Below are 144,179 nucleotides of genomic sequence, written 5' to 3'. Positions count from 1 at the left end.
GCTTTCCTGGCGGCTTGGGTCCTCAGAGCCTCAAAAAGTCCCAGGAGGCTGCATGCGCTGAGCTTTTGCTATGTGTTTGGTACTTTCACATATTCACATAGAACAGTGAATGTATTCTGTTTTTCCTTTTTTCTTTTTTTTTGAGACAGGGTCTTACTCTGTTGCCCAGGCTGTAGTGGCACAATCACGGCTGCAGCCTCAACCTCCCAGACTCAGGTGATCCTCCCATCTCAGCCTCCCAAGTAGCTGGGACCATAGGTACACACCATCACACTCAGCTAATTTTTTTTTTTTTTTAGTAGAGATGAGGTCTTGCTATGTTGCCCAGACTGGTTTTGAACTCCTGAGTTCAGGCCACCACACTTGGCCTGAATTTATTCTTTTTTTTTTTTTGAGGCGGAGTCTCGCTCTGTCGCCCAGGCTGTAGTGCAGTGGCACGATCTTGGCTCACTGCAAGCTCCGTCTCCCGGGTTCATGCCATTCTCCTGCCTCAGCCTTCTGAGTAGTGGGGCTATAGGCGCCCGCCACCTCGCCCGGCTAATTTTTTGTATTTTTTAGTAGAGACGGGGGTTTGCCGTGTTAGCCAGGATGGTCTCAATCTCCTGACCTCGTGATCCGCCCGCCTTGGCCTCCCAAAGTGCTGGGATTACAGGCGTGAGCCACCGCGCCTGGTCTATTTTTTTTTGTGAGACAGAGTCTTGCTCTGTTGCTGAGGCTGGAGTGCAGAGGCACAATCTCGGCTCACTGCAACCCTCTGCCTCCTGGATTCAAGTGATCCTCCTGCCTCAGCCTCCCGAGTAGATGGGACTACAGGCACTCACCACCATGCCCAGCTAATTTTTGTACTTTTTTTAGAGATGAGGTTTCACCATGTTGCCTAGGCTGGTCTCAAACTCCTGGGCTCAATCGATCCCCCTGCCTCAGCTTCTCAAAGTACTGGGACTATAGGTGTGAGCCAATGTGCTCAACCTGAATTTCTTCTTTTTTGCTTGTTTGTTTGGTTTGGTTTGTTTTGAGATAGGGTCTCGCTCTGTCACCCAGGCTGGAGTGCTGTGGCACAATCTCGGCTCACCGAAGCCTCCGCCTCCCGGGTTCAAGCAATTCTTCTACCTCAGTCTCCCAAGTAGCTGGGATTACAGGAATGTGCCACCACATCCGGCAAATTTTTGTATTTTTAGTAGAGACGGGGTTTCACCATGTTGGCCAGCTTCATCTCAAACTCCTGACCTCAAGTGATCCAATCGCCTCAGCTTCCCAAAGTGCTGGGATTACAGGTGTGAGCCACCGTGATTGGCCGGCCTGAATTTATTCCTATGAAGTAGTTTGTCTTTACCTACGACGCTGATGCTGAGAGATTGTTTTGCCCAAAAGAATACAGTTGTTAATGTGTGGGGAAACAGGATTGCAGTCTAGTTCTGCCTGATTCCACTGCTCTCCCTGGCAAATATTATCCTCAGGAGAAAATAACAGCAGCCAATGCTGACTTAGCCCTACTCACCAGGCACTATGTGCCTTAAAATACAGTATCTCGTTAAATCCTCACAGCGCTCCTATGAGGTAGATACTATTATTTTTATTTTTTTTCGGATGGAGTCTCGCTCTGTTGCCCATGCTGGAGTGTAGTAGCATGATCTTGACTCACTGCAACCTCTGCCTCCTGGGTTCAAGTGATTCTCTTGCCTCAGCCTCCTGAGTAGCTGGGATTACAGGCGCACGCCACCATGCCCAGTTAATTTTTGTATTTTTAGTAGAGATGGGGTTTCACCATGTTGGTCAGGCTTGTCTCCAACTCCTGACCTCATGATCTGCCCACCTCAGCCTCCCAAAGTGCTGAGATTACAGGCATGAGCCACCGCCCCCGGGCGAGGTATACTATTAATAACCCCATTTTATAGATGAGGAGCCTGAGGCATACAGTAAACCATTTACATTACAGAGCTGGGAAATGGCAAGAGATAGGGACTTAGAGAGCCTGGGAGAGTGGAGAAATGTTCGGTACGAGGCATGCAAAATGAGCAGGCCCCTCTGTTTTATGTGTGTCTCTTCTGATGGTCTGGTTGCTCAGCAAGGACAGGGACCTTGTCTTGTTTATCCTGTATTGCCAACCCGAGCACAATGCCTGGAACAGAAGGAATGTTTGCTGCAAGAACTAGTGGTACCTGATAAACTTGGCTAAGCAATTGTCTCCACTGGGGGCCAACTTGGTGAGGATTAAGTGAGATTTATTTGTCTAGGGATTTCCAAGTCTAAAATGTCATGCTACTGGGCTTCAGAAAAGGCTCCATTGGCACTGGGGATCCCTGCAGGAGGCTTCAAAGGTGACCAGGACCTTGACAATGGGCAGGCCCAGGGAGATGGCTCCAGCTCCCCTTGTGGGGTTGGATTCAGACCAAGGTGACAATGGGCGGGGGGGATCTGGCACACACTCCCCACTGTCCCCTTCCACAGGGACATCTCCAAACCCCAGGGGATAAAACAGGATAGGAGATGGAGGGAGCGAGCGGGTGGGTAGGAAGTGTGCCACCCAGGCTGCTCATAGAGACAGGAGAGAGGGAAGGTGGGAGATTGGTGTTTGAATTAACAGGAACCCTAAGACTTTTCTAGAAGTAGATTTGAAAGAATAAAGGGCAGGAATTTGTTTTCTTTTAGAAAAGAGGACTCCTCCAGGAAGGGTCCTCGGCTTCAACAAGAGTCTCTTGTTGACTAATAAGCCCCTCACTGCCTTGTAGTCTTTTATGCCTCACAGTGAGGATTCAAGCTTCTCTCCCTTCTATACCCCATGAGGAAGGCTACCAAGGGGCAGAGAACAGAAACAGCCACCAAGTTCTTGGGCCAAGTCCAGGGCTTCTTGGACTGTATTCAGAGAGCTGCGGCTTTTCTCTACCACTTGCAACAGCTCTTGGTGTCTTTATGTGAGTTGCTTATTAACCAGAGGATATCAGGACACTGGGAGGGCAGAGCTGGTGCTGGTTGCCAGTGAGAATAATTCAGAAACACAGAGCGGGGCAGAGCTGATGTGTGCAGCCGATGTGATGGACAGAGGTGCCTGGCAGCGTGGAACCAGGCTCTGGGCACCATGCAGAAGCAGCAGACTGGAGGGGCCTGTGGCCTATGGGGATGGCCAGGAAAGGCAGGGTCCCCTACCAACACTGCAGGCCACCCCCAGGACGAAGGCATGGCGAAGGGCACTGATGGCAACTGGAGGCCACCTGTCGGGATGGGACACGGCACTGGACTGACACTTCCCTCTCACGGCCACACATCTATCATCCTCCTTTTCCAAAGAGACTGCTTTTCCAGAAAAGGCCCTGAGTAAAAGACTCAAATCCCAGACATCCTCTTCCCTGTCTTCCGTAAGCTGCTACTGACAGTCCCCGTCTACAGAGTCAGTATTGATGGGCTTCACCTGCCAGCTGACCCCTTGGGGTCAAACCAAGGAAGCAAAACAGCCATGGGCCCTGAGATGGTTCCTGACACCAGGCCACAGAGCAGCTTCCTGCTGTGTCTAAAGAAACACGGATTAGCCACACTTCGGCCGGGCTGCAGTGCTATGTGTCTTAGGTTTCAAGCTGGTACCAGCTGCACCGAGGGGAAATGGTTGGGGAAGTTCTCCTGTTTGGCTTCTTTCCACATGGAGGACAGCAAAAGGAAGAGGGAGCTTAGAGCTGCTATGCTGGTACCAATGCCTTAAAAATGATGATATAAACACAGCCACAGGAGTCAGCCTGTGAGTCCCTGATGCGGACCAGAGGAAAAATGTCCTGACTTACCCTTCAGCCCACGCTCTGCAAACAGAAGTGACCCAGCCCTCATCTATCACCTCAAAAGCTAAACAACTTCCTCAGACGGCCCCATGGAATATAAATCAGGAGGGCCCTAGCTTCTAAGAAACCAGTACACAACTACAGCCCTCAGAAATACTTATCCTCATCTTCTTTCTTCCTCTCCTTTCAGAATAGGGTGCTAGCGAGTCATATCTGCAGATGAGGCCAGGCAAGGTGGTTCATGTTTGCAGTCCCAGCACTTTGGGAGGCTGAGGTGGGTGGATCACTTGAGGCCAGGAGTTTGAGACCAGCCTGGTCAACATGGTGAAACCCCGTCGCCACTAAAAATACATAAATTAGCCAGGCATGGTGGTGCATGCCTGTAATCCCAGCTACTCAGGAGGCTGAGCCAGGAGAATTGCTTGAACCCGGGAGGCGGAGTTTGTAGCAAGCCGAGATTGCGCCACTGCCTTCCAGCCTGGGCAACAGAGAGAGACTCCATCTCAAACGAATAAACAAACAAACAAAATAACTGCAGATGTATGTCGGAGGTCACCTTAAGCATGTTACTCAAAGTATCTGAGCATGGGTCCTCATCTGTATCTCTGAGCATAGGTTTGAGGTGGGAGGTAAATGAGATCATCCATTCAGAGTTCTTAGTATACTACTACCTCGATAAATATCATCATTTCAGCGGCTGAAGGCCATTGTCAGGTATAAAAAAGGAGAAACAATACTTCTATACTAATCCCAAACAAGAAGGCTATGGGCCAGGGCTTCAGTGATTCATGATGTCCAAGCCTTCTTGCTCCTGCTCTCTCTCATGCCAAGTCTGTGCCAGACCTGGTCGCACTTGGCAACCTCAGCAACCTCCAACTTGTTTGAATTCTCACAGAGAATCCCAATGGGTACTCCGACCTGCTGGCGCAGAGACAAATTCAAACACACTGGAGTGGCAGTGAAATGTATAAGAAATAGTCACAAGGAACGTTCAAGCTCTCAGAATGCCTGCAGAGCTGGGGTTTACACAGAGGGCCCCACTTTTCCAGACAGGCAGGGGAGCAAGCTTACAAATTATTTCCTCTCATGCATACTTTCATGATAGCATCATAACATGCACAATAAACACCTTTGGCTCCCCACTGAACAGGTACAGACACGACGGCTTTTCTGTTTTAAAGCTCCCGAATGCCAAAGCCTTCTCTGCTGCTCTGATGCCCCAACTTTCGCTGCCTGGGAATTGGATCTGGGGTAATGAGTGACCCAGCAGGCAGAGATGACAGATTCCTGCCTAATGTAGCAATGCCGGGACAACCTGGAGTATCTGGCGTGGCGGGCAGGCATAGGCAGGATGGGAGAGGTAGCCGTGAGTACACCAACCTTTGTCCCTGTTTGCTCTGGGAGAGGGCAGGCCCTGCCAATGCTGCTCTCCTCTCGTGGTGCCTCTGCCTGGGGCTCTTGGCTAGTCAAACCTCCCTGGGGACCTGAGGCGACCTGACCTTGGTGGGTGGCAAGCCGAGACCTCTTCAGGCAGTCAAAGGGTGCTCTGGCACCTCTGACATGACACAGCAGGTGTGGGGTTTGTAGGCCTTGCCTGCTCCTGCCCCCTGAGGAAGCCTCTTTCCTTCTGGCTCCTTCCCAGTGGAAAGCTTATCATTAACTAGCCGCTCAGAAAACGATGACCTACCCTGGGGCACTCCTTGGTTCAAACCACTTACAGGGTCTGAGGAAAACAGAAGGACGGTGCAGAGCCTGAGCTGGGCGGTGTTGCATGCCTTCCTCTTGCCAGCCTTTGTCCTCTGGGGCAGGGGAGCACTCCTTTTTTAGCCTTGCTCACTGCCATATAAGTGGGTGTCTTGAGGAACCTGTGTGTTCTTTCTTCTGGCAAGGCTGCCCAGTTCTCTGGTTCCCCAGGTTAGGTACAAACAGGGTGAGAGAGATACACGTCTGGTGGGGAGGTGGGGACACTCTGGCTCTTGTGTGAGAAATCCTCCTGCTTGCTCTCTCTCTTTCTCTCTCTTTTTTTTTTTCCTGGATGACACTGCTGGGGCTTGAAGCAGGCTGATCCTGAAAACCTACTTTTCTTGAGAAAAGTCTGAGGGTTTTCTCTTTTCCTAGGAAGCTAGGCCCTGGTCCCCTGGCCCCTTCACCTTATGGAGGGCACCCCCTCTGCCAGGTCCCTCCCAGCTGGCAGGAGCGCTTATGAAGGTCAGAGAAAAGCATCCTTTCCTTTCACAAATAAACAAACCCAATCCATGTGCTAGAGGACTTAGGGTATATTAATAGCCAGATATTTTGTTTTCCTATTCTGGTGCTTATCCCCTTCCACTAGGATGAAAGATAAGAGAACACAAAATGTTCTCCATCAGCCACCCTTCTCCCCTCCCCCAGGGAGAGGCAAGCCGGGGGCGTGCGCTCTTCTGTTTAAAACCATTCCTGATGGAGAAACCCTGAGAAAATAGACTTAAAAGTTTATATTCAGTCTCTCTTGGCTACTGTTGCTGCTCAGCAAAGAAACTCTATATTGTTTAAACCCTCCAGGCGAATGGGTTGCAAGGCAACCTTCAAACAATAGAAAATACCCCAAACTAAAAATAAAGGCATTAAGAGATGGAAAGCATGGTGTCGCTTTGGTGAAGTGATTCCAGAATTGGGGCAAGGGAGAAGGTTGTCGATCAGGCTGTTTGTGTGTGACGTCAGCCAGTTTGCCTGCTCTCACCCTTATCAATTGAGTTTCTTATAATCCAGACGTATGGGGTCCTGCTTCTTTTTATTTCTGGACTCTCTATCCTCTCACTGGTCATCAGCTGCTTTGTGGGGGAGGGTGTCAAAGGCCTGTAAGGTTGGGTGCCTCCTGTCCTCAGGAAACTTCCTAATCAATGCACTTATCCCACTGGCTCCCAGCTGACAAGGAACGGCACTCCCGTTCCTGAGAAATCCTTAGAAACCCAAGAACAGACAGGGCTGGGGCCCAACTTAATATAAGGTTCCTACAGGAAGAAAGCAGGAGGGTCTGTTTATTGCAGCACTATTCACAATAGCAAAGACTTGGAATCAACCCAAATGTCCATCAGTGACAGATTGGATTAAGAAAATGTGGCACATATACACCATGGAATACTATGCAGCCATAAAAAAGGATGAGTTTGCGTCCTTTGTAGGGACATGGATGCAGCTGGAAACCATCATTCTTAGCAAACTATCACAAGAACAGAAAACCAAACACCGCATGTTCTCACTCATAGGTGGGAACTGAACAATGAGATCACTTGGACTCAGGAAGGGGAACATCACACACCGGGGCCTATCATGGGGAGGGGGGAGGGGGGAGGGATTGCATTGGGAGTTATACCTGATGTAAATGACGAGTTGATGGGTGCAGTAGACCAACATGGCACAAGTATACATATGTAACAAACCTGCACGTTATGCACATGTACCCTACAACTTAAAGTATAATAATAATAAATAAATTAAAAAAAAAAATAAAAATAAAATAAAATATATTAAAATCATGGCATAAAACAAAATTCTCATATGAAGTAAATAAAAATAATTGTGAATACATCATTCAAAACATTTTTCTAATAAAAAATGTTTGAGAAAAAAAAAAAAAAAAAAAAAAAAGAAAGCAGGAGGGTCAGAGTTGGGGAGGACACGAGATGATGGAAACAGGCTGGAGCCTGTTTTGAAGACGAGGAAGAGGCCATAAGCCAAGGAATATGGGCAGCCCCTAGAAGCTGGGAAACAAAAGGAAATGGCTCCTCCTCTAGAGCCTCCAGAAGGAACACGGCCAAGCCAGCACCTTGATTTTAGCCTTGTGAGACCCACTTTGCACTTCTGGCCTCCAGAAATGGAAGATCATGCATTCATGTTGTTTTAAGCCACTGGATTTGTGGTGATTTGTTACAACAGGAGATTAATACAGTCATGAAAAGGAGAACCCGAGGAACTTTCATAAGGACAAGGAGTTGACAGTGAGTTCCTGGGCACTGCAGGCAGGTGACTGGGAAGCCTGGTGATGCCCTGGCCCTGGCCCTCAGTGACTGCTGCTCTCTGGCTGTGTGCTCTTTGCTGCAGATAGAGACCAGTAGGGGGCACTGAGCCAGCGGGGCAGCCTTTAAACAATCAAACACACATCAATACAAAGGCTGGGGCTTTGCCCACGGAGAGGGCAGGCTGATGGGTGCATTATCCAAAAGGCAGTGGGGACGTTGATTTCACCCATGACCCTTGGCCCACCCCAATCAGTGTCACTCAAAGAGAGATTAGACTGGAAACGGAAACTGGAAGAAAGAAAAATACATCACCTCCACCTCCTACTCCAGGTTGCTGGCCAGAAATTACTGAAGATTCCCTTGGACTTCTCTGGAAGGAGACATGTAAGAGACTACAAGGCAGGTTGTGAGCAAGTTTGACTTCTCTCTGTTTATTCTCTGATTAAATGTCTTCTAAGGACATTTTCTTCTCTGGTATAACAGAGCCTAGGAAATCCTACCTAAAAAAAAAAAAAGCAGAAGACCAATAATTTACTCTGTTCTCATCACATTTCTAGGAGACAAGAACCATCAGTCCCATTTTATAACTTGGGACTCTGAATTACAGAGAGGGCAAGCAACATGGACATGGCCACACAGCCAACCAGAGCGTTTCACTCAAAGCAAAATGCAGCTCTCCTGGCACCTGCACTGGTACTGCCTTCTGTGTGCTCACGCTTAGTCTCAGGCTCTGGCTAACCCGGTCAGTAGGGCGTGGCCTCTGGGTAGGTGGTCCCAGTGGAATGCAGAGATAGAAAATCATTAAACCTGTCATCACAGGGCAAGCCACTGACGCCTCAGTGAGAAGATTTTCCAGACCAGAGCTCTGAATTGCTCTGGGGTGTATGTGTGTGTCAGTTTGGAAGGTAATCAGGGGAGGAGGGAAGGTCCTAAATAACAGCCAAGTCAAGGTATTAGCACTCTACTTTACATAAATAAACCCACAAAGAGCTCTCATTATTTTCTAGCATCAATCCAAATCTTTTTCTAGCTTTTTTCTCATTCATCTGCCCTGTTTCTCCCTCCCTTTATCATTCTTCTGAGAGTACCTGGAATCTACCTTTAGGAGCAAAGCTAAAAGATTCTCCAAACTCACTGCCAGGGGATTGAAGTGGCTTATGCCAAGCAGCTGCTGAACCTTCAGGACCAGCTCTGCCAGGGCCCATGGCTCGGCATGAACGCCAGCAGCTCCGCACACTGCGGGCCATCTCCACTGCCCTTTCACTCAGAGAGGCTTCTGCAGTCACCCTCATTTCTTTCTTTCTTTCTTTTTTTTGAGACAGAGTTTCGCTCCGTTGCCCAGGCCAGAGTGCAGAGGCATGATCACGGTTCACTGCAACCTCTGCCTCCTGGGTTCCAGCGATTCTCGTGCCTCAGCCTCCCAGGTAGCTGGGTCTACAGGAGTGTGCCACCATACCTGGTTAATTGTTTTTTCTTTTTTTTTTTGAGACGGAGTCTCATTCTTGTTGCCCAGGCTGGAGTGCAATGACGTGATCTCAGCTCACTGTAACCTCCGCCTCCCTGGTTCTAGTGATTCTTCTGCCTCAGCCTCCCAAGCAGCTGGGATTACAGGTGCCCACCACCACATCCAGCTAATTTCTGTATTTTTAGTAGAGACGGGGTTTCACCATGTTAGCTAGGCTGGTCTCAAACTCCTGACCTCAGGTGATCCACCCACCTTGGCCTCCCAAAGTGCTGGGATTATAGGCATGAGCTACCACACCCGGCAATTTTGTATTTTTAGTACAGATGGGTTTCTTTTTTTTTTTTTTGAGACGGAGTCTCACTCTGTTGCCGAGGCTGGAGTGCAGTGGTGTGATCTTGACTCACCACAACCTCTGCCTCCTGGTTTCAAGTGATTCTCCTGCCTCAGCCTCCTAAGTAGCTGGGATTACAGGTGTGCACCACCGCACCTGGCTAATTTTTGAATTTTTAGTAGAGACAGAGTTTTGCCATGTTGGCCAGGCTGGTTTCGAACTCCTGATCTCAGGTGATCCACCCACCTCGGCCTCCCAAAGTGCTGGGATTATAGGCGTGAGCCACTGCGCCTGGCCAGATGGGGTTTCACCATGTTGGCCAGGCTGGTCTTTAACTCCTGACCTCAAGTGATCCACCCTCCTCGGCCTCCCACAGTGCTGGGATTAGAGGTGTGAGCCACCACGTCTAGCCAACCCTCATTTCTTGCCACCCAAATTTTGTGACTCTCAAAGACTATGAAAGGATGCCTCTGTTTTCCTTAAGGTATAAAGAGAGTGAAATGGAATGATTTGGTTTCAAATGATATTGTCAGGTCTTAAGTATTTAAAAAGTGTAACAAGCTTGGGCAACATAGTGGGGACCCATCTCTACAAAAAAATAAAAAATGAGCTGGGCATGGTGGTGTGTGCCTGTAGTCCCAGCTACTCAGGAGGCTGTGGTGGTAGGATCACTTGAACCCAGGAGTTTGAGGCTGCAGAGAGCCATGATCATGCCACTGCACTCCAGCCTGGGTGAAAGAGCGAGACCCTGTCTCAAAAAAGAAAAGTGTGTAGCTGAGGCAACTGTGAGCTTTCAACTGCTGGGGACCTTCTGCCCATCCTACATGATAACTGCTGCTCTTGCATCACCACAGCCAGTGCACCTCCCCAACCATGGGCAACCGGAGAAAACTGCACAACACTCAACTGTCCTCTAATTAAACTAAAGAATGAGTATCAACAAATGGGGAAATGGTCTGCAAGATACTGACACAAGGAGACCTCATGCCCAAGAATTTGGCAGTACTTACGTAGCATTACACAGACAAGAACAGAGACACAGTCTCCTGGCCAGTTAGCCGGTCACACAGAACTGTACTTACACAGGTAGAAGTCAAGATACCCCTAGAGTCTGCAGCTGCTTTCTAGGCTCCCACAAGAGCTCCTGATTAGCATCTGGGTGTCCTGGATCCCTTTATAACAGAAAAAGAGGTAGTTTGGGGGCCAGAGAAATATTCTAGGTCCTAGGATTCAGTTTCCAGATCTTCGAAATTTTTTTAATTGTAAAAATATGCGTAATAGGCCAGGCGTGGTGTCTCACGCCTGTCATCCCAGCATTTTGGGAGCCTGAGGCAGGCAGATCACCTGAGGTCGGGAGTTCGAGACCAGCCTGACCAACATGGAGACACCCTGTCTCTACTAAAAATACAAAACTAGCCGGGAGTGGTGGCGCATGCCTGTAATCCCAGCCACTCAGGAGGCTGAGGCAGGAGAATCATTTGAACCTGGGAGGTGGAGGTTGCAGTGAGCCAAGATCATGCCATTGCATTCCAGCCTGGGCAACAAAAGTGAAACTCCGTCTCAAAAAAAAAAAAAAAAAAAAAAAAGCATAATATAAAATTGCCATTTAAAATGTTTAAGTCCAGTGGCATTAAGTACATTCACACTGTTGTGCAACTATAACCACCATCCTAGATAGCACAAAACTTTTTTTTTTTTTTTTTGAGATGGAGTCTCACTGTGTTGCCCAAGTTGGAGTGCAGTGGTGTGATCTCAGCTCACTGCAACCTCCACCTCCTAGGTTCAAGTGGTTCTCCTGCCTCAGCCTCCCGAGCAGTTGGGATTATAGACACCTGCCACCACTCCTGGCTAATTTTTTGTATTTTTAGTAGAGACAGGGTTTCACCACGTTGGCCAGGCTGGTCTCAAACTCCTGGCCTCAAGTAATCCACTCACCTCAGCCTCCCAAAATGCTGGGATTACAGGCGAGAGCCAGCGTGCCCGGCCCTACATAGTATAAAACTTTTTTAGTGTGTGTGTGAGACATGGCCTCTTTCTGTCACCCAGGCTGGAGTGCAGTGGCACCATCATGGCTCACTGACCTCCCAGGCTCAAGTGATCCTCCCACCATAGCTTCCCAAGTAGCTGGGATTACAGGGGTGTGCCACCATGCCTAGTTATTTTTTTAAATTGTTGTTTTCTGTAGAGACAAGATCTCACCATATTGCCAGGGCTGGTCTCGAACTCCTGGGCTCAAGCCATCCTCCCACCTCAGCCTCCCAAAGTGCTGGGATTACAGGAGTGAGCCACCACACCCAGCCAGTGCAAAACTTCTATTAACTAGATTCTGTGAAGACCACAGCAAGGTGATTTCCTTGAAAAGGCTCTGCCTGAACGTCTTTCATGGTATCTCAAACTATGATATCCATAAGAAAGGTACCAAAAAACCCTTTTGGCCTCAAAAAGAGTAGTAACAAACCCACTCGTGTGCCAACTCCCCATTCCACTTTCTTTTCAGGCTCCACCGTCCCCACCACTTAGCAGTGACTTCAGAGCCGACCTAAATCTGAAGAGGAGCTTCATCAGCTCCTTTTAGTATCCAAATCTGCCCCCACCCTTGCTCATCCCTTTTAGTTTCTCTGGGTAATTGCATGTTTTCATACATAAATGAAAAGCAACGATTGCAAGGCTGAGGGGTAAAGGTGGTATGGGCAGGTTCCATAACAGAGAGGTTTCCAGAGAATGACAAAATGGGGGAAGACTCCCTGATCTGGAAGAAATGTGAAGCTGTAAGAAAATAGCTTGAGAAAGGACTGTTGGGGGAAACTCAAGAGAGCACAGAGGGATGGAGGTATGAGTGGAAAGGGGTGGTGAGACCTATACATTGATTCCAAAATCTTTATTTATCTTTATCTATAGCCCTGACCTCTCTCTGGAATGCCAGACTCATAAATGTAGCTCCTACCTGACAATTCCTCTTGGATGTCCAATTGGTACTTAACACGGACAAAGCAGAACTCTTCATTTGACCTGCCCTACCTAAGTCTGCTTCTCCCTTAATCTTTTCTAACTCAATTCATGACAAAATCTGAAAAAGTAACCGCTAATAGCCCTTTCTGTGACTCCTCCCAACCCTGCAGAAAGTCTTACTGACTCTATTTCCACAAAAAATGCCGTGTAGCTGTCCACTTTTCTCTATTTCTACTTCAATTGTCCCAGTCTAAGCCATCATCATCTAACATCTCTCTACAATGACCTCCTCAACTGACCTGCCTACTTCCATTCTACAACCCCTACACCATCCATTTTCTACTCAAAGTTAGTGATCTTTTAAAATTCAGATCAGCTCATGTCACCTTTCTTGCTTAATAGCTTTCAAGGTCTTCTCATACTTTCAGAATAAAATACAGGCCGGGCACGGTGGCTCACGCCTGTAATTCCAGCACTTTGGGAGGCCCAGGCAGGTGGATCACGTGAGGTCAGGAGTTCAAGACCAGCCTGGCCAACATGGTGAAACTCTGTCTCTACTAAAAATACAAAAACTAGCTGGCGTGGTGGTACATGCCTGTAATCCTAGCTATGTGGGAGGCTGAGGCAGGAGAATCACTTGAACCTGGGAGGCAGAGGTTGCAGTGAGCTGAGATTACACCACTACACTCTAGCAGGTGACAGAGTGAGACTTCGTCTCAAAACAAAAACAAAAACAAAAACAAAAACAAACAAACAAAAAATGCAATTTCCTTACCCTAGCTACAAAGCCCTCCATAAGCTGGACTCCGTACATTTTTCCTACCTCACTTTTTTGTTTTGTTTTGTTTTTTGGGATGGAGTTTCGCTCTTGTTCCCTAGGCTGGAGTGCAATGGCACGATCTCAGCTCACTGCAACCTCCATCTCCTGGGTTCCAGTGATTCTCCTGCCCCAGCCTCTCAAGTAGCTGGGATTACAGGTGCCCACCAGCATGCCCAGCTAGTTTTTTGTATTTTTAGTAGAGATGGGGCTTTACCATGTTGGCCAGGCTGATCTCAAATTCCTGACATCAGGTGATCCACCTGCCTCGGCCTCCGAAAGTGCTAGGATTACAGGCATGAACCACCGAGCCCAGCTTCCTACCTCACTTTATATCATTTTTCCCTGATTCTGCCATGGCCACACTGGCCATCCTGCTGGTTCTCAAACACAAAGAACTTCTTCCTACCTTGTTGACTCTGTATGAGTTAATATCATGTTATGTCTGGAATGCTTCTCTCACATGTCTGTCTATGGATGGCTCCTTCTTATCATATCTCAGCTTAAATGACACATCTTCAGAGAAACTTGCCCTATGCATCTCATCTAAAGTGGGCAAGACACTAATTTACTACTATGTGATATCTTCTGGCTCATTTAATTTTTTGTGTCTTACCCCATAGAATATAAACTCCATAAGAGAAGGACTTTGTCTTTTCTATAAGGGATTCCCAGTGCCTAAAATAGCGTCTGGCATAGAACAGGTGTTCCATAAAGTAAGCTGGATGAATAGGTTAAAAAAATATGATCATTCTATGCAATAAATGATCAAAAGGAACAAAGCAAAGATCAAAAGTAAGGTAGGAAACCAGACAAAGACATAAGAAAACTACAGACCAATGTATCTTATACATATTGAAGCAAAACACTCTCAAGAAAATGTTAGCAAACTGAGGCCCCACCTGGGGGCTCACACCTGTAGTCTCAGCACTTTGGGAGGCCAAGGTGGGTGGATCACTTGAGGTCAGGAGTTAAGAGACCAGCCTGGGCAACATGGCAAAACCCCATCTTGTCCTAAAAATACAAAAATTAGCCGGGCATGGTGGTGTGCATCTGTAATCCCAGCTACCTAGGAGGCTGAGGAAGGAGATCGCTTGAATCCGGGAGGTGGAGGTTGTGGTAAGCCAAGATTGCGCCACTGTACTCCAGCTTGGGTGACAGAGTGAGACTCCATCTCAAACAAAACAAAACAAAACAAAACAAAAAACAAAAAACAAAAAAAACCTAGCAAACTGAACCCAGCACATATAAAAGCGATAATACACCATAACCAAGTGGGATTTATCCTAGGAATGAAAGGTTGGTTTAACACTTGAAAGCCAATTAATATATACAACATAATAATAGAATAAAAGGCGAGACCCATCTGTGATCTTCTCAATAGACGCAGAAAAACACTGAACCAAACCCCTTTTATGGTAAAGACACTCAGCAAACTAGGAATAGAAGGGAACTTCCTCAATCTGATAAAAGGCATCCACTTAAAACCCACAGCTAAAATAATACTTAATGGTGAAAGACTGAATACTGTCTCCTGAAGATCAGGAACAAGACAAGGATGTCCACTCTCATCACTTCTACTCAACATTGTACTGGAAGTTCTAGCTAAGGCAATTAGGCAAGAAAAAGAAATGGCATCTAGATTGGAAAGGAAAAAGTAAAACTCTCTCTATTTGCAGATGGTGTAATCTTGTATATAGAAATAGTATTGTATGGCCAGGCATGGTGGCTCACGCCTGTAATCCCAGCACTTTGGGAGGCTGAGGCGGGTGGATCACGAGGCCAGGAGATACAGATAATCCTGACTAACATGGTGAAACCCCGTCTCTACTAAAAATACAAAAAATTAGCCCGGTATGGTGGCAGGCGCCTGTAGTCCCAGCTACTCAGGAGGCGGAAGCAGGAGAATGGCATGAACCTGGGAGGCGGAGCTTGCAGTGAGCCAAGATCGTGTCACTGCCCTCCAGCCTGGGTGACAGAGCGAGACTCCATCTCAAAAAAAAAAAAAAAAAAAAAAAGACAAGACATAGCATTGTATATAGAAATAGTATTTTCTATATTTAAAAAAAACTGTTAGAATGAATAAATGAGTTCAGCAAGATTGCAAGGTACAAGATCAATATACAAAATCCATTTTTTGTTCATTAGCAATGGTAATCTGAAAATGAAATTAAGGGAATAATTATATTTATAATAGCATCAAAGGGAATAAAATACTTAGAAATAAATTTAACAAAAGAAATATAAGGCTGGAAAACTGAAAACTATAGAAATGGTCAAAAATAAATGAAAGAAGACCTAAAGCCGGGTGACCTGGCTCACGCCGGTAATCCCAGCACTTTGGGAGGCTGAGGTGGGCGGATCACCTGAGGTCAGGAGTTCGAGACCAGCCTGACCAACATGGAGAAACCCCGTCTCTACTTAAAATACAAAATTAGCTGGGCGTGGTGGTGAATGCCTGTAATCCCAGCTACTTGGGAGGCTGAGGCAGGAGAATCGCTTGAACCTGGGAGGTGGAGGTTGCGGTGAGCCGAGATCGCGCCATTGCACTCTAGCCTGGGCAACAAGAGTAAAACTCTGTCTCAAGCAAAGTAAAAAATAAAAAAGAAAAAGAAAAAAAGAAAGAAGACCTAAATAAATGGAAAGACATCCTATATTAATAGATTGGAAGACATAGTATTGTTAAAATGACAACATTCCCCACACTGACTTATAGATTCAATTAATCCCTAACATTTTGCAGAAACTGACCAACTGCTCTTAAAATTCGTGTGGAAATGCACAGGATCCAGAATAGAAAAAAAAAAAAAATTCTGAGAAAGAAGAACAAAGTTGGAAGACTGAAACTTTCCCAATTTCAAAACTTATTCCAAAGCAAAGGTAATCAAGACAGTGTGGTACTGCCATAAGGATAGAGATATACATCAATAGGAAAGAATGGGAAGTTCAGAAATAAACTCTCACAATTTTTCTCTTTTTTTTTTGAGATGAAGTCTCACTCTCTCACCCAGGCTGGAGTGTAGTGGCCTGATGTCAGCTCAATGCACCCTCTGCCTCCTGGGTTCAAGTGATTCTCCTGCCTCAGCCTCCCAAGTAGCTGGGATTACAGGTGCGTGCCACTGTGCCTGGCTAATTTTTGTATTTGTAGTAGAGACAGCTTTTTGCCATGTTGGCCAGGCTGGTCTCGACCTCCTGACCTCGGGTGATCCACCCGCCTCAGCCTCCCAAAGTGTTGGGATTACAGGCATGAGCAACTGCACCCGGCCAATTTTTTAAAAAACAAAATTAAATATATATGTTTAAAAGTAGGCAAAGGAAGCCAGGCATGGTGGCTTACACCTGTAATCCCAGCACTTTGGGAGGCTGAGGCGGGTGAATCGCCTGAGGCCAGAAGTTCGAGACCAGCCTGGCCAACATGGTGAAACCCCATCTCTACTAAAGATATAAAATTAGCCACGTGTGGTGGTGCGTGCCTGTTGTCCCAGCTGCTTGGGAGCCTGAAGCACGAGAATTGCTTGAACCCAGGAGGCAGAGGTTGCAGTGAGCCGAGACTGCGCCAGTGCACTCCAGCCTGGGTGACAGAGCAAGGCTCTGTCTCAAAAAAAAAAAGAAAAAAAAAAAGTAAGCAAAGGACTTTGAATAGACATTTTGCCAAAGAAGATATGTAAACACATGAAATGCAAATCAAAACCACAGTGAAATACTACTTCACATCTATCAGGTTGGCTGTAATAGAAAAAATGGAGGCTGGGTGTGATGGCTCATGCCTGTAATCCCAGCACTTTGTGAGGCTGATGCAGGAGGACTGCTTGAGCCCAGGAGTTCAAGACCAGCCTAGGCAACATAGCAAAACACTTGTCTCTACAAAAGATTAAAAAATTAGCTGAGTGTGGTGGCACATGCCTGTGGTCTCAGCTACATGGGACACTAAGGCAGGAGGATTGCTTGAGCCCAGGAGGTCGAGGCTGCCATAAACCCTGTTAGTGTCACTACACTCCAGCCTGGGTGACAGAGCAAGACTTTGTCTCAAAAACCAACATTCTAGGCACGGTGGCTCATGCCTGTAATCCCAGCACTTTGGGAGGCCAAGGCAGGCGGGTCACCTGAGGTCAGGAGTTCGAGACCAGCCTGGCCAACATGGTGAAACACTATCTCTACTAAAAATACAAAAATTAGCCAGGCGTGGTGGCGTGCGCCTGTAGTCCCAGCTACTCAGGAGGCTGAGACAGGAGAATCGCTTGAACCCGGGAGGCAGAGGCTGCAGTGACCCAAGATCACGCTACTGCACTCCAGCCTGGGAAACAAAAGCGAAACTCCTTCTCAAAAATAAATAAATAAATAAATAAATAAATAAATAAACAACAAAAAACAAAACAAATAAAAAACCCCCCAGCTACTCAGGAGGCTGAGGCAGGAGAAGCGTTTAAACACAGGAGGCTGGCTGGGCGTGGTGGCTCACGCCTTACTCCCAGCACTTTGGGAGGCTGAGGGGGGTGGATCATCTGAGGTTGGGAGTTTGAGACCAGCCTGACCAACATGGAGAAACCCCGTCTCTACTAAAAATACAAAATTAGCTGGGCGTGGTGGTGCATGCGTGTAATCCCAGCTACTTGGGAGGCTGAGGCAGGAGAATAGCTTGAACGTGGGAGGCAGAGGTTGCGGTGAGCTGAGATCATGCCACTGCACTTCAGTCTGGACAACAAGAGTGAAACTCCGTCTAAAAACAAACAAACAAAAAAACAGAAAACAAACAAAAAACCCAGGAAGCGGAGGTTGCAGTGAGACAAGATGGCACCATTGCACTTCAGCCTGGGTGACAGAGTGAGACTCCATTTCAAAAACAAACAAAAAAACAAATAGACGGATAGATAGATGGACAATAAGAAGTATTGGTGATGGATGTGGAGAAATTGGAACCTTCATACTTTGCTGTTGGGAATATAAAATGACACAATCGCTTTGAAAAAGTTTTTACAGTTCTTTAAAAAGTTACTATACGGAGTTACCATATGACCCATTAATTCCACTCTGTCATGTGGAATTACCCCAAGAACAAACTTGTACCTGAATGTTCACAGCAGCATTACACATAAGATCCAAAAAGTAGAAACCACCCAAATGTCAACAGATGAATAAACAAAATGCAGTATATCTCTACAATGGACTATTAGTCAATTGTAAAAAAAGAATAAAGTAGGAAGGAAATTCTGACACATCCTACACATGGATGACATGATAGCAATGTTCTTGAGGACATTATGCTAAGTGAAATAAGCCAGTCACAAAAAGACAAATACTGCATAATTCCACTTATAGGAAATACCTAGAGTAGTCAAATTCATAGAGATAGAAAGTAGAATGGCAGGTGCCAGAGGCTGGAAGGAAAGAAAAATGGGGAGTTGTTATTTCACGGGTCTAGAGTTTCAGTTTTGCAAGATGAAAAGAGTTCTGGAGATCTGTTGTACAACAATGTGCACAGTTTACTGTATGTCACACATAAAAATGGTTAAATGGTAAATTTTATGTTCTGTTTTTTTAACCACAATTTAAAATTAATTTTTTTTAAAAGCACGGTCTTGAGTAAAAAACCTTAATAAAAATTCATTTTTATCATGCTATTAAAGTATAACAGACATGGAAAGAATTTTCAAATTTGATAAAGAAACTTGCTGGCTGTGTTTACCTTTATTTTTTACTCTTCTTAGAGTAGTGAAAACAGACCACTTGGTTTAATTTTGATTATTTTTACTTCCTGGTTGCTGCCTGATTATGCAATTCTTTTGGTTACAAATAGAGAGGGGAAAGTTTATGTGCCAGTCTATTATATTTATGTCATTACATGAAAGAAGACTGATAAATGTCTCTATTTATATCAAGTTTTAATAAAAACTTAAATCTTCCCTAAGGTCTATGAGCTGATGCTATTTTATATTCTAAATTCATTCTTATTTTAACTGATTTTATAATACATTAGCTTCCTCTTTCAACAAACCTAAAGGTTATAGAATCTATCTTGAGTAATACAGAATATGTTGCATAGCTTTTGAAAATTTCATCACAACTTCAAAATGTAACCACTGCTTGTCTTTGACAATTTGATAGAAGATATGCTAAAAAGGACAGATATTCATTACAATCACATGCAAAAGGCCAGCTCCCAGAATAGCTACTATTCCATACGTGCATCATGTGATTTCCCAAGTTAGCATCTCCGCCTTTAAACAATAATCACACAGATGCATTTTTAAGTGTCTTAAAGTCACAATAGCATCCATTTGCTATGAACTTTATCCTAAGCCTTGTGGGGGCTCTATTATTAAAATTATGTACCTAGAACTACTGAGAAAGCAGTTGTGACTAAGATGTCAAAGTCCCCAGGACATACTATCTCAACATTTTTCATTATAATCAGGATCCCTTAAATTGTTCTCTGGTAAATTTTGTGACAATATCACTGGCTGCTTCTTTCTGTATAAGAGGACACAAGTGTGTTTCCATGTAAGGTATACCAGAGACACTGGGGATGGTTATTTGTAATTATAAAGTGATATTACATTTACTTTATTCTCTATTTAGCCAAAAAAATTGAATGCTTGGGCAGTTGCTATATACTAGGACCTGCTTGACTGGGGCCTGAATGGGAACCATATTGAGCTTTGTGAAAAGAATGAGGAGACAGTCTCCTTGGAGAGGGTTCCCACTCTCATCTACTATTTTCATACATTACTTGATTTGATCCTTTCAATAATTCTTGGATGTTGTAGGGAAAGAAATTGAGGTTCAGAGCAATGAAGTGATTTGCTCAAGGCATACTCTTTCTCTTTCATTCATTCTTCATTTAACTAATATATATTCATCAACCCTGCCTATCTGCCTAAGGAGGCGCAGGGAATACAACTGTCAACAGAAACCAATCCTGCATTCCATGCTCTTACAGTCCAAAAGGAGAAACAGATACGGAAGCATCCAGGGTGTGTGTCTTTGAATGGCTGACCCTACATGCTAATCATTTACCATCCCCCAGGGTTCACCACACCTTTATGTTCTTGTCCTGGCTCACTGACCTCATCTCCTGTTTACATATTATGTATGTGTAATTATAATATATATATACACACAACCATAAACCTATATGTGTATGTAAACACACACACACATATTTAAGGAAATGTGTATGCTCCTTTTTAAAGGTATAGATTTTAAAGGTAAAGATTCCTCTATCTTCCCTGCCATTAAGGGATCATCGAGCTGCATCTCTGCCACTAACAGACCTATTGGCTCCGAGGAAATCTCATCCAGTTTGAGATTTGGTAGTGACAGGACAGTGTCAAGGAAAGAATGTTAATGATTTTTCCACTAGCTGATCCCAAAAGCTTGGCAGAGGGGAGCTCAGTCCACTGAATATTTATATAGCACCTTGATTAAAAGAGCTCAAAGTAGTACTCTAAGTAGCTAAATTATAACTTCATTTGATAAATTACATATTTTTTAAAAAGCTCCTTTACCAACCTTCATTTCTTGTTAAAAATAATCACAAGAAGATCTTCATAGAAAGAAGCCTAAAGAAAAATTGTAAATGGTAATAATCTCTGGGTGATCTTAATTATCTCCTGTATCATTCAAAATTTCTACAATAATTATATGGACTTCTTTTTCAAATACAGAAAAATGTTACATAAGAAATTAAATCTGGGCCATAAAAAAACTCAACCACACTCATAATTTTTTAAATATAAATAAAAATGATTCTTTAGACTTATCATATTGGCAAGACTATTATAAAGCTAGTATACCTAGTATAGGCAAGGGGACAGCAAACTCAGCATACTCATATCCAGCTGATGGGTGTACAAATTGGCACCAGCTTTTTGGAGGGCAATTTGGCAATATCTATTACAATTTTAAATGCACATACTTCTGAACCCAACAATTCTAATACTTTTCTTAGATATATACTTGTATAAGGGTGCAAAGATATATGTGGAAGGACATTCAATAAGGAACTTAATTGTGCTAGATCCATATAGAAGAATATTTGCAACTATTACGATAACTCTATACTTAGAATTTACGGTTTAATTCAAAAAACAAGTTGTAGAACAGTGAATATAACACTTTCTTTCTTTCTTTCTTTCTTTTTTTTTTGAGACACAGTCTCGCTCTGTTGCCTAGACTCGAGGGCAGTAGTGCAATCTTGGCTCACTGCAACCTCCGCCTCCTGGGTTCAAGAGATTCTCCTGCCTCAGCCTCCTGAGCAAAGTAGCTGGGATTACAGGCACACACCACCACACCCAGGCAATTTTTGTATTTTTAGTAGAGATGGGGTTTCGTCATGTTGGCCAGGCTGGTCTCAAACTCTTGACCTTAAGTGATCTGCCCGCCTCGGCCTCCCAAAGTGCTGAGATTACAGACTATGAGCCACCGTGCCCGGCCCTGTTATAAAATTTTAAAAGAATGTAAATGCATTTATGTGCTTGTGCATAAAATTACAGCATCTGGAAGAGTATTTCAAAACCGAATTGTGGAAATACCTCTGAGGAGTGAGAAGACTGGGGCAGGACAGGGCTTTTTATTTTATTTTTTAATTTTTATTTTATTTATTTATTTATTTTAAAACAGAGTCTCGCTGTGTTGCCCAGGCTGGACTGAAGTGGCGTGATCTCCATTCACTGCAAGCTCCGCCTCCCGGGTTCACGCCATTCTCCTGCCTTAGCCTCCCGAGTGGCTGGGACTATAGGCACCCGCCACCGTGCCCGGCTAATTTTTTTGTATTTTTAGTAGAGACAGGGTTTCACAGTGTTCACCAGGATAGTCTCAATCTCCTGACCTCGTGATCCGCCCACATCGGCCTCCCAAAGTGCTGGGATTACAGGCGTGAGCCACCTTGCCTGGCCGGCTTTTTATTTTTTTTAATCTAATATTCTTTGATATTATTTGAATTTTGTTACATTAAGCATGCAATTTAATTTTTAACAGTTTTATTGGGACATAATTCATACATCATACAATTCACCAATTTAAAGAAGACTTTTGTGCATTTATACATTCAGTGGTTTTTAGTATATTCAGAGTTATGCAATCATACCTACCGCATATATTTTTTAAAATGAAAAAATATTTTTGAAAGATGCTTCAAAAGTGAACTTACTACTGCCAAGAAAATTTGTGTGAAAGAGAATCAGAAAAAATTTGAAGAGTATAACACTCATAAACAGGGAGGAAAAATATATATGAACAAAAAAAGATGGAGAAGGTCAGAGACAGAAAACAAAGATTTTTTTTTCTTTTTTTAGAGTCAGGGTCTCACGCTGTTGTCCAGACTGGAGGGCAGTGATGCAATCATAGCTCACTGCAGCCTTGAACAACTCCCCGTCTCAAGAGATCCTCCTGCTTCACCCTCCTGGGTAGCTGGGACTACAGGCCACCATGCCCGGCTAAAGAAAGATTTTTAAATGAGTTTTAACTAAAAGCATGTTAGATCTGTATCCTTAAATAAACACATCTGGATTTTGTAAATAAAAGATCACGGTAAGATATTTGGGCACAATAAGAAAAAGAAATCTTTGATTTGACGGGACTGCAAATACAGTATTTGGATAAACCAGATTCCATATAAATGTGCAGACAGCTGGATATGAATTCCATCTATGGAAGACGCATAAAAGAGTTTAGAGAACCATGCTATTCTGTAATTTCCAGAAATCTCTCCTGTCTTAGGAATGCTGACAAAGAGGTTCTTACTCTCAAGCAATGAATACTCACTGAACATCAATAATGCTGATTTGGTTAAGTGTATCTGAAAATATAAGGAGAGATGGATAGAGAGAAAAAGATTCCTGAAACATACGACAAAATAACCACAAACCATGCAGGAATATTCTGACCTTTTGGCTCAAAATTTGTCAATGAGAAAACTTACTCTTGAAAACACACAGCGTTTTATGAAAACATTCAGCAAAACTCAAATTTAATCTATTACTTAAAATAAAATTACCTTTTCTCTGAGACATTTTCCTCATTAAAATCATCCTTGAGCACTACAGATCTTAGGAACATTCTGTAGATCATCTTATTTTGTTTTTTCAAGCCTTTAAAAAGCACAGTTCCAAAGTTGTGTAGCTGGAGGCATCTCTGACACCAGGAAAAGCAAACTTTACTTTTCCTGTGTATTCTGTAAAATCAATTAGCTTGATTAGTATATGACCTTATTTACTTAATTAGGGCAGTGTGGTGACTTTAGCAATTGCTGTAGTTCAACTTCACTACAATAATGGAAATGTACACAGGATAGCCACTCCCATGCAAAACCTGTTTTTATAAAGGAGTAAATGTTAGATTAAAAATAAAAGTCACTAGTTTTTGAGTTAGGAGACTGCAAAGTAATCCTGGTGCAATAATGTGTAACAAAAATTTAAGATCAGTATGTCATCTGATGAGACGGGTCATCTTTAAAAGTATCTTAAGTGGTAACAGGGTAATAGTTTATTTTTTATTTACTTTGTGGTAATAGTTTAAAAATTTCTCGACTATCTTTTCAAAATCACTCACCTTGTGGCTAACACATGATTAATACTTGATTCTAAATCAATCAAGAAGGAATCCTTGAGAACAAGCTGTCCTTTAATAAAGTGTTATAATATGGTGTATCTATTTCCACATGTGCATGTTTGCATGTGCCTATGTGTAATGCAGAATTTTTTTTTTTTTTTTTGAGACGGAGTCTCGGTCTGTATCCCAGGCTGGAGTGCAGTGGTGCAATCTCTGCTCACTGCAAGCTCCGCCTCCCAGGTTCACACTATTCTCCTGCCTCAGCCTCCCAAGCACCTGGGACTACAGGTGTCTGCCACCACGCCCGGCTAATTTTTTGTATTTTTATTTTTAGTAGAGATGGGGTTTCACCGTGTTAGCCAAGATGGTCTCGATCTCCTGACCTCGTGATCCGCCCGCCTTGGCTTCCTAAAGTTGCTGGGATTACAGGCATGAGCCACCGCACCTGGCCTGTAACGCAGCATTTTATTGGGAATTAATGTATTGCACATGCTGGAGACTGTAACTAACAATGTATTAATCTCTATAAATGCTCTAATTGCCTATAACATATTAGGAAATCATATGAAAATAGAAAATGTGGCTATCCCTGGTAATACGCCATGTAGGACAATTATCAGACTAAAATTCTTATTTAATTGCTTAAAAGTAAAACCACCTTATCAGAAAGGTTACCTACATCTTATCCTGTGACCATGACAACAAATTAAAAATGGAACTGCTGAAACCTCCAAAATATGCAAAATGGTAACTGAAAGGATGTCACTTTAATGATAGTTAAAACATCCATCTCCATGGGCTAAATGTAGACACAATTGGAAGCTAACCTTGGCATTCAGGCTTGAGGTTAGACCAGCAGGACTTCTATTGTCATCTGGACAGGTGGCAATAGCCTTAGAAGGGGATGTCAGGGCCTCCAAAGTCTTCTTTTAGATCTTACATCAAGCTACAATGAACCCTGGCTTCAAATGAAAATATGAATGCCAGAAAGCAAAGGCGAAGAGTTAACTGCGGGTTGTTTTTTTATTTCTTAGATGCTAAAATATTTTTAAAAGCAAGGATAGCTCAGTTTAGATTACAAAAAGGCACTCTGATGAAAAGCAAATGTGTTCCTAAATGTATGTCGAAGTAGATGGTTAGAAAGCTAATATAGAGTTTGTGGGCTAAATATATCATTTCTTTTAGAAGCAGAACATATTGCTGGGAGAAAAAGTCCTCTATCACAGGACTTATGGCATATAGTAACTAAAATGTTTTTCCATTCGTTGAATTTTCAATGTTGGGGAATATTATTATTCAGTAGACCTAGAGAGAAGTCCTAAATTGGAAAAGCAGCTGAGTCCAAGGTCATCTCTTTGTTTCCAAATATATCTTGAAACAAATGCAAGAAGGGCACTTTGCTGAGTGTTATCTGGACATATATAGTTTCAATCAAATTCTTCAAGAAGTGTCAGAATAAAAGTTGAACATTTGTTTGACACTGCCAAGTCACTAGCAAGTGGGTCTCTTCAAGGGCTGAGGCTTTCCTTGCCGACTTGGCAATTATTCTGTAAAAAGTTCTTTTTCCTCCCCTTAAGAAAAAAAAAAAAAAAAATCAAGCACAGTGAAAAACCAGCTTTGAATTCTTCTCACATTTTTTAAAATATAGGAAATCACATAAACTTATAAAAATGTCTCCCAATAAAAATATAACTCTAAATATTCTGTTTCTCAGCTTAATTCCTTGGAATTACCAAATCTTTTTCACAAATCTGAAAATGTTAAATGTAACAAAGAAGTGATGGCATAGATGATATAGAGTTGTAAAATGAATCAAAGAATAAAATAAGGCTGGGTGTGGTGGCTCACGCCTGTAATCCCAGCACTTCGGGAGGCCAAGGTGGAAGGATCACTTGAGGCCAAGAGTTTGAAACCAACCTGGCCAACATGGTGAGACCTCATCTCTCTCTAAAAAACAAAAAACAAAACAAAACAAAACAACAAAAACAAAAACACAAAAGAATAAAATGCCGAATCTTTGAATTAGTGTAAAAAATAACCCCCAAAATACAATGAAACAAATTAACTGGCTTACCACCTGTATTGCTCTTCTCTGTCACAAAAAATAAACCAAACTTAGTCCATGATGGCAGTCTTCTGTGGGAGATGATAATTTGTCATTCCCTACAATGCAGTGAATCTCATTTCATCAACGGTCCAAAACGATATTAAGAAGAACTCCTATTGTTATTACCAACAGACCATGGCTGATTATCGCACCAACTAGAAACCTTCAGCTTCGATCTCTCATTCCCTTTCCAGCTTCATCTTCTCTGTTTCCTCCAGCCAGGTCTGGCTCACACCTCAGGGCATTCCCTTTTGGGGCTTCCTCTTCTCCACGGAGCTCTTGCTCCCTCTCGGAGCCAATTTCTACTCAAGCTTCCATAAGAGTTTTAACTTGAATGTTTTCTCCTCTAGCCTGACCAGATTGCTCCAGCCTGTATTTTCTCCCGCTTTGAGTTCTGTGGGGATTATTAACTCTACTATCTATGTGGTTTTTATCCCATTCCAGGAAGCTGAACTAAAAATTTTAGAGACCCTAACTCCCAAAAAATTATAGTTCTCCTCCCCACTACATGCAATGAGAAGAAACAAAAACTAAACCGTAAAACGAATATAAAGACGTCTAACAGAGTTCTGCTTTCATTCTTTCTTTTTTCTTTCTCTTTTTTTCCTTTCTCTCTTCTCTCTCTTTCTTTCTTTTTTTTTTTTTGAGACAGAGTCTCACTCCATCACCCAAGCTGGAGTGTAGTGGTGCGATCTTGGGTCACTGCAACCTCTGCCTTCTGGGTTCAAGCGATTCTCATGCCTCAGCCTCCCGAGTAGCTAGAATTACAAGCGCGCGTCACTAATCTGGGTAATTTTTGCATTTTTAGTAGAGACAGGGGTTTTGCCATGTTGGCTAGTTTGGTCTCAAACCCCTGACCTCAAGTGATCTGCCCAGCCTCGGCCTCCCAAAGTGCTGAGATTGCAGGCGTGAGCCACCGTGCCCGGCTAAGTTTTGCTTTTTCTAATGGAAACTTCTTTGATTTTTTTTTTTTTTTTTTTTTTTTTTTTTTTTTTTTTTTTTTTTTTTTGAGACGGAGTCTCGCTCTGTTGCCCAGGCTGGAGTGCAATGGCCGGATCTCAGCTCACTGCAAGCTCCGCCTCCCGGGTTTACGCCATTCTCCTGCCTCAGCCTCCCGAGTAGCTGGGACTACAGGCGCCCGCCACCTCGCCCAGCTAGTTTTTTGTATTTTTAGTAGAGACGGGGTTTCACCGTATTAGCCAGGATGGTCTCGATCTCCTGACCTCGTGATCCGCCCGTCTCGGCCTCCCAAAGTGCTGGGATTACAGGCTTGAGCCACCGCGCCCGGCCTGATTTTTGAAATATCAAATACTTTCAGAAAATCTGTAGTGCATGTTTGCCTACTGGCTAATCCAGTACTGCTTTGTTGGTTACATCACTTATCTTGATAACCGGATTTTAAGCTGCTTAGAAGTGACAGCCATGCTTTTCTTGCTCAATATACTTGCTATAGAGCTGGATAAGGGAGAGGTGGGTGATGAATACTTTCTGGTTTCACTCCTGCTGTTCTGCCATTCTCTCCCATTCCCCTGTCCACAACTTACCCATCCTTCCAGGCCCAGATCAATTCCTACCTCTTTGATAAAGCCTCCTTGACTCTACTCTTCCTTGACCTTCTGGTCTTCCCTGTAGCTCCAATTTGATTGAATTTCTATTGCTCTACAAAATTTAGTATTTGGTTATTACTTCTTGATGTGTCTACTGTTGTTTAATGCATTGCTAGTCCTGTTAACAACAGGGGCCATATCTTATGTTTTTACTGCACCTTTTCATTCAGTCTAGCTGAGTGTCCAGCACATTATAGAACCCAAGAGCTTGATACATAATAGGAATTCTTTCCCCATCCCCCATGCACCTGTGTCACTTACTGAGCCATACTAGACTTCTTGTCCTTTCCTTAACATACCGTATCGTTAAATGTCTTTATGTCTTCACTTTTCCCATGCCTATCAAAATCTTAATTCATCCTTATAAATAAGCTCAAGTCCCATCTCCTCTGTTAATCTTTTCACAATCCCCCATCAGTATTAATTGCTGCTTCCTCTGAGCTCCCTGTTCTTTGTACACACAGCACTTATTTTGCTGCATAATATTTGAGTCTTCTAAACTGTGAGGTCTTTGAGAGCAAAAACTAGGTCATGTTCAATTTCTATTTTAGCACTTAGCACAGTGTCAGGCACACAAGATAACAAATACTTGCATAAAAATAAATGAATGGACTTTTAATTTCATTCTCCTATTAATCAAGTGTTATCTTGCTAATTTCCTTGGTTAAGAAAGAAATTGACTGTTGGTATTTTCACAGAAAAAGACAAGAAATATCTATATAAAATATCTATACAACTGTTCAGCAGATTCTGGATTTAACCAAATTTGATAAATTTTGTGGTTTTGCTTTATTATCTTATTGTATTTCAATCTTTTTAAATTTTTTAAATTTTTATTTTTTGAGACAATCTCGCTCTGTTGCCCAGACTGGAATGCAGTGACACGATCTTGATTCACTGCAACCTCTGCCTCCTGGGTTCAAGCGGTTCTCCTGCCTCAGCCTCCCAAGTAGCTGGGACTACAGGCGTGCACCACCACACTCGGCTAATTTTTTGTATTTTTATTAGAGATAGGGTTTTACCATGTTGGCCAGGCTGGTCTCAAACTCCTGGGCTCAAGCAATCCTCTTGCCATAGCCTCCCGAAGTTCTAGGATAAGGTGTGAGCACCGCACCCAGCTGTATTTCTTTCTTTTTCTTTTCTTTTTTTTTTCCTCCAGATGGAGTCTAGCTCTGTCGCCTAGGCTGGAGCACAGTGGTGTGACCTCGACTCACTGCAACCTCTGCCTCCTGGGTTCAAGATTCTCCTGCCTCAGCCTCCCAAGTAGCTGGGATTATAGGCACCTGCCACCACGCCCAGCTAATTTGTGTATTTTTAGTAGAGATGGTGTTTCGCTGTGTTGGCCAGGCTGGTCTTGAACTTCTGACCTCATGATCTGCCCACCTTGGCCTCCCAAAGTGCTGGGATTACAAGCGTGAGCCACCGTGCCCGGCCACCCAGCTGTATTTCAATCTTTAAGTTTCATTGCAGCATTGTTCATAAAGTGAAAAACTGGAGTTGATCTAAATGTCCAGCAATTGGAGACATGCATGATTTTAACACACTCACAGAGAGATTTAAATAACCCTATAAAGTTTCAGTTTACTCTGTATTTAAAACTACTACTCATTTCTTTCATTCATTTACAGGGCATTTATTTTCAGTATAATTCCCTCATCTGGTTGGTTGAGGTTACTTTTAACCATTTAGTGAAGTCTGTTCTTTAGGTATAGTAAGCAAATACATTTTTTTTAAAAAGGTACTATAATTTTATAATAAGCACTAAAAATTATTTCATACCATAACTAACAAATAGACATCAATCTGTTTATATACAATAGATATATATATGGGTCACACTACAATATAAGTACTTAAGAGCACAGGTTTTGGATTGTGGCTCTGCCACAATCATTAGTTGTATAATATTGTGAAAGTCTCTCTGTGCTTCAGTTTCCTTATCTATAAAATGGGGATAATTGCAGCTGCCTCATAAGGTTATTGTGAGAGTTATGTTAGTTCTACATGTAAAGCACTCAGGACAGTGCCTGGTACAAGTACATGGAGTGCTCAGTACCAGGTTAGTTGCTTGAATCACTCATATGATCATGGTCATAATTACAGCTTCAGAGAATAAAATTTGTTAAATCTTGATTTGCATAACTGATGTTCATAAAAAGTCCTTTGTAAGTCTGCTTCAGTTTCAGAACCAATAACTTAATTAGGCTGTGCTCTAACAATGAAACAGGCTCCCTCATGAGGAGTGAGCCGCATTGCGGGTACACTGCCATGGCTGGAAAGTGATTCGCTACACGCGCTACAGAACTGATATCCACACTGGAGAGAGGTTGGAAGAGATCCCTCAAAGCTCCCGATCTAATAAATGATTATATGAATCATTCTGAGGTTCCTTTCAAGCTCTAAAATTCTATGACTGTTTACCAGGATATCACGTGCAGCATTAAGAAGCCAAGCCAGGAACCTGCTGTTACACTCTGAGAGGTGGAAACACATACTTTCACTGAAAAACAAAAATCTTTAATTTCTTCCTGTGCTCAGAATAGTGAATTTCCATAGCAGTAAACCGAGTTTGGTGACTCAAGCCTCTCAGCAGTTCTAGAAAGGAAATTGTGAAAATATCAATGTTTGCCAAGAAAGTACTTCCAGTTTGCCAAAAGAGGGAGCATAGGAGCAGAAAGCATATGTTTGTCCAAGTCTCTTAAAAATACTTATTTGGGATCTGCGTTTTTATTTTTTGATCTCTTTTGCAAGGATGGGGTGGGGCTAAATAATATTTACAGTCAACTTTCTCTTTTTAAGATTATCTTAAGACAGAAGGGTCAAAGATAAAAAATACATAGATAACTTTTAATGATCCCTCTCCATCCCCTGAGACAAAACGCTCATCCCAGGCCTGGCTACCATACACCAAGCATCTCTAATTAAACTGCTCTCATTAAAAGGAAGAGGATGGCCGGGCGCGGTGGCTCAAGCCTGTAATCCCAGCACTTTGGGAGGCCGAGACGGGCGGATCACGAGGTCAGGAGATCGAGACCATCCTGGCCAACACGGTGAAACCCCGTCTCTACTAAAAATACAAAAACTTAGCCGGGCGTGGCGGCGGGCGCCTGTAGTCCCAGCTACTCGGGAGGCTGAGGCAGGAGAATGGCGTGAACCCAGGAGGCGGAGCTTGCAGTGAGCTGAGATCCGGCCACTGCACTCCAGCCTGGGTGACAGAGCGAGACTCCGTCTCAAAAAAAAAAAAAAAAAAAAAAAAAAAAAAAAAAAAAAGGAAGAGGAAGAGGAGCTAAGCCAGTATAAGTGGAGGAATAATTTACATATTTAACAAAGACACATCTTATGTCTCTCCTGGCTGCCATGAATTGTCTAAAAAAGATCTGTTGCATATGTAATCTACTCCTCACCTCACTACAACAATGACGTTACTGATATAACCAAGTTTAAAGAAAGTTAATCATCAGGACGCTATCTTACCCGCTCCCTAGGGCTAAAGACTCCTTCATGCCAGGCAAGATGAATGATGTAAGCACCTAGAATCCTTTGTAGAAACAAGTCATTTACTCACACTCATTAGTCACTAATACAGGGTAGAATGCCTGTGTAAAACAAGGCTTCTATAAGACACACACCTGCATACAAAGTCATTTTTCTTTTTCTTTTCTTTTTTTTTTGGGGGGGGGGATGGAGTTTCGCTCTTGTTGCCCAGGCTGGAGTGCAATGGCGCGATCTCAGCTCGCTGCAACCTCCACCTCCCAGGTTCAAGCGATTCTCCTGCCTCAGTCTCCTGAGTAGCTGGGATTACAGGCATGCACCACCACACCTGTCTAATTTTGTATTTTTAGTAGAGATGGGGTTTCTCCATGTTGGTCAGGCTGGTCACGAACTTTTGACTTCAGATGATCTGCCCACCTTGGCCTTCCAAAGTGCTGGGATTACAAGTGTGAGCCACTGCGCCCAGCCACAAAGTCATTTTTCAACACAAACTTTGACTTTGTAAAGACAGCTTTGGCAAGTTACTGATTTGTCATATTTTCGTATTCAATTCAGAAAAATTCTGCAAATTTGTATATTTTTAGTTTCAGCAATATATTTAGCCTTTTATTTTACTGAAATTACTAAAAAGTGCTCTGTATTGTGTTACCTTAAAAAGTTAAGAAACATACTTGGGGCCGGGCGCGGTGGCTCATGCCTGTAATCCCAGCACTTTGGGAGGCCGAGGCAGGTGAATCACTTGAGGTCTGGAGTTCAAGACCAGCCTGACCAATATGGTGAAACCCCATCTCTATTAAAAATACAAAAAGTTAGCTGGCTATCGTGGTGCATGCCTGTAATCCCAGCTACTTGGGAGGCTGAGGTAGGAGAATCGCTTGAACCCAGGAGGTGGAGGTTGCAGTGAGCCAAGATCCTACCATTGCCCTCCAGCCTGGGCAAAAAAAGCAAAACTCCGTCTCAAAAAAAAAAAAAAAAAAAAAAAGAAACAGACTTGGAAAGTGCATAGACCTTAAAAATTTATAAATGTTAATTAGGCAAAGTAACATATTTACATTTATCTGATAGTTTAAATGAAATTTCTTTTATTATTATATCCTGAATTAGAGCAAAATAAGGGCAAGTATTAATCTAAAGAAAAAGGTAAGTGCTCTGCAATTTCTGGTTTGATTTTCATATGGATTTGAACAGTGTTCTAAGACCCTTCTGGTACATTCCCCAGACCTAGAAAATACATGGCTTTGGAATTCAGTTGTTAATAGATTTATAACAGAAAGCACATTATCATATTATAAGATTCTTCTTAAAGGACACCATTTAAAGTTGGATTGTTTCCTGAACTAATACAGAAAGCAAGATAAGCAGTGGCCTTTTGAAATTTACAATTATACAGTCAGTCCCATGCAACAGCTGGCAACTAGAAGAAGGAAATCTGTGAACACAGAGGCAGATTTCACAGGCTGCATTCTTCTCCTTTATTTGGGCCATCACATGAAAGACAAATTAGTTTCTGAAATGATTAAGTACTCTGATCAATTAGCTAGCCAGAGTATCAATCCTGAAGGAAAAATGTAATAAGCTCTTCAGTAAGTGCCAGCTGTCAAAGACCGTCAGGGTTAGTTAAAGCTTTTTAATGTTCCAATCAAATCATGAAATGAGTGGAAAGTCACTGCACTAAACCCATTAAGCTGCATTACTAAATGTCCAATGTCACATACAATCTATAAATAACTTTGTACTTTTAGAGTTTTTTTTTCAATTTGCTTTTCTTGAAGTAATAATGATGTTCTGCTTCAGTGAATAAAGTAATTTGGAGCTGCCTTTGCGTTTAATCCACACATTCTTTCTGTATGGAATAAAGGCGGCAAGTAATAATCAAATCAGTAGAATTCTAAGGATTCTGTGGAGTATCTGTCATTAACCATTTTAAAAATCAAGAAGAGTACCAAAGACAGTGAAGAACATCAAGAGGAGTACCAAAGACAGTGAAGAAAATCAAGAGGAGTACCAAAGACAGTGAAGGAAATCAAGAGGAATACCAAAGACAGTGAAGGGCTAAAAAATAATCACTAGGCTTAATAATTTTATGAACTGACTTTCCTCTGGAGGAATAAAATGCTGTTTCTATAAAGAGCATCTAGTCTTTTTCAAATACTTGCAAAGGAATTCATATTCTGTTTAAAGTAGCATCACTTACTATTGGCTTAAAAACAACATGCCAGTAGCCAACACCACACAAATATATCTATGTCGCTATCCAAAAAATGATGATTGAATTAAGGATTTGTTTCTACACACTGAGACACAGCCTTTCCTCTTTTGGGGGACTGCTGGTCTGCTAGTTGATCTAAAGGCACAAATGACAATGATGGCAGCTGATACTTGCACAAATAAGAGAATGAAACAAGCAGAGGACCAATTCAAATCACTTATGAACACTGAAATGCTTCTGTTTTCCTTATAAAAATTTAAAAGATATTTCTCTCCATACTTTCCTGGTAAGTCCAGTTCTTCCTTATTCTGATGGACCCCATCTCTTCTTGCTACAGCTCCTAGCATTACCAATTATCTCTAGCTAGTGAGGCTCTTTGATTACCAATAAAAAACCTTTCAAACAAAAATTAAAAGAAGCACACACATGGGAACAAAGAGATCCATATTTTTTACAGGGTAGAAACAATTTTATTCTTTTTTTTTTTTTTTTGAGACGGAGTCTCGCTCTGTCGCCCAGGCTGGAGTGCAGTGGCCGGATCTCAGCTCACTGCAAGCTCCGCCTCCCGGGTTCACGCCATTCTCCTGCCTCAGCCTACCGAGCAGCTGGGACTACAGGCGCCCGCCACCTCGCCCGGCTAGTTTTTTGTATTTTTAGTAGAGACGGGGTTTCACCATGTTAGCCAGGATGGTCTCGATCTCCTGACCTAGTGATCCACCCGTCTCGGCCTCCCAAAGTGCTGGGATTACAGGCTTGAGCCACCACGCCCGGCCGACTCAGGTATTTCTATATACTGACACAAAAACAGCTTACATAGCATCTCTTAAAAAAAAAAAAAATTAGCCAGGCATGGTGGCATGTGCCTATAGTCCCAGCTACTCAGGAGGCTGAAGCAGGAAGATCACTTGACCCCAGAAGTTTGAGGCTGCATAGAGCTATGATCATACCACTGCATACCACTGCCTTCCAGCCTGGGCAACAGAGCAAGATCCTGTCTCTAAAAAAAAAAAAAAAAAAAATTTAAAGACAACTGAAAAGAACTAGCCTAAGATGGACATGCTAACAATTTGAAATTTGAGTTTTCAAATCTAAAGCCAAGATATTTTGAAAAACTACTAAAATTGAAATTAAGTAAAGCATGGCACATGAATTTGGTATCTTTTTAAGGGAAACCTAAGAAATCTTCAAGTGCCTTGTCCAAATGAAGCAGAGATTGGAAGCACTTTGAACTCTTGAATTTCACTTTGAGTCTTGTGCTACATTTAATATGTGATATCTATATTCTATGACAATTTTTTTTTTTTTTTTTTATTTTTTTTTTGAGACAGTCTCGCTCTGCCGCCCAGGCTGGAGTGCAGTGGCGTGATCTTGGCTCACTGCAAGCTCCGCCTCCTGGGTTCACGCCATTCTCCTGCCTCAGCCTCCCGAGTAGCTGGGACTACAGGCGCCCGCCACCTCGCCCGGCTAGTTTTTTTGTATTTTTTAGTAGAGACGGGGTTTCACTGTGTTAGCCAGGATGGTCTCGATCTCCTGACCTCGTGATCCGCCCGTCTCGGCCTCCCAAAGTGCTGGGATTACAGGCTTGAGCCACCGCGCCCGGCGACAATTTTTTTATATTTAAAATATCAGGCCGGGTGTGGTGGCTCATGCCTGTAACTGTAATCCCAGCACTTTAGGAGCCCAAGGCGGGTGGATCACTTGAGCTTAGGAGTTCGAGACCAGTCTGGCCAACACGGTGAAACCCCGTCTCTACTAAAAGTACAAAAAACTAGCCAGGTGTGGTGGTGCATGCCTGTAATCCCAGCTACTCGCGAGGCTGAGGCAAGAGAATTGCTCGAATCTGGGAGGCAGAGGTTGCAGTGAGCTGAGATTGTGCCACTATACTCCACCCTGGGCAACAGAGCAAGAGACTATCTCAAAGAAAAAATAAAATAAAATAAAATAACAGTTCCCATAACTATCAATTATTATTATTATTATTTTCTTTTTTAGACAGGGTCTTGCTCTCTATTGCCCAGGCTGGAGTACAGTGGCATGATCTCGGCTCACTGCAAACTCCACATCCCAGGTTCAAGTGATTCTCTAGCCTCAGCCTCCCAAGTAGCTGGGACCACAGGTGTGCCACTACACCCGGCTAATTTTTGTCTTTTTTGTAGAGATGGGGTTTTGTCATGTTGCCCAGGCTGGTCTCGAACCCCTGACCTCAAATGATCTGCTTGCCTCAGCCTTCCAAAGTACTGGAATTACAGGCATGAGCCACCGTGCCCACCCTGGTTATTATATTATTAAATCTGTAATAGACCAGGCATGGGTGGCTCACGCTTGTAATCCCAACATTTTGGGAGGCTGACGTGGGCAGATCACCTGAGGTTGGTTGGGAGTTCAAGACCAGCCTGCTGGTCAACATGGCGAAACCCTGTTTCTTTTCCTTTCTTTTTTTTTTTTTTTTTTTGAGATGGAGTCTCGCTCTGTCGCCCAGGCTGGAGTGCAGTGGCGCAATCTCAGCTCACTGCAAGCTCTGCCTCCTGGGTTCACACCATTCTCCTGCCTCAGCCTCCTGTGTAGCTGGGACTACAGGTGTCCACCACCACTCCTGGCTAATTTTTTGTATTTTCAGTAGAGATGGGGTTTCACCATGTTAGCCAGGATGGTCTCGATCTCCTGACCTCGTGATCCACCCGCCTCAGCCTCCCTAAGTGTTGGGATTACAGGCATGAGCCACTGTGCCTGATGAAACCCTGTTTCTACTAAAAATACAAAAATTGGCCAGGTGTGGTGGCAGGCGCCTGTAATCTCAGCTGCTTGGGAGGTGGAGGCAGGAGGATTGCTTGAATCCTGGAAGCGGAGGTTGCAGTGAGCTGAGATCACACCACTGAACTCCAACCTGGGCAACAGAGTGAGACTCCATCTCAAAGAAAAGAAAAAAAAAATCTGTAATAGATTTTTGGTGAAAATAAGTAATAATCTGGCTGAGTGTGGAGGCTCACGCCTGTAATCCCAGCACTTTGGGAGGCTGAGGCAGGTGGATCAAGAGGTCAGGAGATCAAGACCATCCTGGCTAACACGGTGAAACTCTGTCTCTACTAAAAATACAAAAAGTTAGCCGGGCGTGGTGGCAGGCACCTGTAGTCCCAGCTACTCAGGAGGCTAAGGCAGGAGAATGGCGTGAACCCGGGAGGCGGAGCTTATAGTAAGCCGAGATCGCGACACTGTACTCCAGCCTGGGCAACAGAGCAGGACTCAGTTTAAAAAAAAAAAAAAAAAAAAGGAAAAGTAATAATCCTCCAATTTAATATTAGATGTTAATACTTATTTTAAAAAGAATAAATTTTGATACAACTTTACATTTTTTAAATAGACATATAATATGTACCAAGTTTATTTGCCTTTAAATTATACAAACAGAACACATTAGTCAAAATATTAAATTTTCTTGCATTTTACAGAAGAAAAATAAACTGAAGTGAAACTGTACGAACTGCTGAACTTCAGATAAACGTTTCTTCAAAACAAGAGATACTAATTCCTAAAAGATTCTTCTAAAGTTTTTTAAAAAAAGATTAAGAAAAACAGTAAGCCATTGGGTTATTACATCCTAAAAAAAAACTACATGTTTCTTAATGGACATATGTTTACATTTACAGATAGTAAACTTAGTTTCCTGTCTCATAAAACTCAGAAGATGCCAGTGATGTCTAAACTATGGAAAATAATAAAAGCCTCTTTTTCATATGAAAAAACATTAAAACTAAATCTACCTTAACATTATTTTCTACGAAAACTTAATAAAGAATGGCTAATCTGAAAACAAAACGCTATACAAATCAGTTTCAAAAAAGAAATACATTATGAGACTAGGCTTATAGCTAGTGGTATCAAGTAAAACTCTAAACGATAACACAATTTACAGTATTAGCCGGTCCTCGCCTCCCTCCTGAATTACCTGACCAATGGAAGTTTGGCTTTGTTGTTTCAGAAAGCACTGTTTCTTACATTCCATTAATTGTTGCAAATCATGCCACATTTTTGCTTGTTTCATATTTGGACCATGACTTTCTCGTACAACTTTTTGTTTTTCCCGAAGTTTCTATCACAAAAAAAAAAAACAGGAATAATTAAATCTCAGTTACAGGGGCGTATTTCTACTGCTATAGTCAGAGGAATATGGTATGTTTTCTACACTAGATAAATAATAGTTAGCTAAACCACATACTCCTATAATGTATCAAAACTAAGATTATAAAAGTTAGCTAAGGCCAGACGTGGTGGCTCATGTCTGTAATCCTAGCACTTTGGGAGGCTGAGGCGGGCGGATCACGAGGTCAAGAGATCGAGATCTCTACTAACCTCGACACTAAGTCAACCTGTTTGCCTTTCTAGTTCTCCAAAAAAACACAAAAAAACAAAAATTAGCCACGCGTGGGGGTGTGTGCCTGTAGTCCCAGATACTCGGGAGGCTGAGGCAGGAGAATTGCTTGAACCTGGGAGGCGGAGTTTGCAGTGAGCAGAGATCATGCCACTGCACTCCAGCTTGGCAACAGAGCAAGACTCCGTCTCAAAAAAAAAAAAAGTACAGAAAACAAAAACAAACAAAAAAACCACACAAAACTATAGAAGGAAGTGAGAGAAAAAGATACTTAGGAAAGTGGAACAGTATCATGGTGTGAAAAGAAGAATGTAGAGTTTGGAAGTCAGAAGACTTCAGTTTTAATTTGGTTTTGTCTCCTCTAGCAGTAAGAAAGGCACTTAATTTCTTGGGACTTCAGTTTTCTCAATTATCAATAAAGGTTAATAGACCAGGCGTGGTGGCTCACAACTGTAATCCCAGCACTTTGGGAGGCTAAGGCGGATAGATCACTTGAGGTTAGGAGTTCGAGACCAGCCTGATGAACATGGTGAAACCCTATCTCTACTAAAAATACAAAAATTAGCAGGGCATGGTGGCGTGTGCCTGTAATTCCAGCTACTCAGAAGGCTGAGGCAGGAGTATGGCTTGAATCTAGGAGGTGGAGGTTGCAGTGAGCTGTGATCGCGCCACTATGAGACTCTCAGTCAAACTGCTTGCCTTTCTAGTTCTCCAATGAAAATCAGCTAGGAGGATGTACATGACATATCACTCAAGAATAATGTATAGTTATAGCTCAGATAGCTTTAAAATAATTCATTTATTAGCCTAAGCCTGAGAAATGTCCACCTTTTGTTTTAGAATTTCCATATACATAAAAATTTCTCAAGAAACCAACAGGCTCAGTATATTCTATATACTAAAACCTAATTCTTATTTATTCAAGATATAATTATGGAGCACCTGTTATGTGTCAGGTATGCTTGGAGTTTCAAGTGGAAAACAGGACTCATGCTATATAGGTGGGCAGATCACTTGAAGTCAGGAGTTCGAGACCAGACTGGCCAACAGGGTGAAATCCTGTCTCTACTAAAAATACAAAAATACAAAAATTAGCTGGACATGGTGGCATGTGCCTGTAATTCCAGCTACTCAGAAGACTGAGGCAGGAGAATTGCTTAAACCTGGAAGGCAGAGTGAGCCAAGATCGTGCCACTGCACTCCAGCCTGGGCAACAGAGTGAGATTCTGTCGCTAGAAAAAAAAAATAAAATAAAATAAGGTGAATAATAGGAGGCTGGGAGCTGGGCGCAGTGGCTCACTGCCTGTAATCCCAGCACTTTGAGAGGCCGAGGCAGGAGGATCGCTTGAGCTGGGGAGTTCAAGGCCTGCTTGCGTAACATGATACCCTGTCTCTACAAAAATAAAAACTAAAAAATTAGCTGGGAATGGTGGTGGCACGTGCCTGTAGTCCTAGCTAGTTGGGAGGCTGAGGTGGAAGGATCACTTGAGCCAGGAATTTGAGGCTGCAGTGAGCTATGCTGTCACTACTGCATTCCAGCTTGGGCAACAGAGCAAGACCCTGTCTCTTAAAAACACAACAAAAAAACCAAATCAAGGCTAACAATAGGGGAAAATAAAAGTATTTACTTGATAAGATTATGTTTTCAAGTGACATAATAGATATTGAAATACTTGATAAATTATCATGTATTATATATATTCTTGTTATTAAATGCTGTATTCTATCCTATCCTGAAACAGTGTATACTCTATTTATGTCCAAATAAATAAAATTGTATGCACATATACTTCAGGGAGCAAGCTCAGTGATTATAAAAATAGTATGCTATTAAATAAGCCAAAATCCTTCTCAGAATTGTTTTTGTTACTAACATATTAGACGGTCCACTTGCCAAAACTATTTTACCCATTGACTCTAAAATTTTAAACAGGAATAAAAGAATCTCCAATACATTACAAAAATATACTTTGGTTCCATATTATGGCAAATTGAGAAAGGGTGACTGAAAGCAAGAGTAGACCCAAAGTCAGAGACAATAGGTGACAAGGTAGGAAAAAAGAGAGAGAGAATTCAGCCTGGGCAATGAAGTGAGACTCCCCTATCTCTACAAAAAAAATTTTTTTAAATTAGTTGTGTATGGTGGCACATGCCTGTGGTCCCAGCTACTCAGGAGGTTGAGGCAAGAGGATCACTTGAGCCTGGGAACTCAAGGCTGCAGTGAGCTGGAGTGCCATTGCACTCCAGCCTAGGTGACAGAGTGAGACTCTGTCTCAAAAAAAAAAAAAAAAAAAAAAAAGAAGAAGAAGAAAAAGAAAAGAAAGGAATTCATTCATAATCCCATGCTCTGGAGACAACTACAGTTGACATTTTGGTAGAAAAGGTGATAGTGCACATAGAGGGAAACGCAGTGTGTCACAAATACCTGTACTGACACTGAGTGTGAGAAAATTACCAAGACAGACAGAAAACCAAGCAGAGACACAGAGGCAGAGTGCACAGGAACATCCTCATTCTTTCCTCTTTTAACATAGGGTCAATATACTAGTTGATCTGAGACACAAATGAGAATGCTGGTCGTTGGTACTTGCGCAAATAAGAGGATTAACTAAGCTGAGGACCAGATTCAAACCACCCATTAAAATACTGCCCACCCAGCTATGCATAATGAAAGCAAAGTTAACAGCAAACAGGAATAGAACACAGAATTTTAAAAATAGAAATATAACCAGTACATTTTTTGATGCAATACCTGGCATATTAATACATCTATTTAAGTTTATGTTATAAATAATGTATCTTACAACAAATATTTTATCTTCATAAACTAAAAAGTATTTAGAAAGGCCGTTAAGGCAGATCAAGAATTTTAAGACTTCTGCACATGATTTTAAATTAAGGCACTACTTAACCTGTAACTTTTCTTATATTATTGGAATAATTTCCTTGTCAAAAAATTCTAACAACCTATAAAAGTTATTTAAAGAACCAAAGACAGGATGTGGGCACTGTCTGTGTCAGAAATATTACATTTAATTTGCTTCATAACCATGTGTGTTTGAAACCTTTAACTTTATGAATACAACTGACATTAGTAGGTATATATTTTAAATCTTATTATTATTTACATTTGTTTAGAGTTGCAATGTACAAAAATCACTAATCACATATTTCATTGTTCTTTAAAGGAGGAGGTGGTGGTATAGAAGGGGGGAAACTCAGTTGGCCTGAGGAGGTCTATGGATGCCCAGTTTATATTGGCTTAGAGGGCTTAGACTATCATCACTTTGAAGGGCTAGGTTTGTTCTGTCTGCCTTGAAAATTTAGATCTACTCTAAAACTTTGAGGATTAAGAAGCTTTGTTTCTTAAATGATACAGCCTGACATCTGGGGAATGAGCCAGTCATTGGTTCACTTAAATATACTTGATGTTATATTGCCACTTTTCCCAATGATCCTGCATGAAAACACTACACTGGATGGGGGAAAAATAATCTTTAATCAGATTTGGCAATTAAGGTTGGGTCTTTGAAAGGATTTCAGGTTTGAAAAATATTTATGTATGTACAGCATCCATCCAGATACTTTGCAACAGAAAAAAAAAAGAGGAATGTTTTCATATGAAAAAAGTACATTACTTTACACGAAATCTTAGGATGAAGTCCATTTTGGGCCAGGCGCAGTGGCTCACACCTGTAATCCCAGCACTTCGGGAGGCTGAGGTGGGTGGATCACATGAGGTCAGGAGTTCGAGATCAGCCTGGCTAACCAGGTAGAAACCCCATCTCTACCAAAAATACAAAAATTAGCCGGGTGTGGTGGCACACTCCTATAATCCCATCTACTCGGGAGACTGAAGCATGAGAATCACTTGAACCTGGTGGGTGGAGGTTGCAGTGAGCGGAGATCACGCCACTGGACTCCAGCCTGGGTGACTGAGTGAGACTCTATCTCAAAAAAAAAAAAAAAAAGTCAATTTTGACAATCATATCAAATCCTACAAATCCAAAAATCTCTAGTTAAAATATTATACAAATGAATGTTTATAACTTGATTCACATACATGCTTTCAAATATGAAAATTATTTCTTTTTTTCCTTTTAAGTATGGTGTGTCATCCCATAAGTGAAATAATGTACACGGAATTCACTATTCTCCCAGTAAATGGAGGAATCAGCTTTGAGAAGGCTTCCTTTTATTTTTTATTTATTTTCATTGATATAATGGTCATTTATTAACAAATCACAGGTGAACACTTTTTAGAGAAATGGCTAATTTCAGGTTTGAGAAAGAAAATGTACAGTATGAAATTAGAACATTTTGTCACACCAGAAAACAGAGAAGTCATCAAAGTCTACTAGGGTTTTTTCAAAAGGATTCAAAAGCTGACTTCAGAGGCTTCCACTGGCCAAATTTGAGTACTAATGGGACTAATAATCACAATAGATTGAAACATATCAAATGTGCTCAATCTAAAAGTCATAAGATTACTTTTGAAGGACGATAAAGAACCAACTCATCATTTTGAAAACCAGTAAACAGTGAATCAAGCAGTTATTCTATCTTTCTTATATGAATGTAACTCAGGGTAAGTACATAGAAGATAAGGAGAAGTTGCTCATTACAGAATTATTCCAGCCAATAAATGAAGAAGGAATGACATAATCAGAATGTTACCACTGTGCAACTTTCTAATGAATTATGGATCCAGGAAATGATTATCAATGGCTGTCTACATCATAAGAAGAAAGCCTCCTGATAGAAGTACATACCACCATCTATGAAGTATTCTTGCCAAATATCAAAACATATTTAATCAAGCTTCTAGATCTAACTACCAATTCACAGGATATACTGGGAACAGAAGAACATGCTAATTGACACCAAAGGGTTACCAACAGCAAAGTTCAAAATGTTGAAAACCCACTAGGACAAATTATCAGTTTTTTTTTTTCTTTTCAACAAAAAATTGTAAGGAAAAAATGATGGGGAAGTAATCTAGAGAGAGAGAGAGACTTAAGAGAGATATAAGCTAATAACAATGTATGGACTGTTAGGATCCTGATTTAAACAAATAAATCATGGTGAAGTTTGAACACTGGGTATTGGATGTTATGTAATTATTGTTAAATTCTTTTTGGTAGGATAATGGTATTGTGGTTATGTTCAAAAAGAGTGTTTATGATACATACTGAAATGTGATGAGATAAAATAATAAGAATTTGAGATGTGCTTAAAAATAATTTAGAAAAAAATTGGGGGCAGGTACTGGATGAAACTATAGATAAAACAAGGCTGGCCACGAATTTAATAATTAGAGTTGGATGATGGATATATATGGATTGATTAAAATACAGTTTTGAAAATTTCGATAACAAAGGCTATCTTTTTTTTTTTTTTCCCTTTGAGATGGAGTTTTGCTCTTGTTTCCCAGACTGGAGTGCAATGGTGTGATCTCTGCTCACTGCTCATCTACCTATTTCAGTTTAAATATGAGGAAATGAACTCTAAAGTGATTAGAGGGCTTGTTTAGAATCACAAGTCTAAGAATGAAGCCAAGTCACTTGATGACTGGTCATCTTTCCTCTGAATTATTAGTAAGTATATGTTTTTTCTTTTTTTCTCCTAAGAATGCAAAGCTGGTGTCTTTGTTAAATTGGTTGCTTTATAAAGTCAGCTAGAATAACTAATCAGTTGGTCATTTAAGTCCTGATGGTCAAGGCCATAACTTACTCTCTACCACTTCTAGGAGTGGCTCAGAGAACTAAGAACAATAATCATACAGTCCTATTTCAGTCACCATCAGGTAACTCTGGCAGGAGGGAGATGAGTATCTCAAGCAAGGTTTTTTAGTTGTTTGTATTAAATAAATTAATGTTTGTAAAGGGCTTAGACCAGGGCCTAGATCATAGTAAGAACTTTATGTTTATTAAATAAAATAAATGAATAAATTTGTACCTATCGCATAAAAAGGTATCTGAGAATAATTTTTTTTTTTTCTTTGAGATGGAGTCTCGCTCTGTTACCCAGGTTAGAGTGCAATGGCCCAGTCTCAGCTCACTGCAACCTTTGCCTCCCAGGTTCAAGCGATTCTCCTGCCTCAGGCTCCAAAGTAGCTGGGATTACAGGTGCCTGCCACCATGCCTGGCTAATTTTTGTATTTTTCATAGAGACGGGGTTTCACCATGTTGGCCAGGTTGGTCTTGAGCTCCTGACCTCAACTGATCCACCGGCCTTGGCCTTCCAAAGTGCTGGGATTACAGGCATGAGCCATCGTGCCCAGCCTGAGGATAATCTGAAAACTGTAATGCAGAACATTATTATGAACTCTTTGTGATTTAAAAATAGATAATTTTTTCTTTAAAAAATCCATTGTGCCTTTATTTCTGTAAAACTAAATTCTTAAGGAAGTCTTCCATCTTTAAAAAGAATGAACAATTTCCTCTCAAAAACTGTACTAGAACCTTTTGGAAAGAATGACAGTCATAAATCACGTACAGTACTGAAAGCCTGAATCAGTTAGACACATGTAAAAAAATAAATAATAATTCTTACCTTTCCAAGGTTTTCTTGTTCAGCAATATTTTTGGTATACTGTTCCCTAGGGAGTCAACATAATGATTTACTTTCAATTTACTTCAAATGATTTGATCATACAAGGGAATTATAAATTAACATATCTATCTAAAATACATTAGGCAATATAGTTTAGGGTACTGGAGTCAGAATGAAACCCATTATCAAATTCTTTGTCTTTCCCCATCTTTAGTTAGTTCTTCAAGTAAATAGCAATTTAAGGAAAAAAAAAGATAGCAAAACATTCCATAGGAAATTAAGAGAATTAAAATGTTAAATACTATTTCTGGTTAATCTACCCTCAAAACAATGGCAACCCATTTGCTTAAATTACACATTGTTTTTGAAGAGGCTTGTAGAAAGGAGAAAGGATATACATTTCAAATAAACATTAAGTAGCACCTAATCTTACAATTCTACTTCTAGGAAGTCATCCTACAAAAATATCCCATAACTTAAATAAACATAGAAGCAGACTATTTACTTCACCATTGCTCATAATAATGAAAATATGCAAACAAACTAAACGTCTGTAGATGGGAAAATGTTTAAGCAAATTATGGCACATCTATTCAAACAAATAATAAGGAGTTATACAAAAGAATGAGGTAAATCTATAAATACTGAAGCGGAAAATATTCTAGATCAAGAGAAAAACAGTATATGTAGTTTAACCTTTTTTTTTTTTCTTTGAGACAAGGTCTTACTCTGTTGCCCAGATTGGAGTGCAGTGGCATGATCACACCTCATTGTAGCCTCCACCTCCCTGGCCCAAGCGAATCTCCCACTTTAGCCTCCCAGGTACTGGGATTACAGACATGTGTCACCATATTGGGCTAATTTTTTTTGTAGTTTTTTGGTAGACACAGGGTTTTGCCATGTTGCCCAGGCAGATCTTGAACTCCTGGGCTCAAGCAATTCGCTCATCTCAGCCTCCCAAATGCTGGGATTACAGGTGTGAGCCACCACACTCAGGTGCAGTTTAATCTTATTTTTATATACATATATATGTATACGTTTGTGTATACACACATGCACATAACATTTCCCATGCATTAACTAACACACATATATACAGATGTATCAGCAAACGCATGGGAAAAGAATATGGCATAATGTACACCAAAGTATTAATAGTAGACATTTCTGAGGCATGGCAATATGGACAGCATTCAACTTCTGTGCACACTACTTCATAATGGTTACTTTTGTTCTTACAAGTATTTCTTTTGTAAGCTAAAAAAATAATACTTTTAATGTAAAAATTAAAAACATAATAACATTGTATTTTACTTATAAACAAAATTATATTTCAATACTATTTAAGACAAAATGTGAGATTTAAAGCAAGTGACATGTTAAGGATAAAGACTGAAGGATGAGGGTAAAGGAACACACAACAAAGAAGAGACCGTTTTTCTGTGTAAAGCTACACTGTAGTATTTAAGAAAAAAGTAAACAATATAAAATTGGGACTCCAAGAAATCATAAGCCACAAAAAAAGAAAATATAGCACTCTAAGTAAAGGAAAATTTTGCAATTAGTCCTGATGAATCCTCATTTTCGGTGGGGCATGGTGGCTCATGCCTGTAATCCCAGCACACTGGGAGGCCAAGGAGGGTGGTTCACTTGAGGTCAGGAGTTTGAGACCAACCTGGCTAACATGGTGAAACCCCATCTCTACAAAAATACAAAAATATAAACTAAAAAAACACAAATGACAAAAATTAGCCAGACGTGGTGGCATGTGCCTGTAATCCCAGCTACTCGGGAGGCTGAGGCAGGAGAATACACTTGAATCTGGGAGGCGGAGGTTGCAGTGAGCCGAGACTGCGCCACTGCACTCCAGCCTGAGTGACAGAGCAAGACTCTGTCTCAAAAAAAAACAAAACAAAACTATATCTATATCTATATCTATCTATACCTATCTATCTATATATATATATCTCTGGTCTCTGGCTAGAAGACAGATCAGAAAATCAATAGTTCAAGAGCACTTATTTCCTTCTTTACTATTTATATCGATAACTTTGGAAGAAATAGAACTTAATTTATAAAAATTTTTATTTATTTATTTATTTATTTATTTATTTATTTTTTTTTTTTTGAGACGGAGTCTTGCTCTGTAGCCCGGGCTGGAGTGCAGTGGCCGGATCTCAGCTCACTGCAAGCTCCGCCTCCCGGGTTTACGCCATTCTCCTGCCTCAGCCTCCGGAGTAGCTGGGACCACAGGCGCCCGCCACCTCGCCCGGCTAGTTTTTTGTATTTTTAGTAGAGACGGGGTTTCACCATGTTAGCCAGGATGGTCTCGATCTCCTGACCTCGTGATCTGCCCGTCTCGGCCTCCCAAAGTGCTGGGATTACAGGCTTGAGCCACCGCGCCCGGCCGAAATTTTTATTTTTTAAGAACAAATTTAACTTTTCTCATTTCTTATCATTGGCCATATAGGTTTATATGAACGAAGTTGACATTCAATGAAATAATATGAATAAGTACATTTTTAGTTTAGTATGTTAGAGTATTAGAAAAAACACTGCTCTATTTGTGTAATATTTTCAGTCTGGTTTGCATTCTAGTGCATAACATTGAAAAAAAATTCAGATTCTGCAAGACACTCTATTTCTTAGATTCCTTTTTTCTTTCTTTCTTTTTTTTTTTTAAGACAGAGTCTCCCTCTGTCGCTCAGGTTGGAGTGCAGTGGCGTGATCTCGGCTTACTGCAGCCCCTGCTTCCCGGGTTCAAGTGATTTCCATGCCTCAGCCTCCTGAGTAGCTGGGATTATGGGCACTCACCACCACGCCCAGTCTCTTTTTATAACATTAATGTACATGCCACTCAAAATCTCAATGCAATCTAGAATAAACGTGAGTCCTACATTTTATCTGAATTTTTACTGAATAGTAACAACAAAATATTTAACATTTGAACTGTGATGAGGGGCAAAGAAGGCTTATGTTGTTCAATGACTGCATTTTATCACAGCTAGCAATTCAACCATAAATGTATTTTTTTTAGGCAGGATTTGATTTATTACAGTATGCCACAAGCTGGGATTGCAAAAAAAGCACCATACAAGGACTAAGCAGTATTTATACATCCTTCTTGTTTTGAAGACTGGTACACTGCAATCACACAATTTCCAGCTAAAATGCAGTCATTACACTGCACAATTAGCAGGCAGATGACTAGAGTCTAGGCCATGTGGGACTTTAAAAAGAGACCAACTTTACTGCTTATGACAAAGCAATTATGAAATTATATATATTCCTGGGTGAGGGGGAATGAAGAATTATTGCCTAATGGTTACAAGAGTTTTTGTTTGAGATAATGAAAAATTTTTTTACATATACAGTGGTGAAGGCTGTAAAATGTTGTGAATGTAATCAATGCCAATGAACTGTATACTTAAAAATGGGTAAAGTGGCACATTTTATGTTTTATATATTTCACCACAATCAAAAAGTAAGCAAGCAAGAAATAAAATCATATGTATTCCCACTTAGCAGGGCTGAAATATCTAGATGTTTAGTAAGATTTAGTATTAATATCTTAGTGTCTACTTAAATATGCTAAATTTGTATAATTCTACCTTATTTATAAAACTTTTATTGGTGAAAATATGAAGTATCTCAATATAAAACAACAAAATTACTTGCCTAATTGCCTTTCTTTTTTCTTGTTGATCAGAAGAGATATATGCTTTCATCTCATCAGTAGCACGACGAAGTTGAACTTCTAGGTTCTAAACAGAAAGACTTAAGTTTTAGGGAAGACTTTGATATAGAAAAAACTCAGAAATGTTTTTGATCTACTTTGTCTTACCTTAATCATACAATTTGTATAATGGTATCTACTTTCTTCTTGAAGACATTCTTCACGGAGTCTTCTAACTTCCTATAATATATAATTTTAGATAGGCAACATTATCGAAAGAATGAGACAGACATGGTGATGATGACTTCAGATGTACAACAAAGGACTACCATCAGAGTCATTTTCTCTTCTGCAATTTTAACTTTGTTTATTCTATCACAATAGGAAATAATCTTTTTCTAGAGAATACTCATATCACCCCTGCAAGTCCAATTGTATTTTTTGAGACAGAGTCTCGCTCTGTCACCCAGGATGGAGTGCAGTGGTGCAGTCTTGGCTCACTGCAACTTCCTCCTCGCAGGTTTAAGCATTCTTGTGCCTCAGCCTCCTGAGGAGCTGAGACTACAGGCACATGCCACCATGCCTGGCTAATTTTTGTATTTTTAGTAGAGACGGGGTTTCACCATGTTGGCCAGGCTGATCTCGAACTCCTGGCCTCAAGAGATCCTCCCACCTTAGACTCCTGAAGTGTTGGGATTACAGGCATGATCCACTGCACCTGGCCCAAGCATACATTTATTAAGTACCTACTGGGTGTCCAGCACTGTTCTAAGTGCTGAGAACACAGAAGTGAACAGGCAGGTTCCCTGCTTTCACTGAAGTGGAAGAAACCAACATAAACAAGGAAACATAATGAAGGATATTTGAGATGGGGATAAGTGCTATGAAGGAAATTCATCAGTAGAATGTGATAGAGGGACTGGGTGGGCGAGGTTGGGAAGGAGAGTGGATAACATCAGGTAATCAGAGATCTCTGAGAGGCGGAGACACTGAGGCTGAGACCTAGTGAAGAAAAGGAGAGAGGAGGGCAAAGAGTTAGGAGCAGAGTATATCATGCAGAAGGGAGGAGTACATGCAAAATCCCACAAGTGAAAACAAGCTTGGCCTGTTTGAAGTTTAGGAAGAAGGTCAGAGTGGCTGAAGCTCCATGGATGAGGAGTAGAGCACATGGACATGAAGTTCATAAGGCAGGTGGGGCCTTGTAGATCACAGTTTGGTGGTTAGATTTTATTTTAAGTGCAACAGGAAGCCAATGAAGGGTGGCAAAAATTTTAAACAGGTTTCTTAGGCTGCCCTATGGAGAATGAACCTTAGGAGAGCAAGAGTAGAAGCCAGAGAATAGGTAAAAGGTTTCTGTGGAGGCCAGGCAGCAGATAATGAGCCTTGTACTTTGTTGGGGGTGGTACAGATGGGAAATTCAGTGTGTACAAATTAAAGAAATAAAGATCTCTGGAGCTTTGGAGACAGGCTTGGGAGATGATGATAAAGATTTGGGAATCTTTTGACATTGATGTAGTGAAAATGTGCACACACAGGCAGTATTTAAAACATTTTTTTTAGAGACAGAGTCTTGTTCTGTGGCCCAGGCTAGAATGCAGTGGTGTGATCATAGCTCACTGTAGCCTCAAACTCCTGGGCTCAAGTGATCCTCCTGCTTCAGCCTCCCGAGTAGGTGGGACTATAGGTGTGTACACAGGTAGTTTTTGCTAAATTGTTAAAATAAAAACTCTCTTCTTACCTGTTCTAATTTAGACCGATTGCTTTCGAGGCCTGCTGCACAGCTATCATACTGGGATTTCTTTTCATCACACTCCTGGGTCAGTTCCTAGTATAAAAAGGGAAAATGATTGAATAAGTGAAAAACAAAGGTCCCAAACATGGCTCTGAAACAATGCATGCCCTTGTCAGTCTTGTAACTTAACTCTAAGCTTCTTGGCATACTTAAGAGTTATTTATACAACAACCAGACATTTGAGAATTATGATAGATGAAGGTGCTGATAAGAACAATAGCTACCATGTATTGAGCTGTGTGCCAGGTTCTTTGTTAGGCGCTGGGGAGACAATAGTGAATAAAACAGCCAAAAATTTTTCCTCTCAAGTAACGTTCAGACAAGTAAACAGGCTGCTGAGAGCTATGATAGGAAAACACAAGGTGTTACAGAAGGCACACAGGACTCCGGGGAACCTAACCCAGGTTTGGGGATCAGTGAGGACAACTTCCTGGAGAAATTGATATCTAAGCTAATCACGAAGGATTAGTAAGAACAGTTAGGTGGAAGATGAACAAGGGGAAGAGAGTATTTAAAAACAGGAACACTATGTATAAAGGATTGGAAGCTAAGAGAACAAGAACAATTAAGAAACTTACAAGTAGTTTACTATGCTGGTTTATTTATTTATTTATTTATTTTTTGAGACGGAGTCTCATTCTGTTGCCTAGGCTGGAGTGCAATGGTGCAATCTTGGCTTACTACAACCTCTGCCTCCCGGGTTCAAGCAATTCTCCTGCCTCAGACTCCCAAGTAGCTGGGATTACAGGTATGTGCCACTCTGCCTGGCTAATTTTTATATTTTTAGTAGAGATGGGGTTTTACTATGTTGGTCAGGCTGGTCTTGAACTCCTGATCTCAGGTGATCCACCCGCCTTGGCCTCCCAAAGTGCTGGGATTACAAGTGTGAGCCACCGCACCCAGCCTATGCTGGTCTATTTCTGGGAAATGGTGAGGGGAGGCTAAAGACCTACCTAGGCAGGGGCTCATTTAGAACTTCGTAAAACATTCTAGGGTGTTTGAATGACAATAACTAAATCTCATAATGACACCTCAAAAGAGATATTAATACCACCACATAATGCTTGGAGAAAGTTCAGGGAGTCAAGTACCTTGCCAAAGATTATACTGCTAAAAAAGGGTGGAGTCTGCCAGGCCAGGCGCGGCGGCTCACGCCTGTAATCCCAGCACTTTTGGAGGCCCAAGGCGGGCAGATCATGAGGTCAAGAGATAGAGATCATCCTGGCCAATATGGTAAAACCCCTGTCTACTAAAAATACAAAAAAAAAAATTAGCTGGGCATGGTGGCACGTGCCTGTAGTTCCAGCTACTCAGGAGGCTGAGGCAGGAGAATCACTTGAACCCAGGAGGCGGAGGTTGTAGTGAGCCGAGACCGCGTCACTGCACTCCAGCCTGGCCACAGAGTGAGACTCTGTCTCAAAAAGAAAAAAAAAAGGTGGAATAACAATTTGAATTCAGGTTAAGTAGTTTCTTTATTGCGAAGGGACAGGGAGGAATTTTAAATTTTGTTTTAAGTTGTTTCAAAATTTCTTCTTTTTTTTTTTTTTTTCCAGTTGTCAAATGATCCTTTATTGAAATACTTTCCTTTGTGCTTAACTGGCTGGGCATTCCACAGCACCACTGTTGATGTCATCTATGATGTCATGAGGGTGGCGGCCATCAACATTACAGCCCACAGACTGGGCAGTCCCCAGGATCTCTTTAATGGTTCCAGAGAGTTCTCTGGCTAAGGATCGGTGCCGCATCTGTCGAGCAATGTTGATGATCTCATCAAAAGTGATGTTCCCACTGTGTTTAATGTTTTTCTGTTTCTTTCTGTCTCTTGGTGGTTCCTTGAGGGCTTTGATGATCAGGGCAGAGGCAGAAGGCACCACCTCAATCTGGGCCTGTCTGTTCTGAATGGTCAGTTTCACTGTAATCCTCAGGCCCTTCCAGTCACCCGTTGCCTTGGCAATGTCATCACCAACCTTTTTCGGAGACAGACCCAGGGGGCCGATCTTGGGGGCCAGCGCAGAAGTGGCACCGACTTCACCTCCGGTGCACCTCAGGTATACGACTTTGATCTCGTTGGGGTCGAACTTCGGCGGCATGGTGGAGGCGGCTGGTGTCGGATGAACCCGGATTCGGGACGACCGAAGAAAGTTGCACCTTCGCCCCCTCCAAGCCGAAAGCCGAGAGCTCAAAATTTCTTCTAATGTAGTATTTTGAATGGGATAATTTGAAAATCTCCTGCTACAAACACCTAGATATGCTAAAAATACTGTCATGCATGGGAAGATGTTTCAGTCACAATGGACCACATATATGATGGCAGTCCTATATGATCATAATGGAGCTGAAAAATTACTATCACCTTAGTGATATCACAGGCATCATAAAGCCATAGTGCAACAAATTACTCATGAGTTTGTGGTGATGCTGGTGTAAATCAATCTACTGTCAGTTGTATAGAAGTACAGCAATACAATTACGTACTGTATACAATACTTGATGATAATAAGCCACTATGTTACTGGTTTATGTATTTACTATGCTATATTTTTTATTGTTATTTTAGAGTGTTCTGCTTTTACTTATAAAAAGTAAACTGTAAAACAGCCTCAGGCAAGTCCTTCAGGAGGCACCCAGAAGAAGGCATTGTTATAGAAGATGACAGCTTCATGTGTGTTATTGCTCTTGAAGACCTTTCAGTGGGACAAGATGTTTCAAGTTGGAAGACAGTGATATTGATTATCCTGACGCTGTGTAGGCCTAGGTGTGTGTTTATGTCTTAGTTTTTAACAAAAAAGTTTAAAAAGTGGAAAAAGGCTGGGTGTGGTGGCACACTCTTGTAATTCCAGCACTATGGGAAGCCAAGGCGGGTGGATTGCTTGAGCCCAGGAGTTTGAGACAAGCACAGGCAACACAGCAAGACCCCACCTCTATAAAATAAATAAATAAAAAAATAAAAATTAGCCAGGTTTGGTGGTATGTGCCTGTGGTCCCAGCTACTCCTTAGGCTGAAGTGAGAAAGCTGCTTGAGGCCAGGAGGTTGAGGCTGCAAAGGGCCACTGCACTCAGCCTGGGCGACAAGAGCAAGACCCTATCTCAAAAAAAAAAAAAAAAAAATTGTAATCTTTTTTTCTTCTAGAGACAGAGTTTTGCTCTTGTTGACCAGGCTGAAATGCAATGGCACGATCTCCACGCACTGCAACCTCTGCCTCCCGGGTTCAAGCGATTCTCCTGCCTCAGCTTTCCAAGTAGCTGGGACTACAGACATGTGCCGCCACGCCAAGATAATTTTGTATTTTCAGTAGAGACAAGGTTTCACCATGTTGGCCAGGATGGTCTCAAACTCCTGACTTCAGGTGATTTGCCCACCTTTGCCTCCCAAAGTGCTGGGATTACAGGCGTGAGCCACCGCACCTGGCCAAAATGTTTTTTTAAATAGGAAAAAGCATATAAAAGAAGGATATAAAGAAACAAAATATTTTCATACCACTATACAATGTGGTTGTGTTTTAAGCTGTTATTACAAAAAAGTCAAATTTTTTTTTAAAAATTAGAAGTTTATAAAGTAAGAAAGGTTTTTAAAAGTTTTTTTCGAGACAGAGTCTCGCTCTGTCGCCCAGGCTGGAGCGCAGTGGCGCAATCTCAGCTCACCGCAACCTCCGCCTCCCAGGTTCAAGCAATTATCCTGCCTCAGCCTCCCAAGTACCTGGGATTACAGGCGTGTGCCACCGCACTCAGCTAATTTTTTTGTGTTTTTAGTAGAGACAGGGTTTCGCTATGTTGGCCAGGCTGGTTTGGAACTCTTCACCTCATCATCCGCCTTCCTCAGCCTCCCAAAGTGTTGGGATTACAAGCGTGAGCCACTGCCCCTGGCCAAGAAAGCTACAGTAAGCTAAGGTTTTTTTTTTTTTTTTAAATTTTACATAAATTTAGAGTAGCCTAAGTGTACAGTGTTTCTAAAGTCTATCATAGTGTACAGTAATGTCCTAGGCCTTCACATTCACTTACCACTCACTCATTGACTCAACCAGAGAAACTTCCAGTCCTGCAAGCTCCATTCATGGTAAGTTCCCTATAAAGGCATACCATTTTAAATCTTTTATACTATAATTTTACTGTACCTTTTCTACGTTTAGATGGGTGTAGATACACAAATACTTACCATTGTGTAATAATTTCCTACAGTATTCAGTATAGTCACATGCTGTACAGGTTTGTAGCCTAGGAGCAAAAGGCTATCTACCATATAGCCTAGATGTGAGTAGGCTATACCATCTAGGTTTGTGTAAGTACACTCTATGGTGTTTGCACAATGATGAAATCACTCAATTATGCATTTCTTAGAATGCATCCTCATCATTAAGTGATGCATGGCTGCATCTACAAATGCTTGGTAAGAGAGCAACATCCTTTCAAATCCTGAGCTGAACTGAACTCTCAAAGAAAGAAAAGAAATTAACAGGACCAAAAAGAAAGGGTAATATTATGGCTATCCTTGGTGAAAGGAATTGGTAATGGCAGTCTTGGTAACATAGTGATTTTAATGTTCAGGCAGAGCAGATGCAAAGCCTTAGGTCTGTGCAGAGTGGGAAGTTAGAACTGAGGACCCCATAGTAAATCTTACGTTGTTTTCAACCTGCGAAACTGTGAGTAAAGGGTTAACACCATCCTGAGAATGACCTTGCATGGTTTCCTGCTGCACAGTTTCCTTAGAAACAGGATAGTTAGCACAGATGAGTAATGTGTATGCTGCCTTTGTTGTGTGGGACTGCATCTGGGTTGGGGTCACTAGTACAGAATAAAAGATTGCTGGGAGAAAGGGGATGTGGCTTCTACATATCAAAGTGACCTACAGACACCCAAGGCTCTCAAGGGTGAAAGTCACATCCAAAATGGGAAAAGGGGCCGCAGAGCCTACGTACTTAGGTAGCTGCTTGCCTCTCAATGAGATGAAGGTGCTATAGTTGATAAAATCCTTTTTTGGTCACAAGTCTTATGGTCAAATTGATCACTATGCAGCTGTGATAGTGATCACAGCTGTCCTCAGGCAGCTCTGGAATTTGAATTTACCCTATCTACATGGTCTAAGAACTTCCAAGCTGAGAAATTAACTCAATATTAGCTCCAAGTTTGTGATATTTCTAAAACACAAGTTTGTGATATTTCTAAAACACTGCAAAACCACTGTAGAGGGACACACCCTCCATCCTGGACGCCAGGATTCAAGAGACAAACTCTATTAATGAAAGCTCACAGTCCCAAAGTATAAAACATGTAAGGGAAAAATCAATTCATCAGGAGTGAGAAACAGAAGATATAAATAACAGGACTATGCCTAAAGGAACTTTGGATACTAGAAATAAGCCAACTAAATAAGTATATTTAAAATAATAAAAACTATAAAGGAGGAACTGAAATCAAAAGACTACAAACAGTGAGGCCAGGTTCAGTGGCTCATGCCTATAATCCCAGCACTTTGGGAGGCCGAGGTGGCCAGATCACTTGAGGTCAGGAGTTTGAGACCATCCTGGCCAACATGCTGAAACCATGTCTCTACAAAAAATACAAAAATTAGCCAGGCGTGGTGCGCATGCCTGTAGTCCCAGCTACTCAGGAAGCTGTGGCAGAAGAATAGCTTGAACCTGGGACACAGAGGTTGCAGTGAGCTGAGATTATAACACTGCACTCCAGCCTGAGCTACAGAGTGAGACTGTCTAAAAAAGAAAAAGTGAGAAAAAATAAAAATGAAAAAGACAGTCATTAAAATTAAAAATTAAATGGATGGAATAAACATAATATTAGATGCCACTGAGGAAATAAAAGAATGAACTAAAACACAGAGCTGAAGAAATTATCTAGAATTCAACACAGACAAAAATATGAAAGTGAGATTAAGTAACAGGGAACAGAATAAATATCTCTAACATACCTCTAATATAAGTAGTTGGAAAATAGACCACAAAAAATGGGAGAGAAAATATCTGAAGGTATTATGTAGACTTTTTCCAGAATTCATGGAAGACACAAAACACAAATTCACAAAAGTAAATAAAATTCAATATACACTCAAAACATGGTAGTGAAATTTGGACAACACCAAAGAAAAAGATAAAAATATGAAAACCAGTTATAGGGAAGATATTACCTAAAAATAAATGATAAACTGATAGCCGACCCTTCAATAAAATAAAAGAAAGCATGAAAATATTTTTTTTTCTGACCACACCATTATTTAAGAAGGAAAAAAAAAGATGGTTTACTTATTGTAATGATTCTTTACTGAGAACACTAAACACACACATATGCACACACACAAAACAAGGAAATTGTATTTCAGGAAAAAGAAAACTGAGTCCAGAAATAAGGAGTAAAATACAAGCAGTGATGGTGAAAACTTCTAAATATATAGGTAAATCTAAACAGGAAATGATTATATAAAGTTGTTATTATAATGCTAACAACCACCATGACAACTACTTTCAGAGATGTACAAATAAAGAAGTAAGGGCTGGGTGCGGTGGCTTATACCTGTAATCCCAGTACTTTGGGAGGCCAAGGCTGGCGGATCACCTGAGGTCAGGAGTTCAAGACCAGCCTGCCCAACATGGAGAAACCCCGTCTCTACTAAAAATACAAAATTAGCCAGGTGTGGTGGTGCACACCTGTAATCCCAGGTACTTGGGAGGCTGAGGCAGGAGAATCGCTTGAACCCGGGAGGCGGAAGTTGCGGTGAGCCGAGGTTGTGCCATTGCACTCCAGCCTCGGCAACAAGAGTGAAACTCCGTCTCAATAAATAAATAAATAAAATAAACAAATAAATAAAATGCCAGAGGATAACAAAACACGTAAGGTAGAAGAGGGTGTCAAATTATTCTAAGGTTCCTGTACTGTGGAGATGTTAACAATTTTAGACTTTGTTAAGTGAGAAATATATATATATATGATAAAAACCTAACAGTAAATCATATGAGAATCAAAGATAAAGAAAGGAAAAAAAGAGAAAAGAAAACAGAATTGGTATAATGGATGGTAAAAAAAAAAAAAAAAAAGGCAAGAGAAAACACACTAAATAATAGGATGTACAAAATAGAAAAAAATTCAAATGCTTCAAAAATTAGAGTAAACATAAATGGGATTAAACTTGCCAGTTGAAAGACAGATTCTCAAACTGGATGTAAGAAACTACACCCACACAAAATACACCTATCTATCTATCTATCTATCTACCTACCTACCTACCTACCTATCTATCTACTTATCTACCCACCCACCTACCTACCTATCTACCTAGAGTGCAGGTCTTACTCTGTCACCCAGGCTGGATGCAGTGGTGCTATCGTGTCTCACTTCAACCTTGAACTCCTGGGCTCAAGTTATCCTTCTGCCTCAGCCTCCTAAGTAGCTAAGACTATAGGTGTGTGCTCCCATTCTCAGCTAATTTTTCTACTTTTTGTAGAGATGGAGTCTCACTATGTTGCCCAGGCTGGTATTGAAATCCTGGGCTCAAGAGTCTCCTACCTCAGCCTCCCAAAGTGCTAGGATTACAGGCATGAGCAACTGCTGCCTGGCCCTACATGCTATTTATGAGACATATATAAGACAAAAATAAGGACATAGGAAGCTGAAAGCAAACAGAAATAAGAAGCGATACTAATCATAAGAAAGCTGGCATATACGCTTTAATAGTAGACAAAATAATACTCTGAGGCAAAAACCGTTATGTACCATAATAAGGAACAAAGTTTAAAAATAAAGACAGAACATAAAATTCAACAGGAAGTTTTTTTTTTTTCTTCTTTCTTTGTTTAAAGACAGGGTTTCACTATGTTGTCCAGGCTGGTCTTGAACTCCTAGGCTCAAGTCATCCTCCTGCCTTGGCCCCTGAGTAGCTAGGACTATAAGCATGTGCCATTACTCTGGGCTGGTTTTCGTTTTTTAACAGGGAAGATTTTGTTTGTTTGTTTTCTCTTTTTTTGAGATGGAGTCTCACTCTGTCACCCAGGATGGAGCGCAGTGGCATAATCTCAGCTCACTGCAACCTCTGCCTTCCAGGTTCAAGTGATTCTGCCACCTCAGCCTCCTGAGTAGCTGGGACTACAGATATGTGCCACCATGGCTGGCTAATTTTTGTATTTTTTGGTAGAGACAGAGTTTCACCATGTTGGCCAGGCTGGTCTCGAACTCCTGACCTCAAGTGATCCACCCGTCTTGGCCTCCCAAAGTGCTGGGATTACAGGCATGAGCCACCACACCCAGTCTGTTTTGTTTTTTGGTGTAATAAAATACACATAACAAAATTTGCCATTTTAACCATTTTTTAACTGTACAATTCAGTTGGCATTAAGCACATTCATAATGTTAGGCAACCACTACCAGCATCCACCTACACAACTCTTTTCATCTGAAAAAGTTTCAGTGAAACATTTTACTCATTCACTAGGAAGTTTAGAACACACTTTTATAAGCCTGATCTGATGAACACATGGAGAACCCTGTACTCAACAACTGGAAAATAGACATTCTTTTCAAGATCAAGTTCCCAAAAAAATTAGGTAGGCCTCGGATCTCTCCATAGCTACATTTAACCCTAGAAGACTATGGAGCTACACTTAAAAAAATCCTCAAGGAAAGAAAGCATGATCTAATAGTCAAATGGCTGTTGAAATGTTTAGGCAATAAACTAGAACATGCAAGAACTCATCAGGGAATATTGTTCTTATGAGTCTTTTTTGAGGACTTAACTAGAGGACAAGTTCCAGGCAATCAAAAGAGAAGTGAGACAAGGGGCAGTCAGTGGATTGATAATGAGCACTGAATCTAATAATTACAGGTCTAGAGCTGAAAACCAAAGTAAGCAGTAGGGTAATAGAAGAGAATGTAAATGTTATATGCGGTGACAAGTTAGAAATGATACAACAAAGCCTTCAGGAAGAAGAAGGGGAAAAGAAGGTGGAAGGTAGAATAAGTAAGCTGGTTTCCTCATTTTTTTAATTGCTAGGGGTGGGTGGGGGAATGTCAAAGAATATCATTTAAAGCTAACAAGTCATAGTATAAGCATATTCGAGGTATAACGGCAAACACTAAGACAATACAATCTACTAAAATCAGGTGTTAGAGGAGAGGCAAGGGAGGGAGGAGGAACAAGAAATATACCAATTTCATGACTTCTCACAGTGGGGATTAATAGATGCCATCTAAAGAAATAAATAATGAATAGTAGAGTTAAAAGGCTAAAACTAAAACCATAAGCCAGAACATACACATGAGGGAGAGAAGTCGGGGGATGAATGAGGAGGGGAAAAAGGAGGAGAAGATTTTTTGTAGGCTTTAAAATTGAAAGCCAAGCATAAAGTAATGCCACCCAAACCACATGTATTTGCATATTAACATATAAATTTACCTATTAAAATAAACCTTTCAGATGACATGACATAGCAAAACCTAACTCAAGATCTATTCAAGAGACATACCAGAAACAAAATACTTTTTTTAAAAGTGGAAAGTATAAGGTGGGTAAAAAAAGTACAGCAACCAAATGTTAAAAAAAAGAAAGCAGATATTTTGATCTTGGTATCAGTCAAGGTTGATTTCAGTCCTCCCACCTCCTGAAAAAAGCTTTTGTTTTTAGAAAGTAGAACAAAAGCGTGGAGAACAAATTTAAGGTAGTTACTAAATAATTATCTGTTCATTAATTCTCAGAAATTTTCTGGAAAATACATATGGAGCTGTTAAGTCATGTGCTGGGGATGCTGAAAGAAATTGATTTTTATTCTTTTCCTTAAATAACTCTGTATAGCTTTAATTATTGCTAAGAACATGATTTTACTTTTATATGAAAAAGTAATAAACAATAGTTATTTCATGGAAACTAAAAATTATCAGATTGCATACTCAAAAATATAAACAGGCTGGGTGTGGTGGCTCATGCCTATAATCCCAGCATTTTGGAAGCCTGAGGTGGGAGGACTGCTTGAGCCCAGGAGTTCGAGACCAGCCTAGGCAACAGTAGACTCCGTCTCTACTTAAAAAAATTAAATGAATAAAATAAAATATGAATATTTCAGTTTTTTCCTACATATTAGCAATTATACATAATTATTCCATTTAATTACATATAATTTCTAGAACTGCTCCTAAGAAAATAAACATACAACTTTTCAAAATGCTATTCTAATTCTAGATGACTATAAAAGATTTAGATAAATTTAAGTTAGACATCTTTCTTTTTTTTTTTTTTTTTTTTTTTTTTTGAGACGAAGTCTGGCTCTGTCGCCCAGGCTGGAGTGCAGTGGCCGGATCTCAGCTCACTGCAAGCTCCGCCTCCCGGGTTTACGCCATTCTCCTGCCTCAGCCTCCGGAGTAGCTGGGACTACAGGCGCCCGCCACCTCGCCCGGCTAGTTTTTTGTACTTTTTTAGTAGAGAAGGGGTTTCACCATGTTAGCCAGGATGGTCTCGATCTCCTGACCTCGTGATCCGCCCGTCTCGGCCTCCCAAAGTGCTGGGATTACAGGCTTGAGAAGTTAGACATCTTTCATTGTTGATATGGTTTGGATCTCTGTCCCTGCCCAAATCTCATGTCAAACTGCTACCTCCAATGTTGGAGGTGGGGCCTGATGGGAGCTGACTGGATTGTGCGGGTGAAATTCTCATGAATGGTTTAGCCCCATTCTCTTGGTGCTGTTTTCATGATAGTGAGTTCTCGTAAGATCTCACTGTTTAAAAGTGTGAGGCCCCTCCCCCCACCTCCTTGCCGCTCTAGCCGTGTGATATGCCTGCTCCCTCTTTGCCTTCTGCCATGATTGTAAGCTTCCTGAGGCCTCCCTAGAGGGTGAGTAGATGCCTGCATCATGCTTCCTGTATAGCCTGTAGATCATGAGCCAATTAAGCCTTTTTTCTTTAGAAATTACTCAGTCTCAGGTATTTCTTTACAGTAATGCGAGAACAGACTAATCCAGTGGTGATGCTCTAATATTCAAACAGCTGTTAATATTCAAATTTAGAAAAAAATGCAAGTACCATACAAAGGAAATATACTCACACTTCCCTATAAAATTTCCTTAGTTGAGGGTTGTCCATTAAAGTAAGTTACGTATTTTTAAGTATTCCTGCTCTTTAAAAGTGTCATAATGTATTTTTGTAGTTTCAAGTATTAAATATAGTTAAACAAGTTAAAAAAATAAATAGTATTAAAAATAGAGAACAGTGAATGTCAAATGGTGGAGGCCACCTGATCTGAATTTGTAGAGGGCATTCACCTTCTGAAAATTTATGTTTAAAGCAGTGGTTAGAACTAGTTTCCAAGTAATGGTATTTGATCACTTCTCATAATCTATCATAGTTTGCTGTGCACGATGCCTCCTCGCAGTGCAAGTTCATTAACCTAAAGTTAACTTGTTACCACTCGTGGGCAGACTCTGAGCTTTTACCTGGACACAGAAGAGTATGACTTCATATTTATAGCTGTAACACCCATGTGATTTAAAGAAAAAAATCTCCTCTGGCTGAATTTGAGGATTTCAGCTTAAACTGCTTTTTCTCCTTCTCCCCTGCCTCCAATAATTTATGGCTAAATAAGCAGCATAAATTAAACAAAAACCTTTGAAGGTCATTTTTTTGGGGAGGGGTGGGAGACAGGGTCTCACTCTATCACCCAAGCTGGAGTACAATGGCACGATCATGGCTTACTGCAATCTTGACCTGCTGGGTTCAAGCAATCCTCCCACCTCAGCCTCCCGAGAATCTGGGGCTACAGGTACATGCCACCAAGCTCAGCTAATTTTTTTATTTTTTGTAGAGACAGGGTCTTGCTGTTAGCCAGGCTGGTCTCGAATTCCCAGGCTCAAGTGATCATCCTCCTGTCTCAGCCTCCCAAAGTGCTGGGATTACAGGCATAAGCCAACACAACTGGCCTATATGTCACGTTGTAATTCTCTTTTGAAGAATCGTATCAATAAGATAATAATGATAATTTGTTTTCCGTATTACCCAAGTAAAATATTCAGGGTTCTAACTAGCACATGTGAATAAGATAGAATACTAAAAGTATCATAAAGTCAAATTCACTTACTTGACATTTTTGACGCAACTGTCGTAGCTCTTTTATAACTGAGGCAAGAGCTGACTTCTTTTCAGATACCAGTGAATTCAGTTTTTTCACCTGTTTTTTAAACAAAAAATGTAACATCTAAAAAAGAATTCAAAAGAAGAAAAATACTACATACATAAAGATATTAATTTCAGTGTTAAATATGAGTAAAAAACTATAAATTATGTCAGTTCCAAACAACAGAGAAGTGCTTTAGAAAATCCCGATTCCTCAGCAAGGTGGAATACTAGACTATTTAATCATTCAAAATGTCAATTCTCAAGACTGTAAACCATTAGGGGAAAATCTTCATAATCAAACATTGAATAAATAAAATAAATTATAAAATTGCCTTATACAACTCTAATCATGATGTATTACTTATGTAGGCATAAAAATATACACAAATATAGATGGAGTGACATTCAAAACACTACAGTATAGTCCAAATAGCATAAGTAATGATCCATCAGAATGGACACCAGTCAGAGAGATGAACAGGGTCTATTCTTTTTTGAGACACAGTCTTGCTTGGTTGCTCAGGCTGAAGTACAATGGCGTGATCTTGGCTCACTGCAACCTCTGCTTCCCAGGTTAAAGTGATTCTCATGCCTCAGCCTCCTGAGCAGCTGGAACTGCAGGCATGCGACACCATGCCCAGCTAATGTTTGTATTTTTAGTAGGGACAGGGTTTCACCATGTTGGCCAGGCTGGTCTTGAACTCCTGACCTCAAGTGATCAGCCCACCTCAGCCTCCCAAAGTGCTGGGGTTACAAGTGTGAGCCACCGCGCCCAGCCTATACAGGGTCTTACATGCTAACCTTTTAGGAGTTAGATTGTGATGAGATCCAGAGGGTTCTGGGGGAATGGCCAATGTGGGCAAGGCAACTGGAGGGGGGTACTCTGAGGGTTTGGGGCAGCTATTTACCAACAAGTAATATAAGATTTCAACATTTTAATGCCTGGTGAAAGTGTACTAGTACATCCTGATTAAATACCAGTCCTGAAAATGAAAAGATTCTAAGAACATACACAACAATTAAATAATTCTATTAGGGTGGTATGATCTGGGAAAACTTATTTTTCTTCTTAAATATTTATTTAATGTTATATAACTTTTGCACATTAAAAAAACAGAAAATGCATAAACAATTAGAATTTAAACAACCTTACTAGAATGAAAAAAATTTAAAAGAGATTGATAAAGACAGATAAGGCCAGGTGCAGTGGCTCATGCCTGTAATCCCAGCACTCTGGGAGGCTGAGGCAGGTGGAGCACCTAAGATCGGGAGTTTGAGACCAGCCTGGCCAACATGGTGAAACCTGTCTCTACTAAAAATACAAAAATTAGCCGGGCATGGTGGCACACACCTGTAGTCTCAGCTACTCAGGAGGCTGAGGCATGAGAATCACTCGAAACCCAGAGGCAGATGTTGCAGTGAGCCAAAGTCATGCCACTGCACTCTAGCCTGGGCAATAGAGCAAGACTCTGAAAAAAAAAAAAAAAGATGAAAGAATATAATGTGCAGAAATTAACAGGTGAATGTTTCACTGAAAATAAAAACAAAACACCTGCCTTCTAGCTACACAATAAAAGAAAATTTAAATAAAAGTATCATCACCATTTCAGACATATCATCCAATGTTCGTCCTTTCATTTCATCAACTTCACTCTTCAGTGCAGATACTCTTTCTAGCTCTTCCTGGGTGTAACTATATCCGGATATACCCTTTTTCTCCTCCATAGTTTGCTATAAGTGAAAAATAAAAAGGCCACGAAACGTGTCAAAACCTTGCTGGCTCCCATAAGAAATATACAAATTTCATACATAACAAAAAATTGTAAATAGAATTAGTTTAGAATCCTAAAGGACAATCTTCGTGGACTTCAATTATTAGTTCATTCAATTACAAGCCTTTATATATTATAAACCTATGGTATCTTCAGGTACATAGGAAGTATTTCTAATTGTAGACTTTATAATAATGTTATGTACTTAGCACATAACCTAAAACATAGGATACATTCAATAAACATTTGATGAAAGAATGAATTCTCAAATGATTAGCTGTACTTGCATTTGTTCACTCATCCAATATTTATTATATATTTAAATGTGCCAAGCACAGTTCTAGGCACCAGGTATACAGCAGCAAATAGAACAGGAAAAAAAGATCCCTTCCCTCACAGAGCTTACTACTGGTGGGAATAAATAAGCAATATGTAAATAAGTAAATAAATAAATATAGTATAACCACAAGGTGGTTAGAGAAGATGATCCCGAGAAGATGACATCTGAGCAAAGCCCTGTAGGAAGTGAGGGAATCAGCAAGTGCAAAAGCTGGGAGCAAACTTGGCCAGTTCAAGAAACAGTAAGGAGGTGCAGTGAGAATAAGGTGGGGATAAAGGAGGGGTTACATGTTGCTCAGCTGGTTTGCTAGGTCTCAGTGTATATCTACTGTCCCTTGCACTCCCTAAAAAGTATCCTAGTTTAGATAATAAGTTACATTGTTATCTTATTTTTAAGCCGATGAAACAGCTTTGTTTTATTTAAAATGAGATGGGAGGCTGTTGAAAGGTTCAGAGTTAGGGCAATTTAAAAATGATCACTTTAACACCCATGCTGAGATCAGGCTAGGTAGGAGCAGGGAGAACAATTAGAAGACCGTCTCAATAGTTCAAGTTAGAGAAAATGGTAGCATGAATCAGGGTGGTGGTGACAGAAGTAACGAGAAATGGTTCTTTTGAAGGCACATCCAACAAGATAATGTGAAAATTAGATGTAGGGATGTGAACAAAAGTAAGGGATAAAGAATGAGTTCAAGGTTTCTGACTTGAGAGACTAACAGGATGAAGCTTCCATTTGTTGAGATGAAGAAGAATGGGGACTAGTTTGAGGAGGTGGTGCAGATCAGAAGTTTATTTTTGGACATGTTAAAAATTTGAAATATATATTAGGTATCAAAATGGAGAGGTCAAGATGCTATATGTGTAAGACTGGAATTAGGCCAGGCCTGGTGGCTCACACCTGTAATCCCACCACTTTGGGAGGCTGAGGCAGGCGGATCCCCTAAGATCAGGAGTTTGAGACCAGACTCGCCAACATGGCAAAATCTTGTCTCTACTAAAAATATAAAAATTAGCTGGATGTGGTGGTGGGCACCTGTAATCCCAGCTATTTGGGAGGCTGAGGCAAGAGAATCACTTGAACCCGGAAGGAGGAGGTTGTAGTGAGCCGAGATTGCACCACTGCACTCCGGCCTGGGCAACAGAGTGAGACTCCGTCTCAAAAAAAACAAAAAAACAAAAAAACAAAAAAAACCAACAGACTGGAATTAGAGGAGAAATCTAGGCTGGAGATATAAATTGGTGAGTTGTCACAATATAAGAGGGGGCCTTTACAACCATGAGACAGGATAAGATCACCAAGGAAGTAAAGATAGAAAGGAGATCCAAGGGCTACGCCTAGGGAACCCTAACATTTAAACTTTAAAGAAATGATAAGAAATCAGCAACGGAATAGGAATAGGAGTGTTAGTTTGGAAGAAAAACCAGGGAAGTGTAGTGTCTTAGAAGACAGAAGAAGTTGTTTTACAGGAAGGTGGAGTGATCAACTATGCTAAATGCTGCTACTAGGTCAAGTAAGAAAAGGACTAATAATTAATCATTGGATTTGGCAATGTGAAGGTATTAGTGACCTGACAAAAGACTTTTTTTTTTTTTGAGATGGAGTCTCGCTCTGTTGCCCAGGCTGGAGTGCAATGGTGCAATCTCGGCTCACTGCCACCTCCGCCTCCTGAGTTCACGCCATTCTCCTGCCTCAGCCTGCCAAGTTGCTGGGACTATAGGCACTTGCCACTACGCCTGGCTAATTTTTTGTATTCTTTAGTAGATACGGGGTTTCACTGTGTTAGCCAGGATGGTCTCGATCTCCTGATCTCGTAATCTGCCCGCCTTGGCCTCCCAAAGTGCTAGGATTACAGGCGTGAGCCACCGTACCTGGCCTTTTTTTTTTTTTTTTTTGAGACAGAGTCTCACTCTGTCACCCAGGGTGGAGTGCAGTGGTGTGATCTTGGCTCACTGCAACCTCCGACTCCCGGGTTCCTGACCTCGTGATCCACCCACCTTGGCTTCCCAAAGTGCTGGGATTACAGGTGTGAGCCACCGTGCACGGCCTGACAAAAGATATTTCAGTGGAATGGTAAGTGTGAAAACTGTATTGAAGAGAGTGCAGAAGAGAATGAAAGAACCAAAAGGAAAGAAAGACAAGGAAAGGCAGAATGGAAGAAGAGTTAAGATTTTGGCCTGTCAGTGGGACTGGGACCTAAAGAGAATTAGCCCCAAATTCTGTATGCAGTTTCCTCTTTAGGCATTACCAAATCTTAGGATATGCACAAGCAGAGTAAGACTCTCAAAAACCAAGTGGGAATCAGCAGATGGGTTATTAAAGAGCCGAGCAAAGATTGTAGCAGTCTCACAGTACTAGAGAGATAAAGGTAGGAATTCAAGACTTGCCAGGGTGCACCGGCTTTGGTAAATGCCTCACATTATCAACTGAAAACCTAGAAGGTCTACTCCTTAGAAGGGCTATAACCTAGGAGTAAGACCTACATCCTTGGAGTAAGGACCACTTCCTAAAGTCTCTACCACAAGTATAAGAACTGTATCTTTGGATTAAGAGAAAACTGGAGAAATACCAGCTTAAGGAAAAAAAAACAAACAAAAAAACCTACTCTCAACTTGATCAAGGTAACTTTCCAGAAAAAAATTAAATCCTCCTTATAGAAAAACAAATATAGTCAGAGCTTCTAAAATTTAAAGACACTTTATACCCAACATTCAATAAAAAATTAAAAACAAATATAGTCAGAGCTTCTAAAATTTAACAACACTTTATATCCAACATTCAATAAAAAATTAAAAACAAATATAGTCAGAGCTTCTAAAATTTAATGACACTTTATACCCAACATTCAATAAAAAATTAAAAACAAATATAGTAAGAGCTTCTAAAATTTAACGACACTTTACACCCAACATTCAATAAAAAAATTACTAAGTAAGCAAAGTAATAGGCCCAAATGAATGAAAATCAAGAGAAAAAAATACATGGCCAGGAACAGTGGCTCACGCATGTAATCCCATCACTTTGGGAGGCCGAGAAGGGCAGATCACTTAAAGTCAGGAGTTCACGACCAGCCTGGCCAACATGGTGAAATTCCGTCTCTACTAAAAATACAAAAAAATTAGCCGGGTGTGGTGGTGGGTGCCTGTAGTCCCAGCTACTCAGGAGGCTGAGGTGGGAGAATCACTTGAACCCAGGAGGCAGAGGTTGCAGTGAGCCAAGATCACACCACTGCACTCTAGCCTGGGTGATAGAGTGAGACTCTGTCTCGAAAACAAAAACAAAAACAAAAAACAGACAACAGAAATAGGTGCTCAAATAAATTTCAGACATGAACTTTAAAATAGCTGTGATTAATATATTCAAGAAAATAAACAAAAAGTTGAAGAATGTTACAAATAACTGCAATCTATAAAATTGAATCATATGGAAATTCTAAAACTGAGAAATATAATAATTGATATTAAGAATTCAACAAATGAATTAAATAACAGATGAGACACACAAAAAAGAAGATTAATCAACTGGAAAATAGCACAGTAGAAAAAAATACAGATTGAATCACAGAGAGGAAAAAAATAATAGAAAATGAAAAAAAGAAAAAGAAAAACACTAAGCCCATAATAAATACATGGAAAATGGTGAAAATGTCCAACATGCATGTAGTTGGAGTTAAAGTGAAAGAGGACAGAATAAGATTGTAGTAATAATTGAAGAAATACTGGGCTGGGCATGGTGGCTCAGCCTCCCAAGGCTGGTGGCCTGTAACCCCAGCCTTGGGAGGCTGAGGCAGGTGGATCATTTGGACCTAGGAGTTCAAGACCAGCCTGGGCATCATGGCAAAATCCTGTCTCTAAAAAAACTACCAAAAATACACACACACACACACAAAGGCTGGGCATGGTGGCTCAGGCCTGTGGTCCCAGCTGCTTAGGAGGCTAAGGTGGGAGAATTGCCTGAGCCCAGGAAGTCGAGGCTGCAATGAGCTGAGATCACACCACTGCACTCCAGCCTGGGGAACAGAGTGAGACCCTGTCTTTAAAAAAAAAAAAGAAAAAGAAAGAAAGAAAGACGTAAATAAATAAATAAACATGGCTGAGAACTTTTCAAAAATGAACAAAGACATCCAGCCACATATTCAAGAAGCTTCACAGACCCTAAGCCAGGTGAATAAAAAAGAAAATCATACCTAGAAAAGTCATAGTAAAACTACTGAACAACCAAACACAGAGAGATCTTAAAAACAACCAGAGAATAACAGACTACCTTGAAAAAAAACCAAGATGTACAGTTGATGTTATGAAATAAATAATGGAAGCCAGAAGAAAATGGAATTAAATCTTTGGCCGGGCACGGTGGCTCAAGCCTGTAATCCCAGCACTTTGGGAGGCCGAGATGGGCGGATCACGAGGTCAGGAGATCGAGACCATCCTGGCTAACACGGTGAAACCCCGTCTCTACTAAAAAATACAAAAAAACTAGCCGGGCAAGGTGGCGGGCGCCTGTAGTCCCAGCTACTCGGGAGGCTGAGGCAGGAGAATGGTGTGAACCCAGGAGGCGGAGCTTGCAGTGAGCTGAGATCTGGCCACTGCACTCCAGCCTGGGCAACAGAGCGAGACTCCGTCTCCAAAAAAAAAAAAAAAAAAAAATCTTTAAAATGCTGAAAGAAAATAGCTGCCAACCAAAAATTCTACATTCAGTAAAAATGTGTTTCAAAATGAAGGTAGAACACAGGTGTCTTAAGAAAAACGAAAACTGAGATTTCAGCAGACCTGAACTAAATGAAATACTTAAGGTGAGCTCATTAGGCAGATACCAATAGAAGAAAGATGAAGAAAGAAAAGAAGAACCATGAAAAGAGTAAACAGGTAGATAATCTAGAATAATATTGAATATAATATCATGTATGATTTAAATTCTATCTAGGCCCAGGCACAGTGGCTCACACCTGTAATCCTAGCACTTTGGGAGGCTGAGGTAGGAGGATTGGCTGAGCCCCTGAGTTTGAGGCCAGCTTGGACAACATAGTGAGACCCCATTTCTGAAAAAAATACACACAAAAATTAGCTGGGTGTGGTAGTGCATGCCTGTAGTCCAGGTACTTGGGAGAATCACTTGAGCCCAGGAGGTTGAGGCTGCAGTGAGCTCTGACTGTACCACTACATTCCAGCCTGGGCAACAGAACAAGACCCTTTCTCAAGAAAACTGTACTTAGAATTAAAAAAATATTATCAACAATAGCACTAAATATGGGAAGGTGGTAAACAAAGTTAAAGTGTTGGCCGGGCGCGGTGGCTCAAGCCTGTAATCCCAGCACTTTGGGAGGCCGAGGCGGGTGGATCACGAGGTCAGGAGATCGAGACTATCCTGGCTAACATGGTGAAACCCCGTCTCTACTAAAAAAATACAAAAAACTAGCCGGGCGTGGTGGCGGGCGCCTGTAGTCTCAGCTACTTGGGAGGCTGAGGCGGGAGAATGGCGTGAACCCGGGAGGCGGAGCTTGCAGTGAGCCGAGATCACGCCACTGCACTCCAGCCTGGGAGACACAGCGAGACTCCGTCTCAAAAAAATAAATAAATAAATAAAGTGTTTTAGGTTCTTGCATTGCCCAGGACACAGCAAAAGTAAAAATTTAGTGAAGACTGGCTGGGCGTGGTGGCTCACACCTGTAATCCCAGCACTTTGGGAAGCTGAGGTGGGCGGATCACAAGGTCGAGAGATTGAGACCATCCTGGCTAACATGGTGAAACCCTGTCTCTACTAAAAAAAAAAATACAAAAATATAGCCGGGTGTGGTGGCACACTCCTGTGGTCCCAGCTACTTGGGAGGCTGAGGCAGGAGAAACACTTGAACCTGGGGGGATGGAGGTTGCAGTGAGCTGAGATCATGTCACTGCACTCCGGCTTGGGCAACAGAGAGAGACTCTGTCACAAAAAAAAAAAAAAAAAAAAAAAAAAAAATTAGTGAAGACTGTAATCAGTCAAGGGTGTATATTGTAATCTCTGGCATAAGCACTAGAGTGCAATCACTCACTGGCTAAATGGAACTAAGGACTCTATCACTGTGGCAGGTAGAGTACTGACAGTCCTGGGTATGTTGTAGCAGTGCAACTAATAAGACTTTCACTTGTGGTGAATTGGGGAAGAAGAATACAGGTGGATGGGGATTGTAGTGGCAAGCAAAATTTTATGGCTCAGACTGCTTTCAAGAGAGTTGGCTGAGGGGAACAGAGCTGACTGACATCCATAGCTGCTGCCCCTTTGGGTTCATCACCATGTTTGCACCAACGCTATGCTTCCCTGGAGCTGCTCTCAGCCAATGACTGAGCACGGCAGTAGTACTAGTGTTGGCCCAGTCCTGCCTGACAAGGGACTCCTCTAATAGGTGACTGGCTCAGGAACTCTTCATTAACCTGACCAAAACTTTCTCAGAGTTGTGCTGAAGTTTGAGGCTATTTCTACCCAATCTTCCTTCCTTTGCCCTCTCCTTTCACAGGTGTCAGACCTGGATCAGAGCCTGAAGGCTTTCCCTGCCTCCTCCTGCTCCCTTCCCTTTATCCTTCTTAAGTGTGTCCTTCAATAAATCTCTTGTACATGTAATCCCATCTCAATGTCTGCTTCTTGGAGGATCTGAACTGATACAAAGATGTACTAGACAGTGTAATGTTTCTGGCATTTGAGGAGAAACAGTAACTATAAGGACTATGGAATTGGGGTGGCTATCACTAATCTCTACTGATGGTTGAAGAGATAACAGGCTCAAATCCATTAATTTGTAATTTAAAGCAAAGTAATCAAGTTAGAGAACCTCCTTAAGGGCTTTAAAGAAACCCTCATTTCCCATGGCTAAAGGGCAGAGGGAGCTGAAAACCAGGCACAGGACTTAATTTTAAGACTGGCAAAACTCCAGAGAAAGTTGAATTCTTAGTCTAGGCAAATATTCTATGCCAAAGTCAGGGAAGAAAAGAGAAGAAAAAGGGTGCTGAGTCTGGGATGTGGGTATATGGATAGACCCACTTGAGAACCTTGAATCCCCAGATTATCCTGTATCCTCTGGGCAGTGGCAAATGGCTCAGCTTGTCGGTCAAGGCCCTGGAAGATGCAAGACAGCAAGGACAAGGAGGTCCAGGAAAGAGGCATGTGGATGAACCTATGGGTGTAGGCACTAAGTATAAAGATCTTTTCATTACATGGAAACCAGAAAATGTCCACTGCAAAAGAGGCACTGAACAACTAAGTGGAAAGGATGATTTGGCCAGCAGATGTCAGCCAGCCTCTGACATTGGCCCACACAGTGCTTAAACAATGGACTCACAAACAGAATGGCTTTGTTGGTAGAGATGGAAGTTATGTATGAGCCAAACAGCATGGGTTCTCTCTCATCCATGCTCATCTAGCTACTGCCAATATCAAACGTCTGACCCACCAGCAACAGAGACCAATCCCGAGCTCTGGGTATGGAATCATCCCTTGAGGAAACCAACCCCCTATTTTGTGTCAATTTAATAACATCAGACTCTTTCTGCCCTGAAAAGGGTGACATTTCATCCTTAATGGGACTGATCCATATTCTGGGTATAGGTTTGTCTTTCTTGCCCATTGTACTTCAGCCAGCAGTACTATCCAAGGGCTAAGAGCATTCAGTCTACTGATGTAGAATCTCACATAATATCACCTCAAACCAAGGGATACACTTTACAGCAAAGGAAGTATGATAGCTTTCATATGACCATATAATTCAGTAATTTTACCACATACTACACTATCTGGAAAGCTGATGGCCTGACAGAATAGTGGACCAGTGTCTTAAACGTAAGGCCCCAGCTTGGAACTGGATGGCCTATGAAAATGAGTTCTACCTTTAGGATGGGGTGTACACTTTAAACCAATGCCCATGATATGGTGCTATGTTCTCAATAGAAAGCATAGGTCTCAGAACCATGAGATGAAAGTATAGGTGTCACCACTAACCACGATCCCCATTGATCCACTTTAGGGAATTATGCTTCCCTTCCAGACAACTTTAGGCTCTGTGGGTATAGGTGTTCTGGTTGCCAGAGTGGGCATGCTTCCATCAGAAGGCACGTTAAGAGGCCCTTGACATTTAATGTTCTGACTATCATCTGGTCACTTGGGCTCCTCATGTCAATAGACTAGCAGGCAAAGAAAGCAGGATATCATAAGGCTATATAGATGCTGCTATATAATAGGGACAGAAAGAAATATATTTAGGACTCAGATGATCCATTAGGGCATATCTTAGTATTCCCATGCCCAGTTTTAACTGTAAATGGGGAAGTATAGCAACCATGGCCTGGTAAGGGCATGATTACTAGAGTCTCACACTTCTCAAGGATGAGGAACTGGGTCATCCCACCAAGTAAGTCATCTAAACCAGAGGAGGTGCTAGCTGAGGTGAGGGAACTCTAGAATAGACAGTAAAGGAAGGAGATGTTGAATATCAGTTATGTCCTTGGAACCAAATGTAGTAATGAGAGTTTCCATTTGTCTCTCTAATCTTTCTCCTATAAGTTTTCCTAGAAATTGTGACCAACCAGAATCCTATAGAAGCTATAGCTGGGTGGAGTAAATTTAATGCGACAAACAAGTAGATTCTACTAGTGCAAGGGGTGAACTGTAGTAGATGTTGCTGGTGCCCCACTCAGACCTCATTTGCAAACTGTTATGAGTGTTGACTGCTAAATAGCTCATAGTTACACTCTTCTCCAGAGAGTGCCCTCAGCCACACGGGAGGTGTCTCGCCTAAGAGGTTATACCTGACCACAGCCAAATGACTGACTGCCATGGGGTACAAAAGGCCAGCCCCCTTGCATCAAGGTGGAATCAACTCCAGTGCAACTTGTTTCAAAGTTGATCATGGGATCAGAATGAAGCCAACTCCAGTTCAGACCATGTCTTTTTCTTGCTTGGCTTTTTTCTGTTGCCTCATCTGCTTCCCTCACTCCCCTCCTTCCGAAGGTACTCCCTCAATAAATCACTAGCACAAAGAATTCCCTTCTCGAGCTCTGCTTCTAGGAACCCAACTTAAGAAAAAAATATAAAGCAAAAACTGATGGAACTAAAAAAAGCAACAAAGCAATAATTATAGTTAGAGATTTTTAACACACTTATCTCAGTAACTGATGGAACAGGCAGACAAAAAATCAACAGGAATATGGAAGATGTGAATATCATGGCTAACATACTGACTGAATTGACATACTTAGAATACTATTCCCGGCCGGGCGCAGTGGCTTATGACTGTAATCCCAGCACTTTGGGAGGCCAAGGTGGGCGAATCACGAGGTCAGGAGATCAAGACCATCCTGGCTAACACGATGAAACCCCATCTCCACTAAAAATACGAAAAATTAGCCAGGCGTGATGGTGGGCACCTGTAGTCCCAGCTACTCGGGAGGCTGAGGCAGGAGAATGGTGTGAACCTGGGAGGCGGAGCTTGCAGTGAGCCGAGATCGCACCATTATACTCCAGCCTGGGTGACTGAGCAAGACTCCGTCTCAAAAAAAAAAAAAAAAAATACTATTCCCAACAACTGCAGAATATACATTCCTTTCATTGCACATGAAACAATTACCAAAACAGACCACACACTGGGCCATAATGCAAGACTACAAATTTCACAGGACTGAAATCAGAGTGTGCTCTCTGGTCACAATGAAAATAATCTAGAAATTCATAATAGAAAGGTAACTAGAAAATCCCCCAAATGTTTGATTTTAAGCCATAACCAAAAGGTCAAAGAAATCACAATAGAAATTAGAAAATATTTTGAAGTAAACAATAATGTAGTTACTACCATCAGTTTTAAAGTTAGTGCTGTTAGAATCCATGTTGATTCACAGTAAATTTTCAACCTTAAGTTCCCTAAAAGCAAATAATATTCATCAGCATGAGACAGTTCATACTGCCAGTTAAAAGGAAACACAACAGGTTGAAATTGTACTTACCTCTACCAGATTATTGCTAGCTGGTAAACCAGCACCCAGATGAAACAGTTTCCCCATTGGTGAAAGAAAAAATAAAAGCCAAATGAAGAAAACCCTGAGGAACTGGCATCTACAATTAGAACAACCTTGCTGTTGGACTACTTTGGGTTTAACTCTTCTCAGACAACCAAGGCACAAACACATAAGGAATAAGCCTGGAAGCAGACTTCCACACAGCACTTTCCTGGATATTTCTTTCCAAAGCTTCTTGGAAGTGGCTGCTTAGAAATTTCTGCCCAGCAGGCCATGATAAAAAAGAATTTCACAGTCACTCTCTTGGTATGATAATTTTACTCATATTAACTAACCAAAAGAAAAAACCTACTTGGAATTCAAGTTATTCTATTAATAACCCCAAAGTCAGCACACACACAAAAGCCAGTGCTTACTGCTACATTAAAAATAAATGAATCGGCCGGGCGCGGTGGCTCAAGCCTGTAATCCCAGCACTTTGGGAGGCCGAGACGGGCGGATCACGAGGTCAGGAGATCGAGACCATCCTGGCTAACACGGTGAAACCCTGTCTCTACTAAAAAATACAAAAAATTAGCCGGGCGAGGTGGCAGGCGCCTGTAATCCCAGCTACTCGGGAGGCTGAGGCAGGAGAATGGCGTAAACCCGGGAGGCAGAGCTTGCAGTGAGCTGAGATCCGGCCACTGCACTCCAGCCTGGGCGACAGAGCGAGACTCCGTCTCAAAAAAAAAAATAAAATAAATAAATAAATAAATAAATAAATAAATAAATGAATCAACTTATGACATGTCTGTAATTAAGCAGAGAAAAGTAATATTTTTATGATTTTTCCAGTAAAAACAATGACCTCAGTATAAAGCTGTAACCCATAAATCTTCTGGCATTTGTATTTATAGTAGCCCAAGAAAATACCATATTACCAGTTGTTGTTGAATATTTTCATGACGTTGCTTAAGAAGTTCTTCAGTCCTCTGCAAAAGACCGAATTCAGCTTTAAGTTCAGCTATTATCTGATGTTTCTTTTTGAAAACTGTACTCTTGCTTCGAAGTTTACTGACATATCGTTTGAACTGTAAAAGAAACACAGTATGTAATCCAATGAGTAGAAAAGTAGTAGCTAAATATCATACATCTGTATAAACTCAATGTATTAACATTTTTTCTTTTCTACTTCCCAACATGTGTCACACATATATAATTTCGTTTTATTATAAGACTTTATATAATTATATAATAACTTAATAATTTAGTTTTATTAGAAAACTTCTCAAGCCCCACCTTCCTGTCTTCATCCCTACCCGGGTTAAACTCCTGTTACTTATTTGCAGAGCCTATTCAGTTCTGTGTAACGATTGCCACCATTTTAAATTTCAGTTCAGTATTTGTTTTCCCCACTATTCCTTAAGCTTGATGAGGGCAGGACCTGCAAGTATCTTGCTCTAAGCAACTCTGCATTGTATCCTCTGTATCTGGCACAGTGCCTAATACATAATAGATAATAAACAGTACTTACCAAATGAATTCCTATATTTATTTATTTATTTTTTTGAGACCAAATCTCACTCTGTCACCCAGAGTGTTTAAATATTTTGTGTTTTTAATTTTTTGACTCATTATATGTACATATATATGTATATATTATGTGTATATGTATATGTATACATATAAAATATTTATGTGTGTATATATGTATGCATGTGTATATATATATATATATTTCGAGATAGGATTTGCTCTGTTGCCCAGGCTGTAGTGCAGTGGTGGGATCACAGTTCATTGCAGCCTTAACCTCAGGGGCTCAAGCAATTCTCCTGCCTCAGCCTCCTGAGTAGGAGGCCCACAGGTGCAGAGCAACACGCCTGGCTAATTTTTGCATTTTTTGTAAAGACGGGATTTCACTATGTTGCCCAGGCTGGTTCGAAGTCCTCGACTCAGGTGATTCACCCGCCCTGGCCTCCCAAAGTGCTGGGATTACAGGCATGAGTCACCGTGCCTGGCCTTAAATATTCTAAATCCTTATATAAAAGCTATTCATTTTAGACTTTACAAATAAGGATTAGGAAAACAGAAACACAATCTTATAAAAATAAAAAGGTTTAAAAAAGAAGAAAAAGGAGGAGATAATGACCACAATTCTGGTTGTGGTTTTATCATGGTATATCTCATGTCCTGTACTATTTTGGTAGCAGTCCATTGGACTACTGGGACTAATATAGCCACCAGAACCATCAACACTCGTAGCTACTATTTATCACTTAAGAAATGTACTGTGACTATATATTGCTATCAGACATCTGAGACACTGGGATGGTACCCATCCCAAATGTTAAAAAGCTAAGAATATCCCAAGTTAGTGAAAACTCGTAGTTATCTAATTTATCTATTTACCTACCCATGATATCAAAGTTATAACTAATAATGGAAAAAAGTTACAACTCTAATGGAAACACTCCATTATTAAGTAATACCAACTAGAGTTTGGAAGAGCAAACAAAGTAGCATAATATTTAAAGGAATTCAAGGCTGGGTGTGGGGGCTCACGCCTGTAATCCCAATACTTTGGGAGGTCAAGATGGTTGGATCACTTGAGGTCAGGAGTTCGAAACCAGCCTGGCCAACATGGTGCCTGCCCCTCCTTCAATGGTGAAACCCCGTCTCTACTAAAAATATAAAAATTAGCTGGGCATAGTGGTGCTCACCTGTAATCCCAGCTATTCAGGAGGATGAGGCAAGAGAATCGCTTGAACCCAGAGGCACAGGTTGCAGTGAGCTGAGATCACACCACTGCACTCCAGTCTGGGCAACAGAGTGAGACTCAGTCTCAAAAGAAAAGAAAAGAAAAGAAAAGAAAAGAAAAGAGGAGAGGAGAGGAGAGGAGAGGAGAGGAGAGGAGAGGAGAGGAGAGGGGAGGAGAGGGGAGAAGAGAAAAGAAAAAGAAAGAAGGAAAGAAAGAGAAAGGAAGAAAGGAAGGAAGGAAGGAAGGAAGGAAGAAAGAAAGAAAGAAAGAAAGAAAGATTTCTTTGTATAATATTACAATATCATATACATAATTTTTGAGATGGAGTCTCACTCTGTTGCCCAGGCTAGAGTGCAATGGCATCATCTTGGCTCACTGCAACCTCTGCCTCCCAGGTTCAAGTGATTCTCTTGCCTCAGCTTCCTGAGTAGCTGGGATTAGGGGCACCCACCGCCATGCCTGGCTAATTTTTGTATTTTTAGTAGAGATGGGGTTTCACTATGTTGATCAGGCTGGTCTTGAACTCCCGGCCTCAAGTGATCCACCGGACTCGGCCTCAAAAGTGCTGGGATTACAGGCGTGAGCCACCGTGCCTGGCCTACAATACCATAGTTTTACTGTACCTTTTCTAAGTTTAGGTCTATTTAGATAAACAAATAATACCTACCACTCTGTTACAGTTGCCTACAGTATTTAGTATAGTAACATGCTGCACAAGTTTGCAGCCTAGGAGCAATAGGCTATGGCATACAGTCTAGTTGTGTAGTAGGCTATATCATCAAGGTTTGTGTAAGGTCTATGATGTTCACACAACAACAAAACTGCCTAACAGTGCATTTCTCAAAATGTATCCTTGTCATTAAGCAATGTATGACTGTACAGTATTGCTCAATGTAAGAAGCAAACGCCAGAAGAAAATGCCAGAAATTTCTGATATTTCTGAAACAGAACATAATACTTAAAAAAACACTTCCTCTTCTGTATTAAGACTACTAATAATTTCCAGATTTTTGTACTATATAAAATAATTTTGGCTGGGCAAGTTGGCTCACGCCTATAATCCCAGCACTTTGGGAGGCTGAGGTGGGGGACTGCTTGAGTCCAGGAATTCAAGACCAGTCATGTGCCTGTAGTCCCAGCTACTTGGGAGGCTGAGGCAGAAGAATTGCTTGAACCCGGGAGGCGGAGGTTGCAATGAGATCGCGCCACTGCACTCCAGACTGGGCAACAGACTGAGACTCCGTCTCAAAAAAAAAAAAAAAAAAAAAAAAGAATCTTAGCCTTTTTAATGTCCACTGCTTCTTAAAGCTAATTTTGGGGGATAGTTAATAAATAATTTTATAAATAATAAAAGTAATGAACATATTGTTGAAATTTTGGAAAACAGAAAAAAGGAAAAGTTCACTCAAAGCCACTATCCCAACACAAGCTCTATTACCATATTGTTATTTTTCTTTTTTTGAGATGGAGTCTTGCTCTTGTCTCAAAGGCTGGAGTGCAGCGGCGCAATCTCCCCTCACTGCAACCTCCACCTCCCAGGTTCAAGCGAATCTCCTGCCTCAGCCTCCCAAGTAGCTGGGATTACAGGTGCCTGCTACCACGCCAGGCTGGTCTCTCGCTCCTGACGTCAGGTGATCCACTTACCTTGGCCTCCCAAAGGGCTGGGATTACAGGCATGAGCAACTGTGCCCAGCCCATATTGGTATTTTTCCTTCCAATTTTTTTTTTCTTAAGTCTTGCTTTCTCACCCAGGCTGGAGTGCAGTGTCACGATCTTGGCTCACTGCAGCCTCTGCCTCTAGGGTTCCAGCGATTTTCCTGCCTCGGCCTCCCGGGTAGCTGGGATTACAGGCATGCACCACCATGCCTGGCTAATTTTTGCATTTTTAGTAGAGATGGGGTTTCACCATGTTGGCCAGGCTGGTCTCGAACTCCTGACCTCAGGTGATCCGCCCACTTTGGCCTCCCAAAGTGCTAGGATTACAGGCATGAGCCACTGTGCCTGGCTTTTCCTTCCAATTTTTAAAGCAAATTCTAAGGTCAATAATTCTAACTCATAAAGTAGTAAAATAGAAAGTACAGCATCTCTAAAATTTAATTTTTTTTCTAAAATACTTGATTCCTGAGTATACAAACATTCCTTTAAAATATTAAGATTAAAAATTCTTCACGTTAAATAAACTTCCAATTCCTAGTTTAGACATCTTTTAAACTTGACTTAAACTTTGAAAGAGTTGGCCAGGTGCGGTGGCTCACACCTGTAATCCCAGCACTTTGGGAGGCTGAGGTGGGGGGACTGTGTGAGCTCAGGAGTTTGAGACCAGCCTGGGCAACATGGCGAAACCTCATCTCTACTAAAAATATAAAAAATTAGCCAGGCGTGGTGGTGTGTGCCTGTAATCCCAGCTACTCGGGAGGCTGAGGCAAGAGAATCGCTTGAACCTGGGAAGCGGGGGTTGCAGTGAGCTGAGATAGTGCCAGTGCACTCCAGCCTGGGTGACAGAGCGAGATTCTATCTCAAAAAAACAAACAAACAAAACAAAAACAAACAAACCAAACAAAAACAAACAAAAAAGTTTTTGAAAGAACTGAGGAACACACTGTGTTTTAGAAGAAGAAAGTTTAAAATATTTTTCTATCCATGATTAGGTTAGTTTTAATATTAAGGAATCCAGCCCTCACACCACAAATTTTCAATAACTGCATTATAGAAACTTCTTTAAAAATTAAAAAATTAAGTCATACTAATGTACCTGAAGTCTAATAACTTGCAAATTTTCCTTTTAAAGAATAAATGTGTAAGCCTGACATAACCACAGATTCAGAATCCCTAGAGTAACTATATATGCTATTAAAAGTGTCCTGGGCAAAGTGCCCAAAATGAAATCAACCCTGTTCATCTGCTATCCTCTGTAATATAGAGGCCAATTTTCCCCTTCTCTATCTTGCTGTGCTCCAGAACTATTTTTAAAAGTTGAAAGCTATAAATGTTTCTGATGAAAGAACAAACCTACAAATTACTGAGTGTGCTTTATGCTGATTGGTTATTATTTGATATTCATTAGATATAATACCTAATGGAAGAGTAGTCTAGGTCAGATTAATCAGTTACATATGATTAAGCAATACATAGCCATCAAAGCATTCTAAGAGCTCTACTATTCCACAATTAATTAGAACAAAGAAAACACATTATCAATGTTTTTTCTTCCATTCGTGGTTTCTTTTAATTATCATTTGGATTTTAGGTTATTTCTGAATCTTCAATGTCATACAAAAACCAAAACTGATGAACACATTGAAGCTAAATCTTCAGACTTATAAAACACAATTACTAATTCCATTAGCTGCCAGAGCAATGGCCTGATCATTTGTGAAGCCTCTGGTAAACTCTGCTGTACACTCAGATGAGAGTAAGGGTAAAAATTGCCCTCCTCTTCCCTTCCATTCCTGGTTCACAGGGGTCAAAATGGTGGCTGGAGAGGTGGGCAGTAGATAAGAGAGCTGCACGAAGGTACCAGTAAGGTTGGGGAGCTGCATAGAGGCATGGCGGGGTACAGGGTTCAGAGGTCGAGGATACTGGGAAATGAGGGGACTTGGGAAGTTGTATTAGAAGTGTGGACCAGGAGCCTGGTGACTGGGGACACAGGGGAGTAGGGGGAGTTAATGGAAGTACAGATCAAAAGGCTGAATGGCTAAGGATATGCAATGATGGGGTTAGGGGCTGAGGAAACACACAGAGACATAGGCTAGCAGGCCTGGCAGCTGAGGACACACAGGGGTGAGCGAGGAGTCATGGGGAATATAGACACAGAGGGTTAAAATGTGGTTGGTGGGATAGGGGCACAGAATTGGTGTGTAAAGAAGGAGGCCGGAGTAGTTGATAGATTGTTTAAATCGAGCAAACAAGCAAGTTAACTGATTGAGCAAATAAATAAATGCAATATAGAAAAAGGGAGCCAAATTTCTCAAAGCCAGGGAAGATACTGGGCAACAGAGAGAGACTCCATCTAAAAAAAAAAAAAAAATTAAGACAACAATGAGATGCCATTTTCACACCTACCCAATTGGCAAAAATAAAAAATCTTTCAATATCAAGTGTTGGTGATGATGTGGAAGAAGTAGAGAGCGAGATATGTAATTTAGAGCAACAGTCTGGAAAACAACTTGGCTTGTCTACTGAAGTAGAAACTGTACATATTCTATGGCTCACCAACTCCACTTCTACGAGTAGCAGGACTTCTCAAACTATCTGTTAAGGATAAAGGACCAGTTTTTAAAAAAATTTCTAAACATTTGTTCATCGGATATTTTTGTAAAATAATGAAAATACTGAGGTCAAATGACTATAAGGGTTTCTAAATGTTTCCTCTCAATTTATATGGCTGCAGATTAGAAGAAACTAACAGTCTCTGAACTGAAACTAGTCTACAGACCACACTTTGAGTAGCACTGCTCCGGAGCAGAGCTTCCTAAATGGGGTATGCTCCGGTACACACACGTGCCACAAACATAGCAGGTGTGCCAAGATATTAATCCACTCAACCTTTGCTGTAGCTGGGCAAGATATTATAAAGAACTCTCAGCCAGTCACCTTTACCTATAAATGAAAAAAATAATTTTTAAAGGCATAGGAGGTAAGCAAATTCTTAGAACATTAAGGAAAAACCTTCCCATAGTGTATCGTTAACAGGTAAACCAAACGAATTTGTCAGTAAAGTGAACTACAAAGCTTGCCACTGGGCAGGAAAGCCCATTATGGCAGCTATTACTACCCATATACATTTGTACAAATACCCATGTATTTATACCCATATACATTTGTAATCTGTTAGTCTTCTATGAAAGAGCAGCCATCATTTTAGATGCTGAGATCAAATAAGATTAATACTTTGTGATTTATGCTAGCAGGTGCTGAGAGAGTACTCAGTTGGGTGAAACTCTAATCTTTATCTCTTTTGTAATGGACTAATGCTTTACAGTGCTAGCTTCTGGCTTCAGGATCAATTTTAAAGACTCGGCTCCCTTGTGATCAAAATGGAAACTGACAGATGTTCTTTTTCCTTTTGTGTATTTAATATGTTTTACAACCTTTAAGAGTAATGATCAGAATCTGAGCTAGCTTCTGTAATGGATAGGCAGTTTATTTCTCTAAGAATATAACCATTTATAAATGTTTTTCGCTTATCAGAAAACTCAAAAGAATTAATGGATTCCAGGCATCATTCTAGATATTTATGTGAAACAAGAATTGCTGCTCCTACTGTAAATTTTCTCCCTCAATATCTGGCATGAAAATGATTTTCAAAGTAATTAGCTGTGAAGACTTAAGACTATCATATAATAAGCACTTTATATTGTTTAAGAACCACAAAGCCATTTTTTTTTTTTTTTTTTTTTTCCTGAGACGGAGTCTTGCTCTTGTCTCCCAGACTGGAATGCAATGGCACAATCTTGAGTCACTGCAATCTCCACCTCTCAGGTTCAAGCGATTCTCTAGCCTCAGCCTCCCGAGTAGCTGGGATTACAGGCAAGCTACCAGACCCGGCTAATTTTTTTTTTTTTTTGAGATGGAGTCTTGCTCTGTCGCCCAGGCTGGAGTGCAGTGGCGTGATCTTGGCTCACTGCAAGCTCTGCCTCCCAGGTTCATGCCATTTTCCTGCCTGAGCCTCCCGAGTAGCTGGGACTGTAGGCATCTGCCACCATGCCTGGGTAATTTTTTTGTATTTTTAGTAGAGATGGGTTTTCACCATGTTAGCCAGGATGGTCTCGATCTCCTGACCTCATGATCTGCCTGCCTTGGCCTCCCAAAGTGCTGGGATTACAGGCGTGAGCCACCGCACCTGGCCTAATTTTTGTATTTTTAGTGGAGACAGGGTTTCACCATGTTGGCCAGGCTGGTCTAGAACGCCTGACCTCAGGTGATCCTCCTGCCTTGACCTCCCAAAGTGCTGGAATTACAGGCATCAGCCACTGCGTCCAGCCAGAGCCATTTTTTAACATAAAAAAGCACTAGGAACCCATAGAGAAATTAATACTACTTACCAAAGTTCAGTAAGTTAGAAAAAAATAACTAGAATGAATACTTTTCAAATACTGTTAGTACAACATCCAGGCTATTTTCCATTTCTTAATTAAATCACATCTTTGTCAGATATTTCATCAAATGATGTATAAGCATAGACAACTACAGGAATTGGCTCAAGGGAGTTAGGCATGAGATGAGATAGAACCAACTGTTTAGGAGTGGCATGAATATACACAAAGGCCACAGTCTTTCTGCTCATTTGTCAGTGTCTTGTGCTCTAGACAGAACTTCTGACTTGAAGAAAACCTGAAAAGGCCATCATGTCACGCTCCAATAAATTATTTGGATTCCCTGAAGTCTGGTCTCAGAGTTGCTGTTTGTTTTAAGGCAAGAGAAAATGTTTCAAAGCAGCCTTTGTAATCTGCTAAAATGATAGTCTTTTTAAATCACCCATCACAACTAGTGCCATAAAAACACACATACAAATACTATCCTAACCTTTTCTAACCCGTTAGTGGCACATTTTCAACTGTAAATTAGAAAATCTCACCAAGTCAAGCATAAGCAATGTAATTATCTACATATGGTAGTGGCTAGTTAACTGCTCAATCTTTTAAGAGAGTCTGTAATAATCAATATGATATATGTGGGTAGAAATCTGTATTAAATGAAATTTGTGACACAGGAACATCCATCTGTGGAACACAGTCACACAATCCAAGGTCTCTGTGCTTCTATTATAAATCAAATCACCACCACACAGCTGTTACTATCTCTAATGGGTGCTTCGACTGCTGTCCAAGCAGTTAATTATCCAGAAAAAAAAAATCCATGAAAAGTTTTAAAATTTGGGGTTAAAAGTGTGGCATTACCTAGACTGCATGCATAATGCACTACACTTCTATTACAGTGAACTGAGCCAAATTTATTTGATTCTGTTTTGTTCCATCTCTTGGGAAATTTCAGGGGCCTCAGGTCCTGCTATGAACTCTAAAGAGTACAATGTGATTTGAAAGGTTCTAAAAATATCACAGGTTTGCCTGGGCTCACTTAGAAGGGTGGATGATTCAATTACAAGTGTCAAAATTTGATTCCTAATTTTTCAGGACCTGACAGCTGCAGCACATCTTGCCAGGATTCCCTTATCTTCAATGTGCTTCTCTTTGAAGTATTTTAAGAAGATTTCATAATCTTTCCAATTTAGCTCTAGGATTTCTGTCAGTAGCTGTAGAATGAATTGGCTGGCCCTTTCTAAAGCTGCTTATAAATATTACTTGACCAAGCATATTTTAAAAGTAGCTATAACTGCAAAACAGCTGAGCTTCTTGTAATGGTCAGGGGAGAAAACACAATGGACTATAATACACCCATACACCATAAACCAGGGGTGACCTTTCATTGCATGAGTTCCAATGGAACCTTAACCAGAGGTTCATTTGTTGCTATAAAAAAAAATTCAGATCCCAAAGGCATGCATTCATACAAATGATCACTTTGGGAAGGGCACTAGTACTGTATATCATTGGGACTGGTTTTTTGTTTGCTTTTTCAAATTATGAAAGCAGAGAATCAGAGAGATCAAGGTGACTAAGATGGTAAAATCACTAGCTACTGGCACTACTACAAGAGGCACATGTTCTATTCTTTGTCCTTCCAGTAAGTGAGAGAAAGTCTTCAAGCTTAGATTGCTGCCTATGAAACAGCAAAAATCATACCAAAAGAGGTAGCTGAAGGCTACCAGATTAAATGGCAAATTTAAGTTTCCCACCAGGTATTTAAAAAATAATACAGGCATGAACCACCACACCTGGCATAATCAGATTTTTTAAGATTAAAAAACCCAGCCACGCGCGGTGGCTCACGCCTGTAATCCCAGCACTTTGGGAGGTCGAGGCGGGCAGATCACAAGGTCAGGAGATCGAGACCATCCCCGCTAACATGGTGAAACCCTGTCTCTACTAAAAATACAAAAAAATTAGCTGGGCGTGGTGGCAGGCGCCTACAGTCCCAGCTACTCAGGAGGCTGAGGCAGAAGAATGGCGTGAACCCAGGAGGCAGAGCTTGCAGTGAGCCAAGATAGCGCCACTGCACTCCAGCCTGGGCGACAGAGCAAGACTCTGTCTCAAAAAAAAAAAAAAATTAAAACACCCAAAATACTGATCTCCAATGTTCTTCTACTTACTGCACACATTACTTCAAAAATGTCCCTTATCTGGGGTGAGCTGGCTCAAGCCTGTGATCCCAGCACTTTGGGAGGCCGAGGTGGGCAGATTGCTTGAGGTCAGGAGTTCAAGACCAGTCTGGCTAACATGGTGAAGCTCCGTCTGTACCAAAAATACAAAACGTAGCCGAGCATGCTGGTGGGCGCCTGTAATCCCAGACACTTGGGAGGCTGAGGCATGAGAATCGCTTGAACCTGGGAGGCGGAGGTTGCAGTGAGCTGAAATCATGCCAGTGCACTCCAGCCTGAATGACAGAGTGAGACTGTCAGCCTGCTCCATTACTGAAGAAAGCTCAAGTGGTAGACATTTTTCTCTAGTCAATCAAATATTTCATTCTAATCACCATTCGTTGATCCTAGTTTGGCTTTCTCATAAACAAACAAACAAACAAAAACCACTAATCCATCTGTGTCAGGGGTCCCCAAGACCATCTCTAGATTCAGTGATTCACTGGGAGGACTCAAAGCATACAGTCATACTCTTGGCTATGATTTATTACACTGAATACCAAGCAAAATCAGCAGAGGGAAAAGGCACATGGGGTGAAATCTGGAGGAAACCAGGTGCAAACTTCTAAAAGTTGTCTCCCACTGCAGTCACAGAGGGCATAATTAATTCCTCCAGCGATGAGTTGTAACAACACACATGAAATGATCAGGGAGGCTCATTGGAGACTTAGTTCCCAGGGTTTTTACTAGGAGCTGATCATCTAGGCACATTCTGCCTACCCTGTACCAATATTCCAGGAAGAGGAGAGAGAGAGAGAGAAAGAAAGAGAGAGAGAGAGAGAAAGAACGAAGGAAGAAAGGAAGGAAGGGAGGGAGGGAGGGAGGCAGGCAGGGAGGGAGAGAGGGAGGCAGGCAGGGAGGGAGAGAGGGAGGAAGGAAAGGCAAGCAGGAGCTCGACATAAACCACACTCTTCATATACTTTAGGCAAGGTGAGCCATTCTTATCAGCGAATGGCAGGAATCCATCCAAGAACCAAGTTCCCCCAGATGCCAGCCAAGGGCCAACTTTGCAAGCAGACCTTTCTAGGGATAGCAGTCTCAGGCCTGCATGTTAATTTTTTTCTGAACACCATCTTTTTCATAATCCTTTAACTATTTATTATGTCGTTCTTCAGTCTTTTATTCCTTAATACATAATCAATTCCCACTGTGTCTTTCTCTAGTCTTTTGTTTCAGTTAATACATAATCAATTATTGATATGAAAAGTTTTCCAGACTTTTCATCCATTTTAGTCACGCTCATATGGGACTCTGGCATGACTGTCTCTTTTTTTTTTTTTTTTTTTTTTTGAGACGGAGTCTCGCTCTGTCGCCCAGGCTGGAGTGCAGCGGTGCGATCTCAGCTCACTGCAAGCTCCGCCTCCCGGGTTTACGCCATTCTCCTGCCTCAGCCTCCCGAGTAGCTGGGACTACAGGCGCCCGCCACCTCGCCCGGCTAGTTTTTCGTATTTTTTAGTAGAGACGGGGTTTCACCGTGTTAGCCAGAATGGTCTCGATCTCCTCACCTCGTGATCCGCCCGTCTTGGCCTCCCAACGTGCTGGGATTACAGGCTTGAGCCACCGTGCCTGGCATGACTGTCTCTTAAAACATGAAGTCAAAAATATGAAATAATACTCTAGGCATAATTAGACCATAAAAAGGATACTTTTAAAAAATTAATGTAGTATAATCATTTATGCATTTTTTAAAGCTGTGTTAGTAATAGATGATGTGTTGAATTGGCAAACAAAACCTGAATTCTACCACATTATATTTATTATAATCCCATTAATGGCATTTTGTTTAAGCACAGTGCCTCTATCTACCAAGATGATTCTGAACTATAATTCCATCATGTGTTTCAGGTTGACTATTTCTTCCAGCTTTTTGTCATATGCAAACTATTGATGGCTCTACAGCCAGACTGCTAAATCCAACTCCTGGTTCTACTACTTACAAGAAATGGGGTGTCAGGCAAGTCAGCTTAAACCCTCTGTGTGTCTCAGATCCTTTATCTGTAAAAACCGGGAATAGTAATTACAGCCAGGCACAGGCTCACGCCTGTAATTCTACCACTTCAGGAGGCCAAAGTGGGAGGACTGCTTGAGGCCAGGAGTTTAAGACCAGCCTGGGAAACACAGTGAGACCACATCTCTACAAAACAAAACAAAACAAAAAAAGAAAATTAGCTGGGCATGGTGGCTCGCGCCTGTAGTCCAAGCTTCTCAGGAGGCTGAGGTGGGAGGATCACTCGAGCCTAGGAGTTTCAGGCTGCAGTGAGCCATGATCACACCACTGCACTCTAGCCTGCGTGACAGAGTGAGATCCTGTCTCTGAAAAAAAAAAAAAAGAAAGAAACCTAAATAAAAAAAAAATTGTACTTACAGAGTTGTACAATGACATAAATGAGAATAATGTATATAAGAAAACTAGTATGATATCTGGCACATTGTAATTGCATAATTTAAAAAATTATTATTTATCTAAAATATTGATAATAATAAACAAATTAGGATAAAGGGCAAATCTCCATGGCATTTTTTGTGTGTACATTTCCTCAGAGATGACAGCAATCAAAATATTTTGAGACTATCAATTCAACCAGATTTATATTAAGATATACTTAAAATCCAATATAAAAACCTTTGAGATATAAAAACAGTAAAATATTCATTACTATTTATTTTCAGTTACGTTAGCAGGGTGTAATTGCTAAACTAAATGTAATCATTTAATAGAGTGTAGTTTCTATCATCTTCCAAATACTGGTATGAAGAGAAAGAAATCAAGATTGACTGGATGGGTAGGAAAATGTATCTTTTATCACTGAGAAGATCATTTCAACTGTTCAAGCAATTCCTACTTATGTCAGGACTCTGGCAGAGTAAGAGATAAATACATGCCTGTGCTTATTCCTGTGTACTGTCTTACTTTATGAAAATAAAATGTTAAAATGATAAAGTACAATGGAGGGAAAGTACTTCTAGAAACTTCATCTTTTACTAATAAGGAAAACCAATGAAATACTAATAAAAAGGCCTAGTAAAGAAAAAATGTCTGTAGCATCTGCAATCAGAAGAGCTAAAACTCTTAGACAGTATGTAACATCTGGAATATTAACTTTAATGGCAGTAGGAAGCATCAAAATGTATACTTCACCACCAAACTAAAAACTGCTAATGGACCTCTAAAAAGAAAATGACAAATGAATATAAATCATTGTATCACTGTATACGTCTAGAACTTGTTACATTTATGTTTATCAACACGTTATGTTCCTAAATTTTTCCAAGATAAGATCAATCAAACAACTACATATGGACAATCAAGGAATAAAGTTTTACATCCAAACAAATGGCTGTCATATAATTTCCCGCAAATAAACACTTCCAATTAATGATTGTTCACAGTATAGTCCTCTTTAGAGTAAAATATGAATCCTAAAATTTACCCATTCTAATGGTGCCGTCTCCAAGGCACTATTGGAATGGGTAAATTTTAGGATTCACATTTGATGGTAATCAAATATTGCCATTAGGATGGCAATATTCTCTTACCTGCTAACTACGTGACTTTGGGCAAATTATTTCAATGTCTCTGTTTCTTAGGTTACAAAATGGAGGTAATATTTACTTCAGAGGCTTTCCAAGAGGATGAATTAGGGTATATTGTGAGATAACATAAAATTTACCGCTTTAACCATTTTCAAGTATACAGTTCTGTGGCTTTAAGTACATTCACGTTGCTGTATAACCATCACTAAAGCTGTATTTTTTAAGCTTTCAAGACTGAGCATGCAGTAACTGCTCAGAGAATGGCAGCTAAAATTACTCTCATTAGTGCTATCTTATTCTATCTTAAATTTGTGTAAATTATTTACTCCTAACCAGAAACTATTTCATATTTATTTCCACTAAATTGCTCCCAGTCTGAGAAATACTAGTTTCACCTTTTAAGCTGTAAACTCTATTTCTAGCTTTCAAATTCTTCATCCAAGTGAATAACAAAAATATACAAATACTAAGAACTAACACACTGAGCATTTACTATGTGCCTAGTGCTGTTCTAAGCATGTTCAATTAATCCTCAAAATAATTTTAGGAGTTATATCCTACAAACATTCACATTTTACAGCTGACCATAAAGAGGGTAAGGAACTTGTCCAAGGTCAACCATCTGGTAAGCGGCAAAACCAGGATTTGCACTCAAACAACCAAGTTCTAGAGCCACTCTTCACCACTCCACTATGCTGCCTCTCACACACATAGTAACATACCACCCATGGCAATGATTACTTTCAGATGCCAGGTGTTATACGTTGACTAAGCCTTTGAGTTTCTCAGAAGCTTTAGCATCTATTATTTCATGTGCCTTTCCCAGAGATAATAAAGAGCAATCAGCCCCATTTTACAGATAGAGAAGCCTCAGGGAGGTCAAGTAATTTGTTCAAGGTCAACAGACCTTGGAGAGGTCCTGGGTTTTAGCTTGGCCACTTACTAGTTGTGTGAAACTGCAAACTCCTTGAGCATCACTCAACTGTGAAAGGGAAATGATAACAACACCTTTTACAAGAAGTAAAAAAGTATCTGTTTGCAAAGTACCTGGCATAGAGCTTTGTATAAAAAGTGCTCAATAAACATGATTCCCCCTTTCCTCATTTTGCGTGCGATTCCTGGCATAGTGTTCTTTCCAAACACCATGCCACTAATTATCAATACCTTCTCACCAACTGTGTTAACAGATGGGGGGCAAAGGATATGATTTTTTGGAGATTACTATGTGATATCAAACCAGAAACCTCAGTGAACCATGTGATACCAAATCAGACACCTCAGTGAATTATACCTCCAGCTGTATTATATAATTTTAAATATAAGAAACTTCTTTTATTTTGTCCATATGGCCTATCACTTTATCAAAGTAGAAAATAAAATTGGTATACCAAGATTTGTTCTTTATAAAATTATGCTTAATGTTCCCCAATACCTTCTGTTCTTTTAGGTAATTGCCAAATACCTTACTTGATTTGTTCTGTTTCCGACCAGACATTGTTCAAAAATTATCATTTCCAAATGCTATCTTTTTCCCCTTAAAAAAAAGAATGCTTTATTTTCCTGTCACTAGATCCTTCTCCTGTTCACCATGATTTCTCAAAAATAAAGACTAATAACTTGGCACTAGGTTTTTTCCCTCACATTTCCACAGAGGGAACATCTAATACTGAATTATAAGTACTATTTATGCCAAATACAGCCATAACAATTAGTATTTTTTGCCATTTAGGCAGCATTTTCTTAAGAAAAGATAAAAATGCCAGGAGGTAGCATACTCTCTTGTAAAGTGAAATTGCTGCATAATTAATCTTTTGTTTTTTTCTCCAGACAGCAAGGATGTCACGAAGCATACACTGTTGACTTCCAAATATCATTTAAAACACTCCCTCCCATGTCTTAAAACAATTTGGAAGTGGATGTTAAAAGCCAAGGGAATTTTTCAATCGCGTGTTGACTTCCTGAATCTACTACTTCCCCAACAAGCTAAAAGGCACATTGGGAGGGTACAAGCAGAAGTACCACAGAGAAAAGTGGTACTATGGGAACAATTCATTTGTTTGGCACAGTGAAGGTTCACGCCAATTTGTAACAGTATGGATTCAACAACTTTTCAAAGTCAAAAATGAGGTTTGGACAAGAGTAGTTTTCCACAATAGCTTTTGCTGAGATCTAATAGCTAATACAAAATTTAAAAGCCTGTAAAAACTGGTAAAGTCCAGACAATGTTTAGGAATTAAAATATGACCTATCACTTTATTTTGCTAAAAAAGCACCAAGCTAAGATATTTGACTTCATGTATTCATTCATTCCTGGGCTAATTTTATGAAAAGAGGATGGAAAATTATATTTTTGGTGCTTGAGTTTAGCCATCTATAAAAAATATTATTTGTCCTACTAATCTTATGAGTCTGACAGAAGGATAAATGAAACAAAAGCTATTAAAGCATTGTTCAAAATTTAAAGTATATAGCAATGTGAGATAAAATTGTATTTTTTTAAACTTGTAAGCCTCTATGATGAGGTCATTTTAATCATGTCAGTCCCACCAGACAAGTATACATTACTGACAAAATAACTTAATGATATTTTCTTAGCCCTTTATGGAAATACATTTACCAACAAATATAGATTTTTGTATTATCTGTTTGCTACTAATGTTTTTCACTTTTATAATTTAATATTTATAATAATTAAATCCAATATAAATTCACTTAATTAAGAAATGAAAATTTGGGGTCAGCCACGGTGGCTCACACCTGTAATCCCAGCACTTTGGGAGGCTGAGGCGGGCAGATCATGAGGTCAGGAGTTTGCCAGCCTGACCAACATGGTGAAACCCCATTTCTACTAAAAATACAAAAATTAAGGCCGGGCGCAGTGGCTCACGCCTGTAATCCCAGCACTTTGGGAGGCCGAGGCGGGTGGATCACCTGAGGTCAGGAGTTCGAGACCAGCCTGGCCAACATGGAGAAACCTCGTCTCTACTAAAAATACAAAATTAGCTGGGCGTGGTGGCGCATGCCTATAATCCCAGCTACTAGGGAGGCTGAGGCAGGAGAATTGCTTGAGCCTGGGAGGCGGAGGTTGTGGTGAGCCGAGATCGTGCCATTGCACTCCAGCCTGGGCAACAAGAGTGAAACTCCGCCTCAAAAAAAAAAAAAAAAAATACAAAAATTAGCTGGGTGTGGTGGCATCCACCTGTAATCCCAGCTACTCACGAGGTTGAGGTAGGAGAATCACTTGAACCCAGAAGGCGGTGACTGCAGTGAGCCAAGATCACGCCACTGTACTCCAGCCTGGGTGACGGAGCAAGACTCCATCTCAAAAAAAAAAAAAAAAAAAAAGTGAAAATTTGGAATATAGTATCTCGTAAAATCACTAACATATCTGCCATTTTACATCAAGAAATTCTCAGTATGGCCAGGTGTGATGGCTCACGCCTGTAATCCCAGCACTTTGGGAGGCCAAGGCAGGCGGATCATCCAAGATCGGGAGTTCGAGACCAGCCTGGCCAACATGGTAAAACCCTGTCTCTACTAAAAACACAAAAATTAGCTGGGCGTGGTAGCAGGCATCTGTAATCCCAGCTATGTGGGAGGCTGAGACAGAAGAATCACTTGAACCCGGTAGGTGGAGGTTGCAGTGAGCAGAGATCCTGCCATCGCACTCCAGCCTGGGTGACAAGAGTAAAACTCCATCTCAAAAAGAAAAGAAAAAGAAAAAGAAAAAAAAATCTCAGTATTATTGCAAAAAGACTATTCAGTTTTAAATAAGTTTTATAAAATAAGATTAACTTCCCAATATTAACATTCAAACTAAGAAAGTCAAACACACTAATAGTTTCACATAAAAACAATACTTATACCCTTGTCCCATGAAATGGTTCAGCTTACCTCATCTCCCTTTAAAACTTCAGTACCATCGAATTCACGGGTCTGATTTCTCTTTAATGATGCTTCTCTCTCTAGGCTGGCTAACTTCTCCTTGGCCTCCTGAAGTTCTTCAGCTTTGGCTTCTTTTTTACGGGAAATGATAGATGCCTGATTGAGCATTAAATATGAATATATAATAAGATATACAAACAGCTTCCTATTATCTTGTGAAATTATCTATTTTTTAGATTTTACCAAGTTATATTTTCAATATCAGCTTGGTCTCTCCTAACCAATACTCCTTGCCCTACTACTCATCATCACCAATTATACTGAATATGAACATACAACGTATATTAAATACCAACCTACAAACACTTTGGAAGACAAAGCTCTGAAAATGTAAGACATATCAGCAGAGAAACAAAAATGTGCTAATAAGAAAAATATTAGGCCAGGTGCAGTGGTTCAAATCTGTAATCCCAGCACTTTGGGAGGCCGAGGCAGGCGGATCACGAGGTCAGGAGTTTGAGACCAGCCTGACCAACATGGTGAAACCCCATCTCTACTAAAAATACAAAAATTAGCCGGGTATGGTGGTGTGCGCCTGTAATCCCAGTTACTCAGGAGGCTGAGGCAGGAGAATCGCTTGAACCCGGGAGGTGGAGGTTGCAGTAAGCTGAGATCACGCCACTGGGCTCCAGCCTGGGTGACAGAGTAAGACTCTGTCTCGGAAAAAAAAAAAAAGAAGGAAAAGAAAAATATTAAAGTCTTCTCAGATAACACTCAAATGCTAATGAAAATACATCCTAGTTCAAGTCAATAGAAGGTAACACCAAGTCTACTGTATTTCTCATGGTGGGTTTCCCTTTATTGGAAGAAAAAAAATGCTTCATTCTCAAAACTACAACATGGGTCATCTTACTAAATTCAATATCCATACTTTTAAAATGAAATATTAAAACATCTATTATATTTGGGCCATTCTAATAAATAAAATGCAGGTTCAAACTCAAACATCTGACTCACCAGAATTAGACAAATGTTTACAAAATGCAAATAGCTACTCTTAGCGGCATTTTATATTAGCTAGTAACTGTTGGGAGATTTCCTTAAATGAACCATAGGTGTACTAGTTTAAGAAAAACATTAGCCAATCTGTCTTAAGAGAAAGGATACAAATAATTTTTCAAGAAAATATGACAGGGGAGCGAAATCTCTAGCACAAATCCTTTAAAAAAATTCTATTGTCCTTTTTTTAAAAAAATGAAAAGACAGGTGATGATGAAGGAATGTTTCACTCCATAGAACTATTCTAGCTTAAACAATGAAGGAGGCTGGGTGCAGTAGCTCACGTCTGTAATCCCAGCACTTTGGGTGGTCAAGGTGGGAGGATCACTTGAGCCCAGGAGTTTAAGACCAGCCTAGGCAACATAGTGAGACCCTGCCTCTAAAAAAAAAATAAATAATAAAAGAAAAATAGCTGGGTGTGGTGATGCACACCTGTGGTCCCAGCTACTTGGCAGGCTGAGATGGGAGGATCATTTGAGTTTAAAAGGTTGAGGCTGCAGTGAGCCATAATCATGTACTGCACTCCAGCCTGGGTGACAGAGACCCTGTCTCAAAGCAAAAAAAAAAAAAAAAAAAGTGGGTCAGGCATGGTGGCTCGTGCCTGTAATCCCAGCACTTTGGAGGCCAAGGCGGGCAGATTACCTGAGGTCAGGAGTTCAAGACTAGCCTGGCCAACACGGTGAAACCCTGTTTCTACTAAAAATACAAAAATTAGCCAGGCATGGTGATGTGTACCTGTAGTCCCAAATACTTGAGAGGCTGAGGCAGGAGAATTCCTTGAACGTGGGAGGCGGAGGCTGCAGTGAGCCAAGATTGTACCACTGCACTCCAGCCTGGGTGACAGAGTGAGACTCCATCTCAAAAGAGAAAAAAAAAAAAGTGGTGAAGAAGGAATGATAGAATACCAAACTATGTAAGAATTGATGGTATACTTCAATAATAAAATAAGTAACATAAAATAAATATAAACTTCATTCCCAAACCAGGATCTTATTTAATAGAAAAATATGAGGGTATTTCCCACTAAACTCAGGAACAAGAAAAAAATGCCCACTACCTTTACACAGTTTAATTACTGCGTTGAAAGTATTAGCTAATAGACATGAGACAGCAGTTAGAAGCATAAAAATTTGACAGGAAAAATTGGAATTTGCATGTTATATATAATTATGTGTCCAAAAGAATCAATAGAAAAACTACAGAAACCAAATCAATAGCTTTCATAGACAAAATCAGTCGGAAGACATAAGGAAAGAAAAGCCCTCATTTATAAAAGCAAAAATGAAAGTAAATACATGTGATGGTTAATATTAGGTGTCAACTTGACAGGATTGACGGATGTTTAGGTGGCTGGTAAAGCATTTTTTCTGGGTGTGTCTATGAGGGTGTTGCCAGAGGAGACTGACATTTGAGTCAGTGGACTGGGAGACAAAGACCCACTCTCAATGTGGTGGGCACTGTCCAATCAGCTGCCAGTGCTGCTAGAACAAGGCAGGGAGAGGAAGGTGGGATAGCTTTGCTTGCTGAGTCTACTGGCTCTCTTTGTTCTTCCCATGTTGGATGCTTCCTCTCCTACTGTCCTTGGATATCAGACTCCAGGTTTTTCAGCTTTTGAGACTTACACCAACAGCTTCCTTGGGCTCTTGGCCTTTCGGCTGCACGCTGAAGGCTACACTGTCGTCTTCCCTGGTCTTGAGGCTTTTGGCTTTGGACTGAGCCACTACTGGATTTTCTCTTTCTCCAGCTTGCAGATGGTCTATCATGACTTTGCCTTGTAATTGTGTGAGCCAATTCTCCGTAATAAACTCTCTTTTATATATACCTATATCCTATTAGTTCTGACTAACCAATAGGATATATGGTTGATTAGGATAACCCTAATACAATATGTAGGCATAAATTTTACTTTTAGTTTTGAAACTGTTTGAGGAGGTGAGATTCTGAGAGGGTGGTGGAGCAGGAAGCACCTGAAATCTGTCTCCTCACCTAGTGAACAATTGCTCTGGTATTCCAAAATAATTACAACACACAGATTCTACCAGTGTAATTGTTGGAATACTGAGTGCTTGCAACATCCAGTGGAAAGCTTGGACAGCAAAGTGAGGCTAATTTCAATCAATTTCAGCCCTTAGCACAGTAGCAGGTTTCATCTCCCACCCCCAGCCCCAAACACATGTTCCTGGTGCAGCGTGCACACAGCTTGCTGGAGCAAGAGTGAACAGAAAGGACCTAGTCCTCCAATACTGGGGATCTGTGACCTGAGTGCTACTTCTGATCACAGAGGTGCAGACAAAGAGAGGGAGGCCATTGTTGTTGCATCTTCCACCATTATTACAAGTCCCTCCCCCTCTGACTGAAGTGACTTCTAGAGGATTTATAGGTCCGGATCCTTTTTTCTGTCCCTTTAATTTTTCTCATTCTCCCTTTTTGGAAACCAGACATTTAAGACTAAGACATTAAAAAGCAACTGCATATATGGAAAAATTTACAAAGTGACCACACATGTCCAGGGAAATGCAATGGCTCAGAAAAGACCTGAGATAATTTTTTTTTTAATTTTTTTTTTTTTTTTTTTTGAGACAGGGTCTGGCTCTGTCACTCAGGCTGGAGTGCAGTGGCCCAATCTTGGTTCACTGCAACCTCCGCCTACCAGGCTCAAGCAATTTGCCCACCTCAGCCTGGTGAGTAGCTGAGACCACAGGTACACACCACCACACCAAGCTATATTTCTGCATTTTTAGTAGAGACAGGGTCTTGCCATGTTGCCCAGGTTAGTCTCAAACTCTTGAGCTCAACCACTCATCTTGGCCTCCCAAAGTGCTGAGATTGTAGGCATAAGCCACTGTACCCACCCTATCTTAACTTTACATTTTAGCCTATTCTTTGGCCCAGTCTACACCAATCAAAAAAACAAAAACAATAACAAAAAAACAGTAAACCCCTGGGAAAAGAGAGAACCTAATTTCCAGAGTTAATACATTATGAGATTCCAATGTCCACTTTTCAACCAAAAAAAAATCACAAAGCATAAAAAGAAACAATAAAATATGATACATCTAAAGGAAAAATATGAGGCCAGACACAGTGGCTCACACCTATAATCCCAACACTTTGGGAGGCTAAGGCAGAAGGATCCCTTGAGGCCAGGAGTTTGAAACCAGTTTGAGCAGCATAATGACACCCTGTTTCTATTTTTTAGAATAAAATTGTTAAAAAAATTTGAAAATAGACCAGGCACGGTGGCTCATGCCTGTAATCCTACCACTTTGGGAGGCCAAAGCAGTTGGATTACTTGAGGTCAGGAGTTCCAAGATCAGTCTAGCCAACATAGTGAAACCTGTCTCTACTAAAAATACAAAAATTAGCCAGGTGTGATGGCTAATTTTTGTATTAGCCTGTAATCCCAGCTACTCAGGAGGCTGAGGCAGGAGAATTGCATGAACCCAGGAGGTGGAGGTTGCAGTGAGCTGAGATTGTGCCACTGCACTCTACCTGGACAATGGAGTGAGACTCTGTCTCAAAAAAAAATAAAATAAAATAAAAATAAAAACAGAGGAAAAAAATGAATCAATAGAAGTTCTCTGAAAGAGACCTGATGGCATATCAACTAGATAAGGACTTTAAAACTACTGTCTTAAAGATGCTTAAAGAACTCACGAAGATGTGGAGAACATCAAGAAAACAATGTATTAACAAAATGGAAATGCCAAATACAGAGAAAACCTAAAGAGAAAGGAAAAAGAAATCCTGGAGCTAAAAAGTACAATATTGAAATTAAAAATTCACTAGAGGGATTCAAAGGCAGATTTGGGAAGGCAGACAAAAGAATCCATGAACTTAAAGACAGGTCAATGGAAATTATCAAGTCTGAGAAATAGAAAGAGAAAAATATTGAAGAAAAGTGAACAGAGCCTAAGGGACATGTGGGATACCATTAAGTAGGCCAGTATATGCACTGTGGGAGTCCCAGAAAGAAAAGACAAAGAGAAAGGGACAGACAGAATATATGAAGAAATAATGTATGAAAACTTCATCAATTTGATTAAATATAAATATAAACATCTAAGAAGCAGAATAAACTCCAAGAAAGATGAACTGAAAGAACACACACTGAGACACATTAAAATCAAACTGTTGGTGCTTGACCTTCTTTCTTTTTTTTTTTTTTTTTTTTTTTTGAGACGGAGTCTCGCTCTGTCACCCAGGCTGGAGTGCAGTGGCCGGATCTCAGCTCACTGCAAGCTCCGCCTCCCGGGTTCACGCCATTCTCCTGCCTCAGCCTCCCGAGTAGCTGGGACTACAGGCGCCCGCCGCCACGCCCGGCTAAGTTTTTGTATTTTTAGTAGAGATGGGGTTTCACCGTGTTAGCCAGGATGGTCTCGATCTCCTGACCTCGTGATCCGCCCGTCTTGGCCTCCCAAAGTGCTGGGGTTACAGGCTTGAGCCACCAAGCCCGGCCGACCTTCTTTCTTTAAACTTCATGTGCCTGCTTGGGTCTCTTCCAAGTGCACTTCCTTTCTTTTCTGTTCTAAGGCCTTTTATTATGATGATTATTTATTTATTTATTTATTTATTTATTTTTCGAGACAGGGTCTCATTCTGTTGCCCAAGCTGAAGTGCAATGGCGTGATCTTAGCTCACTGCAACCTCCGCCTCCCAGGTTCAAGCAATTCTCCTGCCTCAGCCTCCCAAGTAGCTAGAACTATAGGCGCACGCCACCACCTCAGGCTAATTTTTGTGTTTTTTTGGTAGAGATGGAGTTTCACCATATTGGCCAGGCTGGTCTCAAACTCCTGACCACATGATCTGCCTGCCTCGGCCTCCCAAAGTGCTGGGATTACAGGCGTGAGCCACCACGCCTGGCCTCTAAGGTCTTTTAAAATAAACTTCTACTCCTGAAAAAACAACAACAACAACAAAATCAAACTGTCAAAAGCCAAAGGCAAAGAACATTCTGAAGGCATCAAGAGACTGACTAGTCACATACAAGAGATCCTCATTAAGATGATCAGCGTATTTCTAATCAGAAACTTTGGAGGCCAGAAAGCAGTGGGATAATATATCAAGATGCTAAGAGAAAGAACTGTCAACCAAGAATCATATATCTGGCAAAATTGTCCTTCAAAAGTAAGGGAGAGGCTGGGTGTGGTAGCTCATGCCTATAATCTCAGTACTTTGGGAGGCTGGGGTAGGTAGATCACTTGAAGTCAGGAGTTCTAGACCAGCCTGGTCAATGTGGCAAAACCCCATCTCTACTAAAAATACAAAAATTAGCTGGGCATGGTGATGCACACCTGTAGTCCCAGTTACTCAGGAGGCTGAGGCAGAAGAGCTGCTTGAACCCAGGAGGCGGAGATTGCAGTGAGTGGAGATCATGCCACTGCATTCCATCCTGGGCAATGAAGTGAGACTTCATCGCTAAAAAAAAAAAAAAAAAAAAAGTAAGGAATAAATTAAGACATTCCCAGGTAAACAAAAGCTACATTCCCAGATAAGCAAAAGCTAAGAGACTTTGTTAAAACTACACTTGCCTTGGAAGAAATGCTCAAATAAGTTCTGTAAGGTGAAGTGAAAAGATACTAGGAAGTAACACAAAGCTGTATAAGAAAGAAAGATCTCAATAAAGGCAAATACATGAGCAATTATGAAAGCTAGTATTAGTGTAACAATGGTCTGTAAATCCACTTTTTGTTCTCTACATAATTTAAGAGACTATACATTTAAAACAACACAATTATTAATAGCTGAATGGCTAGTATTACTGTAATTTTGGTTTATAACTCCACATTTTGTTTTGTATATAATTTAAGAGATTAACACATTTAAAAGAGTTATTAGTTTATGTTTTTGGGCACACAATGTGTAAAGATGTCATTTTGTGACATGAACAACTGAAAGGGGTGGGGATGTAGCTGTAATGGAGCAGAGTTTTTATATGTTATTGAAGTTCAACTTGTATAAATTCAAATCACAGTGATAGAACTTTAGGATGTAATCCCCATGGTAACCACAAAGAAAATAGCTATAGAATATACACAAAGGAAATGAGAAAGGAATTTAAACATTTCACTATAAAAAATCAACTAAACACAAAAGATAGTAAAGCAGGAAATGAGGGACAAAAAAGCTATAATGCATATAGAAAGCAAATAGCAAAATGACAGAAGTTGCTGTTTATCAGTAATCACTTTAAATATAAATAGATTGACTATCCAATGAAAGGACAGTGATTGGCAGAATGGATAAAAAACATGTGATCCATGCCGGGCGCGGTGGCTCACGCCTGTAATCCCAGAACTTTGGGAGGCCAAAGCGGGCAGATCACCTGAGGTCAGGAGTTCAAGACCAGCCTGGTCAACATGGTGAAACCCCATCTCTACTGAAAATACAAAAAATTAGCTGGGCGTGGTGGCAAGCGCCAGCTACTCAGGAGGCTGATGCAGGAGAATCGTTTGAACCAGGGAGGCAGAGGTTGCAGTGAGCTGAGATCATGCCATTGCACTCCAGCCTGGGCAACAAGAGTGAAACTCCGTCTCAAAAAAAAACCCCCAAGAAACCACATGATCCAAGTAATGCTGTCTACAGGAGACTCATTTTAGATCCAAAGACATAACTAAATTGAAAGTGAAAGGATGGAAAAAGATATTCCATTCAAATAATAAACAAAAGACAACAGGGTGACTATATTAATATCAGATGAAATAACTTTAAATTTTAAAAGAGTACAAGAGACAAAGAAGGACATTATTAATAAAAGGTTCAATACAGCAAGATTATAAGCAATTATAAACATTCTCACATCTAATGACAGACCATCAAAATATATGAAGCTAAAACTGACAGAATTGAACACAGAAAAAGACAATTGTATAATAATAGTTTCAGACTTCAACATTCAATCTCAATAATGGATAGAACAAGCAGAATATAAGTTAGAAAATACAGGACTTAAACAACAAACTAAACCAACTAGATCTAGCAGACATATAGAAAACTGAGACATATAGAGGCTGAGATCTCGCCACTGCACTCCAGCCTAGGTGACAGAGTGAGACTGTGTCCAAAAAAAAAAAAGTTTCAGTAGATTTTAAAAGATAGATATCATACAGAGTATCTTATTTGACTACAACGGGATGAAGTTCGAAATCATTAACAGAAACAAAACTGGTAAATTAACAAACTTGTGGAAATTAAAAATACATGTTTTCTTTTTTTTTTTTTTTTTTTTTTTTTTTTGTGGCAGAGTCTTCCTCTGCCACCCAGGCTGTAATACAGGGGCATGATGTTGGCTCACTGCAACCTCTGCCTCCCAGGGTCGATTTTTCCATCTCAGCCTCCCGAGTAGCTGGGATTACAGACATGTACCACCACGCCTGGCTAATTTTTGTATTTTTAACAGAGACAGGGTTTCACCATGTTGGCCAGGCTGGTCTCAAACTCCTGGCCTCATGTGATCTGCCTGCCTCAGCCTCCCAAAGTGCTAGGATTACAGGCATGAGTCACCGCACCCGGCCAAAAATACATTTTTTTTTGAGATGGGAGTCTCGCACTGTTGCCTGGACTGGAGTGCAATGGCATGATCTCAGCTCATTGCAAGCTCTGTAATCCCAGCACTTTAGGAGGCCAAGGTGGGTGTATCACAAGGTCAGGAGTTCAAGACCAGCCTGGCCAAGATGGTAAAACCCTGTCTCTACTAAAAATACAGAAAAATTAGCTAAGGGTGGTGGCAGGCGCCTATAATCTCAGCTACTTGGGAGGCTGAGGCAGAGAATTGCTTCATCCCAGGAGGCAGAGGTTGCAGTGAGCTGAAATTGCGCCACTGCATTCCAGCCTAGGTGACAGAGCGAGACTCTGTCTAAAAAAAAAAAAAAATCTCCCAACAAAGAAAAGCCCTGGACCTGATGGCCTCACTGGTGAATTCCACCCAACACTTAAATTAACGAACACCAGGCTGGGCGCCGTGGCTCACGCCTGTAATCCCAGCACTTTGGGAGGCCGAGGCGGGTGGATCACCTGAGGTCGAGAGTTCGAGACCACCCTGACCTTTAGTAGAGACATGGAGAAACTCTGTCTCTACTAAAAATACAAAATTAGCTGGCGTGGTGGTGCATGCCTGTAATCCCAGCTACTCAGGAGGCTGAGGCAGTAGAATTGCTTGAATCTGGGAGGCGGAGGTTGTGGTGAGCCGAGATCACGCCATTGCACTCCAGCCTGGGCAACAAGAGCGAAACTTCGTCTCAAAAATAAAAAAGTAAAAAATAACAAACACCAAATCCTTCTCAAACTTTTCCAATAAGTTGAAGAGTAGCATAACTTCCTAACTCATTCTCTGAGGCCAGCATTACTGTTAGGGAACAGCATAAGACTGTTAGAGGAAACATAGGGTAAATGTTTCACAACACTGGATTTAGCAATGATTTCTTGGATATGACATCAAAAGCATAGGCAACAAAAGAAAAAATTAGACAAATTGGACTTCATGAGAATTTAAAACTTTTGTGCATCAAAAGACACTGTCAACAGAGTAAAAAGGCAACACACAGAATGGGAGAAAATATTTGCAAATCATGTATCTGATAAGGGATTAACATCCCGAATAAGCCAGGCATAGTGGCTGATACTTATAATCCCAGTACTTTGGGAGGCCCAGGCGGGAGGATCTCTTGAAGGGACTGAAGACCAGACTGGGCACTGTAGAAAGATCCCATCTCTACAGAAAATTAGCCAGGTGCAGTGGCAGGTACCTGTAGTCTCAGCTACTTGGGAGGCTGAAGAGGGAGAATCACTTGGGCCCAGGAGTTCAAGGCTGCAGTGAACTATGATGGCACACTCCAGCCTGGGCAATAGAGTGAGACCCTATCTCTGAGAAAAAAAAATCCAGAATATACAGAGAACTCGTAAAACCCAACAACAAAAAACCAAACAACCCAATTCAAAAATGGGGTTAATATCTAAAATATATAAGGAACTCAACTCATATCAAAAAAAATAGATAACCTGATTAAACAATGGGCAAATAACTGAAAGAGACATTTATTAAAGACATACAAATGGCCAATGGGTATATGAAAAAATGCTCAGCATCCCTAATCATCAAGGAAATGTAAATTTAAAAATCAGCTATCACCTCATAACTATTAGAATAGCTATTATCAAAATGACACAAGATAACAAGTGGTGGTGAGGATGTGAAGAAAAGGGAACTCTGGTACACTGTGGATGGGAATGTAAATTAGTATAGCCATTATAGAAAACAGTATGGAGGTTCCTCAAAAGTTAAAAATAGAACTAGCATATAATCCAGCAATCCCACTAGTGTGTATATATCCAAGGGAAATAAAAATCAGTATATTGAAGAGATATCTGCATTTACATTGTCATTGCAGCATTAATTTCAATGGCCAACATATGGACTCAACCCATGTATCCATCAGTGAATGAATACATAAAGAAAATGTGGTATATGCAAAATGGAATACTATTCAGCCTTTAAAAAGAGGGAAATCCTGTCATTTACAACAACATGGATAAGCCTGAAGGACACTATGTTAAATGAAATAAGCCAGGCACAGAAAGACAAATACTACATGATCTCACTCATATGAGGTATCTTAAAAAGCTGAACTCATGGAAGCAGAAGAGTAAAATGGTGGCTTTCAGGGGATTAGGGAGGTATACAGATTGGAAAGATACTGGTCAAAGGATACAAAATTTCAGTTGGGGGAATAAATTCAAGAGATCTTTGTATAATGTAATTATAGTTAATGTACCTTACACTTGAAAATTGTTAAGAGGATAGATGTTAAATGTTCTCACCACAAAAAAATTAGTATGTGAGGTGATGCATATATTTGTTCGATTTAGCTATTCTATGATTTCAAAACATCAGGTTGCATACCATAAACATAAACAATTTGTATTTGTCAATTTAGAAAATAATTTTAAAATCTCATATATCCACACAAAAACTTGTATAAGAATGTTCGTAGTAGCATTACTCATAATAGCCAAAAAGTGAAAATAACCTAAATGCCCACTAATCAATGAATGGACAAACAAAATATGATGCAGCTATACAATGGAGTATTATTCAGCAATAAAAAGGAATGATGTACTGATATACATACTACAACATGGATGGACTTTAAAAATGTTATGCTAAGTGAAAGAAGCCAATGACAAGGAATAACATATTAAAATATTCCATTTATATGAAATGTGCACGACAGGCAAATCTATAGAGACTGATTTGGTCTCAAATCAGTTGAAATTGGGGGTTTGGGGGAGAAATGGAAAGTGGGTGCTAGGTTTGGGGTTTATTTCAGGGGTGATAAAATTGTTCTAAAATTGATCGTGGTGATGGTTGCACAAACTGTATAAATACACTAAAATACCACTGAAGTGTACACTTTAAATGGGTAAATTGTATGGTATGTGAATTATATCTCAATCAAGCTATTTTTAAAAAGGAATAAAAGGTTTTCTACTATGGAATGGTCACCAGCATATACTGTTAAGAAGAAAAAAAATGCAAGGAGAAGAAAAGTGTGTTTAATATGTTCTTCTTTCCCTAAGAAGTGAGAGATGAGTATATACATCTATATAATATTTCTAATGGAATAATAAAGTGTGAAATTTAAAAAGTAACCTATGTGGGAAGGAAAGAATAGGGTGGAAGCACAGGGATAGATGCTAGAAACGTCTCTGAATATATACCTCAAGGACAAAATGAACTAAAAACCAATTTTCAGTAGTAATCATATTCTTGATGGTTTTTTTTTTTTTTTTTTTTGAGACAGTCTCGCTCTGTCGCCCAGGCCGGAGTACAGTGGTGTGATCTTGGCTCACTGCAAGCTCTGCCTCCCGGGTTCACGCCATTCTCCTGCCTCAGCATCCTGAGTAGCTGGGACTACAGGCGCCCACCACCACGCCCGGCTAATTTTTTGTATTTTTAGTAGAGACGGGGTTTCACCATGGTCTCGATCTCCTGACCTCGTGATCCACCCGCCTCGACCTCCCAAAGTGTTGGGATTACAGGTGTGAGCCACCGCGCCCGGCTACATATATATTCTTAAATATTTATAGATGTAATGATATGACGAACTCTAAGATATGCTTCAAAATAATACAGTTGGGGTTGGTAGTATAGAAGAAACAAGAATGGCCCTGAACCCTGTAGCTCAGGGAAACATGAGCGTTTATTGAACAATTTGCCTCTACCTTTGTAATTGGTTGAAATTTTCCATTATAAAGGTTTTAAAAAATTCTAATGTCCTTAAATAATGCTTTGTTATGTAGCTTAGTATTTTCTGTGGTTATAGAATGCTCTTCACACTAAAATCCTCCCACCTGGGTTCTTTTCAGATAAGCCATGGCCTTCATTTCAATCTTTTATAAAAATATAAAACAAGGTAAGTACCCTCAAAACTAAGTGACAATTTAGTTGTGGATAAAATAATAAATGCTTTAGCACTAAAATTTAATTTATTCTACACTTGCAAACTAACTTTAAACCTGAAAAAGCATACTTTCATTAACTTATTAAAAATTATAAATGTTTTTACTTATACCACCTAAGGTAAGTTTTCATTTTAAAAATAAATTCCACAGTCACAGATACAAACACAAATAGCTCTATTACCACAGTTTGTACATGCTGAGGAAACTAAGCATTATTAGAAGTATCAAATTTCAAACTTGAATAAGCATCTTTTGTGGCTTTTCCACTAATTCTTTGATATACTCTGGAGATTAGCAGTGACAGAACAACATTTATTCTCTACTTCCTTCTCACTTTAAGACTATAGATAACACAGCCAGTGGTTCACGAATATGCTTACAGATCTATATATGTGAGCCAAAAGAATGTTCTTACCTGTTGCCTATACAGTGAGAGTTTGCCTTCAATGGGCTCATTTCTCATCATTTTCTTTTCAATCAGCTGGTTAATTTCTGTGTTTATTTCATTTATCTAAAACAGCATGAGAGCAAAAAAAAAAAAAAAGTTAAATCTTTCCCTGTAAGTACATAAACTAAGTGACATCTGGCCAAACTAGCCTTGAATTTATGGTTCTTTTTTTTTTTTTTTTTTTTTTTTTTTTTAAAGAGACAAGGTCTCAGTTTCACCTAGACTAATTTTTTTTTTTAAGAGATGGGGTCTTGCTATGTTGCCCAGACTGATTTTGAATTCCTGGGTTCAAGTGAGCCTCCCACCTTGGCCTCCCAAAGTGCTGGCATTACAGATGTGAACCATAGCACCCAGCCTGAATTTACAGTTCTTAACATTAAGTCTCTGATGGGCAAAACAGTTCCATTAATGTTATGGGGAGCTTGTTATGATTACTTTTAGAAACAATTTACATTTCATGATATATAGTTACACAATTTGATTATTTATACAGATTTAATCACCCATGTCTAAATTATTCTAAAGTATTTTACATGAAATATTTATATATTACCACAAAGATGCTTTCTAAAAATCTGAAGCTATCCCCTCAGCTAGGTTGTGACTTCAAGTCACTGCAAGTGATAAAGCAAATGTGAACAAACATGCACCAAGGATTTATTACAAGGATTCATGAACCCAGCTGAGAGTTGACAGGGATAACGCCCTTCCTGTGCTAATAATCTGTGAATCTTCGATAGCTATCATTTATCCTAATCATTAATCTAAATATCTCCAAAACGTAACAAAACTGAATAAATCTGACAGAAGCATATGGTTCCTCAACAAATCAAAACAAAAACCATGGTTTTCAGTGTATCCATCCTTTGAAAGATTAGAGTTCTCTCTAACCCTAACCCTAATTCTGTGACATTAAATTTTAGCCAGATTAGGCCGGGCGTGGTGGCTCATGCCTGTAATTGAAGCACTTTGGGAGGTTGAGGCAGGTGGATCATCTGAGGTCAGGTCGAGACCAGCTTGGCCAACATGGTGAAATCCCGTCTCTACTAAAAATACAAAAAATTAGCTGGGCATGGTGGCATGCACCTGTAGTCCCGGCTACTCCGGGGGCTGAGACAGGAGAATCGCTTGAACCCAGGAGGTGGAGGTTGCAGTGAGCCGATATCGCATCACTGGACTCCTGCCCAGGCGACAGAGTGAGACTCCATCTCAAAAACAAAACATAACAAAAGAAATTTTTAGCCAGATATGACTTGGACATTTAATTTTTCTAAGTAAATTAAAAGCATAAAACAGGCCCGGGTGCGGTGGCTCACACCTATAATCCCAGCACTTTGGGAGGCCGAGGTGGGTTAATCACAAGGTCAGGAGTTCGAGACAAGCCTGGCCAACACAGTGAAACCCCCGTCTCTACTAAAAATACAAAAATTAGCTGGGCATGGTGGTGGGTGCCTGTAATTCCAGCTACCCGGGAGGCAGGAGAATTCACTTGAATCCAGGAGGTGGAGATTGCAGTGAGCCGAGATCGCACCACTGCACTCCAGCCTGGGCAACAGAGCTAGACTCTGTCTCCAAAAAAAAAAAAGTCAGAATTACATATTTAATTGTAGTTTTAACTGTAGTGGCTATTAACCACATATTAAGCACACTACAGAATTAGCAAGTCAAAACTTTTCAATTAGGCTGAGTGCAATGGCTCACACCTGTAATCCCTGCACTTTGGGAGTCTGAGGCAGACAGAGGCAGGCAGATCTCTTGAATCTGGGAGGTCAAGACCATGCTGGGCAACATGGCCAGACCCTGTCTGTACAAAAAATTCAAAAACTTTGCCAGAACTGGTGGCATGCACCTTATAGTCCCAGCTCCTTGGGAAGCTGAGGTGGGAGGATCACTTGAGCCTGGGAGATGGAAGCTGCAGTGAGCTGTGATCATGTCACTGAACTCCAGCCTAGGTGACAGTGTGAGACTCCATCCCCCGCAAAAAAAAAAAAAAATTAGCCAGGCATGGTGGCATGCACCTGTAATCCCAGCTAGTTGACAGGCTGAGGCAGAAGAATTGTTTGAACCCAGAAGGTGGAGGTTGCAGTGAGCCAAGATTGTGCCACTGCACTCCAGACTGGGCAACAGAGCAAGTTCAGTCTAAAAAGTAAAAAAAAAAAAAAAAAAAGGCACTGAACCTGACCTAGTGTTTTAATTCTAGGGAACAAAAATGGTATAATCAGGCCAAGTACATTGGCTCACAGCTGTAATCCCAGCACTTTGGGAGGCTGAGGTGGGCAGATCACCTGAGGTCAGGAGTTTGAGACCAGCCTGGCCAAATGGCAAAACCCTGTCTCTAATAAAAATAAAAAAATTGGCCAGGCGTGGTGGCACATACCTGTAGTCCCAGCTACTTTGGAGGCTACTTGGGAGGCTAAGGCAGGAGAATGGCTTGAACCCGGGAGGCGGAGGTTGCAGGGAGCCGAGATCTCGCCATTGCACTCCAGCCTAGGCAACAGAGCAATACTCCATCTCAAGAAACAAAACAAGGCCCGCCTGTAATCCCAACATTTTGGGAGGCTGAGATAGGTGGATCACAAGGTCAAGAGTTCAAGACTAGCCTGACCAACATGGTGAAACCCTGTCTCTAATAAAAATACAAACATTAGCTAGGCGTGGTGGCACATGCCTGTAATCCCAGCTACTCAGGAGGCTGAGGCAGGAGAATCACTTGAACCCGGGAAGCGGAGGTTGCAGTGAGCCAAGATCATGCCACTGCACTCCAGCCTGGGCAACAGAACGAGACTCCATCTCAAAAAAAAAAACAAAAAACAAAAAACAAAACAAAAACAAAACAAAAAATTAGCCAGGCTTGGTGATTCGTGCCTATAATCCCAGCTAGTTGGGAGGCTGAGGCTGGAGAATCACTTGAACCCAGGAGGTGAAGGTTGCAGTAAGCCAAGATTGTGCTACTGTACTCTAGCCTGGGCAACAGAGCAAGTACTGTCTCAAAAAAATAGAAAAAGGTATAATCTGATACTAGCTTTCAATAAGCATTACAACATTTAGTAATTCCAAGGCAGGTATACCAGGTTAATAAAAATATTAGCTTTAAATATAAAATTGCTATAATACTTTGCTTGGAAATAAAAATTAATAATTAAAATATTTTTAAATTTCTCATCTAAATGCTTATATTATGAAGACATGAACCCACTGGTCAATTCATTCACATTAATTTACATATTTAAGTTATTTCATTTGCTAATCAATTGACTATGTTTTCATAACATCATGTGGATTAAGTAACAGCATAACATTCTAAAATTCCTCATAAAGGACAAACCCTTATGAGAGTTGTCAACTCTTAGCATAGGTTAATTTAAGAGTCAATAGTGGGATACTACAGAAAGCAGTTCACATAATTTTATAGGACTGGGGATCAGATAAAATTGAGAGCTATAAAAAGATGATTCTCACTTACTTTAGATTCAAGTTCAAGAAGATCAGAATGGCCCATTGCTGGCTCTGAAACTACTTTTTGTAAAAAATGTAATTCCTTTTTCTTATTTTCTAATTCTTTAGGAAATTTTTCAGTTACCATATATAAATTAAATTTTATCTCCTCCTCTAGCCTCTTCATTAAACCTTTAAAAACAAAATAAATAAATATTCAGCCCAAAAAGTAGGTACAGTGATGTTCTGTATACTATTTTAAATATAAGACCTGGATAGGGCCTATCTGTTGAAAACAATTTGCATAATATCTAGCATAGTACAATAAAAGATTGGCCATTGAAATATTTTATTGTTGATTACAATGAAAATGAAGAAACACAATTTACATGGAAGAATATTTAAATAGTTATAGAAAAAGTGCTATTATGACCTTTTCAAATTATAACCTAATTCTTTTATAACCCACAATACGCAAAAATAACATGTGCAGAGTCAGATATATTGTTGGGTCATATTTTACCTTCTAAGTATTTAAGAGACTCATGAACCAAATGATAACAAATAAAATCTAACCCAGGTGCTCTTTTATTCAGATGATCATGTATTTTTTTTCTTTCGGAATACTTTTGATGCAGTATATATATATATATGTGTGTGTGTATTTATATTTATATATACACACACACACACACACACACATATATATATATTTATTTATTTTGAGACAGGGTCTTGCTCTGTCACCCAGGCTAGAGTGCAGTGGCACTATTATCTCAGCTCACTGCAACCTAAACCTTCACGGCTCAAGTGATCTTCCCACCTTAGCCTCCTGAGTAGCTGGAAGTAGCTGGCACCACAGGTGTGAGTCACCAAGCCTAGGTAATTTTTGTATTTTTTTTGTAGTGACAAGGTTTTGCCATGTTGCCCGGGCTGGTCTCTTAACTCCTGGGCTTGAGCAATTACCCGCCTCAGCCTCTCAAAGTGCTGGGATTACAGGCGTGAGCCACTGTACCTAGCGCAATTTATATTTCTAACAGTTCATAAATGGTAATTAATTATCATTTGTCAGCTTCAAGCCAATGAAGACATTACTAAAAGCACCACAAGTTAAAATCTAAAAAAGAGAAACAGGCCAGGTGCAGTGGCTCCCACCTATAATTCTACCACTTTGGGAGGCCAAGGTGGGTGGATCACCTAGGTCAAGAGTTTGAGAGCAGCCTGGGCAACATGGTAAAATCCTGTCTCTACTAAAAATACAAAAATTAGCTGGGCATGGTGGCGCATGCCTGTAGTCCCAGCTACTTGGGAGGCTGAGGAACAAGAATTGCTTGAACCTGGGAGGAGGAGGATGCAGTGAGCCGAGACGGCATCACCGTCACCGCACCCCAGCCTGGACGACAGAGGGAGACTGTCCCAAAAAAAGAAAAGAGGGCTGGGCGCGGTGGCTCAAGCCTGTAATCCCAGCACTTTGGGAGGCCCAGACGGGCAGTTCACGAGGTCAGGAGATCGAGACCATCCTGGCTAACACGGTGAAACCCCGTCTCTACTAAAAAATACAAAAAACTAGCCAGGCGAGGTGGCGGGTGCCTGTAGTCCCAGCTACTAGGCAGGCTGAGGCAGGAGAATGGTGTGAGCCCGGGAGGCGGAGCTTGCAGTGAGCTGAGATCCGGCCACTGCACTCAAGCCTGGGTGACAGGGCGAGACTCCGTCTCAAAAAAAAAAAGAAACAAGGTATCTATCTACACATAAATGTTTTAAGCTTTCCATGTTTTGGTATTTTTTTTATTTTGTAAAGTATTATTAGTTTACAGTTAAGGGGCAATTTATATTTTTCAGATTTTAGTTTTCTTATTTATGCAGATGGACAACTACATACACAGATTTTCAGTGAATAACAGTCTTGTTTTAAGTTCCCAGCCTAGAGAGATTTACAAAGTTTATTTCAGATCTTTCCATTTTCACATTTACAAATTCTGACTTGAATGTTTTTTGGTTTTCTTGAGACGAAATCTCGCTCTGTCACTCAGGCTGGAGTGCACTGGTGCATTCTGGGTTCACTGCATCCTCTGTCCACCTTCTGAGTTCAAGCAATTCTCCTGCCTCAGCCTCCTGAGTAGCTGGAATTAGTCGCACACTACCAGCGCAGCTAATTTTTTGTATTTTTAGTAGAGATAGGGTTCCATCACGTTAAGGCCAGGCTGGTCTCTAACTCCTGACCTCGAGTGATCCGCCTGCCTGGGCCTCCCAAAGTGCTGGGATTACATGTGTGAGCCACTGCATCTGGCCTGGCTTGAATTTTTAACACATGGAGTTTCTGGTTTAAGTAATCTGTGGACATAGATTGCATAATACATCCGGCCCAAAGCCTTAAAACTATTTTTAGTTCCACTGTGCTAACCATATATTAACATGTAAAATTTTATTAACTGCAAATTATAAGTTTTCCATTCATTGCTTCACTACTCCTTCTTTTTTCAGGATTAGAGAAAGGAAGAGAAGAGAAAGTGTTTAATAAATCACACTGTAGGCTGGGCACGGTGCCTCATGCCTGTAATCCCAGCACTTTGGGAGGCCAAGGTAGGCGAATCACCTGAGGTTGTGAGTTTGAGACCAACCTGACCAACATGGAAAAACCCCATCTCTACTAAATATACAAAAAATTAGCCGGGTGTGGTGACTCATGCCTGTAATCCCAGCTACTCTGGAGGCTGTAAACACGCTTGAAGCAGGAGAATTGCTTGAACTCAGGAGGCAGAGGTTGCGGTGAGCTGAGATCATGCCATTGCACTCTAGCCTGGGCAACGAGAGTGAAACTCCATCTCAAAAAATAAAAAATAGGCCAGGCATGGTGGCTCACGCCTGTAATCCCAGCACTTTGGGAGGCCAAGGTGGGCGGATTACCTGAGGTCGGGAGTTTGAGAGCAGCCTGACTGACATAGAGAAACCCCGTCTCTACTAAAAAAAAAAAATACAAAATTAGTTGGGCATTGTGGCATATACCTGTAATCCCAGTTACTCAGGAGGCTGAGGCAGGAGAATCGCTTGAACCCGGGAGGCGGAGGTTGCAGTGAGCTGAGATCATGCCATTGCACTCCAGCCTGGGCAACAGGAGCGAAACTCCGTCTCAATAAATAAATAAATAGATAAATAGATAAATAAATAAATAAATAAATAAAATAAATCACACTGTAATCAGTCAGTCATTCCTATGTGGCTTTTGATTAAATCTACATCCTGGCTTCTTTGTCTGTTAGATGACCAGCTTTTCCATCCTCAGGTTTTTAAACATACCCCATGTAATTAGAGATGCATGGAATCAAAAACTAAAATGTTTTTCAAGATTTAAAATACTCAAATAATATTTTCTGTATTTAAAAAAAAGTTTCTAATTCTAGAAAATATAAACTGATTTACAGTGACAGAAAGCAAATCCATGGTTGTCTGGGGAGGGACAGAGAGGCAGAAGGGGGCAAGAGTGAGACATTAAAAACAGTCAATGGAAATGTTTAGGGATGATAGATAGGTTTGTGATCTTGATCAAAAGCTGATGGTTTCACCAGTGTATACATATGTCAAAAGAAATCAAGAATACACTTTAGGGCATGGGAGGAAAGGGGAAGAAGAGCATTCGAACAAATAATGTGTGCAGAGTTTAAAACCTAGATGACAGGCTGATAGGTGCAGTAAACCACCATGGCACATGTATACTTATGTAGCAAACCTGCACATTCAGCACATGTAACCCAAAACTTAAAGTAAAATTTTTAAAAATTTTTTAAAAATACACTTTAAATATATGCTATTTATTTACTGAGACAAGGTCTTACTCTGTCACCTAGGCTGGAGTGCAGTGGCACAATCATAGCTCACTTTAACCTCAAACCCTTGGGCTCACGTGATCCTCCTGCCTCAGGCTCCTGGATAGCTAGGACTATAGGCATGCACCACCATGCCTAGCTAATTTTTTATTATTTTTATTTTATTTTTTTTGAGACTGAGTCTCGCTCTGTCGCCCAGGCTGGAGTGCAGTGGCACGATCTTGGCTCACTGCAAGTTCCGCCTCCCAGGTTCATGCCGTTCTCCTGTCTCAGTCTCCCAAGTAGCTGGGACTACAGGTGCCCACCACCATGCCTGGCTAATTTTTTATATTTTTTTAGTAGAGACGGGGTTTCACCATGTTAGCCAGGATGGGCTCGATCTCCTGACCTTGGGATTCACCCGCCTTGGCTTCCCAAATAATTTTTTATTTTTTGTAGAGATGGTGTCTTGCTATGTTGCCCAGGCTGGTCTCAAACTCCTGGGCTCAAGTGATCCTCTTACTGTGGCCTCCCAAAGGAGTAGGATTATAGGCATTGAGTCACTGAACCACACCAAATATGTGCAGCTTTTTCTTTTCTTTTTTCTTTTTTTTTTTTTTTTTGAGACAGAGTCTCCCTCTGTTGCCCAGGCTAGAGTACAGCGGCACAATCTCAGTTCACTGCAACTTCCACCTCCCCGGCTCAAGTGATCCTCCCACCTCAGCCTCCCAAAGTAGCTGGGACTACAAGCGTGCACCACCACACCTGGCTAATTTTTGTATTTTTTTGTTTTGCCATGTTGCCCAGGCTGGTCTTGATCTCCTGGGATCAAGTGATCTGCTCACCTTTGCCTCCTAAAATGTTGGGATTACAGGTATGAACCACTGCACCAGGCCTTGTATGGTTTGTTATATGTCGACTTTACCTCAATAAAGCTGTTTAAAACATAAAACCCAAGTTTCCACCAAATTTTTAATTACTCTCTTAAAAAATTTAACTTAGACCTTGAAAACTAGTCATATGTTTCTATGAAAAGTTTTAAAAGCATTGTCTTTCAAAATCCTGGAGAAATTAAATACAAGGTCACTAAGATGTCAGCCAACTTTTCTATTAAAAACCCTTTGAAGGCCGGGCGCGGTGGCTCAAGCCTGTAATCCCAGCACTTTGGGAGGCCGAGACGGGTGGATCACGAGGTCAGGAGATCGAGACCATCCTGGTGAACACGGTGAAACCCCGTCTCTACTAAAAAATACAAAAAAAAAAAACTAGCCGGGCGAGGTGGCGGGCGCCTGTGGTCCCAGCTACTCGGGAGGCTGAGGCAGGAGAATGGCGTAAGCCCGGGAGGCGGAGCTTGCAGTGAGCCGAGATCGCGCCACTGCACTCCAGCCTGGGCGACAGAGCGAGACTCCGTCTCAAAAAAAAAAAAAAAAAAAAAAAAAAATCCCTTTGAAAACATCTCACTGATCCTACTATAATCAAATGAGTGTCTTCTTTTATGTAATAAATCTCACAAATGTGTGGAGTATAACGATGATTAGCCTTGGCCGGGCGCAGTGGCTCATGCCTGTAATCCCAGCACTTTGGGAGGCTGAGGCGGGCGGATCACCTGAGGTCAGGAGTTAAAGACCAGCCTGACCAACATGGAGAAACCCCGTCTCTACTAAAAACACAAAAATTAGCCGGGCGTGGTGGCACATACCTGTAATACCAACTACTCCAGAGGCTGAGGCAGAAGAATCACTTGAACCCATGAGGTGGAGGCTGCAGAGAGCTGAGATCACACCACTGCATTCCAGCCTGGGCAACAAGAGCAAAACTCCATCTCAAAAAAAAAAAAAAAAAGATTAACCTCAGTGAATGTTTTATAATATAGCTGTTACTCTGCAAAAAGACAAATTACACTGTCATACTAAAAGTACTTTTTGTTATGTAAGTAAATATTAGCTTTTGTAAGCCTTTTTTGTTACTGAAAAGTTAAAGCTTGTTAAAATAAATACCTGGATCAATTAAATATGTTTAATCTACCCTTTTCCTAGGCTGTGAATAGATCACTTAAGACTTTTCCACTTCCCAGAAAGATGTCAACAAAGTCGGAACTCCTTAACCTCCTGCTCCCTGCTCTTATAGAATTTCATAGATTACTACAGAAAGATGAATTAACCCTCTATCAGCTATTTACATTGGGATAGTTCTCCAATACAAATGAGAGCTTTCCGTCACTCTTTCAGTTTGTGTGGTCTTTCTTCTGACAAACAAAAACGCTTTGTAAAATGCCTAGGATGGATCTGGTGGTGTAATCTGGGCTATTAGGACAGTTTATCCTCTGTGTTAAGCTAATGTAAGAACACAGCCAGAGATATCTACATCAGTAGCACTGTTATTCTACAAACCAAAATAATGAAAAACACTCGGTTTTAAGGATCCAGCATTCTATTATTTTTCTTTATAGCCCTGGCTTTAACACAATGATTCATAATTTTTCCAATCATCATTTTCACAACAGCCATGCTAAGTCCTTTATTTATTTATTTATTTAGAGTCAGAGTCTCGCTCTGTTGCCCAGGCTGGAGTGCAATGGCGCGATCTCGGCTCACTGCAACCTCCGCCTCTCAGGTTCAAGCAATTCTCCTGCTGCAGCATCCCAAGCAGCTGAGATTACAGGCACATGTCATCATGCCCACCTAATGTTTTTGTACTTTTAGTAGAAACAGGGTTTCACCATGTTGGCCAGGCTGGTCTCGAACTCCTGACCTCAAGTGATCTACCCGCCTCAGCCTCCTAAAGTGCTGGGATTATAAGTGTGAGCTACCATGCCCAGCCATGCTAAGTCCTTTATACAAGCATAAACTGGACGGCCTCCCTCTACAATTGTTTTCATTATCTTTACTCTCTGATGTGAAAAACTGGTTAGGAATTTTTTGTTGCTGTTGTTAAGATGGAGTCTCCTTCTATCGCCTAGGCTGGGCTGCAGTGGTGTGATCTTGGCTCACTGCAACCTCCGCCTCCCAGATTCAAGGGATTCTCCTGCCTCAGCCTCCCGAGTATCTGGGATTACAGGGACCTGCCACCACGCTCAGCTAATTTTTGTGTTTTTAGTAGAGACGGGGTTTCGCCATGTTGGCCAGGCTGGCGAACTCCTGACCTCTCGCCACGTTGGCCTCCCAAAGTGCTGGGATTATAGGCATGAATCACTGCACCTGGCCATCTGGTTGGGAATTTTTAAAAACATCTGGTGAAAACCCAGGGATGTCTTCATCAGGGCTCTCCTTCTTCAGCTAGGAAATGATGTTCCAAAATGCTAAGACATCACTTGATGATAATTAATTCCCACAAATTGATTTTTTTAGGAAGATCTTGATTTAAATTAGTATTTTCTAATCACCTATACCATATAATAATTTCCACTTACTTTCAGGTTTTGCATCTGCTGCAGCTTGGCGCATGCTTTTCAGCTGGTTTTGTACTCTTTGCAATCTTTGCACTGCATGAAATAGCTTTAAAATACAATTAAATTGATTACTTGCTTAGTCTACTGAAGCTTACCTCTCACTTAAGCAATGGAAAATACAAGTTCCATATAATTCTTATGATATAAAGGGAACAAATAATAAAAACTCAGAAAATTCCCATATTAAACCCAAAATGTAACTGGTTCTCTCAATACCTTTTCATGTACATTTTTAAAGGAAGTTTTCAGAAATTTTTCTTTAGTTATTTATTGAATTTGCAGTTTAAGGAAAAATACTTATCAAAGAAACACACACACCAGATTTTTCTTGTTATACATGGTTTTCTTAAGGCTAAGTAATGTTAACATTGTCATAGCGATGTTTCAGAATCACAAACCGACGCCAAGTAATGCAGCTTACTGCTTAGGCAATGCAGCTTACTTCTGCAGTGAAACTACTTCAATGCCAAGTCAAGTGCCAGCAGAGCCAAACATTTAAACTGCTGATTTAGTAGTAAATGAAGCTTACATGAAATATATTTTAATGTATAACTCTACTCAGATTTTAAAATAGATTTTTAATATGTAGAAGTAATAATTTCTGAGCAAATTATTTTTTCTTTAAGCCAAAGTTTAAAAACATGGAGTGTAGGTGATTTTGAGCCTTTTCATGACTTATTTGCCATTGTATTAAATTGCAGAGGGTACTGTGATCAGTGGAATAAAAAGAATGGTCTCATAGCCCTGGAATCTAAAGGCATCCGTTAGAGATTCTAGAAGTCTTATTAGCAGTTAATCTTACTGTTAACATTACAATGACTCTTCTGTAATGTTGGAACAACATGAGGTAAGCATAGGCCAAAAGACAGTGTATAGATACAATTCAGAATATAAAACCCAAAAAGTGGTATTGTTGTTGCCACAAAATATTTATCTTTTTTTTTCTTTTCTCAGACAAAGTCTCACTCTGCTGCCTAAGCTGGAGTGCAGTGGTACGGTCTCGGCTCACTGCAACCTCCACCTCCTGGGTTCAAGCTATTCTCCTGCCTCAGCCTCCTGAGTAGCTGGGACTATAGGCATGCGCCACCATGCCTGGCTAATTTTTGTATTTTTAGTACAGACAGGGTTTCACTGTGTTGGCCAGGTCGGTCTTGAACTCCTGACCTTGTAATCCGCCCGCCTCAGCCTCCCAAAGTGCTGGGATTACAGGCGTTAGCCACTGTACCCGGCCCGAAATATTTATCTTAATTAAAAGAGTATTCCACTATGTTAGCAAAAGGAATGTGAAAGTCTACAATTTTAAAACTCTTTTCTTTACCTTTGGATTATGAGAAGGAACTATTTCTTTCATACAAAAATATAAACTTTTATGTGGATACCTGATTCTTTTGTTCCTGTTTCTGTTGTGCAAGATATTCTTCTCTCTCTTTTTCAACTCGAAGTTGCCTTGCTATTTTAAGCATCCATTGATAATTCTGAGCTGTCTCCACCTACAGTAAGGGAATAAGTAGTACACGTTACTGTCAGGTTTGAGGAAACAAATTAGCATGTCATGTGACTCAGACATCCACTTATCATTTCCTTTTGGTAAACAGTACTCCCTAGAGATGACAGTAAAGCTCTAGACTCCAGGTCCTTGAAAGTGCTGGGCTACTGCCTAGAGAGATTCCCTTTTCGTCAATGTTATTTGAGTCCATCCTCAGATGTACACTCATGCTTGGCTGAATCTTTATTTGCATTCCTAAATCTTTGCAAGTCCTTGGGGCTTGGGGCCAAAGTCTTACAGTGCTAATTCTGCCTTACCCTTTTCTTCAGATGTTCAACTCTCTTAATGAGCTGATCCTTTTCTTCTTCCATTGCACTGATATCCTAAAAAGTGGCAAAGAAGACATTATAAGAAAAAGTATTCTCAGTCTGTAGGATACAGATAAGGTTTTATTTTGATTATGCATCTAACATTTTCATCATTTATAACCAGAGCATTAACAACCAAGATCCTCTTTTGGATGAAGGTCATTTCTATTTTTCTCCCAGGGCTTTTTATGCAGGGTAATTTTTTTGGCAGCTTGGTGTTCATCCAGAAATGCAACAAAAACCGGTTATAATGCAGCAAGGTAAAGCTGCCAGCCGGCACATTTGTGTTCTGATTCCAAATATGGGCACATGATTTTTGAAAAATCTTCTATAATGGAAAGTGTGCACGTCTAAATACATGAACAACAGCTGCTGACATCCCATCTGTTCTGTTAAACACCAAACCATATATTCTGCCAATTTTCCATCAAAATCATTTTTAAGGCTACGGTATTTTCATGACATAAATTTGTGCCTGGTTTTTCCAGTTAACCAATTCCCTCTCTGAAAATAAAGACTTCAAAAATAAACTTCCTTCCTATTAACCAGCTTCATAGTATTTTGTTATAAAAGCAAACAAATAAAAAAACCTCTTCCTAAATCTAAAAAAGTAATAGCTTAACTATCACAGTAACAGTAAAGTTACTGTACATTTACCATGTAAATATACATGGTAGTCAATATTGATAGAATTTGGAATAATGGGCACTCTTACTCATTACTGATAGCATTGTACTGAAGAACAATATCAAAAGTCTTAAAATACAGCCTGGCCAACATGTTGAAACTTTGTCTCTACTAAAAATACAAAATTAGCCGGGCATGGTGGCAAGTGCCTGTAATCCCAGCTACTTAGAAGGCTGAGGCAGGAGAATCGCTCAACCCCAGGAGGTGGAGGTTGCAGTGAGCCAAGATTGTGCCATTGCACTCCAGCCTGGGTGACAGAGTGAGACTCTGTCTCAAAAAAAAAAAAAGTGTTAAAATAAATGTTCATCCCTTCTAGCCCAGTAATTTTATATCTGATGATTTGTCCAGATAAAACATTCATGAAAAGACATCCTCTATAAAGATTCTCATTAATGCAAGTTACACCTAAAATTTCAAAATGACCAAAATGTATGAGGATTGTTAAATAAATTACTGCATAATACAATGAAAGTCATTAAAAATTATGCAGAAGAATGTTTAATGACATGAGAAAAAGTCATGATATGACATTACTTGAAAGAGGCAGATTACAACATTTATCTACAGAATACCAAGAAAAAGATTTAAATATATTTATCAAAATGTCAAACCATAGTTGTCTCTAGAGAATGAGATTATGAGTGATTTTTTATTTATTTATTTATTTATTTTTGAGACAAAGACTCACTCTGTCACCCACCTAGCGTGCAGTGGTATGATCACAGCTCACTGCAGCCTTGAACTCCTAGGCTCAAGTGATCCTCCTGCCTCAGCTTCCTGAGTAGCTAGGACTACAGGCGAGCACCACCATGCCTGGCTAATTTTTTTTTTTCTTGAGACAGAATCTTGCCATCTTGCCCAAGCTGGTCTCAAACTCTTGGGCTCAAATGATCTTCCAGCCTCAGCCACCCAAAGTGTTTGGATTACAGGCATGAGCTACCACACCTGGCCTACTAAAGTATTCCTGAACATATGCTTCGTAGAAAATTTAGAAAATATGATTAAACAAGAAATAGAAGCTAGTTGCAGTAGTGGCTCATGCCTATAATTCTGGTACTTTGAGAGGCCAAGGTAGGAGGATAGCTTGAGCCCAAGAGGTCAAGACCAACCTGGGCAACATGGCAAAATCCCGTCACTACAAAAAAAATACAAAAATTAGCTGGGCATGGTGGTGCCTGCCTGTAATCCCAGCTACTCAGGAGGCTCAGGCAGGTGGATCATTTGAACTTGGGATGTAGAGACTGCAGTGAGCTGTGATCACACCACTGTACTCCTCCAGGCTGGTTAACAGAGTGAAACCCTGTCTCAAAAAAAAAAAAAAAAAAAGAGAGAGAAAACTTTAGTAATAATGAATGAAATTAAAATACAGACTCTAGGTTCTTGTCATTATTCTGGTTTACTTACAGGACATAATGGAGGAATAGTAGATGGACATATATCACTTTTCTTCCGTACTATAAGGAACTACTCATTGTGAATTTACCCCAGTCTCATCAATTTCATCAGTAAGGAACTACCAAAGGTCCCACAAAGTAGAATGTACCATTTGCTATTACAGTCTCCATATAGTCTTAAGACTCATACTGAATTAATTAAAAACAAAAATGCTAAATCCAATATTATTCAAATCCCAAAAAAATTGTTACTATGTTTTCTTTCCTTTACCTTTCTTATTTCTGCTGTAGAAAATCCAGATGCTTTGAGCTGCTCATATTCTTTATGCAAAGTTTTAAAGGCTTCCATTAACTCTTCATACTAAAAGAATAAGTTAATAAATTGTAAACTAATAACTAGATCCAGTTGAGTTTTCTTATTTTTTTTTTTTTTTGAGACAGACTCTTGCTATGTTACCCAGCCTGGAGTGCAGTGACACAATCTCGGCTCACTGCAACCTCCGCCTCCTGGGTTCAAGCGATTCTCCTGCCTCAGCCTCCTGAGTGGCTGGGATTACATGCATGTGCCACCGCGCCTGGCTAATTTTTGTATTTTTAGTAGACACGGGGTTTCACCATGTTGGTCAGGCTGGTCTTGAACTCCTGACTCGTGATCCACTTGCTTTGGCCTCCCAAAGTGCTGGGATTACAGGCGTGAGCCATAGAGTTTTCTTAATCAGGTAATCTATTAACTTACAGCGATAACAAGTCATTGTAAGAACACCATTAAAAACACAAAAACACATCCTTATACATTTATATAGGATACAAAAAAGTACATCTCTACCATCTTAACACTAAATACTTCTCTATCTTCATTTCTGGTTACTTTCCTACTTCACACTCTACACTCTAGCTATGTTGATGTCTGAGTCCCGGAACATTCCAAGCTCTCATGTCCAGCTTATACATCTATGACTCCTTCACCCATAACTTAAGCAACTCCTATTCATCCTTCAAGTCTTCACATAGATTCCACTATTCTCAGGGAAGCCTTCTCTGGCTCTTTACCTATCCTATCAGAGTAGATATCATGTACAATTATAACTGACTATTATGATTTCCTGTCTGTCTCCCTCCATCATATAGTGAGAGCCAAGAGGAAAAGAATCATATTCATTGTGTACACCCTTGTATCCCTGGGGCCTAGCATAGTGCATAACCCATGGAGGTGTTTAATATAAAGTAGTTGAATGGGCTAGGTGCGGTGGCTCACACCTGTAATCCTAGCACTTTGGGATACTGAGGCAGATGGATCACTTGAGGTCAGGAGTTCAAGACCAGCCTGGCCAACATGGTGAAACCCCATCTCTACTAAAAATACAAAAAATTAACTGGGCACAGTGGCACACACCTGTAATCCCAGCTACTCAGGAGGCTGAGGCAGGAGATTGCTTGAACCTGGGAAGCGGAGATTGCAGTAAGCCGAGATCGTGCCACTGTACTCCAGCCTGGGTGACAGAGCGAGACTCTGTCTCAAATAAAGAAAAGTAATTGAATGAATGAAAAAAATCCTGTTACCTAAACATTTTTTAAAATAGTCTTTTTGTTGTTGTTGTTTTAGAGACAGGGTCTTACTCTGTCACCCTGGCTGGAGTGCAGTGGTGCGATCACAGCTCATTGCAGCCTCGACCTCCCTGGGCTTAGGTGATCCTACCACCTCAGTTTCCCAAGTAGTTGGGACTACAAGCTTATGTCACCATGCCGGGCTAATTTTTTAAATTTTTTGTAGAGATGCGTTTCACCATGTTGCCCAGGCTGGTCTCCAACTCTTGAGCTCAAGCAATCTGCCTGCCTTGGCCTCCCAAAGTGCTAGGATTAAAGGCATGAAACACTATGCCTGGCCAAAAAGTTATTTTGATGGGGAATGAGAGGAATAATATTTTTCTTGATTGATCATATCTTACAAATCTATAAATTATTAATTATAAGACTCTTCATTCCAAAAGATAATATGTATTTTCATTAGGATTCCTGAAATGACTGGCTAAATGTGTAAATCATTATACACTGTAAATCATTGTGTGTATATCTCTTTCTCATATATATAATGTATATATATATAGAGAGAGAGAGACAGAGAGATACCTGTCAGATATGCTTCAAGAACAAGTAATGTCTTTATTACCATTAATTATTTCATTAACTAGCTGAGCATATTTAGCAAAGACTTAATCAGGTCGGGCACTGTGGCTCACGACTGTAATCCCAACACTTTGGGAGCCAAGTTGGGCGGATCACGAGGTCAGGAGTTCAAGACCAGCCTGGCCAACATAGTGAAACCCCATCTCTACTAAAAATACAAAGATTAGCTGGGTGTGGTGGTGGGCACCTGTAATCCCAGCTACTCGGGAGGCTGAGGCAGGAGAATCGCTTGAACCCAGGAAGCAGAGGTTGCAGTGAGCTGAGATTGCACCACTGCACTCCATCCAGCCTGGGCAACAGAGCAAGACTCTGTCTCGGAAAAAAAAAAAAAAAAAAAAAAGACTTAATCAACTTCCTCTAGATAAATTAATTTTTATCAGATTTATTGATGGTGGGAGCCTAAGAAGGAGAAAGTACACATTTACACTTCTCTATTTCCCACATTGTGTAAAATATTCAAAGGTAAGGACAGGTGGTCTCATCCTGCTGTGCTTCTCCCATGGCATCTACTGTGACATCTGACATAATTATTTGCATAAATACTGTCTTAAGAGATCAATATTGACTCTATTTTGAGTTACTGCCACGTCCACCCAAAATAGCAAAATACATGGATAAAAATAAAAATATTCAGTTGGTTACTGTGATTCAATCTAAATATTGAGCTCACATTAGAAGTGACTATACAAAGTCTGGAAGAAAATAAAGATGGGTAAGACATTACACCTGTCTCTATGAGCCTCAGAATATATTGGGAAAAACAGATTGACAAACTGTTCACAACAATTTGGCACAAATCAGTCTATGTAAGTGCTGTGGAATAAAAGTGTGAAACACTGAACAGAAGCACTTAAAAAAAAAAAAAAAATCAAAGTCCTTTTAAATCTAAGCCTAATTACTTTCTCTCTACTTTCTTTGGCCAGCAATGTACTCAGGGATCTCAGGATCAGAAGCCAGACCAGCCAGAATCCTCAGTACTCAAGAGCTTTAAGACCTTATGCCAGAACCTAATGTTACTCCAAAACTCTGGCGAGAAAGATGCACTGAGATTTCAAACTCCGGAATCTATCTCTACGCTTTGTCTGATTAGGAAGTCCTTTGAGACTGCCAGCCTAGGTTCTTTGCCTGCTTCTTTCCAGGAGCTCACATGTCCCAATTTGCCTGGGATAGTGTCAATTTAAACCATTTTTCTTGGTGTTTAAATGTTATGATAGTCTGTTTCTCTCTAATTTGGATAAAAAACTATGTAGTCACCTTACTGATGAACAAAGTGCTGTGCAGACTTAACCCAGGATCCTATTTACCCACAACTGCTAAGTAATAAATTATTCTAAAATCTTAGTATCAGGTTTGTTTTTTTTCTATTCACATACTCCTATCACTAAAACAGTATTTGTGCGCAAAAGCCATTATCTTGAGATGTGGCCATAGTTGAACATTAGCTGATACAGTTTTATCTTCTTGTGCCACTTGGAACTATAAAGACAGCAAATGAAAAAAAGAGTAACATGTATTTGAATATGTACACCTTGAAATCCATTACAGTTTCAATGTACCATTTATGTATTGTTTACCTGTTTATTGGTGTCAGCCACAGTTTCATCCTGAAGAAACTCACTTGGTACCTCAAGTTTTATTAAAAAACGAGCTAAATATGCTCTTTTCTTCAGTTCATTAGTCCTCTGAAGAAGCCAGTGGAGCACTGGGTAAATTACAGGTTTACTTCCAATCACCAAACCCTGACGAAAAGTACTCCTAAGAGAGAAACACACACAAACACACACACACTTAACAGTAAACTTTGAAGAGAGACAGCATTTTCTCAAAAGCTGATTCACAATGTCCAAATTGCTTTCTGCAACTTTTTAAAAAAGATAAACCCAAGGAATTTTATTTTTTTTTGAGACAGGGTCTCACTTTATTGCCCAGGCTGGAACATAACACAGCTCACCGAAGCCTTAACCTCCTGGCTCAGGTGATCCTCCCACCTTAGCCTCCCAAGTAGCTGGGACTAGAGGCACCAACCACCATGCCCAGCTGATTTTCTGCTGTTGTATTTTTTTGTAGAGACAGCATTTCGCCATGTTGCCCAGGCTGGTCTCGAACTCCTGAGCTCAAGCAATCCTCCCACCTTGGCCTCTCAAAGTGCTAGGATTACAGGCTTGAGCTACCATGCATGGCCCCAAGGCTATTCTAAAGTCAGTCTGTACATTAGTTAGAAAATTAGAAAAATCAGGCCCTCAATATATCATTGGCGTATCCAAGTAAGTTGTGTTTAAGCTGTTTTTATCTAGGATGGCAGATAAAGGATAAAATGGTATAGTGGATTTACCAGACAGCTTGATTAAGGGAAAGAACTGATCCACTTAAGACTTCTGAGTTTGGTTATAGAAGGTTTAAGATTATTTTGAAACTCAGTGATGTTCTCAGGCCATCAAATGAGGGAAACCAGGTATTACCTAAAAAGATTGAGTGCAGTATATGAAGGTTTGGATATTAAAGCATAATTTTAAAAACTCAATACGTGATCAGATTCTTACATGTCTGTGGCATTTCCTGAAGGTTTGTATTTAAGAATACCAAGAAGACTCAACATTCGTTTGGCTGTCTGCTCTGGCATCTCCTCTCTTAAATCCACAAGTTGCTAACAAAGAAATTGAAAAAAAAATATGTTATTGCTGTATACGTAACAAAGGACAATATTTAAACTCACTGACAAAATTGTTCTGCTAGAGCTTAACAGCACAATGGTCTCTTCATAAAACAGATTAAGGATGGAGGTCCCCAGATTCCAAGTGAGGGTACACCCAAGTCAGATCAAGATTCATATTAAGAATGTTAAGCTTCAAAAAAAGTATCCAGTGGAATGGACCAGTGTATGAGAGACATGAACTAACTTGCAATACAATAAAACCTTTTGTAAAAGCATTTTCATTCCCTAACCAAACCCATTTATGTCTGGAAGTAGAGAAATAATTTCTAAATAAGGTACTAATAGATAATTTATTTTTGAGCTAGCAGAGAAATGTTATGCATCATTTACTATTACTTTACAGACATGGAAAATAAGGCTCAGAGAGGTTAAATAATTTGCCCAAGACTCACAACTATTTAGAGGCAGAAACTGGCTTTCTGCTACCCATCAAAAAGAAAGAGAAAACTCTTACCTTTGGGTCAATCTCAGCCAGAACATCACTGAGAACTTGTAATAGTTGCATTGGCTCCAAGGAATCAAACGTGATTAAATTATAGTTCTTCCTAAAGGGCTCCTTATTGAGACTGTCCACAATGAATTTAATTTGATCACTCATAATTAGGTCTTATAATTTTAACTAAAAAGTAAAAATAGAAAAAAAAATCCTCAATACTGGTAACAAAAGTCCTGGGTAAAAACCAGAATTAAGTTCACACAACGTAGGCATGAAAAGTATAAGTCTGCATGACATACAAAATGCTGTGAAAAGGGTTATTTTGTTGAAAGAAATCCAAGTATAATGGCTTTATTATGAAAACTGCAGTATATACTGTTAATTTTAACATCAAATGCTTTGTACATGCATCTGATGTAACAGTAATCATCTGAGTTAATGTGGACAAATGAATAATAAATCCCACCTACATTAACATCTTTCCCATGCAGGTGCATAATTTCTACCCAGGAATTAAATATGCTCCTAATTTTTAGGAGCCTGTCTGCAAGCCTAACAGATGTTTTTCCCAAATCTCCCAAAAAATATTGAGAGATTTTTACTTTAAAATCTATATTTCCAGTTTCTCTTGAAAATCAGATCTGGCAACCGTGGGCCCACATTTGTGTATGCCCACAACCAACTGCAGCTGAATAGAAGCTGCACACTTCAAGTACCCTTCATCCATTTCTGTTATTGGTGTGGCCAGTAGGCATCCACTCTGCCACCCTAGAGTAACTCAGGCCTTCATTTCCTTTGGCCTTCAATGAGGCAACAGCCTCTTGTTCTCTGGTCTCCACCTCTTCCCATTCCAAATCATCTGTAGGCTCCTTATCGCACACAAAATACAGCTCAAACTTCTTGGATTTTGAGACTCTTTATGATCTGGCATAACTTATCCCTTTCCAACTTTATTTCCAAATTGTTACCTTTCTACCCCTTCAAAGTTCAGCCTATTGAAACAGTCACTGCTCCTTAGTTTTTCTATCACTCTGCCTTTAGTTAATGTTGCTTTCTCTGCCTAAAATGACTGCTCACGCCTCCTTCATCTCGAGAGGTGCAAACCCCCCAACCATCTTTCAAGCCATGCCCACCAAATGCCAGTTCCCCCAGGAAATCTTTCTCAAGCTATCCTCCAGGTTCTGCAGCAGTGCCAACACCTGTCCTCCATAGCTGACCACACTTAAACTGTGCTTCTCTCCTAGCATGACTTTTGATCTTGTGCTAGTTCTTTAGGTACACATCTTCTCTTCCCTGCTAAACTGTAAATTCCGTATCTGTGTCCAATTCCATTTTTGAACATCCACTGTCTAAAACGGTGATTCCTTCCACTAGCTTGAATAAACTTTTTCACAGGCAAAAGGCCAGAAACAACATAAGCCTAAATCTAAAGGAAATCAGGCTGGCAGTGAGAAAGATCGTAACTTTTTAAAAAATTGAATATCTGATTTCTTAACTGCTGAAACAGCTTTACCTAGGTAAACGCTTTAACTTTAACGATTAAGAATAAATTTAAAAATAAATTGCTGCTGGGAGCTGTCACTCATTCCTGTAATCCCAGCACTTTGGGAGGCCGAGGCAGGCGGATCACTTGAGGTCAGGAGTTCGAGGCCAGCCCGGCCAACATGGTGAAACCCAGTCTCTACTAAAAATACAAAAATTAGCCAGGTGTGGTGGCGGGCGCCGGTAGCCCCAGCTACAAGGAGGCTGAGGCAAAAGAGTCGCTTGAACCCGGGACGCGGAGGTTGCAGTGAGCCGAGATCGGGCCACTGCATTCCAGCCCAGGGGACAGAGCAAGACTCCGATTCAACAAAAAAAAAAAAAAAAGGAAAAAAGGATATGATCATTTCTCCACCATGATGAAAAATTATGCACAAATAATTATTATTGCTAAGAAATAAGTCAAAAGAGGATAGGAAGGATAACCACCATGGCTTATAATAAATCTGAGGTTTCCTTTAAGCTATAAAAGGAAAACCTTTAAATAAGTTTCTTTTTTAAAATCCATATTGGAAGTGCAAGTTTTCCATTGTTTAAAGTATTTTAAGTAAAAGTCCACATCATAATCTTTGCGTGCAGAAATATATATTTCATTTTAAATGATTTAGAAAGTATCTATAGGTCTATTCTTTTTTCCCTCAAAAAAAAAAAAAAAAGAAAAAAGAAAAAACTGGATAAACCAGTACAACGTTTCCAGGAAGGCAAAATAAACTAGTTGGGTTCCCCCCAAGTCGCCCACCAGCCTGCAAATGGTCACTCAATAAGGACAAAGGTGTACTGAACAGGCAGGCTACCTGTGCCCAGAGGGCTCTGCGCTCTAAAATTAGCAAAAGCAATTACTGTCCCTCTTCTAGCGCGAAGTCGCCGCGCTAATTCCCAAGCACTCACCCACAAACGAGTCGCAGGGGGCGGGGAACAATGAAAATCAGGACGTGCGTGTTCTCTGGCACAATTTTGGACAGAAACCGTGCTGCCCGGGTCCCAGGCTGGCACGAGCGCCGACCCGCAGCCTCCTGGGAGTCCCAGAAATAGTGTCCCCCTCCCCGAGCTCGGGACAGGGGACAGGGGACCCCACTCCCAACCGGGCCTCTAGCGGGGGCTGCCCTGGGCCGCTCGACAGTACACCCCGCCCGGGAGCGGCCTGGATCCGCGCGAATCCCAGCAGGGCCCCGATCCCCTATCCGAGGGCTTAACCGCGACGACCCCTTCCACTTGCGAGGTGCTGCATCGGGATCGAGAAAGGACGGGATTACTCTCCTATTTCGGGGTTCAGGGGAGTTTCCGACCGCGAGTTGGCGAGGTTACCTCAAATCCTCCTCACGAAACCGTTTCCCCACCCCCCAGGAGGCGCCCGGGCTCTAGACGGCTCCTAGAGTCGAGCTCCTTGGCAACGGTTGCTAGTCCGTGGAGTTACGTCACTTCCGGGGAACCGGGCGCGCGCGCGCGCGAGCTGGGGGCGGGGCCTGGGTCGGTTAGGGTCTGACAGGCGCTGGGCTTACTTGCAAAGTTGGCCCTTTGGGACTGTTATTCCGACCTAGACGCGCTACAATAACCTTCCCGAAAGTCCTGTACTTCGCAGTTTACAAAATACTGTCTGCATGATTAACCTATGTTAAATGCGTGTGCTGTTTCATTCATTCATTCATTTATTCATTCATGCATGCATTCATGCGCCAAACGTAGGTAATGATTTTTGTTTGTTTTTGAGGCAGGGCTGGGTGGTAGAGGGGTTGGGATGAGCAAGCATTTGGCCTGTGCTTCAAATTTAGGTTTTTGACATAAGAATCTCCAAATTAGGTTATGCATAGGAACAATTGTAGTGAGGCTCTGGCAGGATTAAAAGAAGACACATTCATCATAGAGATTTCAGCTTCTGTGTCACATTACTGGGCCACATTACCTGAACTGGGAATTAATTTTTTTTTAACCCAGTACGTTTTGAATATGCTGAGAGCCTGAAAGGGGGTGCAGGAGAACTAAGTGTCCTAAGGTTCCTTTGGCTTCTGAGTGGGCTCTCTTTAGGTGCCTGCAGAAATAAATTCAATCCTTGTGGTCTTCATGGAGTTCACATCCCGTGCAGGAGGCAGGGAGATCTTTGTGCCCAGTCACTGATGAGGTTTAAAAGTCTACTGGAATTTGCACTAGCGGGTTTGTGGGAGACTTTAGTTGGCAAATAGTATTTTGAACCAATCTCTATTAGACTAGAGACCATGATACTTTGTGATATCAGCTGGCAACGAAAGAAAGAGAAGGAAAAAAAAATCAAATTATTGATACCTTGAAAACTTAGTTGCCTGCTCAAACAGCATAGGAGAAACCAACTATAGCTTTAGCATCAGACCTACCGCAACAAAAAATAACAGATTACGTATTAGGCATTTCCTATATGCCCTGTACTGTACGTGCTGCTGGGAATGCAGAAAAGCAGGACGTACCTGGCCCCTGCCCTCATGGAGCTGACAGTCTAGTGCTGGCAGAGATTATTAAAGGGGCAACACCAATACAACTGAGATAAATTCTGTAACAAGAGAAGCCAATGATTAGGAGCCCAGATTAAGGGCCTCAAGTTTATTTGAGGAGGGAGGTGCCAAAGGGGCCATACCATCAGGAAAGCTTTTGTCAAATGGAGTGATGTTTAAGGATCAGTAAAAATTAGGCCTGGCACTGTGGCTCACACCTGTAATCCCAGCACTTTGAGAGGCCAAGGCAACAAGATAACTTTGAGCCCAGGAGTTCAGGACCCGCCTGGGTAACAGAGCAAGACCCTTTCTCTACAAAAAATTAAAAGTAAAAATTGGCCTGGAGTGGTACCACTGCACTCTAGGCTGGGCAACAGAGTGAGACCCCCATCTCTTAAAAAAGATCAGTAAAAATTAGCCAAACAGGAAAAGGGAGAGTGCTTTGGGCAGGGGCAACACAACACTCCAAGAACAGTCCCATTGTTGGCTGCCCTCTGACTGTTGAAATATCAAGGGTAGGTACCCTGCAGGGCTCTTGGAGAGAAACTAAAACTGGCCCTGCCCCACAGAATGCTCACAACCAATTAGGGGAGGCAACACTTAAAACCTCAAAAAATTAAGTAACTTATGTAATCCTGAGAGAAACAATACAAGATTTGTAGAAGGGATTATATAATTCATTGATCCTGGTGGGTGTGTTAGGAGACATCCCTGGCTACCTGGGTTTGAATTCTGTATCTGCCATTGTATACCCTCTCTTCATCTTGCTAACCTTCCTCATCTGTAAAACATGGCTATAATAAAACCTTCCTCAATAAGGTTGACATGAGGATTAAGTGAGTTGATACGGGTAAAGTGATTAGAACAGTGCCCAACATTGGGAAGCACTGAAGACATTTATATTTTTTCTTTTTTAAAAAATGAGTCTGTACATACTGGCTCAAGCCTGTAATCTCAGCACTCTGCAAGGCTGAGGTGGGAGGATAGTTTGAGCCCAGGAGTTCAAGTCCAGCCTGAGCAACATAGTGAGACCCCATCTTAAAAAAAAAAAAAAGGAAAGAAAAAAAACAAAAAGAAGAAGTAAACATTTTGTTAAATAAAAATTTTAAAATAAGATGGTTTGCCAGACACGATGGCTCATGCCTGTAATCCCAGCACTTTGGGAGGCTGAGATGGGCCGATCACTCCGATCAGGAGTTCAGGACCAGCCTGGCCAACATGGTGAAATTTCATTCTATTAAAAATACAAAAATTAGCTGGACGTGGTGGCACATGCCTGTAATCCCAGTTATTTGGGAGGCTGAGGCAGGAGAATCACTTGAACTTGGGAGGCAGAGGTTGCAGTGAGCCAAGATCATGTCATTGCACTCCAGTCTGGGCAACAGAGTGAGACTCTGTCTCAAAAAAAAAAAAAAAAAAAAAGGAAAGGAAAGAAAAGATGGGTTAGATTTGCACCTTCTATAGGGTTTATGGGTATAGGCTATAGAAATCCTAGATAGGAGTGGTTTATCTAATAGCTTTTAGTTCCTCCTCTCTCTGTTGCCACTGGTCTACAAACACTATACCTTTCAGTTATGTGACTGCAATCCTGTCTAAATTCAAATAAGCAAGAGGATCCACTCTTTCGACTAAAACTTGAATAGATTTTATGCTTAATATGGTTGCTCTGGAACACAGGGAAGAACTTGAAGCCAGTCAGCATGCTTCCTGGAATCTATATATTGAAAAATTTACGTTCCGACTTACAGTAAAAAAGAGACCTGCATATATTGGGTCCCCAGGCCAAAGGAAGATTAGCTACCACTCCCTGATTCTGTGTGTGTGTGTGTGTGTGTGTGTGTGTGTGTGTGTGTGTGTGTGTTGGGAGATGGAGTCTCACTCTGTCGCCCAGGCTGGAGTGCAGTGGTGCGATCTCAGCTCACTGCAGCCTCCACCTCCTGGGCTCAAGCAATTCTCCTGTCTTAGCCTCCCAAAGTGATTGGATTACAGGTGTGAGCCACTGCACCCAGCCCCCTGATTCATTTAAGATAAAACCTTGGGTGGATTCATTGAAGGGTCTAAGAGGGAATTCTCAGCAACAATTTCACAACAACAGAGGCATTGCTGATCTCCTCCCAACTGAACCACCCATGAAGTCTTTTCTTTCCCTCCTTAGATGCTATGTTGAGTCTTCTCTGTAAGCTCCCAACAATGCCTTTTGGCTGAACTATATTTGACATTTTTAATAGAGGGCGGGAAGTTCTAGCCATATGTGACAGCTTTTCTGAAAGCTTCCCACTCCTTCCTCACTCTCTTTTTGAAACAACGCTATTAAGATATAATTCACATACATACAATTCACTCATTTAAAGTGTACAATTCAGGCTGGGCATGGTGGTTCATGCCTGTAATCCCAGCACTTTGGGAGTCCAAGGTGGGTGGATCACCTGAGGCCAGGAGTTCAAGACCAGCCTGGTCAATATGATGAAATCCCTTCTCTACTAAAAATACCAAAAAAAAATAATAATAATAAAATTAGCCAGACATGGTGGTGGGCACCTGTAATCCCAGCTACTCAAGAAGCTGAGACAGGAGAATCACTTGAGCCCAGGAGGCAGAGATTGCAGTGAGCCAAGATCACATCACTGCACTCAAACCTGGGAGACAGAGCGAGACTCCGTCTGAAAAAAAAAAAAAAAAAGTGTACAATTCAATGGCTTTTAGCATATTCATAAAGTTATGCAACCATCACCACTATCTAATCCCAGAACATTTTTATTACACCAAAAAGAAACCCTGTACCTTTCAGCTATCACCTTCACAATGAAAAGCTCCCCATTTCACAGCCCTAGGCAACCACTAATTTACTTTCCATCTCTATGGGTTGGCCTTTTCTGGACATTTCATATAAATGAAATCGTACAAAATGTGGTCTTTTGTGTCTGGCTTCTTTTGCTTAGTATAATGTTTTTAAGGTTCATCCATGTAGTAACATGGATCAATACATCATTCTCGGTTTTTGTTGTTGTTGTTGTTGTTGTCGTTTAAGATGGAGTCTCCCTCTGTCTCCCAGGCTGGAGTGCAGTAGCACGATCGTGGCTCACCGCAACCACTGCCTCCTGGGTTCAAGCCTCCTGAGTTCAAGTGATTCTCCTGCCTCAGCCTCCTGAGTAACTGGAACTACAGGTGTGCGCCACCACAACTGGCTAATTTTTTGTATTTTTAGTACAGACGGGGTTTTGCCATGTTGACCAGGCTGGTCTTGAACTCCCAGCTTCACATGATCTGTCCACCTCTGCCTCCCAAAGTGCTGGGATTACAGGTGTGAGCCACCATGCCTGGCCCATCATTCCCTTTTATTGCCAAATAATTCCATTCTATGGATAGACCACATTTTGTTTATGCATTTTCTATTCCTGGACATTTGAGTTGGTTCCACTTTTTTGCTACTATGAATAATGCTGCTATGAACATTTGTATACACACTTTCGCCCCCTTATGAATAAGGATTCCATTGCCTAGGTTGGGTGAGCAGGATATATACATCAGCAGGACTGCAGAAAGGATTCATTCTTACAGTGTCTCTTCCTTTCGATTTTTGTTAATTTTTGGCTTGTTGAGTACCTATGGTTGTAGATTACAGGACCCAAGATGTGGAGCCTTTAGTAGTTTTTGGTTATAATGTAACGGACCTGTTACTGAAACCTACTCATCCCTTGCTACCAAAGCACTAGAATCCCCAATCTGTTTCTCACCAGAAGCCCTCTGATAACAAGATGCTGCTTGCATGGATGGGCTTCAAATGTTCACCATCTTCCAGTGGAGGAGAGGGTGAGGCGAGGTGAGGAGGAGGTGAGAAAAACTTGAAGCTGCCCCTTCTTATCTCCTTATTTAACTGTGTAGATAATAAGGAGTATTCACAGTTTCGAACCTTTGGTCCGATTATTCAGAGGGGGGAAATTACTCCTGATAAAGTGTATTTTTCAAGCCTCAGTTTAGTTATAAGATAAAAAATAAAGAGAAGAGGATTTATCTCATGTAATTGTGAAGTTGTTCTGAGGTGAGCAGGCCTATGCAAACCTACTCCCAAGGTCTGAGGAAGCTGAGAAGTGAAAAAAAGAGGCTGACAAATCCAGCTTCTTAGAAAGAGACATTTAGGCTGGGCACAGTGGCTCATGCCCATAATCCCAGCACTTTAGGAGGCCAAGGCAGGAGGATCACTTGAGGTCAGGAGTTCAAGACCAGCCTGGCCCACATGGTAAAACCTTGTCTCTCCAAAAAAAAAAAAAAACAAAAAAAAAACAAAAATTAGCTGGGTATGGTGGCAGATGCCTGTAATCCCAGTTACTTGGGAGGCTGAGGCACGAGAATTGCCTGAATCCAGGAGTAGCAGTGAGCCGAGATCGTACCGCTGCACTCTAGCCTGGGTGACAGAGCAAGACTCCATCAAAAAAGAAAAAAGAGAGAGAGAGAGACATTTAATAGGGACTTATGAACAGAAGCCATGTCTGTGTCTCAGGTGACAGCAAGACAAGATGGTGGGTCCCAGAATCATCACCTCCCAGACCCAGAACTTATATATCACAGGGAAAGGGTATAGGTGCTTTAGAAGGGATGTGTAGGATACATGCTTAAGGGTAGGATTTATGATAAGTATGATAACATCAAGGTTGCTTTGACATAAGGGAAAGATTTACAGTGAGTATGTGCTCTTAAACGAGGAACAATAGATAAACAGTAGATAGACTTGGAATCTTAGTGACCTTCCTGGAACTGAGGTTAATTAGAAATCAACATGGTGGATTAGCATCCAAGATGGAGTTGCTTTGGCTGCCACAGAAATCTAAGAATGTTACTACCTTCAGGTACGGCTTGACCTAGGAGCTCAATGATATCATCTGGATATTCTTTCTCCCTCCATCTCTGTCTCTCACCCCTCCTTTTTCTGAATGAGCTGCTAGTAGCCATAGGCTTATGTTCTACCAGCCTAGCAGTCCCCATAAAAGTAGAACCTAGGCCCGGTGCAGTGTAGCTCACCCCTGAATTCCAGCACTTTGGGAAGCTGAGGTGGGAGGATGCTTGTGTCTAGGAGTTTGAGACCAGCCTGGCCAACACAGCATGACCCCATCTATACAAAAAAAATTTTTTAATTAGCTGAGCATGGTGGGGCGAACCTGTGGTCCCACCTACTCAGGAAGCTGAGGTGGGAGGATCACCTGAGCCCAGGAGGTCCAGGCAGGAGTGAACCATGATCACTTCTCTGCACTCCAACCTGGGTGACAGAGTGAGATCCCATCTCAAATAAAAAACAAAAGAAAGAAAAAGAAAAAGAAAAAGGCAGAACTTTTAATCCAATAGTTCCAGCAAATTTCCAGGGCCCACTCTCATTGGTCTGAAGTGTGTCAGACCCTTCCTAAGCCAAAGGAGGTGCTGGATCCTCTTATCAGAGATAGAGATGCTATGCAAACCAGACCAGTAGATTTCCCACACAGGTGGTCAGGGTAGGCTGGTAAATCTGGAAAGCGGCATAACAAAAACCAGAAGAGGAAGGAATGAGCCTGCACTCATGGCAGAGAGTATCTGTATCAATGAGAAGCTTCTCCCTGATTTCCTTCCACGAATTATCTTTCTTCAATATGGTCTTCCATTGTGGGCCGAACGAGGTCTTGGGATGACAGCAGACCCCTCCGGATCCCCCACAAACATCTGATGATGGCCATGAATAAAATGTCTCCAACCCCTTCTCATTTCAGAACTTCCAAACAAGAACTTTCCTGTGCAGAGTACAGGGAAGCCAAGCCAATTTTCTGGTTTTGGTATTAAATTTAGACCTTTCATCCTGACCATGAGATATTTCTGGATTCTGCACGAGTATTCAGTGAGTGCCAGGATTCAAGATGCTATCCCATCTGGGGCTATTCTGCAGGCTGCCCACTTTATCTCATTCTTTTAAAACTGGGAAAAATGACCCAGACGCAGGAACAAATTCAGAAGTGGGTTATTCTGTTATCCGTTAATTGTCATTTAATGCCTTTGCCATCTAGGTTACTTGGAGAGGAAACAAATTAAATTTGAATGGAAACCTGAATTGCATTTTGCAGATATCCTAAATGGTCTCTGTTCTGATAATTTAATCTTGTGGGGATGTTTAGTAGCAGAATGTGCTTTCTTGAAAGATAAAAGGATAAATAATATGTGAAACACTCAACTTAAATGGATGAGATTCCAGAGGTCTTCTTAAATGTGTGCCTGGTACTATTATTTTTCTCAGATGACTTTTATAAAATGGGTTTTGTATTTACAAATGTGCTATGCTCCACAAAGGCTGCAAATTGCTGATGAGATTAATGGGCAATGTAGAATAGCCAAAATAATACGCAATTCATATTAACTCCTTGGTTATCAGTATGGATTGAAACACAGGATGCATCTAACTTTTTTTTCCAGTGACAGGGTGTCACTCTGTCACCCAGGCTGGAGTGCAGTGGCGTGATCATAACTCACAGCAGCCTCTACCTCCTGGCCTCAGCCTTCCAAAAAGTTGCGACTACAGGTGGCGCCACCACATCCAGATAATTTTTTTTTTTTTTCCGAGGTGAGGTCTCACTATGTTGCTCAGGCTGGTCTCAAACTCCTGACCTCAAGTGATCCACCCACCTTGGCCTCCCAAAGTGCTGAGATTACAGGTGTGAGCCACTGTGCATAGCCAGGATGCACCTAACATTCTTAGTGGGCTGAAATTATCATTATATCATCACTTGCTGAGTACTTACTACATGTCAGGAACTTTGCTAAATACTTCAAATATGTGTCAGAATTTATTCAAATTTTAATTTATGTGTGTACTCCTGTTTCCTATCCTCTTGAAACAATTTTTATTGTCTTGACTTCTGCAGGTTGAAAATCCAGCTGTACTTCGCTCAGTACATCTGTACTTCCTACAGACCCTGTAAGCGTGTGAAAAACTGAAGTCTTTAGGGGCAATTGTACTGGTTGTCCTCAGGCAGGGAGTGGAGAGGGGAGTTCCTTCAAGAGTAAGATGGGGCCAGGTGCGGAGGTTGAGACCTGTAATTTCAGTACTTTGGGAGACCAAGGTGGGAGGATCACTTGAGTCCAAGGTTTTGAGACCAGCCTGGGCAACACAGTGAGACCCTTATCTCTACAAAAAATGAAAAGTTAGCCAGGTGCGGTGGCATGCACCTGTAGTCTTGGCTATTGGGGAGGCTGAGGCTGGAGGATACCTTGAGCCTAGGAAGTTGTGGCTGTAGCGAGCCAGGATTGTGCCACTGCACTTCAGCCTGGGCAACAGAGGGAGACCCTGTCTCAAAACAACACAAAACAGAACAAAACAAAATGAGACAAAACGAGAGTAGGAAGAGAAAAGACAGATGTTACGGAGAGTGGGAAGGGTCACAAGTTGATAAGTCCAGAGCAGCTCCTGGGAAGGGAGAAATACCCTAAGGAGGCCACACCGTAAGTCCAGTTCCTTCCAGTCTGATCAAAGCTTTCTTTGTCGCAGGCCTGACGTGGAAGGATGAATGCCATTGGACCTGAAAGGACCCGCAGCCTGGGAGGATGGGTGACCAAGCAGTCACTAGTGTGGGCCACTGACAGAAGACTGCAGGTGTTGCCCAAAGCTACATCACTGCAAAAGAGCCCAGGGACTTGGTATCCCCCAGGATGCTCAAAATGATACTACATTTCTCTCCAACCTAGCAGAATGGGGGCTCAGAATTGGATTTCAGTTGGTTATAAAATAATGTTCTTCCTCTTGCAAATCTGAGTCATGGACTAAAACTGATAACCTCTGTATTAGTCAGCATCCTGGCAGGATAAAGATGGCACACTCTGGGCAATTGAGGATAGCTTTAAAAAGGGCTATTTATAAAGGTGTGGACAGTATTTAGAGCAACCAAGAGACTAGCACCAAAGGCAGCCATTGCTGCTCCTAAGCCTGAAGCAGGAAGAGAAGAGGACAAGCACCAAAAGCCTGACAGGTCAGCCCTACAGAGACAGTTGCCTAACAAGAGCCTCTGACACAGCCAGTCCCAATCCCACTCTCCTATCCTCTGATCTCTTCTTGCCCGGCTCCTCACTAACTAAACCCAACAGCGAGCCAAAGGGAAAGGGAGCTCCCCTGAGGTCATCCATACAGATGCGCCTCCCTGGACAAAGAGGAGGAGGAAGATGGCAGCAGTGGGGCCAGGCACAGTGGCTCACATCTGTAATCCCAGAACTTTGGGATGCCGAGGTGGGCAGATCACCTGAGGTAAGGAATTCAAGACCAGCCTGGCCAACGTGGTGAAACCCCGTCTCTACTAAAAATACAAAAATTAGCCGGGCAGGCACGTGCCTGTAATCCCAGCTACTTGGGAGGCTGAGGCATGAGAATCGCTTGAGCCCAGGAGATGGAGGTTGCAGTGAGTCAAGATTGCGCCACGACACTCCAGCCTGGGTGACAGAGTAAGACTCTGTCTCAAAAAAAAAAAAAAAAAAATTTAATTTAATTTTTAAAAAGGTGACAGCAGTGTGGATCTGGAGGGGCAGACTGACTTTATAGATAAAATTACACAATCAAAGTGATGGGCAGTCAGGCCTTGTGGGGTCAGCAAATCCAGCCCCATGTCTTCCAAGCTGCCCTTGCTCTCTTGTAGCTGAATTTCCAGGCATTATGTGAGTTAGGCCTAATTTCATTTCGGCACACTGCCTGGACCTATATAATCTCATTTAATCTTCACAACAAGTCTGCAAGGACAGTTTTTTGTTTTTCTTTTTCTAGACAGTCTCACTTTGTCACCCAGACTGGAGTGCAGTGGTGTGATCATGGCTCACTGCAGCCTCGACCTCCTGGGCTCAAGAGATCCTTCTGCTTCAGCCTCCTGAATAACTGGGACTACAAGCGAGCACCACCATGCCTGGCTAATTTTTGCATTTTCTTTAGAGACAGGGTCTCACTATGTTGCCCAAGCTGGTCTTGAACTCCTGGGCTCAAGCAATTCTCCCACCTTGGCCTCCCAAGGTGCTGGGATTACAGGCATGAACCACCACACCCAGCCACAGTATTATTTTTTTTCCATTTAATAATTAAGGAAATTGAGACCTAGAGAGTTAACAGAGGCCCAAGGTGGCAGAACTGGTAGCTGGCTGAGCCAAGATTCAAACATAGGTCTGCCTGATTCCAAAGCCATTTTCATCAACCTCCTAAACTGGCTCCAAACTGGCCCAGCAGAGACCGAAAGAACGATAAATCAGGCTGCTGAGGTGGGAGGCACAGGGATTTTCTGTGTGGGAGGGACCACATCAACACAGTGCCTGGACTTCTCTGCCTACAAGGGCTTTGCCAAGGAAGCTCTTCTCACACCCAGGTACAGCTAATGGTTTGAAATCCAAGCGCTTATCCCAAAATCTAAGAGGGGGAAGATGGAGAGAAAACACTTGGCCAATGCTGGGGAAAAAAGTGTATTTTCATTTCAGATGCCTTTCAAGTTCCTTTTTTTCCCAGCTGAATGTTTGGTGTATTTATAGAATTCAGGGGGAGTATTTAAGGGTAACCGGCAGTGGAGCTGCATTTTGGGCCATCAGGAAGCTGAGAGTCATGCAGGAGAAGGTTGGTGGGAGGGGACAAGAGCAGCAAGGCATAAACTGGCTTTGTCTTTCATGTTGCCAAGACCTTCTCATCCTCCTGGGGCTGATGACGTCAAATCAAGGTCTATGAGAGAGTTAGATTAAATGGTCGACTCAAAATGATGGGAAATGGGTGAATAAATAAACAAATCTTGGTATATACATACAGTACAATATTATTCAGCCATAAAAAGAAATGAAATATAGCATATATGAACCTTGAAAATATGGTGCTGAGCAAAACAAGCCAAATGCAAAAGGCCACCCATTGTATGACTCCTGTTATATGAAATACTCAGAATAGGCAAATCCCTAGAGACAGAATGTGGACTAGTGGTTGCCAGGGGCCAGGCAGAGGGGAGAATGCAAAGCAAGTGCTTAATCAGTACAGAATTTCCTTTTGAGGCCGAGTGCAGTGGCTCACGCCTATAATCCCAGCACTTTGGGAGACCAAAGCAGGCAAATCACTTGAGGTCAGGAGTTTGAGACCAACCTGACCAACATGGCAAAACTCTGTCTCTACTAAAAATACAAAACAAAATAGCTGGGTGTGGTGATGCAGGCCGGTAATCCCAGCTACTTGGGAGGCTGAGGCAGAAGAATTGCTTGAACCCAGGTGGACGTTACAGTGAGCCCAGATCGTACCACTGCACTCCAGCCTGGGTGACAGAGCAAGACTCTGTCCCCCCAAAAAAAGGCATTTCCTTTTGAGGTGATGAAAATGTTCTGGAAATAGATAGAGGTGGTGGTTGTACGATATATGTTAATGTACTAATTACCATGGAATTGTTCCCTTTAAAATGGTTGGTTTTATGTTATGTGAATCTGATCTCAATTATTTATTTATTTTTTGGAAAAAAAGTTCCCTTCCTTCCCTTCCTTCCTTTCCTCCCCGTCCTTTCCTTCCTTCCTTCCTTCCTCTCTCTCTTTCCTTCCTTTTCTTTTCTTCTTCTTCTTTTTTTTTTTTTTTTTTTTTTTTTGAGACAGGGTCTAATCCAAGCTGGAGTGCAGTGGCATGATCATGGCTCACTGCAGCCTTGACCTCCTGGACTCAAGTGATCCTCCTCAACCTCCTGAGTAGCTGGGACTACACCCACCACCATGCCCAGCTAATTTTTAATTTTTTGTAGAAAAATGGTCCTGCTATGTTGCCCAGGCTGGTCTCAAAATCTTGGGCTCAAATGATCCTCCTGCGTTGGCACCATGCCCAGCCAGCAAGGTCTTTTCTGTTCCTCTTACTTAAAGTAACCAACCCACCAGTCACCCTCCATCACTGTGCTCTTCAGACTGTTGGTCATGGCCTATTAGAGGGAATGGAAATCAATTTAGTCGGTCTCAATTAACATTCTTTTAAAATGAAATGGAATAAAACAGAAAATATCACACAAGAATGAGGGTAAATATTACTGTGTCAGAAATGTTTTTGCTTTTTTTTTTTTGAGATGGAGTCTTCCTCTGTGGCCCAGGCTGGAGTGCAGTGGTGTAATCTCAGGTGACTGTAGCCTCCACCTCCCTGGTTCAGTGAATCTCCTGCCTCAACTTCCTGAGTAGCTGGGATTACAGGCACAAGCCACCATTCCCAGCTAACTTTTTCGTATTTTTAGTAGAGACGGGGGTTTCGTCATGTTGTCCAGGCTGGTCTTGAACTCCTGACCTCAAATGATCTGCCTGCCTCAGCCTCCTAAAGTGCTGGGATTACAGGCATGAGCCACCATGCCCAGCCTACTTTTTGCTTCTTAATAAACTACTCCAAATTTATTGATATGCAACCATTTTTTCTCACAAGTCTGTGGGTTAGCTGGGCTCAGCTGGGCAGTTCTGCTCCACGTGGTATCTCCTGGGATCACTCATATGGCTGAATCCACCTGGAGGTCCATGTGGGGCTAGAACATCCAAGGTGGCTCCCTCTTGGATCTGGATGTTAGTGTTGGTGGCCACTTCTCCTTCACATGAAAGCTCTCCTTCTCCTGTGGCCTCTCATCATTCAGTTGTCTGAACTGAGCTTCCTTTCTGGTTCTGGATACCAAGAGCACAAAAGTGGAAGCTGCCAGTTCCCTTAAGGCTGAAGCCCAGAACATGCACAAAGTTGTTTCCACTGCATCGTATTGCCTAGTGCAAATCACAAGAGCCACCCAGATTTAAGGGAAGGAGAGGCTGGGTGTGGTGGCTCATGCCTATAGTCCCAGTACCTTGGGAAGCTGAGGCAGTAGGAGAGCTTGAGCCCAGGAGTTCAAGACCAGCCTGGGCAACATAGTGAGACTCCATCTCTACAAAAAAATGAAAAAATCAGCAGGTGTGGCAGCACATGCCTGTAGTGCTAGCTACTCGGGAGGCTAAGGCAGGAGTGTTACTGAAACACCAGGGGTTCAGACTAGGTCCTGCTGCTTGCCGCACAGGAAGTCAATCACTGACATGACAAGTATTGCCAAGGAAGAAGGATTTAATCAGGTGCTGCAGCTGAAGTAATGGGAGCTCAGACTCAAATCCAACTCCCTGGCCAACTAAAATTAGGAGTTTATATAGCAGGGAAGAAATGTAACAACATGTGGGAAAACAAGAACTAGGGAGGGGCAAGAAGGGATCCGATGCCCTGATCTGGTGAATTTCAGTGCTTGGGTACTTGTTTTTGAGAGGCCTGAAGGTCCTCAGATAAAACAAATACAGCTTTAATAGCAGAAGGGTCAATGTCCACGTTTATCCAAAAGAACAGTCTATGGGAGTGTTGGGCCAGTTTCAGGAGGATCACTTGAGCCTAGGAGTTTAAGGCTTCATTGAGTTTGATCACACCACTTCATTCCAGCCTGGGTGACTGAGTGAGCCTCTGTCTCTAAAACAAACAAACAAAAACAGGGAAGTGGAAGCTGGCTCCACTTCTTTTTTTTTTTTATTATTATTTTTTGTTGTTACCCAGGTAGGTATCAAACTCCTGGCCTCAAGCAATCCTCCAGCCTTGGCCTCCCTCTGGGTTTATAGGTGTGAGCCTCTGCACCGGGTCTTGACTCCACTTCTTTTTCTTTTTCTTTTGGAGATGGAGTCTTGCTCTGTCACCCAGGCTGGAGTACAGTAGTGCAATGTTAGCTCACTGCAACCTCTACCTCCCAGGTTCAAGCGATTCTCCTGCCTCAGCCTCCCAAGTGGCTGGGATTATAAGCATGTGCCACCACTCCTGGCTAATTTTTATATTTTTAGTAGAAACGGGGCCTTCACCGTGTTGGCCAGGCTGGTCTCAAACTCCTGACCTCAAGTAATTCACCCTCCTCAGCCTCCCAAAGTGCTGGGATTACAGGCATGAGCCACCGCGCCCAGCCTTGACTCCACCTCTTGATGGGGGAGCAACATGCGCATTCTATGAATGGGAGAAGTTGTTGGCAGATGTTGGTGCAGACAGTCCACCACAGTTGTTTTTTTCCTTTTAATAAACATGCATGTGTGTGCATTGGTTCACATGATAAACATATTTCTTGCTGTGAGTCATAGTCAAAAGGCTGGAAAAACACACTTCAATATCCTTTAAAAATTTTCTTTCATAGCCCTTAGTACTCTCTGACCGTAGCTTACTTTACTGTAGATCTCTGCCATTCAAATGCAAGTTCCCTGCAGGCAAGGGCCTTGTCTGTCTTATTTGCTGCTGTGTCCTCAGCACCTAATAAGGTCTGGCTGTTAAGAGGTGCTTAATAAATATCTGTGGTCATTGAGTAGGGTGTTGTTGAATCAGCTCTCATTTCTTGGGTGCTGAGCACTTAAAAGCATTATCTCATTTAATTTACTCAACACATATTTGAGCACCTGCCGTGTGCCAGGCACTATTTGAGGTGATGGTGAAAAAACAGGAAACAAAATAGACAATAATACCTGCCCTCAGGGAGGGTATTTTCACCATATATTAGAGAACAGATTCACTGATACTATTTTGACAAAGAAGGAAACTGAGAGGCAGAGAGGTCAGGCAACTTGCCCAAGGTCACACAGCTGTTAATTTCACCCTGACACCTGGTTCTTCTCCACTCTCCTATAGATGTTGGATTTTGCCCAGAGATGGGCTTAGGTGGTTACGGATCTCAATTTCTGCAATTGTTTCCCTGAAGGATCAAACTTGTCTTTCTAGGAATTAGACACAAGGCAATGGGAACAGGTAAGTCCCATGACCTCAGAGTCCCTGCCCCTCCCACCCTTAGTTCCCCAACTCTGTGATGATGGCTCACACCTGGGGTGTTGCAGATTTGAGCCACAGATCTCAGTCACCCCCACTGTCTTATCGGCATGTGACATTCCCAAGTGGCTGGGGCCTGCAGGCTGGGCAAAGAATGCAGCCTGAACAAAAATAAACCTGTTACATTCCTTGGCAGACCCCTGCCCCTTCCTGCTCTCCAGCCATCCATCCTCGCAGCAGAGTCTGCCAGGGAAAGCAGAGAGAGGGCGAACAGGGTGGAGGAAGTCAGTGTTGCTAACCGGAGAGAGGGAGAGGAAAAGAGAGGGAGAGAGAGAGATGGGGCGAGAGAGAGGAGAGGAGAGGGAAGAGAGAAAGAGAGAGAGAGATCACCTTATATGGGAACGTGCGCAGACAATATGTGGCAATGGCTTAAAGGGCAGCAGAGGTCAGATACCAGACAGATGGAAGAAATTAAACATGGGACAGAGTGTGTTCCTGGGCCCTGAAAACAGCTCTTGTTTCACAGTGAGTTCGCACAAAGCCTGGCCCATTTTCCTTTTTTGCCTAAGCCCTGCAAGATGTGTGTCCTAACCTCTCCATGACTCTGAGTCAGGCCCCTTGATTCCGACTCTGTGGCTTGGCAGCGATCTCAATCCTTTAAAGTCATTTCTTTGACGAACAAAATTCCTTGTTGCAAATAAAAAGGAAATGCCCAGGCCTATTTCTCAAGAGTTTCCAATATCTCTCCAAAGCACACAGATAAGTAGGTAATGAGTAAATATTCCTTCATTTCTCATGCATTCATTCAACAAAGATTGAGGACCTGTTATGCCTCAGGCACTGAGTCAGGGGGTGGAAAGATGGCAATGGTGACGATGATGATGACAATTAACATTTGTTGATTTGCACTCATTTGATAAATATTTCAACAATTAATAATTTGCTTTACACCTTCTATGTTCCAGTCATTGATGATACAGAACATTTATCTACATCATCTTGTTCTCCTGCCCTTGTGGAGTTTACAAGGAAGGCAAGGGATATTGAACACATGATCCCACTGAGTCCTCACAATAGTTCTTTGAGTTAGCTTACTAGTATCATCCCCATTTAACACAGAATTTTCCAACCTCCACACTATGGACATTTTGGGCAGGATAATCTTTGTCGTGGAGGGGCTGCTGTGTGCACTGCAGGATATTTAGCAGTGTCCCTGGCCTTCTACCCAACTAGGTGCC

General features: G+C 41.2%; 2 protein-coding genes across 7 annotated transcripts; both read right to left on the bottom strand.

The window, feature by feature from the left end:
- Nucleotides 1-36,627: 36,627 nt before the first annotated feature.
- IFT81 (intraflagellar transport 81) lies at nt 36,628-128,143 on the bottom strand. 6 transcript variants are annotated; one of them, XM_025401465.1, is made up of 19 exons: nt 127,618-128,143; nt 125,209-125,373; nt 124,582-124,685; nt 123,616-123,796; nt 120,129-120,218; nt 117,726-117,791; nt 117,302-117,412; nt 115,884-115,968; nt 108,703-108,866; nt 105,207-105,302; nt 92,282-92,428; nt 74,780-74,929; nt 63,376-63,504; nt 61,736-61,825; nt 49,623-49,709; nt 48,053-48,124; nt 47,887-47,972; nt 44,209-44,254; nt 36,628-37,374 (listed from the first exon to the last, which is right to left on the bottom strand). In XM_025401465.1, the coding sequence occupies exons 2-19, from the start codon at nt 125,350-125,352 to the stop codon at nt 37,192-37,194; spliced, it is 2,031 nt and encodes a 676-aa protein (XP_025257250.1). In that variant the 5' UTR covers nt 125,353-125,373; nt 127,618-128,143; the 3' UTR covers nt 36,628-37,191. The 6 variants fall into 6 exon arrangements, with proteins under 6 accessions (XP_025257250.1, XP_025257249.1, XP_025257255.1 ...); XM_025401464.1 differs by having other exon boundaries at nt 128,035-128,143; XM_025401470.1 differs by lacking the exon at nt 108,703-108,866 and having other exon boundaries at nt 36,632-37,374.
- Nucleotides 51,210-51,851, bottom strand: LOC112634264 (60S ribosomal protein L12). The gene has a single exon (XM_025401471.1). The coding sequence runs from the start codon at nt 51,764-51,766 to the stop codon at nt 51,269-51,271; it is 498 nt and encodes a 165-aa protein (XP_025257256.1). The 5' UTR covers nt 51,767-51,851; the 3' UTR covers nt 51,210-51,268.
- Nucleotides 128,144-144,179: the final 16,036 nt, after the last annotated feature.

Source organism: Theropithecus gelada, chromosome 11 (assembly GCF_003255815.1).
Source record: "Theropithecus gelada isolate Dixy chromosome 11, Tgel_1.0, whole genome shotgun sequence".
NCBI classification, from domain to species: Eukaryota; Metazoa; Chordata; class Mammalia; order Primates; family Cercopithecidae; genus Theropithecus; species Theropithecus gelada.
This window is presented reverse-complemented; position numbering and strand designations above follow the sequence as displayed.

Excerpts from the sequence above, each read along its gene's own strand:
- LOC112634264 (XM_025401471.1), bottom strand. The coding sequence starts at position 51,766 with ATGCCGCCGAAGTTCGACCCCAACGAGATCAAAGTCGTATACCTGAGG.
- IFT81 (XM_025401465.1), bottom strand. The coding sequence starts at position 125,352 with ATGAGTGATCAAATTAAATTCATTGTGGACAGTCTCAATAAGGAGCCC. Across the intron at positions 115,969-117,301 it reads AACAGGAACAAAAGAATCAG|CTATTTCATGCAGTGCAAAG; the intron begins GTATCCACATAA and ends TGTATTTTAAAG. Across the intron at positions 48,125-49,622 it reads ATCGGTCTAAATTAGAACAG|GAAGTTAGAAGACTCCGTGA; the intron begins GTAAGAAGAGAG and ends TATATATTATAG.